The sequence below is a fragment of the Elephas maximus genome, chromosome 16 (genome assembly GCF_024166365.1).
Source record: "Elephas maximus indicus isolate mEleMax1 chromosome 16, mEleMax1 primary haplotype, whole genome shotgun sequence".
In the NCBI taxonomy this organism is placed as follows: Eukaryota; Metazoa; Chordata; class Mammalia; order Proboscidea; family Elephantidae; genus Elephas; species Elephas maximus.
The window spans coordinates 29,916,472-30,034,476 of NC_064834.1; the positions used below are offsets into that span (position 1 = coordinate 29,916,472).

A 118,005-nucleotide genomic window follows, 5' to 3' on the forward strand; every position below is an offset into this window, starting at 1 on the left:
AGGAACCATTCCTAAAGCCAACTCTTCAGACAGGGATTGGAATGGACTATGGAATAGAAAATGATCCTGGTGAAGAAAGAGCTCCTTGGATCAAGTAGACATACGAGACTAGGCAGCTTCTGCCTGGTGAAGAGATGAGAGGGCACAGGGGGCAGAAGCTGGCCGAGTGGACATGAAAATAGAGTGGAGGGAAGGAGTGTGCTGTCTCATTAGAGTGAGAGCAACTAGGAGTATATACAAACAAAACCAAACCCAGTGCCGTCGAGTCGACTCTGACTCATAGCGACCCTTTAGGACAGAGTAGAACTGCCCCATAGAGTTTCCAAGGAGCGCCAGGCAGATTCGAACTGCTGACCCTTTGGTTAGCAGCTGTCGCACTTAACTACTACACCACCAGAGTTTCCAGGAGTATATAGCAAGGTGTATATAAGTTTTTGTATGAGAGACTGACTTGGTTTGTAAACTTTCACTTAAAGCACGGTAAAAATTAAAAGAAATGTAATTTAAAAAAAGGGGAGGGAGGAAGGAAGGGCTACTACTGCAAAGGAATAGAAAAAAACAGAGAGAGAAATTAGAAAAACCTATTGCATGTTAATAGTTCCCAGCTGTCCAAATTAATGTATGAATTATTTCTCAACCAGAGCAAAGTCTGATGCAGCCTTAATTATTAAGAGCGTATCAGAATTATTTTTAGCCATTGCTGTAGTAGCCTTACACAAAATAAATATAGCTTTTCTATTTTAAAGTTGATTCTGTGAGTCAGCAGGAGGTAGGACAAGCAAAAAAGACAGCAATAATTTTATGCAAATTTGTGTGTGTGTGTGTGTGTGTGTGTGTATATATATATATATAAAAGAAAAACCAATTCACATTCCTGAAAGCTGACTTAAAGAATGGAAGAAATTCAGAATGATCGTATTGGTGAAATAAGGCTATCGAATAATAATGTAATATGTTTGCCTTCACATTATTGTAAAGCACTCAAATACAAAAAATAATTATAGTTTATTGCTCAACTACATGCCAAACTTTTTATGTACATTATCTCTGATTGTCTCATAAATCCTACAAGGTGGGTATTGTTTCTATTGTACAGGTATACAAACTAGTACTCAGAGAGGTATATATAGGAAGGATTATAACCCTTGTTAGCATCTTTCAAATAAAAGTAATTCCCCCCTCTGAATCCCTGAAGTTTACAGTTTTGAATTTATATTTGATTTTATGTAAGTGTGATATAGGCAAATCAGTCATGAAGTTGCAAGGTTTTTTCTAAACACTCGTTCACATTCCATTATTTCTTTTCTGCCCCTACGAATTTTACCCTTTCTTGGCTTCTTTGACTAATGAGCACATTGTAGAAATAACATCTTAAGTTCCTTTACCTGCTTATTCATCCAGTCATTCAAAAACCCTTTGTAGGCTTGCATTAAACATGAGGTCACTATGAGTCAGAACTGACTTGATGGCAACATTTTTTTATACTCACACATATGCATGGGTGTATGTGCATAAAAAAGGTATGGAATAATAAACACAACATTGAGCTTAATAATGATTGCAATTGGAAAAAACCAAACCTGTTGACTTTTAGTTGATTCTGACTCATAGCGACCCTATAGAACACAGTAGAACTGCCCTATAGGGTTTCCAAGGAGCAGCTGGTGGATTTGGACTGCTGACCTTTTGGTTACCAGCTGAGCTCTTAATCACTTTTTACTTTATATAGATTTGTATTATTGTAATTTTTTCTCAAAATACAAGCATAATACAGTAGTCCCCTTTTTCTGCGGTTTCATTTTCCGTGGTTTGTTACCCGCAGTCAACCTTGGTCTGAAAAATGTTAAATGAATAGCATGAGGAAATCTCGGGCCATCCCGATCTGCCCCGGCTGAGGACCACACTCACATAGCTTTTATTACAGTATGTTGTTATAATTGTTCTATTTTATTATTAGTTATTGTTGTTAATCTCTTTAAAAAAACAAAACAAAACACCAAACCTGTTGCCATCAAGTCGATTTCAACTCATAGCAACCCTCTAGGACAGAGTAGAACTGCCCCGTAGGGTTTCCAAGGAGCGCCTGATGGATTCAAACTGCAGACCTTTTGGTTAGCTGCCAAATTCTTATCCACGAAGCCACCAGGGTTTCCAATTGCATACTGTGCCTAATTTATAAATACTTTATCGTAGGTGTGTAGGCATAGGACAAAACATAGTATCTATAGGTTTTAGTGCTATCCGTGGTTTGAGGCACGCATGAGGGTCTTGGAATGTATCCCTGCAGACAAGGGGGCCTACTGTATTCATCTTTGTAATAATTTAAGTCAGTTACTAGTAGAGCCAATATGTTCTAAAAATACGAACATGACTGAAGTATGACTCATCTGCTGTAATCTGCCTGGGAGAGTAGAAGACTTCACTAGTAGGTGACACTTGAACTGTCTTTTCAAGTGGAGAACGGTGGAGGTGCTTTCCAGAAAAATGAAACTGAATGTGCAAGTCACAGATATACATGAGGGCATGTTGTCCTTAAGAAATGGTGTCTAAAAAAAGTGGTAGGAAACCAAACCAAAGCTACAAGAATTACTAAAGGAAATTCTTTGGTCAGAAAATCAATAATATCAGATACCAACACAAGGTCACAGAACATCCTGATATCAACTCAAGTAGGGAAATCACAAAAAAGAAATAAGATTAATTCAAAAAAGAAAAAAAATGCTCAAAATGGAATCAATGAAGTCATTGTGTAAAAGATTATAATAATGAAAAAAGAGGGACTAAATACAGGAAGCATAGATCTTCGTTATGGAGAGGAAAACAAGGCGATATACAATGATACAAGTTAGGTTTTTATTTAGAAAAATAGGGTAAATATTAAGGTAACCACAAAGAGGTCTAACAATTCCATACTTCAAAATAAAAACCAAGAAAAACATAAAGACTCAGCAAAAATAAATATGAGGAAAACACAATTTACAAAGAAAAACTTCTCAGCACAAAAAAGTAAGCGGAAAAATGAAATTGTCAACAACACACAAAAAAAGGCATCAAAATGACAGCAAAAAAAAAACAACTCATGCTTATCTACAATTACGCTGAAAGTAAATGGACTAAATGCACCAATAAAGAGACAGAGAGTCTCAGACTGGATAAAAAAACACGATCTGTCTATATGCTGCCTACAAGAGACACACCTTAGACTTAGAGACACAAACAAACTAAAACTCAAAGGAAGGAAAAAAACATATCAAGCAAACAACAATCAAAAAAGAGCAGGAGTAGCAATATTAATTTCTGACAAAATAGACTTTAAAATTAAATCCACCACAAAGGATAAAGAAGGACACTACATAATGAGTAAAGGGACAATTTACCAGGAAGATATAACCATATTAAATATTTATGCACCCAATGACAGGGCCGCAAGATACATAAAACAAACTTTAACAGAATTGAAAAGTGACATAGACACCTCCACAATTATATTAGGAGACTTCAACACACCACTTTTGGAGAAGGATAGGAATTCCAGTAAGAAGCTCAATAGAGACATGGAAGATCTAATTGCTACAATTAACCAACTTGACCTCATAGACTTATACAGAACACTCCACCCAACAGCTGCAAGGTATACTTTTTTTTCTAGTGCACATGGAACATTCTCTAGAATAGATCACATATGAGGTCATAAAACAAACCTTTGCAGAATCCAAAACATCGAAATATTACAAAGCATCTTCTCAGACCACAAGGCCATAAAAGTGGAAATCAATCACAGGAAAATCAGGGAAAAGAAATCAAATACTTGGAAACTGAACAATACCCTGCTGAAAAAAGACTGGGTTATATAGGACATTAAGGATGCAATAAAGAAATTCGTAGAATGCTACGAGACTGAAAACACTTCCTATCAAAACCTTTGGGACACAGCGAAAGCAGTGCTCAGAGGTCAATTTATATCGATAAATGCAAACATACATAAAGAAGAAAGAGCCAAAATCAGTGAGCTGTCCCTACAACTTGAACAAATAGAAAGCGAGCAACAAAAATCCATCAGGCACCAGAAGAAAACAATAAATTTTTGAGCAGAATTAAATGAATTAGAGAACAGAAAAACAATTGAAAGAATTAACAAAGCGAAAAGCCGGTTCTTTGAAAAAATTAACAAAATTGATAAACCATTGGCCAGACTGACTACAGAAATACAGGAAAGGAAACAAATAACCCAAATAAGAAATGAGGTGGGCCATATCACAACGGACCCAACTGAAATTAAAAGAATCATAGCAGATTACTACAAAAAATTGTACTCTAACAAATTTGAAAACCTAGAAGAAATGGATGAATTCCTAGAAACACACTACCTACCTAAACTAACATTCAGAAGTAGAACAACTAAATAGACCCATAACAAAAGAAGAGATTGAAAAGGTACTCAAAAAACTCCCAACAGAAAAAAGCCCTGGCCCGGACGGCTTCACCGTGGAGTTCTACCAAACTTTCAGAGAAGAGTTAACACCACTACTACTAAAGGTATTTCAAAGCATAGAAAAGGATGGAATACTACCAGACTCATTCTATTAAGCCAGCATATCCCTGATATCAAAACCAGGTAAAGACATCACAAAAAAAGAAAATTACAGACCTATATCCCTCATGAACATAGATGCAAAAACCCTCAACAAAATTCTAGCCAATAGAATTCAACAACGTATCAAAAAATAATCCACCATGACCAAGTGGGATTTATACCAGGTATGCATCGATGGCACTGGGTTATGCAACATTGGTTCAATATTAGAAAAACCATTAATGTAATCCACCATATAAATAAAACAAAAGACAAAAACCACATGATCTTATGAATTGATGCAGAAAAGGCATTTGACAAAGTCCAACACCCATTCATGATAAAAACTCTCAGCAAAATAGGAATAGAAGGAAAATTCCTCAACATAATAAAGGGCATTTATACAAAGCCAACAGCCAGCATCTTCCTAAATGGAGAGAGCCTGAAAGCATTTCCCTTGAGAACGGGAAACAGACAAGGATGCCCTTTATCACCGCTCTTATTCAACATTGTGTTGGAGGTCCTAGCCAGAGCAATTAGGCTAGACAAAGAAATAAAGGGCATCCAGATTGGCAAGGAAGAAGTAAAAGTATCTCAATTTGCAGATGACATGATCTTATACACAGAAAACCCTAAGGAATCCTCCAGAAAACTACTGAAACTAATAGAAGAATTTGGCAGAGTTTCAGGTTACAAGATAAACATACAAAAATCAGTTGGACTCCTCTACACCAACAAAAAGAACGTAGAAGAGGAAATCACCAAATAGATACCATTCACAGTAGCCTCCAAGAAGATAAAATACTTAGGAATAAATCTTACCAAAGATGTAAAAGACCTATACCAAGAAAACTACAAGGTACTACTGCAAGAAACTAAAAGGGACCTACATAAGTGGAAAAACATACCTTTCTCATGGATAGGAAGCCTTTACATAGTAAAAATGTCTATTCTACCAAAAACCATCTGTATATACAATGCACTTCCAATCCAAATTCCAATGACATTTTTTCATGTGATAGAGAAACAAATCACCAACTTCATATGGAAAGGAAAGAAGCCCCGGATAAATAAAGCATTACTGAAAAAGAAGAACAAAGTGGCAGGCCTCACTCTACCTGATTTTAGAACATATTATACAGCCACAGTAGTCAAAACAGCTTGGTACTGGTACAACAACAGGCGCATAGACCAATGGAACAGAATTGAGAAGCCAGATATAAATCCATCCACATATGAGCAGCTGATATTTGACAAAGGCCCAGAGTCAGTTACTGGGGAAAAGATAGTCTTTTTAATAAATGGTGCTGGCATAACTGGATATCCATCTGCAAAAAAATGAAACAGGACCCATACCTCACACCATGCACAAAAACTAACTCCAAATGTATCAAAGACCTAAAAATAAAGTCTAAAACGATAAATATCATGCAAGAAAAAATAGGGACAACATTAGGAGGCCTAATACAAGGCATTAACAGAATACAAAACATTACTAAAAATGATGAAGAGAAAACAGATAACTGGGAACTCGAAAAATTGAACACCTGTGCTCATCTAAAGACTTCACCAAAAAAGTAAAAAGGCCACCTACAGACTGGGAAAAAATTTTCAGCTATGACATCTCTGACCAGTGCCTGATCTCTAAAATCTATATGATTCTACTAAAACTCAACCACAAAAAGACAAACAACCCAATTAAAAATTGGGCAAAGGATATGAACATGCACTTCACTAAAGAAGATATTCAGGCGGCTAACAGGTACATGAGGAAATGCTCTCGATCATTAGCCATTAGAGAAATGTAAATTAAAACTACGATGAGATTCCATCTCACTCCAAAAAGGCTGGCATTAATCCAAAAAACACAAAATAATAAATGTTGGAGAGGCTGTGGAGAGATTGGAACGCTTATACACTACTGGTGGGACTGTAAAATGGTACAACCACTTTGGAAATCTATCTGGTGTTTCCTTAAAAAGCTAGAAATAGAACTACCATACGACCCAGCAATCCCACTCCTTGGAATATATCCTAGAGAAATAAGAGCCTTTACACGAACAGATATATGCACCCCATGTTTATTGCAGCACTGTTTACAATAGCAAAAAGCTGGAAGCAACCAAGGTGTCCATCAAGAGATGAATGATTAAGTAAATTATGGTATATTCACACAATGGAATACTATGCATCGATAAAGAACAGTGATGAATCTGTGAAATATTTCATAACATGGAGGAATCTGGAAGGCATTATGCTGAGTGAAATTAGTCAGTTGCAAAAGGACAAATGTTGTATAAGACCACTATTATAAGATCTTGAGAAATAGTTTAAACTGAGAAGAACACATTCTTTTGTGGTTATGAGAGGGGGAAGGGACAGAGAATGGGAGAGGGTTATTTACTGATTAGATAGTAGTTAAGAACTACTTTAGGCTAAGGGAAGGACAACACTCAATACAGGGGAGGTCAGCACAACTGGACTGGACCAAAAGCAAAGAAGTTTCCCGAATAAACTGAATGCTTCGAAGGTCAGGGAGCAGGGGCGGAGGTTTCGGGACTATGGCTTCAGGGGACATGTAAGTCAATTGGCAAAATAAATTCTATTAAGAAAACATTCTGCATCCCACTTTGAAGTGTGGCATCTGGGGTCTTAAACGCTAGCAAGCAGCCATCTAAGATGCATTAATGAGTCTCAACCCACCTGGATCAAAGAAGAATGAAGAACAGCAAGGTCACAAGGTAATTATGAGCCCAAGAGACAGAAAGGGCTACATGAACTAGGAACTACATCATCTTGAGACCAGAAGAACTAGATGGTGCCCAGCCACAACCGATGACTGCTCTGACAGAGAGCACAACAGAGAACCCCTGAGGGAGCAGCAGAACAGTGGAATGCAGACCCCAAATTCTCATAAAAAGACCTGACTTAATGGTCTGACTAAGACTAGAAGAATCCCGGTGGTCATGGTCCCCAAACCTTCTGTAGGCCCAGGACAGGAACCATTCCTGAAGCCAACTCATCAGACATGGATTGGACTGGACAATGGGTTGGAGAGAGATGCTGATGAGGAGTGAACTACTTGGTTCAGGTGGACACTTGAGACTATGTTGGCATCTCCTGTCTGGAGGGGAGATGGGAAAGTAGAGGGGGTTAGAAACTGGCAAAATGGTCGTGAAAGGAGAGACTGGAAGGAGGGAGCTGGCTGACTCATTAGGGGGAGAGTAAGTGGGAGTATGTAGTAAGGTGTATATAAGTTTATATGTGAGAGACTGACTTGATTTGTAAGCTCTCACTTAAAGCACAATAAAAATTATTTAAAAAAAAAAAAGTAGTAGGAGACAAACCTAAAGATGTTGGGTGGGGTTAGGCTGTAAAGGGCTATGTATAATACCCTAAAAAATTTGTTAGCAAAAGATAGCCAAACAATTTTTGGGGGCCAATTAGAAGCATAATTAAACTTGTATTTAGAAAAATCCCTTCAGTAGTAGCATAGAAAATGATGGAAGTGAGGAGACTTGAAGGAGATCCATCAGTTAGGAGGCTATTGCTACAATCCAGGAAAGAGGGAGTGAGATTCTGAACTCATATAGTGCCGTGATTCACACTCCAAAGGCACTTTGAAATAAAACCAGAAAGATTTCATTGACTCGCTAAGCATGTAGAAACTAAGAATGAGGTCACTTTGAGGACTCTAGGATGACAGACTGACTCCTATTTCAATTCAAATTGCATACCCTGCTGAGTAAATATCCCTAAGGAAATGCTTCCATTGTATCATTGTCTTAGTTATCTAGTGCTGCTATGACAGAAATACCCCAAGTGGATGGCTTTAACAAACAAATTTATTTTCTCATAGTTTAGGAGGCTGGAAGCCCAAATCCAGGCTGTCGGCTCCAGGGGAAATCTTTTTCTCTCTGTCGGCTCTGGAGAAAGGTCCTTCTCTTCTTAGTTCCTGTTCCTGGGCAATCTTCTTGTTAAAATCTCTCTTCCCTCATCTCTGCTTCTCTTGCTTGAAAGCTTGTTTAATCTCTATTTATTTCTCAAAAGAGATTGATTTAAGACACACCCTATACTAATCCTGTCTTATTAATGTAGCAAAGACAACCCGTTCCCAAATGGGATTATAACCACAAGCATGTTGTTTTTAGGCACCCTTGAGTTGGTTCCAACTCACAATAACCCTATGTACAACAGAATGAAACACTGCCCAGTCCTGTATCATCCTTACAATTGTTGCTATGCTTGAGCCCATCATTGCAGCCACTGTGTCAATCCATCTCATTAACAGTCTTCTTCTTCTTTTTTTTTTTTTTCTTTTTCACTGACCCTCTACCAAGCATGATGTCCTTCTCCAGGGACTGGTCAGTCCCTCCTGATAACATGTCCAAAGTACTTGAGATGAAGTCTTGCCATCCTCACTTCGAAGGAGCATTCTGGCTGTACTTCTTCCAAGACAGATTGGTTTGTTCTTCTGGCAGTCCATGGTATATTCGATATTCTCTGCCAACAACATAATTCAAAGACATCAATTCTTCCTTGGTTTTCCTTATTCATTGCCTAGCTTCGCATGCGTGTGAGGTGGTTGAAAGCACCATGGCTTGGTTCAGGTGCACCTTAGTCCTCAAAGTGACATCTTTGCTTTTAAACACTTTAAAGAGGTCTTTTGCAGCAGTTTTGCCCAGTGCAATGCGTTGTTTGATTTCTTGACTGTTCTTTCCATGGGCGTTGATTGTGGACTCAAGTATTAAAATAAATCCTTGACAACTTCAATATTTTCTATGTTTATCTCAATGGCAGTGGGTGTCATGATGTTGCTTATTGGTCCAGTTGTGAGGATTTTTGTTTTCTTTATGTTGAGCTGTAATTTATACTGAAGGTTGTAGTCTTTGATTTTCATCAGTAAGTGCTTCAAGTCCTCTTCACATTCAGCAAGCAAGGTTGTGTCATCTGCATATCACAGGTTGTTAATGAGTCTTCCTCCAATCCTGATGCTGTATTCTTCTTGATATAGTCCAGCTTCCTGGATTATTTGCTCCGTATAGAGATTGTATAAGTATGGTGAAATGATACAACCCTGACGCACACCTTTACGGATTTTAATTTTAAACCACACAGTGTCCCCTTGTTCTGTTCGAACAACTGCCTCTTGGTTTATGTACAGACACTTTCAAGACCTGTGAGACATACCATATCTCACCCACTTTTTGTGCCTTTGAAGTTCTTTGGAAAGGGAATAACCCAATTTTATTTTATTTAATTAATTAATTAACTTATTGTCCTTTAAGTGAAAGTTTACGATTCAAGTCAGTTTCTCATACAAAACCTTATACACACATTGTTATGTAACCCCAGTTGCTCTCCCTACAATCTGAGAGCATACTTCTCTCCACCCTGTATTTCCCATGTCCATTCAACAAGCTTCTGTCCGCTTCTGCCTCATCTTGCCTGTAGACAGGAGATGCCCACATAGTCTCCTGTGTCTACTTGCTCTAAGAAGCATGCTCCTCAGCAGTATCATTTTATGTCTTATAGGCCAGTCTAATCTTTGAAGAGTTGACTTCAAGAATGGTTTTAGTTTTGGGCTAACAGAGAGCCCGGGGTCCATGACCTCTGGGGTCCCTTCAGTCTCAGACCATTAAGTCTGGTCTTTTTACAAGAAATTTGAGGTCTGCATCCCACTTTTCTCCTGCTTTATCAGGAATTCTCTGTTGTGTTCCCTGTCAGGGCGGTCATTGGTGGTAGCCGGGCACCATCTAGTTCTTCTGAGATAGCCAAATTTTAACTCATTTAGCCTCAAGGTGGAAGCCTTTTGAAAGGAGTGAAACTAAAAACTCCCGAGCGGGACCCTCATTTTTGTGTAGACTGAGCATTGTCTTAGGTGATACCTCCTGGGTGGGTGAATTTTCTAAACTTTCGACAGGTTTGCTTTTATTTCTGTGAGATGAGCCTCCTCGCTATGTTTCCCAGTTACTATGCTCTTGTTGAGAATGTGCTTATTGTGAGAATAAGCTATTGCCAATCTTCATTCAGTCATAGTGGCCATTTTCTCCTTTATGCCATTCATTATTTCCAGGTGTTACTAGCTCCCTTCTTTTCTAGCTTCTGAATAATAAATAAGGCCTTTCCAATGAGGAATAATACATTGCAGTGGTACTTTTCAAGGGATTGGAACTCCTACAAGTTATTCTTACCCTGCATTCAATCTTAGGGCCCAATCATTACTTTCACATATAGCAAGTGGAATGCACTGTGAGCAGTTCTGCAGTATTCCGGGGCAGCTGTTTCTGCTTCTTAGCTGTTAGTCCTGCTTTTGTTATAATTAGGAATACATAGTAGTGGTAATTTTCCTGAGATTCAAATAACTTCAGTTTTATTTTGGCCTGTAAGTACTGCTTTTGCAGTAATAAAAAATGCATTGTATTAGTAATTTTCCTGAGATAAAAATCCCATGGCTTTATTTATTTGGGCTGTAAGTACTGCTTTTTACACTTAGTGGAATATACCGTACCATGTTTTGAAAAGTGTCATGAAAAATAATTCAGAAGCTAAGAAGGAGACTCAAATAAAATGTATGTGCAGTCATTGCCAGGTGCATTCATGTTTTACTTCATGTTTTGCAAATATTCAAGAAACAAAATTAAAAAAAAATATTTTACCACTGACTCATATCAGCAGAATTTACATCATCCACGGTCCACTGAGACATACCTGATCCCAGATAATGGGTATCAAAATCCATAACTTATCAAAAATTCTGAATTGGTCCTTTAATCAGCATGCCTTCATTAGTGAAAACACATGGTATCCTCAAAAAATTCAAAGGAGAAAATAATTGGATCCTGAAAGGGTTAAGTGTTCTGGAATTCCCATTCTTTGCGATGTTATCCATAATTTGATAAGATCCACACAGTCAAATGCCTTTACATAGTCAATAAAACACAGGTAAACGTCTTTCTGGTATTCTCTGCTTTCAGCAAAAATACATCTGACATCAGCAATGATATCCCTCTTTCCATGTCCTTTTCTTAATTTGGCTTGGATTTCTGGCAGTTCCCTGTCGATATACTGCTGCAGCCATTTTTGAATGATCTTCAGCAAAATTTTGCTCACGTGTGATATTAATGATATTGTTCTGTAATTCCCACATTCGGTTGGATCACCTTTCTTGGGATAGGCATAAATATGGATCTCTTCCAGTCATTTGACCAGGTAGCTATCTTCCAAATATCTTGGCATAGACAAGTGAGCACTTCCAGCACCGCATCCATTATTTGTATGGGATATTAATGATACAGTTTGATAATTTCCACATTCTGTTGGATCACCTTTTTTAAAATTTATATATGTGTGTATATATATATATAAACCCGTTACTGTCGAGTCGATTCCAACTCATAGCGACCTTACAGGACAGAGTAGTACTGCTCCACAGAGTTTCCAAGGAGTGCCTGGTGGATTCGAACTGCCGACCTTTTGGTTAGCATCAGTAGCATGTAACCGCTACACCACCAGGGTTCCTGTATACGTGTGTATATATATATATTATATATATATGTATATATAGTACTTCAGGTGAAAGTTTGCAGAGCAAATTAGTTTCTCATTTAACAATACACATTTTGTGACATTGGTTGCCAACCCTGTGACATGTCAACACTCCTCTTCTTGATTCCTCCAGATTTCCTGTCCCCTCCTGCCTTCTCATACCTGCCTCTGGGCTGGTATGCCCATTCAGTCTCATATACATGATTAAGCTACGTGCATTATTGTTTGTTTTATAGGCCTGTCCGATAATTGGCTGAACGGTAAACCTTAGGAGTGACTTTGGTACTCAATTAAAAGGGTGTCTGGGGACCATATTCTTGGGGTTTCTCCCTGTCACACTAGTAAGTCTGGTCTTTTTTTTGTGTGTGTGAGTTTGAATTTTGTTCTACTACATTTTTCTTCAACTGCGTCCGGGACTTTCCATTGTGATCCCTGTTAGAACAGTCGGTGGTGATAGCTGGGCACCATCTAGTTGTGCTGGACTCAATCTGGTGGAGGCTGTGGTAAATTGTGGTCCATTAGTCCTTTGCATTAATCTTTTCCTTGTGTCTTTGGTTTTCTTCATTCTCCCTTGTTCCACATGGAGTGGAAAGACCAGAGGAGTATCTTAGGTGACCACTCAAGCTTTTAAGACCCCAGACGCTACTCACCAAAGTAAGATAGATAACAATTTCTTTATAAACTATGTTATGCCAATTGAGCTAGGTGTCCCTCAAGACCATCAGCCCTCAGCCCAGTAACTCGGTCACTATGGGAGTTTGGATGTGTCTATGAAGCTTCTGTGACTCCCTTGGTCAAGTTGTGCTGGCTTCCCCAGTATCGTGTACTGTCTTACCCTTCATCAAAGTTATTCCTTCACCAAGACTTATCTATTGTCTATTTAGTGTTTTTCTCCCCCTCTCCTCTCTGACATAACCATCAAGGATTATTTCTGTGTGTAAACCTTTGTATGAGTTTTTATAATAGTGGTCTCATACAGTACTTGTCCTTTTGTGATTGACTTATATCACTCAGCATAATGCCCTCCAGATTCATCCATGTTGTGAGATGTTTTGCAGATTCATCACTGTACTTTATGGTTGTATAGTACTCCATTGTGTGTATGTACCAGTTTGTCCATTCACCTGTTGATGGGCACTTAGGTTTTTTCCATCTTTTTGCAATTGTGAATAATGCTGCAATGTATATGGACATGCATATGCTCTTATTTCTCTAGGATATATTCCTAGGAGCAGGATTGCTGGATCATATGGTATTTTTATTTCCAGCAGCCTCTCCAACATCTGTTATTTTCTCTTTTTTTGATTCGTGTCAATAATGTCAGGGTGCGATGATATTTCATTGTAGTTTCGATTTGCATTTCTCTAATGGCTAGTGCGCATTTCCTCATGTGTCTGTTAGCTGCCTGAATGTCTTGTTTGGTGAAGGGTCTGTTCATATCCTCTGCCCATTTTTAATTGGATTATTTGTCTCTTTGTTGTAGAGGTGTTGGATTTTTCTATTGATTTTAGAGATTAGACCTTTGTGGGGTATGTCAACCCAGAACATACACACAAAAAAAGCCAAAAATATTTTCCCAGTTTGCAGGTTCTCTTTTTACTTTTTTTGCAAAGTCTTTTGATGAGCATGTTATTTAGTTATCTAGCTTATCTTCTGGTGTTTGTGTATTATTACATATGGTTTGTATCCTATTTATGCCATAATAGGGCCTATAACATTGACCCTACTTTTTCTTCCATGATCTTTACAGTTTTTGGTTTTATATTTAGATCTTTGGTCCATTTTCAATTAGTTTTTGTGTGTGGTGTGAGGTTTCGCCAGCACCATATGTTAAAAAGACAGTCTTTTCCCCGTTTAATGAACTTTGGGCCTTTGTCGAAGATCACGTGACCAAAGGTGAATAGATTTAAATCTCAATTCTTCATTCTGTTCCATTGGTCAATGTGTCTGTTGCTATACCGGTACCAGGCTGTTTTGCCTACCGTAATTGTATAGTAGGCTCTGAGGTCAGGTAGTGAGAGGACTCCTACTTGGTTCTTCTTCAATAATACTTTACTTATCTGGGGCCTCTTTCCTTTCCATGAGAGTTCATGATTAGTTTTTCCATCTCTTTAAAGAATTCTGTTGGTGTTTGGATCAGGATTGCATTGTATTTGTAGATTGCTTTTTTTTTTTTGGATAGAAGTGACATTTTCACAATGTTGAGTCTACCTATCCATGAACATGTTATGTTTTTCCATTTATGTAGATCTCTTTTGGTTTCTTACAGTACTGTTTTGTAGTTTTCTTTGCGTAAGTCTTTTATGTCACTAGTTAGATTTATTCCTAAGTATTTTATTATTTTATGCTTTTAAGGGGCTATTATAAATGGTATTGCTTTCCTGATTTCCTTTTTGTAGTTCTCTTTATTGATGTATAGGAATCCAACTGATTTTTGTATGTTTATCTTGTATCCTGATACTCTGTTGAATCTTTCTATTAGTTCCAGTAGTTTTCTTGTGGAGTCTTTAGGGTTCCCTGTGTATAATACCATACCATTCACAGATAGGGACAGTTTTGCTTCTTCCTTGCTAATTTGGATGCCCTTTGTTTTTCTTGCCTTATTGCTCTAGCTAGGATTTCCAGCACAATTTAAGTAGAACCTGTGATAAAGGGCATCCTGTATTGTTCCTGTTTTCAGTCTCTCTCTGTTGAGAATGATGTTTGCTGTTGGTTTTGTATAGATGCCTTTTATTATGTTGAGGAATCTCCCTTCTATTCCTCTCTTATTGAGTTTTTTATTAGGAATCGGTGTTGGACTTTATCAAATGCCTTTTCTGCACTGATTGAGATGATCATAGGATTCTTTTATTTTTGTGGTGAATTATGTTGACAGATTTTCTAATGTTGAACCATCCTTGCATACCTGGTGTGAATCCCACTTGGTTGGGGTGTATTATTTTTTTTGATATGGTGCTGAGTTCTTTTGGCTACAATTTATTAAGAATTTTTGCATCTATATTCATAAGAGATATTGGTCTGTAACTTTCTTTTTTTTTTTGTGCTGCTTTTGCCTGATTTTGGAATCAGGGTTATGCTGGCTTCATGGAATGAATCTGGAAGTATCCCTTCCTTTTCTATGTTCTGAAATATTTTGAGTAGCACTGGTATGAGCTCTTCTCTTAATGTTTAGTAGAATTCTCCAGTGAAGCTATCTGGGCCAGGATTTGTTTTGTTGTTGTTGGAGCTTTTTTTTTTTTTTAATTACCTTTTCAATCTTTTCTCCTGTTATGTGTCCAAATTTTCTACCTCAGCTTATGTTAGTTTAGGTAGGTAATATGTTTCTAGAAATTTGTCCGTTTCATCTAGGTTTTCAAATTTGTTGGAGTACAGTTTTTCATAATAGTCTATTATGATCCTTTTTATTCCATTAGGTCTATTGCAATGTCCCCCATTTCATTTCTTATTTGGGTTATTTGATTCCTCTCCTGTTTTACTTTTGTCAGTTTGGCTAATGGTTTGTTGGATCACCTTTCTCTGGAATGGGCACAAATATGGATCTCTTCCAGTTCATTGGCCAGGTAGCTGTCTTCCAAATTTCTTGGCATAGATAAGTGAGCACCTCCAGTACTGCATCCATTTGTTGAAACATCTCAATTGGCATTCTGTCAATTCCTGGAGCCTTGATTTTTGCCAATACCTTCAGTGCAGCTTGGACTTCTTCCTTCAGTACCATCAGTTCTTGATCATATGCTACCTCTTGAAATGGTTGAGCCTCAACCAATTCTTTTTGGTACAGTGACTCTCTGTATTCCTCCAGTCTTTTGATGCTTCTCGTGTCGTTCAATATCCACAGGCACAGAGGTTAGGATTTACAATGTGTATTTTTGGTTTTTTGGGGACACAATTCAATACATAATAGTCACTTTGCTGTTCAAAAACTTACATTGACTGTTTACGGGCTATCAAACAAGATTTCACATCCAGTGTATCTGCCTTATCCACCTATCCTTTCTCTCATTAATTGCACGCAGAACTACCAGGCCATTATTTTTACTTTATTACCTTTGTTTGGTTTCCCCTATTTTAATTCATTCCTCACTTGAATATGCCAAGTAAAATCCTATCTGTCATCCAAGGTCAAGCTCATTCAGTTATTTAGTAAACATTTGAGGTGGGGGAAGATTACTGTCTAGATAGTAGACATTTGTTATTTTGGGGGATGGAAAATAGAACACCAAATGTGAGTGAAATGTGCGCAGCTTGACCAAGGTAAATGATGTTACTAAGAAGTACGTAAGAAAAAAAGCACATTTTTGGTAAATGTTAGGACATATACAACTGTGCAACAACAATAATAGGAGTGTGGACACAAGTGTATGAATGTATTCATACAATTGTATAGGTGCGTATATGCATGTGTATAGGTGGGTATATATAAATGTTATACATATTCAGGTGTATGTGTAAGTATTTGCACCCATATGCATTCATATATACAAAAAGCACATGGGGGCACAAATATAAATACTTATTAAACACCTCGCAGGATTGCTTTACAGAGTTTGAAGGCTTAGGACCACAGTCTCATGGGACAACTCAGTCAATTGGCATAGTATAGTATGTAAAGCTTATGTTCTATGTCCTATTTTGGTGAGTAGTGTCTTGTCTGGGGTCTTAAAAGCTTGTGAGTGGCCATGTAAGATACAATAATTGGCCTCTATGCATCCAGAGTGAAAGAGAATGAAGGAGTGAGTGGTTATCTAAGATACTCCAATGGTCTCACCCCGTCTGGTGCAAAGGAGAATGAAGAAAACCAAAGACACAAGGGAAATATTAGTCCAAAGGACTAATGGACCACAACTACCACAGCCTCCACCACAGTCCGGCAAAACTAGATGGTGCCCGGCTACCACCACCAACTGCTCTGACAGAGATCATGATAGAAAGTCCTGGACAGAGCTGGAGAAAAATGTAGAACAAAATTCTAACACACACAAAGAAACACCAGACTTAATTGTCTGACAGAGACTGAAGAAACCCCATTAGAATGGCCCCCAGACACCCTTATGGCTCAGTAATGAATCCTCTAGCCAAAGATTAGACAGGCCCATAAAACAAAATAAGACTAAATGGGCACACCAGCCCAGGGGCAAGGACGAGAAGGCAGGAGGTGACAGCAAAGGTGGTAATGGAGAACCCAAGGTTGAGAAGGGAAGAGTGTTGACATGTCGTGGGATTGACAACATGTGTATTAATTGTTTAATGAGAAACTAGTTTGCACTGCACACCTTCATCTAAAGTAAAATAAAAAAGAAAAAGAGAGAGAGAATGAAGGAAAGCAAAGGCTCAGAGAAGAAACTAGTCCAGAGGACTAGTAGTCTACATGAACCACGACCTCATCTGCACTAATGCTAGAAGGGCCAGATGATGCCTGGCTACCACTACCAACAGTTCTGATCAGGAACACAATTGATGAATCCTGATAGAATGGGAGCAAAATGTGGAACAGAACTCAAATTCTTAAAAAATCCATATATTAGACCAATAGAGACTAGAAGACTCCCCAAGAGTATTGCCCTGAGATACTCTTTAAACCTTGAACCAAAACTTTTCCATGTGGACATCTTTTAGCTAAATAACAGATTGGCTTATAAAATAGACAATATCAGCCATGGGGGATGGGAATATTTGAGTACTTCTGTGCCAGATGCTGTGCTAGATCCTAGGGAGTCAAAAATAGGAAAGATTACAGCCAAGCAACATACAGGCCTATAATATAAACAATAACACCCAAGAAAAATGTACTCCATAGAATAAACAATTATACAAGACCAAAAGGGCAACATTTGCCCAAAAGCATACATGAGGAAGTGGGAAGAGGTGGGAAAACCACATGAAAGGAAACAGAGACCCCAGGGGGAAATGGAGAGAGTGTTGACACAATGTGGGGATTACAACTAATGTCATGGAACACTTTGTGTATAATTTGTTGAATGGGAAACTAATTAGCTCAGTAAACTTTCACCTAAAGCACAATTTTTTAAAAAAAAAAATTTGAAAGGAAACATCAAAGAACTCACAGTTACTGATGCTGGACAATTATAAAGATGCACACAGGGTGTTATGGTAGCAACAGTGAGGACTATTTCTTCAACAAAGAAGGAAGGAGATACGGGATTGGATTTAAAGAATAAGTTATGATTAAGAAGTTCAAAAATGAAGAATAACATGGAAAAATATATAAAACAATTTAGGAATTCATCATAAAACTGAAATGTGCAAAAAAAAAAAAATTTAAATGGTAATCCTAGAGCTGAAAAATACCTGAAAATAACTACAACATCTAACATTGAGTGGATGGGTTTAAGACCATATTGGACACAGCAAAAGATAAGATTAGTGAACTGGAAGAAATGTCAATAAAAAAAATTTCCCCTTTTTTAAGTTTCTGGAAGAATTTGTGTAAGATTTGTGCTATCTCTTCCTTAAATATTTTGAAGAATATTTTAAAGCCATCTGTGCCTGGGGTTTTCTTTGTGGGAAGATTTTAATAAATTCTATTTAATATGTATATTGTAGTTTTAGTTAGCTGCTGTTCAGTCAATTGCAACTTAAGACAACCTCATGTATACAGAGTAGAACTGCTCCACAGGGCTTTCAAGGCTGTGACCTTTTGAAAGCAGATCGCCAGGCCTGTTTCCAAGGCACCTCTGGATGGTATGAACTGCCAACTTTTCAGCTGGTAGTCAAGAGCTTAACCATTTGCACTACCCAGGGATTCCTTAATATGTATAGGACCAGACATTTGTTCCCCTTGGTTTTGATAAATTGTGTTCTCCATGGAAGTGACCCATTTCAAATTGTCACTCTAACTGGCATAGAATTGTTCACAAAATCTATCTTTTTAAAGATAATAAGGATCTGTAGTGATATACATAGTGTTTTTTTTGTTTGTTTTTTTTCCCTTAATATTGTCTTTTTGGTGAAAGTTTACATGGCAGATCAGGTTCCCATTTGACAATTTCTATACAAGTTGTTCAGTGACATTACATTTTTTCATAATGTGTCAACATTCTCATTAATTGCCTTCTGTTGTTCTATTTCCAGTACTTTACTTTCCTTCCCCCCTTCTCATCTTTGCTTCAAAGTAATGTTAACCTTTTAGTCTCATATAGATGGTTTTTTAATGGAGCCTTGTACTAAGGGTAATATCCTTTCTTTTTTCTTGAGTAGTCTTATAGAGGGCTATCAATTTTAATAATTTTTTTGAAGAATTAAAATTTTTTATTTTCTCTTGTACTTTTGTTTTCTATTTATTTCTGTTATGATTTCTTTTGTTTTTATTTCTCTTAATTTTTCTAGCAGAGTGAGATTGAAACAGGTAATTTTCAGCCTTTCTTTTCTACTACATGCATTTAAGACTATATGTTTCCCCCTAAACATGACTTTAGCTATATCCTGTTAGTTTTGAAATACTGTATCTTCATTATACTTCACTTAAAAATATTTTCTACTTCCTGTTTTGATTTTTTCATTCACTTGTCACTTATATAGAAATGTTTTGTTCAATTTCCAAGCAATTTTTTAAAAGCTATATTTTTGTTATTGATTTCTAGCTTAATGCCTCCATGGCCAGAAAACATAATCTGAGTAATTTTTAATCCTTTGAAGGTTGTTGAAGCTTGCTTTATGACCCAGCATATAGTAAATTTTAACAAATATTTCATTTGCATTTGAAAAGAATATGAATTGTTATTACTAGGTGCAGTTTCGTATATGCCAATGAGATCAATCTTGTGAATTGTGTACATGGTTTTTATTTGCTTGTTTTCACAGCCATTAAGGGAGATGTGTTAAAGTCTCCCCTTATGATTGTGAAATTGTCTGTTGTTTTAAGTTTTGCTTTTTTTTTTTTTTTGCTTTATATATCTTGAAATTATTTGTGGAAAAATAATATATCTTCAGGTGGGTTTTGGTCCTGAAATGTAAGGATAATTTAATATTTGAAAATCAGTTAGTTTAATTCATATATTAATACTGAAAAAGGATAAAAATCAATAATTTTGCTAGATGCAGGGAAACCATTTAATAAAATTCAACATGTAATTGGTCATGTAAATGTAAATGATCAGTAATCTAGGAATAGAAGGAAATTTCCTTAATATGAAGTAAGCATTATACTTAATATTGAAACAATAAAAGCTCTCCCTCTGAAATCAAGAATGAGACAAGGATGCATGCTACTACCATTTCTTTCAGCAAGACACTGAAGTCCTAGCTAATGGAACAAGGAAAGAAAAAGAAAAAGGACACGTAGACTGAAAATGAAGAACCAAAGCTATCACTATTTGCAGGTAACATGATAAGCACAGGGAATTTTAACTCTATGATCTTTTAAAAAAGTAAATTCAGGAAGGTTGCAGGATACAAGTCACTATTACAAGCTGTTTTTCTATACAGCAAGAAATGCACAAATACAAAATGAAATAAAAAATACATTTTACAATAGGTTTAAAAAATTAGATACCTAGGAATAAATCCAGTGAAAAGTATGCAAGACCTCTACACAGAAAACTACAAAACAATGAAAACAAACTACAAAACAATGAAAACAAACTACAAAACAATTAGAAATGAAAGAAAACCTAAGTACATAGATATACCATACTGATGGAATTCAAGATCTGATAAGAGGTGGTGGTGGCGGTGGTGTATGCTGTCAAGTTGATTCCGATGCATAACAACCCATAGGACAGTAGAACTGCCCCATAGGGTTTCCTAAGCTGTAATCTTCGTGAAGTATCACCAGATCTTTTTTCCCATGGAGAAGCTGTTGGGTTTGAACTGCCAACCTTTTGGTTAGCAGCCAAGCGCTTAACCATTGGACCACCAGAGCTCCTAAGATGTGGTGGTGACCCCAAATTTTTTTTTACCATGGAAAGGTGGGGTCTATGTCATCTTCCTTTGAATCTGAGTGGGCTTGTGACTGATTCAACCAATAAACTACAGCAGAAGTGATACTATGTGACATCTAATGCTAGATACTAAAAGGCTATGCAGCTTACTCCTGGTTCTCTTGGAATGTTTGCTGTCCATATGCTCCCTTTTGAAACATAGCTACCATACTGTGAGACACTTACCAACATGGAGAGGTCATTATAGGTGCTCCAGTGGACAGTCTTTGCCCCGATACCTAACATGTAAGTAAAGTAGCCTTCAAAGAATTCCAGCACCTACCCATTTGATTCACCCCCAGCCGAGGCCCTAAGTGTTATGGTGTAGGAAAGCCATATCTACTGTGCCTTGTCCCAATTCCTGATCTCCAGAATCCATAAGCATAAAAATGATTACTGTTTTATAGCACTCAGTTTGGGATGGTTTGTTATTCAACAGTAGACAGCCAGAAAAAAGGCTGTCAACTCTATTACTGTATACTTTCAGTACAAGCCCAATTAAAATCACAGCTGTATTTTTTTGGTGGAAATTAACAAGCTGATTCTAGATTTATGGAATCACAAAGTTTCTTTCCCATTGAAGTAAAAGAACAAAGCCAGAAGAGTTTCACTATCAGATATCAAGTCTAATTATTAAACCACAGGAATTAAAAGTGTGGTATCGACACAAGAATACAGAGAACTATGGAAAAGTAGTGTCTAGAAACATGTTGTTGTTAGGCACCATCAAGTAGGTTCCGATTCATAGCAACCTTACGTACAAGAGAACAGAACACGGCCGGGTCCTGCATCATCCTCACAATCTTTACTATGCTTTAGCCACTGTGGCAGCCACTGTATCAATCCATCTTATTGAGGGTCTTCGTCTTTTTCATTGACCCCCTACCAAGAATGATGACCATCTCCAGGGACTGGTCCCTCCTGATAACATGTCCAAAGTAAGTGAGACGAAGTCTTGTTATCCTCCCTTCTAAGCAGTATTATGGCTGCACTTCTTCCAAGACAGATTTGTTCATTCTTCTGGCAGTCCATGGTATATTCAACACCACAATTTAAAGGCAATTATTCTTTTCGGTCTTCCTTATTCATTGCTCAGCTTTCACATGCGTATGTGGGAACGGAAAAGACCATGGCTTATATCAAGCGTTCCTCAGTCCTCAAAGTGACATCTTTTCTTTTTAACACTTTAAAGAAGTCTTTTGCAGCAGATTTGCCTGATGTAATACGTCATTTGATTTTTTCACTGCTGCTTCCATGGGCACTGATTGTGGCTCCAAGTAAAATGAAATCCTTGACAATCTCAATATTTTCTCTGTTTATTATGATGTTGCTTATTGGTTCAGTTGTGAGGATTTTTGTCTTCTTCATGTTGACGTGTAATCCATACTGAAGGTTGTAGTCTTTGATCTTCATCAGTAAGTGCTTCGAGTCCTCTTCACTTTAATCAAGCAAGGTTGTGTCACCTCCATATCACAGGTTATTAATGAGTCTTCCTCCAATTCTGATGCCACATTCTTCTACATATAATCCATCTTCTTAAATTATTTGCTCAGCATATAGATTGTATAAGTATGGGGAAAAGATAGAACCCTGACACACAACTTGCCTGATTTTAAACTATCCCGTTTTCTCTTGTTCTGTTGGTGCCTCTTGGCACCAATGACTGCCTCCTTGTTCTGTTGGTGCCTTTTGGCACCAATGACTGCCTTTTGGTCTGTGTACGAGTTCCACATGAGCATAATTAAGTGTTCTAGAATTCCCATTCTTTGCAATGTTATCCATAATTTGTTACGATCCACCCAGTTGGATGCCTTTGCATAGTCAATAAAACACAGGTAAGCATCTTTCTGGTATTCTCTGCTTTCAGCCAAGATCCGTCTGACATCAGCACTGATATCCCCCTTTCCACGTTCTCTTTGTAATCCGGCTTGAATTTCTGGCAGTTCCCTGTCAATGTGCTGTTGCAATCGCTTTTGAATTATCTTCAGCCAAATTTTGTGTGTGATATTAATGATACTGTTTGATAATTTCCACATTCTGTTGGGTCACCTTTCTTTGGAATGAGCACAAACGTGGACCTCTTCCAGTCAGTTGGCCAGTTCTAAATTTCTTGGCATAGACAAGTGAGCACCTCCAACTCTGCATCTGTTAAAACATCTCAATTGATATTCTGTCAACTTCTGAAGCCTTGTTTTTCACCAGTGCATTTAGTGCAGCTTGGACGTCTTCAATATCATTGGGTCTTTTTTTTTTTTTCTTTAAGTGAAAACTTACAAATCAAGTCAGTTTCTCACACAAAAGCTTATATATGCCTTGCTACATACACTCAATTGCTCTCCCCCTAATGAGATAGCCCACTCCCTCCCTCCACTCTCTCTTTTCATGTCCATTTCACCAGCTTCTAACCCCCTCTACCCTCTCATCTCCCCTCCAGATAGGAGATAACAACATAGTCTCAAGTGGCCACCTGATCCAAGAAGCTCACTCCTCACCAGCATCCCTCTCCAACCCATTGTCCACTCCAATCCCAGTCTGAAGAGTTGGCTTTGGGAATAGTTCCTGTCCTGGGCCAACAGAAAGTCTGGAGGCCATGACCACCGGGGTCCTTCTAGTCTCAGTCAGACCATTAAGTCTGGTCTTTTCATGAGAATCTGGGGTCTGGATCCCACTGCTCTCCTGCTCCCTCAGGGGTTCTCTGTTGTGTTCCCTGTCAGGGCAGTCATCGGTTGTAGCCAGGCACCATGTAGTTCTTCAGGTCTCAGGCTGATGTAGTCTCTGGTTCATGTGGCCCTTTCTGTCTCTTGGGCTCGTAATTACCTTGTGTCCTTGCTGTTCTTCATTCTCCTTTGATCCAGGTGGGTTGAGACCAATTGAGCATCTTAGATGGCTGCTTGCTAGCGTTTAAGGCCCCAGACGCCTCTCTACAAGGTGGGATGCAGAATGTTTTCTTAATAGATTTTATTATGCCAATTGACTTAGATGTCCCCTGAAACCATGGTCCCCAGGCCCCTGCCCCTGCTACGCTGGCCTTTGAAGCATTCAGTTTATTCCAGAAACTTCTTTGCTTTTCGTTTAGTCCAGTTGTGCTGACCTCCCTGGTATTGTGTGTTCTCTTTCTCATCACCTAAAGTAGTTCTCATCTACTATCTGATTAGTGAATACTCTTCTCCCACCTTACTTCCCTGCCCCGTCTCGTAACCATCAAAGAATATTTTCTTCTCTGTTTAAACTATTTCTTGAGTTCTTATAATAGTGGTTTTATACAATATTTGTCCTTTTGCAACTAATTTCACTCAGCATAATGCCTTCCAGATTCCTCCATGTTACAAAATGTTCCAGATTCCTCACTGTTCTTTATCGATGCGTAGTATTCCATTGTGTGAATATACCATAATTTATCAATTCATCCGTTGATGGGCACCTTGGTTGCTTCCATGTTTTTCCTATTGTAAACAGTACTGCAGTGAACATGGGTGTGCATATATCTGTTCGTGTAAAGGCTCTTATTTTTCTAGGATATATTCCAAGGAGTGGGATTGCTGCTGGATAGTACGGTAGTTCCATTTCTAGCTTTTGAAGGAAGCACCAAATCGATTTCCAAAGTGGTTGTACAATTTCACATTCCCACCAGCAGTGTATAAGCGTTCCAATCTCCACAGCCTCTCCAACATTTGTTTTCAGTTTTTAGGATTAATGCCAGCCTTGTTGGAGTGAGATGGACTCTCATTGTAGTTTTGATGTGCATTTCTCTAATGGCTAATGATCATGAGCATTTCCTCATGTATCTGTCAGCTACCTGAATGTCTTCTTTAGTGAAGTGTCTGTTCATATCTTTTGCCCATTTTTCAATTGGGTTATTTGTCTTTTTTGCAGTTGAGTTTTGCAGTATCATGTAGAATTCAGAGATAAGGCGCTGATCAGAAATGTCATAGCTAAAAACTTTTTCCCAGTCTGTAGGTAGTCTTTTTACTCTTTTGGTGAAGTCTTTGGATGAGCATAGGTGTTTGATTTTTAGGAGCTCCCAGTTACCTAGTTTTTCTTCTGCATTGTTAGTAAAGTTTTCTATACTGTTTATGCCATGTATTAGGGCTCCAAACATTCTCCCTATTTTTTCTTCCATCATCTTTATCTTTTTAGATTTTACATTTAGGTCTTTGATCCATTTTGAGTTACTTTTTGTGCATGGAGTGAAGTATGGGCCTTGTTTCATTTTTTTTGCAGATGGATATCCAGTTATGCCAGCACCATTTGTTAAAAAGACTATCTTTTCCCCATTTAACTGTTTTGGGGCCTTTGTCAAACATGAACTGCTCTGTGTGGATGGATTTATGTCTGGATTCTCCATTCTGTTCCATTGGTCTATGTATCTGTTGTTGTACCAGTACCAGGCTGTTTTGACTACTGTGGCGGTATAATAGGTTCTGAAATCAGGTAGAGTAAGGCCTCCCACTTTGTTCTTTTTTCAGTAATCCCTCTTTCCGTTCCATATGAAGTTGGTGATTTGTTTCTCCATCTCATTAAAGAATGTCATTGGAATTTGGGTCAGAATTGCCTTAAAGGAATAGATCGCTTTTGGTAGAACAGACGTTTTTATAATGTTGTCTTCCTACCCATGAGCAAGGTATGTTTTTCCACTTATGTAAGTCTCTTTTGGTTTCTTGCAGAAGTGTACTGTGGTTTTCTTTGTATAAGTCTTTTACATCTCTGGTAAGATTTATTCCTAAGTATTTTATCTTCTTGGGGGCTACTGTAAATGGCATTGATTTGGTGATTTCCTCTTCAGTGTTCTTTTTGTTGGTGTAGAGGAATCCAACTGATTTTTCTATGTTTATCTTGTATCCCGATACTCTGCTGAACTCTTCTATTAGTTTCAGTAGTTTTCTGGAGGATTCCTTAGGGTTTTCTGTGTATAAGATCATGTCGTCTGCAAACAGAGATAATTTTACTTCTTCCTTGCCAATCTGGATGCCCTTTATTTCTGTCTAGCCTAATTGCTCTGGCTAGGACCTCCAGCACAATGTTGAATAAGAGCGGTGATAAAGGGCATCCTTGTCTGGTTCCCGTTCTCAAGGGAAATGCTTTCGGGCTCTCTCCATTTAGGGTGATGTTGGCTGTTGGCTTTGTATAAATGCCCTTTATTATGTTGAGGAATTTTCCTTCTATTCCTATTTTGCTGAGATTTTTTATCATGAATGGGTGTTGAACTTTGTCAAAGGCCTTTTCTGCATCAATTGATAAAACCATGTGATTTTTGTCTTATTTATGTGATGAATTACATTAATTGTTTTTCTAATGTTGAACCATCCCTGCATACCTGGTATGAATCCCACTTGGTCATGGTGAATTATTTTTTTGATATGTTGTCAAATTCTATTGGCTAGAATATTGTTGAGGATTTTTGCATCTACATTCATGAGGGATATAGGTCTGTAATTTTCTTTTTTGTGGTGTCTTTTTTACCTGGTTTTGGTATTGGGGATTTGCTGGCTTCATAGAATGAGTTTGGTAGTATTCTGTCCTTTTCTATGCTCTGAAATACCTTTAGTAGTAGTGGTGTTAATTCTTCTCTGAAAGTTTGGTAGAACTCTACAGTGAAGCCGTCCAGGCCAGGGCTTTTTTTTGTTGGGAGTTTTTTGATTACCTTTTCAATCTCTTCTTTTGTTATGGGTCGATTTAGTTGTTCTACCTCTGTTTGTGTTAGTTTAGGTAGATAGTATGTGTGTAGGGAATCATCCATTTCTTCTAAGTTTTCAAATTTGTTAGAGTACAATTTTTCATAGTAATCTGATATGATTCTTTTAATTTCAGTTGGGTTTGTTGTAATATTGCCCATGCCATTTCTTATTCAGGTTATTGGCTTCCTCTCCAGTTTTTCTTTTGTCAGTTTGGCCAGTGGTTTATCAATTTTGTTGATTTTTTCAAAGAGCCAGCTTTTGGTCTTGTTAATTCTTTCAATTGTTTTTCTGTTTTCTATTTCATTTAGTTCTGCTCTAATTTTTATTATTTGTTTTCTTCTGGTGCCTGAGGGTTTCCTTTGTTGCTCTCTATTTGTTCAAGGTGTAGGGATAATTCTTTGATTTTGGCCCTTTCTTCTTTTTGGATGTGTGCATTTATTGATATAAATTGACCTCTGAGCATTGCTTTCACTGTGTCCCAAAGGTTCTGATAGGAAGTGTTTTCATTCTCATTGGATTCTATGAATTTCTTTATTCCATCCTTAATGTCTTCTATAATCCAGTCTTTTTTGAGCAGGGTATTGTTCCGTTTCCAAGCGTTTCATTTCTTTCCCCTGATTTTCCTGTGATTGATTTCCACTTTTATGGCCTTATGGTCAGAGAAGACGCTTTGTAATATTTCAGTGTTTTGGATTTTGCTAAGGCTTGCTTTATGACCTAATATGTGGCCTATTCTAGAGAATGTTCCATGTGCACTAGAAAGAAAGTATACTTGGTTGCTGTTGGGTGGAGTGCTCTGTATATGTCTGTGAGGTCAAGTTGGTTAATTGTTGCATTTAGATCTTCCGTGTCTTTATTGAGCTTCTTTCTGGATGTCCTGTCCTTCACCGAAAGTGGTATGTCGAAGTCTCCTACTATTATTGTGGAGCTATCTCACTTTTCAATGCTGATAGTTTGTTTCATGTATCCTGCAGCCCTGTTATTGGGTGCATAAATATTTAATGTGGTTATATCTTCTTGGTGTATTGCCCCTTTAATCATTATATAGTGTCCTTCCTTATCCTTTCTGATGAATTTAACTTTAAAGTCTGTTTTGTCAGAAATTAATATTGCCACTCCTGCTCTTTTTTGATTATTTGCTTGATATATTTTTTTCCATTCTGTGAGTTTGTTTGTATCTCTAAGTCTAAGGTGTGTCTCTTGTAGGCAGCATATAGACAGATCTTGTTTTTTAATCCCTTCTGCCACTCTCTCTTTATCGGTGGATTTAGTCCACTTACATTCAGCGTTTAAGTATGGATAGGTATGAATTTAGTGCTATCATTTTGATGTCTTTTTTTGTGTGTTGTTGAGTTTCTTTTTCCCACTTAATCTTACGTGCTGAGTAGATTATCTCTATATATTGTCCTTTCCTCATAGTCATTGTTGTTAATTTTGTTTCTGCTGAGTCTCTATTTTTTTCTTGTATTTTATTTTGATAAGTAGGATAGTTTGTCTCCTTTGTCATTACCTTTTTACCCCTAGTTTTCTAAATTTAAACCTAACTTTTATTTCTTTGTATTACCGTATCTTCCTCTCCATATGGACGATCTATGATTACATTCCTTAGTCCCTCTTTATTGTTTTAATGTTGTCGTCTTTTATATGATAACATTGCTGTTGCCCTGTTTTGAGCTTTTTTTTTTTAAATCTTGCTTTGTTTTTGTGATTTCCCTATCTGGATTGACTTCTGGTTGCTCTGCCCAGTGTTCTAGTCTTGGGTTGATACATGGTATTATTGATTTTCTAACTAAGGAACTCCCTTTAGTATTTCTTGTAGTTTTGGCTTGCTTTTTATGAATTCCCTAAATTTCTGTTTATCTGGAAATGTCTCAGTTTCAGCTTTATATTTTAGTCAGTTTTGCTGGATATATGATTCTTGGCTGGCAATTTTTTTCCTTCAATTTTTTAAATATGTCATCCCATTGCCTTCTTGCCTGTATGGTTTCTGCTGAGTAGTCTGAGCTTATTCTTATTGGCTCTCCTTTGTAGGTGACTTTTCATTTATCCCTCACTGCTCTTAAAATTCTTTATCTTTGGTTTTGGCAAGTTTGATTATAATATGTCTTGGTGACTTTCATTTAACATCATATGTGGAGTTTGATGAGCATCTTGGATAGATATCTTCTCATCTTTCACAATATCAGGGAAGTTTTCTGCCAACAAATCTTCAACAATTTTCTCTTCATTTTCTGTTATCACTCCCTCTTCTGGTACTCCAGTCACTCATAGGTTATTTCTCTTGATAGAGTCCCACATGATTCTTAAGTCTTCTTCATTTTTTAAAATTCTTTTATCTGATTTTTCTTCAAATATATTAGTACCAATTGATTTACCTTTAAGTTCAGAAATTCTAGCTTCTACTTGCTCAATTCTGCTGCTCTTTCTATTGAGTTGTCTACCTCTGTAATTTTGTTAATCTTCTGAATTTCTGATTGCTCTCTATGGATTTTTCCAGCTTATTAAATTTTTCATTATGTTCCTAAATAATTTTTCTAATTTCTTCAATTGCTTTACCTGTGTGTTCCTTGACTTGTTCTGCATATCGCCACATTTCCTTCCTGATGTCTTGAAGGGTTCTGTATATTAAACTTTGTATTCTGCCTCTGGTAATTCCAGGAATGCACTTTCATCTAGAAGATCCCTGGAGTCTTTGTTTTGAGAGCTTGTTGGGGTGATCATGGTCTGTTTCTTTATGTGACTTGATATTGACTGTTGTCTCTGAGCCATCTATAAGTTATTATATTAGTTTATGTTTGCTTACTGTGTCATAGCTTCTTGCTTTGTTTGGTTTTGATATGCCCAAATGGGTTGCTCAAGTGAGCTAGCTTATTTTCGCCTTTGGAGCTCTGATGCCCTGTCCCCAGATGGAGAGAGGTGTTATCAAGTATATCAGTCTAGGAGTCCATTCACTTTTCTTGTATGAATTCAGCTCAGGTGTCCAGGTAGCTGATCATCAAGTGTGTGGTACAGGCTCTGTCCTACAGGCTTAGAGGGGCGGAGTGATTGGTGTAGGTACCGGTATCTGGTTGCAGCAGGGAGTCACGCTCTGAACAAGGCAGGGGGCTGAGAATCATCCCCTACGTGTCTCTGAGGAAAGCGTGTCCCTGTTCCCTAGAGCTTACAGGTGGGTGGGCTCTGCAGACAGATCATGGGCACCCAATGTTTTTGGTTGGAAGGACTGGGAGGTATCAGTTATCCTTGGACCCCTGTCGCGGGTGGATGGGTGTCCTGAGTGGAGCTACCAGTCCTTAGGCACCTGATGTGGGTAGGTGTGGACCCTGTTTAATAGGCAAAGCAATGTCAAACATCAAACACCCACTTCTCCATGGCACAGCTGAAACAGTTGGGAGTCTGCCAACAATTCTTCTGAAATAGGCCCACACAGGTCCATGCAGAGGGGAAAGGTGCTCAAAGTCCACAGACCATTTATGACTGGACAGGAGCCGCTTCTGTCCCGAGCTCCCCCAGTTAGTGGAGCTGGCAAATTATCTTTTCCCCCAAATGCAAATATCTTCCTTCTCCAAGGCCGGGAGGATGGCTCTAGGCACTCAACAGTGCCTATCTCAGGCTCAGGGAATTCAGCCACTGTAGCCAGCTGGGGGTGGGGGGGGGGGCACGATAAAATATACTCAAGTACTTAGCTTTTGCCGAGAGTGCCGTTATTCTTTGGTTCCAGAGGTGTGAGTAGGCTGTGTGGCTGGCTGCTTCTCCCTGAGGAAACTGTGGCCAAAGGCTAATACCAGCCCGCCGCTGCGGCCCTGGGAATGGTGCCTGAGGGCTCCCCTTGATTCAGGTCCGGTAACTCCTCTCCACTTCTGAACCATCTCTTCCTCCTCCTGCCCTGTGTTCGTTTTCTAAGCTTGCCTTTGATGCTCAGGGCTCCTAGCTTGTCATGAATATACTCGTTTCACTTGTTTCAGGTCTTTGTTGTAAAGAGGGCTTGCCGGAAGCATCTGTCTATTCTACCATCTTGGTTCCACCTCGATATCATTGGCTCTTGATCACACACTACCTCCTGAAATGGTTGAATGTCAACAAATTCTTTTTGGTACACTGACTGTGTATTCCTTCCATCTTCCCTTGATATTTCCTGTGTTGTTCAATATCTTGCCCATAGAATCTTTTAACTCGAGGCTTGAATTTTATCTTCAGTTCTTTCAGCTTCAGAAATGCCAATCATGTTCTTTGCCTTTGGTTTTCTAATTCCAGATGTTTGCACATTTCATTAAAATACTTTGTCTTCTTAAGCTGCCTTTTGAAATCTTCTGTTGAGCTCTTTCACTTCATTTCTTCCTTTGGCTTTAGCTACTCTACATTCAAGAGCAACTTTCACTTCTGACATACATTTGGGTCTTTTCTTTCCTGTCTCTTTAATGACCTTTTCCTTTCTTCATGTATAATGTCCTTGATGTCATCCCACAACTTGTCTGGTCTTCATTCATTAGTGTTCAGCGTGTCAAGTCTATTCTTGAGATGGTCTCAATTCAGGTGGGGTATTTTCAAGGTTGAATTTTTGCTCTTGTGCACTTACTCTTAATTTTCTTCAGCTTCAACTTGAACTTGCACATGAGAAACTGATAGCCTGTTCCAGTCAGTCCCCGTCCTTGCTTTGACTGATATTGAACTTCTCCATCATCTCTTTCTGCAGATGTAGTCCAGAAACATACCCACATGTATATGGACCATCTGATTTATGGCAAAGGTGACAGCGCAGCACAGTGAAAGAAAGAATAGCCTTTTCAATAAATGATGCTATAGCCACCAAATCCAAATGGAAAAAAAAAATTTTTGCCCCCTCACAGCATATTTCATTGCTGGACGGAGAGTTCTTGTTGTTTTCCCTTCAGAGAGAGCAGAGGATGCCTGCATATAGATTCCTCCAGACTCTGCCTGTCTCTTTTCCCCTCACTGATCTGGCTGTGTATCCTTGCCACGTCACTGTAATAAATTTTCGCCATGACTGCTACCATATGCTGAGCCCTGAGAGTCCCTCTACTGGCACACCAAATGTGTGAGTGGTCACAGGACTGCCAAAATAACTGGTGTCACACTTGTTCCCCACAATATGTATAGTAAGAATTTAAAATATTTCATATACAAATCATAGTGTTTGAGTGTGCAAATATATCGTCAGCACTAACGAGATCTTAACACAGCTTTTCCTATCAAGTAAACTGCATATGGAAAGCATACTTCACACCTTATACATGTGCCAGTATTATATAATAATAGCAACTCCTTCATGAGGTAAGAAAGGCACACCATTCCCACTACCACTATAGGACCTAAGAGAATGCTAAAAAAACGTTTTTAAAAAATGTATCTTATTATACAAAATGCCCCAATGTTTAATACTTTTAGGTTAACTTTCCTTCTTCCTACTAGTTCAATTTACTTACAATTGAAAACTACATTCTTATATACAAAAAGCTAATGGAAGCAAAACTTTAAATGTAACATAATACAAATAAGTGACATAACATCTATTAGACTATCACCAAGACACTACTGAATTACAAATTATTTCTACAAGCAAAAACATCAGCTGTCCATAAATTCTGTTATTGCCACTACTGGAAAAAAAAAAAAAAACTGGAGAAAGCATATTAATTACAGTCTAAGAACACTTTGCGGACATTACTCAATACAAAAGAAAAAGAGTAGAAATAACTAGTTCATCTATACATGGCATTTTTATAAGGAAAATTAGATAAACCTGTTCCTGATGCCTTATTTGTACAGTAACAACAGTCAGAACAGTAAGTGAGAAATATTATAAAGATAAGAACTCTCACAAATAAGCTGCATTACATTTTAGGACTATTACATTGTGTTAAACCTCTGCTTTGCTTTAAAGATACTTTTTTGAAAGTCTTACTTTACAGCTAACAAGTGATAGAACTATGGATTTTTTTCATATTCAGATTTTGATTGCTATTTGATTATATTAATAATAAATTAAAAAAAAAAAGCAGTACTCCTTTGTATCTTAACAGACCAAATCCAGCTCTATTTATATGACCACGGCTAAAGCATTAATCATAGTTTCCATGGCTCATTCTAACAAGAATGAGTCACAGGACCGATGATTCTACTGCAGAGCTCAAATTTGAAAGCATCATCAATTAGACGGGACTGGACTTTGAGTCAAGTTCACATTGACTATCAATAAATAGTCATGGCATAAGCAGGTTCATCACTTTTAATCTATTTTTATAATCCAAGAGGAAAAGAGTTCAGTTCAGACTGACAAAAAGCCATGATATAAACAGCTTCATTAGCAAGAATCTCTTTTAATCCACGAGGAAAATTAATTCCCCAATCTATCTCAAAAATATACAATTGTGAGAATGAAATCCTGCTAAACATCAAATGAATGAACCATGTGAAAATAGATTATTGTGACAAGAGAAATGTACAACTATGATATGGCATAATTTTTATCATTCATTAATTTTAAAAGATAATTCATGTGAATATTAACTCAGGGTTGCCCTCATGCTCTGTGTTTGTTTATCACCTAATCCTTTTGGTCTTTAGGTGAGTAGTTGATTTATAGACTCAATATTAATTTCCACTATCAAAATTCATGGGGGAAAGTAAGTCAAAATGGAATTACTACATATGGTTGACATAGGCATATGTGCAAAACTCATACTTCAGGAATTATATGCTATTGAGATAGTGTAGGAGGGATGGAGTGGGAGAAAAGTTGCCCTCACAACCTGTATCACTGATTTTTTTGTATGTGGCAATTACTAATACCCAAAATCCATGCTGAATATGGTTTTCAACTATGTCTGGAAGCATCCAAGACTTCAAGAGGTGGGGATCCTAAGTCCCCAAAAGGTTACTATTTCCCTCACTCCAATCCAAAACCAAACCCAATGGTGTTGAGTCAATTCTTATAGTGACCCCACAGGACTGCCCGGAGTCAATTCTTATAGTGACCCTACAGGACTGCCCGGTAGGGTTTCCAAGGCTGTAAATCTTTACAGAAGCAGACTGCCACATCTTTCTCCCACAGAACAGCGGTGGGTTCTAACCACCAACCTTCTGGTTAGTATCCAAGTGCTTTAGCCACTTTGCCACTAGGCCTCCTCTCTCACTCCAAGGAGGTCCTTAAATTAATGCTTAATCTATGAGGAAGACCACTGGTCTTGAATTTAGTTTTAAAAGGTAACTGATATTCTTTGTTAGAACTAAGCAAAAACTATATACCCAAAATGATGATCTGAGTGATCATTATACCACCACTGAGCTCTTTCCTATTTTTAGCTAATGATGAGAACTTGTGCTCACTTCTCAGTAGACTGATTGTACAATTCAAATGTAAGCAAAGGCAAACAATGGCAGGCAAGTTTCAAAGATTTTAATTAAAAAGACACTTTCAAAAATAAATGCCATACAAATGAAAGTTTAAAAGTGAAAGATATTCAAGGAACAAAATCCCTGATATTTAAAATATACTAAATATGTAAAGCTAATGATGTTTAGTGTTCAAATTCAGGGTAAATGTAGCTTGTAATATATAGCTAGTAATATTTTTCATGATATGGCTGTTTTAAGATATCTCTTATATTACTTTTTTAAGTCTACATTTTCTTAAACCTCCATTTCACAATACATTTAAATTATTTTACATTCGTTAATAAAAACACGTGGCATATTTTCTAACAATAGGTTAATTTGTGCTTTAATAATAATGAACCATGGTAAAATACTCAAGAGATTTAAATGTTCTGTTAATGACTCCACCCACTACAGATTCTTGCACAGTTCCACAACCACTCCTCCAATAATCAGAAGCGCTACAACTGTCCTTAAAGCGACATTCATTCAAATTTGATAAGCGTGCTAAAGATCAAAGAGATGTAATTTTTTCCATGTTAAAACATTAGAAATTTCTTGCTTTCTTTAAAAGTTGTAATAACTTGTTTACTTAAATCACTTGGCTGACAATTAAAAAAAAAAAAAAAGAGGGATGCATCACCAGCATTTTTTTTATAACTTCTACAGTAAACAATGAATGTTCTCATTCAGATTATGATGGCATTAGAATTCTATTTTAGAAATTCTAGCTTTAAAAATTTTTACAAATATGCCAGTTACATCTAGAGGGGCATTTTAATTAACCTAGCTATTCTTTAGGTTGATAAAGACTTTTCTTCAGCGTGCGTGACACTGCCTTACATTCATTTCATTACTATAATAAATCCATCTTAGATGTGATCCAAGACAAACCCCAATTTACTCTAAATTCTCCACTATGACAAGAGAACAGTGTATATCGTCTTACAGACTGACAATCTGGTAAAGAGACACTACCCTAAAATAATAAAATTTACACAATTAATGATGATTAATGCCAAATACAACAGGCCTCATTCTCACAATTTGTAATTAAATTTCATGCAAAATTTTAATACAGAGTTTTGATCCGTACTTAGAGATGATTTTTCTTTTCATATAAGTAATCAAGACAAATAGTAGAAAAAGCATTTTATTTATATGGAAAAAGCTACAGTAAGATCTGTAAAAGGTGTCAATATTGCCTATACAGAAAAAAATTCAAATGTGAATAGCAATAAAAGTTACACATCTTCCTACTGAGCAGTGCAATTAATTCACATTGCAATAAAGTTAAGTCAAGTATAACAAAATCAAAACAAGTGTTTCTCCATAATCAGTATACTGAGAATTACAGTGTAAAGATCATTTCAGGTTGAAGAAATCTTTGCTCAATCTATAGAATATCCTAATATAAGGGAGACAGACAATTAATCCATTTAATTATCAGCTGTTGGGTTTCTTCAATACTGTTCACAGGCAAAGTAATGAGTTGACGCACATGGTAAATAGAATATATTTCATCTATACAGTAAAAAAATACAAATTATAAAGTGAGCTAACAGAATGAAATCTGAAGACAGATTTAGAAAACTGACAACATCTTAGACAACACATACAGTATTTCTCATGTAAAAACATCTAGTTTCAGCAAAAAATAATTTGGTTGCCTTTCAGCTGCATCGTAGATCTTGTTAAGCTGAAGACGCAGATGTCCAAGGATCTTAAAAACCACAGTAAATGTCCTCCTCAATGCGTACAAAATGATAAATGCTCTCATCACAGTCTTATGGGTATTTTTGGAAGTTTGTTTTGTCTTGCTTCAGAAACACATTTAAAATGGTTAAAAAATCAAAGTGTTTCGTGGTACACTGAAACAGTAAACAGTGCTCAATTTACTGCTAATATTGAAAAAAAACCTAGATTTTACAGTACTCTTGTATTTGTGAAAAAATTTTTGAATTTACATTGCATATTTCTGAGTCCATTCTCTTGCATGTCTGTTGTATCTGTAGGCATACAAAAGGAAAACAGTAAAAACATACAAAATTCATCTTTTAGAAGCATCTCTCTCTATAAAACTGCATATTCTACTTTCTTATGCTCAATTGCAATAATCCTGTATATACAAATTATTGGGTTGAAGAGACCTAGGCTCATGCATAAATAAAATAGGAAACAAGTGAACTTTTAAAAAATCATGAATTTTTATGCATCACTCTACAACCTATATGAAAACTGACCTAAAATATTAACAACAAAATGGAGAATCCAATTCTAATACAAATCCATGAAAGCCAACTCTGAATGGGCATTATCTGCAAATTGCAAATGAACTATGGTACGAGCAAGATGAAACACCTTGAAAATTAGGACAGTTTGGGGGAAGGGAGGCTTAGAGATAACTTCTTTTCCTGGGAGAAGATAAGGAACGCAACATACAATACTTTCCAATTATTAAATTCTTCCATTTTTAATTTACCATCTAGGGTTATACATAGTTGTTCCCCATTAAAAAACATGCAATACTGTGCAATATGAAATATTAAAGGATTAAACAACAGTAAATGGGAAATGAGGTTTTTCGTAAAAACAGTAGTAGTTTGAAAAGACAACACAGAAAAAAGGTAAACTAAAAATAAGCATAATTAAAAGTACATAAATATATTGATAATACTCTTATGTTTTGACAAAGGACATAGAAATACATTTCAATAGAAACCAATGAGAGTAAACACTTACTTTTCTTTGTCTGATTTATAGATTTGGGCAATATCTGGTACTAAAGGGTCATCTGGATTAGGATCACAAAGTAGAGAACATATGGATAATAAAACTAGATTTAAAAGAGAACATCACATTAGGTAAACATCTTTTTACCTTATACACATTACATATGTTAAAACAATTTCACTTAATATAGATATAGGTATGCCCTGTTTTTTGAAAGTTCACGTTATACCACTTTGCTTTTATGAAAGACCTACATTTGTACCCGTTTTCGCTAACTGAAAGAAATCCAAAGAGGATTTTCACTTTTACAAAAACAGGAGAAAAGCGGACATAGTGTTCAGAGTTTGTTTTGCAGCGAGCCGTTAAATAGGCAGCATGCACCCCAAAGAGCCAGAGTAGTGTCACCAAGCTCCTTGCCCGGGAACTACACTCAGCATCAAGCCACCATAGCTTTGAACTATGTCTGGGAACAATCAAATACCTGGTATCATATAAATACACCACCCCCAACTTGTCGTCCCCTGTGCTTCTCTCTGACTGTAGGACTCATCCCTTGGCACGTGCAGTTAATATAAATCCCACTCTTCTGTGGGATCTGAACCCTGGCCCTTCAACCCAGCCCCATTTGCCACTGTGGCTAGGCTACCAGGACTCCCACCATCACCACCACTACCTCTCAGCCTTCCAGCGTGCTCACTGACTTCCCAATTTTGATTAAGTGAAACTACACTGTATATACATTATTTCTACTTTATATATATGTTAGTGTTATTTTAGGTTCAATGATTTGGTAGGTTATCTTTTGGGTCTGGGAACACTCAAAAAAACTTCCCATATAAATTAATGGTAATTGCTTCTTTGCTTTATGACATTTCAGCTTACAAAAGCTTTTATAGGAACGTTCTACTCTCAGCAGGGGAAACCTGTATTGAACTTATAAAGAAAGCAGAAAATAAAATGACAACATTAACTAAAATTTTACACTGATTTTGGTCAGCAGCATATATTTTTAGAAGTATAAAATTTATATAATGTAAAATTATACCTTCTGAAGTTTTAAATTCTATTTGAACTTCTATTAATTTAAAAAATGTGCACCTCCGAAGTCGCTCTTGTTAGTTGCTGTGGAGTTGATTCTGACTCATGGCAACCTCACGTGTTACAGAATAGACTGCTCCATAGGGTCTTCTTGGCTGTAATCTTAACAGAAGGGTATCGCCACCTGGCCTTTTCTTCCATATTACCGCTGGGAGGGTTCCAATCACCTACCTTTAGATTAGCAGTCCAGCACAAAACGTTTACGTCACCTAAACCACTGCCGTTGAGTCTATTCTGACTCACAGAGACGCTATAAGACAGAGTAGAACTGCCCCATAGGGTTTCCAAGGCTGTAAATATTTACAGAAGCAGACTGCCCCATCTTTCTCCCATGGAGCGGCTGGTGGGTTCAGACCACCGACCTTTCGGTTAGCAGCCAAGCTCTTAAATTGCTCATGAACGGACTTAAAATAGCTATTAACAACCTTTAAACTCAAGAGTTCCCTACAAAAATATTTTTAGGTAATGCACACATGCCCCAAATGGTATGCAGGCAAAAACTTTTCAGGGTGGGACCCTAATTTTAGAGCTTTTTTTTTTTTTTTTGTATTTTAATGCCAAAACTTTTTAAAATTGTGCTTTAAGTAAAAGTTTACAAATCAAGTCAGTCTCTCATACAAAAATTTATACACACCTGCTATGTACTCCTAGCTGCTCTCCCCCCCAATGAGACAGCACGCTTCTCTCCACCCTGTATTCCCCGTGACCATTCAACCAGCTCCTGTCCCTCTCTGCCTTCTCACCTCACCTCCAGACAGGAGCTGCCCACATAGTCTCATGTGTCTACTTGAGCCAAGAAGCTCACTCCTCACCAGTATCATTTTCTGTCTTATAGTTCAGTCCAATCCCTGTCTGAAGAGTTGGCTTTGGGAATGGTTCCAGTCTTGGGCTAACAGTGGGAAAAACTGTCTATTTTTTATTCTAATTTAATGCAGAGAATCTATGATCTAATCCATTGAAGGTAAAGCAATCAAATTACAGTTAATAGTTCAAACCACTTTGGATACCATGTTCATGTGCTGTTTTACTTTGGCTTAGTGCTACAGACTGTCTGCAAAGAAGAAATATTTATAAGATTTGTCCAAAGAATCTTTGTTTTTCCACGGGTCTTACTGGTATCACATGCATTTGAAAATTTAATTACATAACTTATACAATTTAAAACATAAATGTAAATTTAAAAAATAGCCATTTCTTACTACATTAGGTCAAAATGCTACTGCAAATAGCTATACTGTAAATAAACAGATCTAAGTACCCAAAAAAGAACCAAAACCAAAACCCAGTGCCGTTGAGTCGATTCTGACTCATAGCGACCCTATAGGACAGAGTAGAACTTCCCCATAGAGTTTCCAAGGAGCGCCTGGCGGATATGAACTGCTGACCCTTTGGTTAGCAGTCGTAGCACTTAAATACTACGCCACCAGGGTTTCCACCTGAAACAGAAGAGAACAAGAACTCTGCTCATTTGGCTGCTGTAACTGGGTGCCACCACTTCTGAGAGGGGATATGGAAGGCTTTAGAATGACCGCCCATTGCCATTCTCCTCCACTATGGTCCTTTATGTTTTCCTACCCTTTCAAGTCCAGAGTTGGATATATAGAGTTGACTCTTAAGTGACAGGGGGAAGATGTGCTAATGGCTAATGAAAAAATAAATTTTATTCATCTTCTATATCTTCCCTGCTGTCCTGAAACTTCATTATTAAACCAACAGAGTAGTTTTTCTGGGACAGCCTTTTACTTACATCTCCAGGATGCTTCCAAACTGACTATGTTCATGATAGCAAGAAGAATAAGACATTTGAAATATAGAAAAGTGAAATATGTACAAACAAGTGAGTGAAGTTTGAGCTAGCATTATAAAACAAGCAAGAGCGAAGTTCCTTGTTTCCCACTCCTGCCTCCAGGAACCATTTGCCCTAATTTCACCATTATACACAGATCAAATGTTTTAAGATAAGGAAAAAGGTAATAAAAGTTAACATTTGCTTGTGTGCTTCCTATGTGTCAGGTACATACCCAAACCCAGTGCCATCGAGTCGATTCATGCCAGGTACACGGTGACCCTAAAAACCAAACCAAACCCGTTGCCAAGTTGATTCAGTCTCATAGTGACCCCACAGTGACTGTAGGTGGTACTATATTAAAATCCCCATTTTACAGATGTATTAGAAACCCTGGTGGCATAGTGGTTAAGAGTTTGGCTGCGAATCAAAAGGTTGGCAGTTTGAATCCACCAGGTGCTCCTTGGAAACCCTATGGGGCAGTTCTACTCTGTCTATAGGGCACTTTGAGTCAGAACCGACTCAACAGCAATGGGTTTGGGTTTTTTTTTGTTTGTTTTTACAGATGAGGAAACTGAGGGTATTTGAATTCTTCAAGGACAAAATTTCCAGAAGCCAACAATATTCTCTATAAAAAGCTACCAATGTCAGAAGATAAGTGCTGCTCAGTATCTGGCAGTCTGCCATTTCTTTTATAAGTAGTTAGCTGATTATGCCAAATGGCTTGCCTTTCATGACACGATTCCAGGAAAGAGTGTATTAATCTGAGTAGCCCTATGACATAGACTCTTTTTTATAGCTAGTGCACAAGCATTACACTATGTAAAAGATTTAAAAAAGGACCTAGAATTTACATGAATATTTTAGATAAATGTTTCAGGTCACACAGTCTGCCATTCATAATTGATTGACCCACAAGGCTATTGCTAATCTAATATTTAAAATAATTATGGCGGTGGACTCTGCTCCTACAGACCTTACCACTTTTAAAAAGATGTTACATCTTCAGGTAGTATTTATAAAAAATTAGGAAATGATCACAGATTCATCCCATTAATCCTTCAAGGAAAATAATTTTCTTGAATTCTACAGAAACAGATCACTACCAAGTTACTTCAGGGGCAGATGCTCCTAAACCAAAAAATATTTTCCAAATGCCAGGTTCTCTTCTGTTAGAGAAACAAGACACAAATTAAGAGGTCTAGCATAGCAAACGGTTTTGACTAATGAAACAAAAATGGCTTCAGCTGGCCTATATACACATCTGTTAATGAGCAAAGAACAAATGCTCTGCATCTGTGAAGGGCAAAAATAAGCATAGACCATGACAGTCTTTACAGTGACACTGATTATTCGAAGTTTAGACTAACACGGTACATGTGCTGGCATTATACTAAAGCGTGAAATATGTTTTTCATTTTAAATCATTTATTTCATTGGCCAAATCTCGTTTTTCTTCTTGGTGAAATAAATCAACTGTAAATCCTTACTCATTAGGTCAACAGTTCCATTTAATGGACAATTGGTCCTAAAATTGTATTTTTACTTCTCTTTTACTCTTTCTTTTTTTAAAGATAAAGCCCAAACTAAAGGGATAAAATGTCAATAGGCTTATTCTCAAATTTCTGGCACTAACATTTTAAATTTCTTCTAATATTATTTATTTAGATTTGCCCATCAACTCCCCCAAGCTAACTGCTAAGAGATGAAGAGTACTATAGGAACTACGAAAACAAAGCAAATCAAAACAAGCGAAAACACAGCTTTTTTTTAAAACTTTGGTCCCTAGATACTTCTGCTGCATTTTTTCTGTGTTACTGTTCTAAGCTCTTATAAATCTGATAAATAAAATTACCTTTTGATACAGTCAGAGCTGGTGACCACTGTGACCTCAGGATATCAAGACAAATACTTCCATTACTGTTTATGTTTGGATGGTAAATTTTTGTTGTGAAAGCAATCTGTACATAAAACAAACAAAACAAAAATGTGACAATCCATGCACTATGAACAAAACCAAACTAATTTGCTCTGGTGAAAAATGTCCTCCACTTTATATGATCTCAGAGGAGAAATGTATTCATCCTAAATTGAATGAGCATCTATTCTGTGCTATATGTAGTTCTAGCTATTGGAAATGTGAAAGCAAATGAATCAGTTTCCCTCAGCCCCTCCCCAGGAATTGATAAGTATTTTGGAGAGTGTAATGAGTATCTCTAATAGCTGGTATCACTGGCTGAGTAGCATAGAAAGTAATTAGCCCTGGCTTCCATCATGCCTCAAAGTAATCCTTTTCTTAAAATGATTATCAGCGAGACCTGGAAGTGACACTTGGATCTAAAAATAGCAAGCACACTGACTCTGTTCTTCAGGAGAAAGTTGAGAAGCCTCAACTTGTTACCTATCCTAAGCAATGTACCAAGAAGCCTAATCTTCTGAAAGAGTTGTATCATATCATATAAATAATGTTAATTAGGTATTTAAAATCTAAAATAATTATTTCCTGACAGAATCTGTTCAAAAAGTTTCCCTTCTTGATATCCCCATCATTTGTTTGTTTCTTCTTTAAATCTAATCATTAAATTCAATAAGAATGTTTTTATCTCCCCCAACACACCAAATAAAAGGACTGTCATATTTGCTTTTATATTCCTCAGTGTAACAGAACATGGTAGGTGCTCAATAAATATTTGTTGAATATTAAAAAACCGAGAAAGAAAGGGTCAACTTTGGAAAGATAACCCCTTGAATAGAAAAGTCTGATTCTTGACCATAAAAACTTCCCAAGCTACACATATCTAATAAGAGGGCAAGAAAGGAAAGGAACAAAATCTATGGCATAATAGACACTGCCTTTTGTTTTACAGACATAATATTTGAGTAAGAAAACCTATTTTATTGTCACTTTAATTGTTGTTGTTAGCTGCCGTCAGGGAGACCCCAACTCATGGTGCCCTGTACACAACAGGATTGGACCATTGTGATCATAAGGTTTTCACTGGCTAATTTTTCAAAGCAGATTGTCAGGCCTTTCTTCCTAGTCTGTCTTAGTGTGAAAGCTCTGCTGAAAGACAGACTGGTGGTGGTGTGGTTCAGGTGCATTGGCCAGGAATGGAACCTGGAAGATGAGAATTCTAACATGGAACTACCACTGCCTCAGAAAGCCTATTTTAGATTCACCTCATGGACTTTAAAATCATGAAAACATCCATAGACAGGGAGTAAAATCCCTGACCTATAAGTCACATCAATCATAAAAATAAAAGTACCTTTGGTGGTTTAAAAGGGTAGTCTGTCGGAAAGTGTACAGTGAGAAAGAAGACTCCACCTTGATATGCGCTATCAGGCTGAAATTACAAAGCATTGGCATCAGTGTTAGATTACTGTACTTACTCAATAGCTTAAAATTACTTTCCCCCAAAGATTATCCGTTTGAAAAAAATGCCTTGTTTTTGCCATATGTTCAAATCATTTACCTTGAAAACAGGTTTTCCTCTCTCTGCAGGTGTGAAGGAGGATTTTCCAATCAATCATGCTGACATCATAGAGTTTAAAACAAAACAAAAATAGGACACACACAGTGGTGTGACTTGCCTAAAGAAATCTGTTTATCAGTACAAATTTTTTAAGATCAGAACACACACAAGACTGCTGTGATAAAAAAGTAATTTTCTGCTGTATATTCAGCATGAAAAAAAGGGTCAGGGCTAGTATTTACCTCCGTATTTATAAAACTAACTCTGATGGTCATTTAAGAGGTATGGACAGAAAGGAATTGAAGAAACCAAGTTATAAAAAGAAAAGGCAAAGTGACACTGTTACACAATTTAGACCTCAAATGTTCATTTAGTAAGTTTATAAAGTAACATGGAAAATATTCTACAGTTTATTGATGACTCAACATCTCTTCTCATTCCAAATTCTCTTTTCATGGGGCTTCATTCAAAATACTAAAGCTAATTTACAGCCAGATTCAATGAGGAGCAAAAACAACTAAATAAATTTCAATCTCCATGGAAGTATCAAATTTGGAATCAACTTTGCAAGGGGAATTTAAATTTGGCCGTGTTCATTACGGCAGTTAGAAAATATTTATAATACTACAAGCAAAAAAAAAAAAAAGATTAAAAAAAAAAAAAGGTAGGTAGGAAAACATCTAAAATTCTACTTTAATTCCTTCATATTCAACTAAATATATTGTGTTATATTAACATTTTGGTAATAACAGCAAGACTATTATTATTTCCAGCTTAAGTTTCTGCATGTATATATTAGAGGACCATGATGTATAATTATTCTATATTGTTTAATTCCAGTTCATCAAAGACTATAAGGAATGTGGAAAATGTAAGCAAACTGAAATGACAGTTTTGGGCAGTTTTGATATTTAAATGATACTAAAGAGTACTGCAGAGTGGAATGTTTACATTATTAAAATAAGGGGGGTGTGAGCAATATAACTGTAATCATTTGCTACATGTGATTAACCTAAGAAATATTTTTGAAAGCCTACAATTCAAATGATAGGAGTGGGCCTTTAAATGATAGCATTTTGAAGGTTCTTAGTAAGCATGGAAAATAAACTTAAATAACTAGACTCTTACTGAGTTGTTATTTAAAATAAATATGTTGCATTTTACTCTTTAAAAAAAACTAAATAGTATAATTTAGTAAATTGAGACACTTGCCTAAGAGGCCTACTCTGGAAATTCATTATTATTTTTTGCTTTTTAAGATTGACACATGATAATATGATTAAAAAAGTCTATGGCTTACTAGATAAAGCTCTTTCAGGGGAGGCAGGAGAATGATGTTCATGGAAACAATGTTACTAATGTACGCTGTTATGGACTGAATCGTGTCCCCCCAAAATAGGTGTTGAAATCCTAATCCCTGTACCTGTACATATGACCCAGTTTGAAACAGGGGTTTTCTTTTGTTATGTTAATGTATTCATACCAGAGTAGGGTGGGTCCTAAATCTAATCACTTCTGGGTTATTGAAACAGCAGAATAGACACAGACATACACACAGGTAGGACAGACGATGGACAGAGAAGTATCTGTAACCCAGGAATGCCAGGGCTTGCGAGCAGCTACTAGAAGTTGAAACCTCCCCTTAGAGCTACATCGTGAATTCAGACATCTAACCTCCTGAACCGTGGAAAATACTGTTCTTTAAAGCCACCCCCTTTGTGGTAGACTCTGATGGCAGCCCTAGGAAATGAAGTCATACTCTAACCCAATATGTAGATGTGAGCTGTCACTGCCCATTCTTAGGTGACCAGATTTTTTTGCTCATAGAAAGAAAAGCCTGTTTCAAGTCCTAACTGTCTCTCTGGGTGTAGAAAGACAAAATCTTACCAAAGGATAACAAGTATTAAGAGAAGTCAGTCACAAAACTGCAGGTAATTTTGAGTTCAGGACAATGTAACAAAATTAAAAGCAACAAATTCACGAGTTGGCAAAGATAGACCCACTGCAATATTTTATTGGTTCTCTCTCACAAACAGGAACAATGACGCAACTTAACATTGCAAATTGGTGCATTATTTATACCTATTTATTACCTACTAAAACTATCGATGTAAGAATGATTATGCTTAGTTCTGAACAACTGACTGTGTGTGTTTAGAAAAACGATAAACGTGCAGTTTTGTTGCAAATTGTGGGTGACCCATTACTATGCCTGTTGATTGAGGATTCAGCAAAGGAAAACATCACAGTAACCACAGTAAGTATTTAACACCGATGCTCTGCAAAGTGATCATGAATCCTTGATCGTATTTTGCTTTCTGAGGATTCAGAGTACAAGAAAATTCAACCTTAGCCACAAACATCTAATTGACGGTGAAATGGCAAGAATGATGGCTGAGGGGATTAATTTCACATACATGAGTTATACTTACAGGCCCCATAATAGTTGCTTGCCAGTGGAACACTGAAACAAACAAAGGAGTTTTGGAGTCATTAACAAATGTCCGAACCTGTATTATTAATGGTAGCAAAATCCTAGCAATAGAACAAAGCTTACGGTCATCTCCCACAGGTCCGGCTGAACAGTGCGCAGGTGGATCACGTTGCAGGTCACTTAATTCCTGAAGCAAAGCAAAAATATTTAAGGTTAATTCTTTCTTTTTCCAGTGAAACAACCACAATAAGCCACTAATACCCTAACTATTTACTTTCAAACTTATTTTAGACAATTCTATTCAAAATATGAAAACACAAAATTAACTCTGTCATTGGCTGGTCAAAGAGTATGCAAACAGGTGTTAAATTCCTTATTAATGAGGCAGCTCCAACTACTGAAAAAATTAAATGGATTAACATTTTGTTTCTCTTTAACATCCCTAAAACAGAGATATTTACTGAGTATCTACTGTATGCAAGGTAATTTATGTAAGTGTGTGTATAATACATAAGAAACAGGCCCTATTTCTAATAAGTTCATAATCTGATGACGGACAGTGAAAGCTCACAGAAAGATGGATATTTAAGGTATAATTTGAAGGTCAGGTGCAAAGAAAGGAGGAGGTCAGGCCATGTTTTGAAACCTAGAACACTGATTCACATGCTCTTTTCTGCCTTCCAGGTAGCAAAGAAGGGATCATGGAAAGGACAGAAGCTTTAGAGTTGGCCAGTCGTGGGCTGAAACCGCAGTTCCACCATAACTAGCCCTATGACCTTGGGGAAGTTACTTAACATCCTCAGCCTCAGTTTGGAAGGAATTAATCACCCTCAAATATGAGAGGTACAAATTCAGGATAAAGGACTATTTTAACTGAGGAACCTAATTTAGTTTGGAAGATCAAAGAATATCTCTGAGGAAGTGACATTTAAGATGAAATTTTAAAAATGAATGGGAGTTAGTTTGAGAAAATGAGTGACAGGCACTTTGTGAGCTAGACCAGCATAGAGTAAGTCTGGAAAGGTAGGCATTGGCCAGGCAGGCAACAGAGAACAATATACGCCATATTAAGTGGCAGATACATGCCACGTCTTAAAACCCCAAGTATGTTGAGAGAAGTTTTAAGAAGTGGTGTGATCTAATTTAAAAGATCACTCTGACTGGTAAAAGTATTGAATAAACTAGATATAAGAAGAAGAGAAGCTACAAGATTAGGTAGTACAGGCAAGAAAAATGGGACCTTGGACTGGAGAAGTGGCAAAAAGATAAAAGTGGATGGATCTGAAATACTTTGAAGGGCCTACCACAGTATTTGGTGATGAATTACATGTGCAGAGTGAAGGAGAGATCACAGATGCCTATGATGAAGATTAGTGGCACTTAACATTTACTTGACATTTTAATCATCCTAACAATCCTTAGAGGTAGGTGTGACTCTGCCCCCATTTTACAGAAGAATAAAGGTGACAAGCTTGTTTCACTGTATGTTCGCACAACTAGTTAAGTATGGAAGTGGGATTCAAACTCAAGCAAGCAAACTTCATGCTTTTTAGCTTCAGTACATATACAAATGTAGATACCACTTATGAGGATAGGGAACATTAGGAGACAAGTTGATTTAGAGGATCAAACCAAAACCAAACCCAGTGCCATCAAGTCGATTCAGACTCATAGCGACCCTATAGGACAGAGTAGAACCACCCCATAGAGTTTCCAAAGAGCGCTTGGCAGATTCGAACTGCTGACCCTTTGGTTAGCTGCCATAGCGCTTAACCACTACGCCACCAGGGTTTCTGATTTAGAGGACAGTCATGTTAAATTCATAATCCTTTTGATATCAAGGAAAATTTTGGTTCAAAATACATGTTTGGAGTTTAAGAGAGGACTAGTTTAGAAATCTAAAAGTTGTCGTATATACCCGGAATTTAAAACCATGGGAATGATATAAACATTTTAATGGGAACATATGTAAACAACACTACATTTCATCAAATCTAAGACGCCATCAACTATAAACGGCATCCTTATTTTATGCATTTCTAATTTTTTTAAATGCTGACATTTAATTTTAAGACATCATCGATGATAAAACACTTCCAGATTTTAAAAATGTTAACATGTGAAAAGATGTGCACTCTGGAATCATTGCAATATGGTAATTATAGAAATGAATTAAGTGCTCTAATAGAGAGACGAACAAGGCAGGTGGTTAAGAAAGGCTTTCCTAAGAAAGTGACATATGATCAGGAACCAATGGTACTGAAGGAAAAAGTCCAAGCTGCTCTGAAGGCATTGGCAAAAAACAAGGCTCCAGGAACTGATGGAATATCAGTTGAGATGTTTCAACAAACAGATGCAGCGCTGGAGGTGCTCACTCATCCATGCCAAGAAATCTGGAAGACAGCTTCCTGGCCAACTGACTAGAAGAGATCCATATTTATGCCTATTCCCAAGAAAGGTGATCCAACCGAATGTGGAAATTATAGAACAATATCATTAATATCACACGCAAGCAAAATTTTGCTGAAGATCATTCAGAAGTGGCTGAAGCAATATATCAACAGGAAACTGCCAGAAATTCAGGCCGGTTTCAGAAAAGGACGTGGAACCAGGGATATCATTGCTGATGTCAGATGGATCCTGGCTGAAAGCAGAGGATACCAGAAGGATGTTTACCTGTGCTTTATTGACTATGCAAAGGCATTCGACTGTGTGGATCATAACAAATTATGGATAACATTGGGAAGAATGGGAATTCCGGAACACTTAGTTGTGCTCATGAGAAGCCTGTATATAGATCAAGAGGCAGTTGTTCAGACAGAAAAAGGGGATACTGATTGGTTTAAAGTCAGGAAAGGTGTGTGTCAGGGTTGTATTCTTTCAACATACCTATCCAATCTTATGCTGAGCAAATAATCCGAGAAGCTGGACTATATGAAGAAGAATGTGGCATCAGGATTGAAGGAAGACTCATTAACAACCTGCGTTATGCAGATGACACTACCTTGTTTGCTGGAAGTGAAGAGGACTTGAAGCACTTACTGATGAAGATCAAAAACCACAGCCTTCAGTATGGATTGCACCTCTAACTGGACCAATGAGCAACATCATGATAAATGGAGAAAAGGTTGAAGTTGTGAAGGATTTCATTTTACTTGGATCCACAATCAACAGCCATGGAAGCAGCAGTCAAGAAATCAAAAGATGCATTGCATTGGGTAAATCTGCTACAAAGGACCTCTTTGAAGTGCTGAAGAGCAAAGATGTCACCCTGGAGACTAAGGTGCATCTGACCCAAGCCACAGTTATTTTGAGTTGCATCATATGCATGTGAAAGCTGGACAATGAATAAGGAAGACCGAAGAAGAACTAACGCCTTTGAATTGTGGTGTTGGCGAAGAATATTGAACATGCCATGGACTGCCAAAAGAATGAACAAATCTGTCTCAGAAGAAGTACAACCAGAATGCTCCTTAGAAGCAAGGATGGCGAGACTGCGTCTTACATACTTTGGACATGTTGTCAGAATGAATCAGTCCCTGGAGAAGGACATCATGCTTGGCAGAATACAGGGTCAGCGGAAAAGAGGAAGACCCTCAACGAAGTGGACTGACACAGTGGTTGCAACAACGAGTACAAGCATAACAACGATTGTAAGGATGGCGCAGGAGCGGGCAGTGTTTTGTTCTGTTGTGCCTAGGGTCACTATGAGTCGGAACCGACTCGACGGCACCTAACAACAACAAGAAAGTGACATATAAGTAACTTAGCCAAGTGTAAACTCAGGTCTCTGTCTTCCAAGTCTAAGGTCCTTCTCCTGTGTAAGCTGGTGCTTTTATTTGTTTTTGTTGCTACTTTTTCTGTGCTTCTTTTCCTAATGAGAATTTACTAACAGAACTACCTGCTTCTTTAGTCCATGTATAGAGATAAGAGGAGGATTTCAGTCTTTGGCTTTGTTACAGTAGTTAAAAATAAGGCTTTGAAGTTCAAATGTCTGGGTGCCACCACTCAACTGCCACATGACTTCGGGCAAATTTTTTCCTCCCCAAACCTCAGATTCTGTAACATAAAATAGTTTTACTACCTTCATTCATAGCTTCCATGATGATCAAGTGAAATAATACATGAAAAGTATCTAGCACAATCTCTGGCACACAGTAAGGATTCCATAAATGTTAACGTAGATATGGAATTGATAACAACCATTAATTATCTAATCCCGTTGCCGTCGAGTCAATTCCGACTCATAGTGACCCTACAGGACAGAGTAGAACTGCCCCATAGAGTTTCCAAGGAGCAGCTGGTGGATTCAAACTGACCTTTTGGTCACTTTGCCAGCAGGGTTTCCGTTAATTATCTAAGAGCAGAATACAATTATTTAACCAGCTTAAAAGATCGAGGAGGAGCAGCTATCAAGTCAGAGCCCGATTTCAGAATGACTTACAGTTTTCAAATTTGGGCTTTTGGGAGATTGTTTCTGAAAATATCCATCGTGTTGCGTTTTCTAAACATTAGTGTAAATGGGACTTCTCTGCCCTTATTTCAACTAGAAAACTAGGTAATTAGAAAATGACAGTCTATAGTTAACTAGAAAACTAGTTAATCCGAAAATGACAGTCTCTGTGGTTTAAAAAAAAAAAGATCTGCAAAATGTACACAGCGCAGAGACAATATGGCTGTGAATAAACCATACATACACAAAAATATTCGGGGCCTAGCTATAGGGTCGCTATGAGCCAGAATTGACTCGACAGCACTGGGTTTGGGTTTTTTTTTTTGTTTTAGTGGCACAGTGGAGCTGTGGTGGCATAGTGGTTAAGAGTTCAGCTGTTAGCTAAAAGGTCAGCAATTCAAACCCATCAGCTGCCCTGTCCGGAGGCAGGATGAGAAGGCAGAAAGGGACAGGAACTGGTTGGATGGAACGGAAACCTGAGGCTGAAAGGGGGAGTGTGGTGTCATATTATAGGGATTGCAGCTAATGTCACATAAAAATATGTGTATAAATTTTTGTATGAGAAATTAACTTTCACCTAAAGAAAAAAAAATCTATCAGCCGCTCCTTGGAAACCCTATAGGGCAGTTCTCCTGCATCCTACAGGGTTGCTATGAGTCGGAACTGACTCAACGCACCTAACAACAAAACAACAGCACAGTGGTTAAAGCGCTCAGCTGCTAACCAAAAGGTCCGTGGTTTAAAACCACCAGTTACTCCACAGGAGAAAGACGTGGCAGTCTGCTTCTGTAAAACTTACAGCTTGGAAACCCTATGGGACAGTTCTACTGTGTCCTATAGGGTCACTATGAGTCAGAATCAACTGGATGACAGAGGGTGGTAGATTTCTAATGTTCTCTCTCTTTGTCAAACCATGTATCTGAAAATATGCCCTGATATATTGTTTGGAAATAATGTAACTGAGACTATGGTGCATATGTGCAGACAGAATGACTAACAGAAGGCACAATAGATACCCTCCCCCACCCACAGATATACAGATCTTAAGTTTGAAAACAAAAAGTAAAATGATGACATTTTAGAAAATTCTGGGATGTGCTAATGAGGTAAAGATATAAAACAAAAACTACAACCAAACAAATCAATACTCCACCCTCTTTGCTCTTAGTCTATTCAGTAGCCTGTAAACTTTTAGATAAGGCAAAAAATTAAGGGTCACTTATATTCATTAAATTCTCCCTTTTGATTTAGCTTATCTCAAGTTTTTCTGAAATCACCTAGTTATCTAATTTATGCTATAACTGGCATTCTTATTTATGTACTTCTACCGTCATGGCCACACATGGAGTATTACAAATAATCTGGTGATTCTCTTATTATCCCAGGAGAATATGCTAAGACTCCCTCTGTCCCGCCCCTTAAGAATACAGAATTATACCATTTACTCAAGGTCACAGGATTCCCCTAAGGGCCATATCTTAACTCCACATTCCTCACTACTAACAGATGCTTTTCTAAAGAACAGCTTATAACCCCATACTCCTAATTCTTTAACATTTCTTTCTATTCCACAACTACCCTGGAATCTAGGATGCACCCTATAAGTCCTCCCAGTAACTGTTTCATAGCTTGATGGGCCTATTGCCCAGACTCTTCACGGGCATGCTTCTATGCCATGCTAAATTAAAAATAAAAGGTCTCAAAGAAAAGGCATTTAAAAACATTCATTTTTTATTAAGTATTGTGTGTGTGTTATAATAACAACACAAAACAGTACTTGGTAGGAAAAAAAAAAAGAGAACAATGTTTAAGCAGTCAAACACCCACGAGACCATCACCCATACCAAACCATTGTCAAACTATTAGAATACCTCCATCTGTGGCTTTGGTGGGAAATAGGCATGTCACTCACTCCTGGAGAAAGTGTAAGTTGATATAACATTTTAGAGGGCAATTTGCCAATAACTGTGAAAGTGGAAAATATATATGGTCTCTGATCAAGCAATTTCATCTCATAGAAATAATTGTCCTGGTAGCCAGAGATACATATACAACGATGTTCAACTCAGCATTCTGTATAATTATGAAAAACTGAGAATAACCTAAAGGTTCATCATAAAGGAATGGTTTCATAAAGTGATATATCCATATTATAAAATACTGTGCAGCCATTAATAATAGTAAGATAAATCTGTACATACTGACATGGAGGGATGCTGACTGAACGAGTATAATACAGAGTTTGAGTGAAAAATATAATCTTAGCATTTTTTTTTAACTCTTTCTCTTGTCCTTCATATATAGTCAGATATAAACCAAACAAATCCTCTGCCACTGAGTCTATTCTGCCACACAGCAACCCCATGGGGCAGAGTAGAACTGCCCCATAGTGTTTCCAAGGAGTACCTGGGTGGATTTGAACTGCTGACCTTTTGGTTAGCACCCATAGCACTTAACCACTATACCACCAGGGTTTCCAAAGTCAGATACAGAGTATGATATATTCTACCTTAATACCTGTTAAGACTGCTTACCACAATAACCCCCAGATCAATTAGAGTTCAATTATAATTGCTTCCTAATACCCTATGCAGTACTTCTATGAGAATCTTCTAAAAGCAAAGCTCTGTTTACTTCATTCCTCTGCTTAGAAAATTTCAATAGCTCCTCATTGCTTATTAAAGACCAAACTCAACCAATGAAGGTCTTCCCATTATCTAGTCCCGACCTTACACTTTCAGTTGGGCTCCCCTTTACAAGCTTGCCCAGTGGTTCTCCAAAGAACCCCTAGGGTTTTCTAAAACACATTCAAGAAAGCCTGTGAAGTCAAAATTAATTTCATAATAAAACTAAGATATTATTTGCCTTTCTTATTCTCAGTGTCTCATGAGTATAGAGTTTTCCAAAGGCTTAATGACATGAGATACCACAAAAGACGGAATGCATAAGCAGATTTAAGAATCCAGCTGTTATCTATAAGCCTGACAGTAAAAAGACTGAAAAAATGTAAAACCACATCACTCCTCTTTTAGTATTAGAAAATATAGTTTTTTTCATAAAAATGTTATTTATGTTAACACGTAAGGAGCCCTGGTGGTCTAGTGGTTTAGAGCTTCGCTGCTAATCAAAAGGTCGGTAGTTCAAATCCATCAGCCATTTCTTGGAAATCCTATGGAGTTCTACTCTGTCCCATAGGGTCGCTATGAGTTAGAATAGACTTGACAGCAATGTGTTTGGTTTTTTGTTTGTTTTTTGGTTAACATATAATGGGATTATCATTTGTATTTTAAAATTATTTAGTAAATTTTAAAAAATTTATTTTAATTTCTAATATGGTAGTTATTAATAGCTGTAATACACACTAACAACACTTCTTTGGAGTCCTCACTGATAAATAAAATAGAAAGGCATACTGAGAACAAGGTTTGGAAGCCACTGGTCTACCCTGACTACTTGGATGTTGCCTGTACATGGCTAAGCCTTTGGGCCTTAACAATTTTCCCTCCCCTGAAATACCCTTCTCTACTATCTCCCTGTGCCCAAGGGGCCTTCTTCTCAAAGACTACATTCAAAAACGTTGAGTTTTAGAGTTAGGCTTGGGTCAAAACTGGCCTTACTATTGACACTTACTAGCTGGGTGATCTTGGGCAATTTATAGACATGGGAACCTCACTGGCTACCCTGAAGAACTGTACTGAGAACTAAATGAAAACATATCTAAGAAAAGTGCCTAGCTTAGTAAGCAAAATGCCTAGCAATGTTGTTGTTGTTAGCTGCCTTGATGTCAGCCCCTAGCTCATATTGACCCCATGCACAATGGAACAAAACACTGCCTGGTCCTGTGCCATTCCCACGATTGGTTATGGATCAGATCATTGTGATCCGTAGCATTTTCATTGGCTGATTTTTGGAAGTAGATCACCAGGCCTTTCTTTCTAGTTGTCCTAGTCTGTAAGTTCCACTGAAACATGTTCAGCATCACAGCAACACACAAACCTTCACTGACAGACAGGCCGTGGCTGTGCATGTTCATAAATGCTGATTTCTTCCCTCCCTTTCGTCTTCTACCAAAGTGTGTTTTGATAGCAGGACTTTTACATATTTTATTCATCTATTTCTCCACAACACTAAGCACAATGTCCTCCACAGAGGTGTTTGGTACTATTCAAATCAAACAATAAAATTTAAGGAATAACATGATCAGCAGAAGCTAAATATAACCGTAAGGATTACCTCGAATCTCAGTCTCACAGAAATGCAAACGATTATATTTGGCAATGGAATCAAAATCAATTACTTTTTATGTAGATATACAGATTACATATAATAAAAAGATTATCATAATAACAGGTGTTAGCAGAAATTAGTTTGGGTCACTTAAAAACACTGGGGCACTCCTTTCCAACCTTGTTCTTGTGGCAAGAAGAAGGGCCATTCTGCTATCAAGGAGTGGTGACCAGAAAGTACAACATTAACATTTATAAGCGCACCCATGGAGTGGGTTTAAAGAAGTGTGCCCCTTGGGCCCTCAAGGAGACCTGGAAATCTGCCACGAAGGAGATGAGAATGCCAGATGTGCCCACCAACACCAAGCTCAACAAAGCTGTCTGGGCCAAAGGAATAAGGAATGTTCCATATCACATCCATGTATAGCGGTCCAGAAAACAATGAGGATGAGGACTCATCAAACTAGCTCCATACACTGGTTACCTATGTACCCGTCACCACTTTCCAAAACCTACAGTCAGTCAGAGTGGATGAAAATTAACAACTGATTATCAAATAAAGTTATAAAGCTGAAAAAAACAAAACACTGGGGCAACCTTTTAAACAACGTATTATGATACCTAAAACTGAATCTCAAAATAATATTAATTATTAAGATATTAAAAGCATATGCCATTGCCATAACTATTTTCAACTTAAAGAATACATGATATTCTGGAAAAGTGTCCAAAGCCACACAAAATTCCTGTTAGAAGTACTTGTTTTGGTTTTTCTGATTTAGAAGACCTCAAAACTCTTAAATATTCAGTCCTTATTGTTTATTTAGGATGCTGCTGACCTACTTTCAGGACATAGCCTTGGGTTGCTTTAAGAGGAGTTAGTGGGTTTGTGCTGAGCCAACCCAGTCTCAAAGTAGGTAGTCCTCTATCCACTGGCAACTCTTGGTGAGGGAGCTACCCATTGACAGGGCTGCAATCTGTTGATACAAGCAGAGATTTTTTTTTAATTTGTCCAATGCTCAATTTAACCAACTGGACTAATTATTAGCAGACGTTTATTAAGTACTTCCACATTCTTTCTAACAGGCATCGTGATTCTGATTTTACACTCTCAACTCCACCTTCTCAAAGTTTTAAAGATTTAATGTAATGGTATCAGATTATGATGCTAATAAAAATTCCCCCAAGTCACTGGTCAGGTACATATGTTGATGACTAAACTGGGGACTGGAATTCAAGAACTTACTCATTTGTGGAAAAAAATATGTCCATAAATTGTAGCTTAAAGGTATAAGAAAGATGATCTGTATTCACAGCTTAAAACTAGCTGCAGTAGTTCTGACTAAAAAAATACATGTAAGAGTAGTTATGAGCCTCAAGGGTCATCTTCTGAATGTGTGTTCATTAAAGTTTAGAGCACTCTAGGGAGTCCTAGATAAATTCACTTATTTTTTTATTATTATGGATTTTTTTTTTTCTTTTTCAGAGAATTTTATTTTTGTAGAAAGAAAGCTTCTCCTAGGACAGAAGAGTGAGCAAGTAAGGAAGTGGCATAAAATAATCTGACTGACACAAACTACCTTCTAAATAAAAAATAAGCACTGATATGAAATGAAACATGAAAAAGCAAAGTTATAAAACGTGACTAGCAGCTGACATTTTCTGAGTACTTATTGCTTGCAGTAGTCATTGGAAACAATAAGGATATAAAATGGTTTAAGCAAAGCTTATAACCCAAAGATACTTGTTGTCTAATAATTAAGATTTAATGTGCCAAATAACAACATAAATCTGGCAATGGTGAGTGATGGGTGGGTCCACTGGTCACTGATTGCCATTAGGAAGGAAAACTGCCAGTGCATTTGGCAGCCTGTGGCATCCCACCTCAGAGGCAGACTTTGTCTAAGCTCTTTCTATAAGGAGTAATGCTCTTCAGGCCTCACCAGGACCCTCAAACAATATATGGCATTTGTACAGAATGTCACAATTTAACAAGTGCCTCCCCATGGATCATCTCATGCAGTTCTCACAATGATTCTGTAAAACAGGCAGTGCTGGTCTCATTTTATACCTGGAGAAATACGAGATTCAGTGAGGTTAGTAAGTGATTTTTCCAAGGTCACCCAGCAGACCCAAGTCTGATCCAGGGCTCTCTGTCCAATACAACAAACTTAGCTGGGCAAGCCCTGAGCCAAGTAACCAAACAACTACTTCCAACGAGGAGAGGTCATGGATTAGGGTTTCAAGACACTACATCTCCTGGCGATGACAGTGATAATGACGACAATGATGAAGGTGACGTGCCTTGGTTTGGGTTTGCTCTGGGACTTTAAAATAGTTCGGAATGGCTGAGAAAACTTAAAAATAGTTTTTAACCTTAACTTGACTGCTTATCTTGTTACAGAATAAAAAGTGGAGCTCTTATTAAATAAACCACTGAATGCTTAGTAAAAAAAAAAAAGGTTGTAAGATCTGGTAAATCTTGAAAGTCACATGGATTGCCTCAGAGTTCACTTTCTACTCCATCCCTTTAAACTTGTAGCATACTTCAGTACTGTATTTAAATATAATTAACACTTGTTTGTTAAAAGGTGGATTGCTGGAGGCATAGAAGAAGTTGTTTTTTTTTTTTTGCCCATTATTACAAGTAGCATTGGGGCTGCTGCATTATGCTAACAGGCCAGCTCCAAGGGGTGCCACTCATACAGACTACAACGGGAGTGATGCCCCCTGGAGCTGTGCGTAGATAGTTTCATTATGGAAAGTTGCACCTAAAAGAAATGAACAGTATATTCTTTAAATCCAACTTAGGATGTCATCACTGTTTTATATCAACAAATACAGCTCTTTTGATGTGGAAGCGAAAGGGATGGTGTTTGGCATCTAAGTGGGACCATGAGTACTTATTTTAACTTCAGTTATTTCGTTAAAGTGCTGAAAATGGAAAGAAAACAACGGGAAGCTTGGAATTCAAAAATTAAAAAGTGAAAAGAGTGACATTCCAGTAGAGGGAAAAGGGAAAAGAAAGGACTTCTTAATAGACGGTGCTGGGTCAATTGGGTATCCATATGGAAAAAAATGAATTTTGCCCCCCTACCTCAAACTATACAAAAGAATTAATTATGGGTAGATCATAGGTTTAAATAAGAAAGGTAAAACAATAAAACTTTTAAAAGAAAACAAAGAATGTCTTCATGACCTTGGGGGAGACTGAGATTTCTTAAACAGGACACCAACTATGACAGAAAAAATAGAAAATTTAGAGAATTAAAATTAAGAGTATCTGTTCATCAAAAGACAAATTAACCCAACAACATTCTTTAACGAGTCAGAATTGACTGGATGGCAATGTGGTTGTTTGTTTGTTTGTTTTTGGTGGCGTAGTGGTTAAGGGCTTGGCTGTTAACCAAAACGTCGGCAGTTCCAGCAGTTCAAATCCACCAGCGGCTCCTTGGAAACCCTTTGGGGCAGTTCTACTCTATTCTATAGGGTTGCTATGAGTTGGAACCAACTCAATGGCAATGGGTTAATCACCAACTTTATATGCAAAGGAGAGAGGCCCCAAATAGCTAAAGTAGTACTGAAGAAGATGAACAAAGTATAAAGCATCACAATTCCAGATCTCAGAACTTACTATACAGCCACAGTAATCAAAACAGCCTGGTACTGATACAGCGACAGACACGTAGACCAATGGAACAGAATTGAGAGAAAAACCCAGAAGTAAATCCATCCGTCTACGGACAGCTGATCTTCAACAAAAAGTCGAAGTCCATTCAACGGGGGAAGGGACAGTCTCTTTAACAAATGATGCTGGCAAAACTGGATATCCATTTGCAGAAAAATGAAACAAGATCCAAACCTTATACCACACACAAAAACTAACACAAAATGGATCAAAGACCTAAACGTTAAAACTAAAACCATAAAGTTCCTGGAAGAAAACATAGGGACAAAGCTAGGGGTCCTAATTTTTGGCATAAACATACCATCAAACACAACTAAAATATGAATGAACAAAAGAAGATAACTAGGGCTTCCTAAAAACTGAACATTTATGGTCATCAAAAGACTACCAAAAGAATAAAAAGAGAACTTACAGACTGGGAAAAATATTTTGGTAATAACGTATCTGACAAGGGCCTAATCTCTAATTTGTATAGAAAACTTAAACAACTCAACAAGAAAAAGACAAACAATCCAATTAAAAAATGGGCAAAGGACCTGAACAGATACTTCACCAAAGAGGACATTCGGGCACTTAACACATGAAGAGATGCTCACGATCATTAGCCACTAGAGAGATGCCAATCAAAACTACAATAAGATACCGTCTCACCCCTGCAAAAATGGCATCAAAATGCTGACAAGGTTGTGGGGAGACTGGAACTCTATACACTGCTGGTGGGACTGTAAAATGGTACAACCACTATGGAAAATGGTATGATGCTTCCTCAAAAAGCTAGAAATAGGAATACCTTATGATCCAGTAATTCCATTCCTAGATATATATCCTAGAGCTATAAGAGCAGTGACAAGAATAGAAATATGCACACCCATGTTCACTGCAGCATTATTCACACTAGCAAAAAGATGGAAAACAACCTAAATCCCCATCAATAGACAAAAAAAATCAAACACAAAAGGACAAATACTGCATGATACTAACCAAAAAAAAAAAAAAACCAAACTCATTGCTGTCGAGTCAATTCTGACTCATAGTGACACTACAGGACACAGTAGAACTGCCTAATAGGATTTTCAAGGAGTGGAAGCTTGGCTTAATTAGTAAAGTATACCTGGCAGAAGCCCTGGTGGCACAGTGGTTAAGTGCTACAGCTGCTAACCAAAAGGTCAGCAGTTCGAATCCACCTGGCACTCCTTGGAAACTCTATGGGGCAGTTCTGCTCTGTCCTTTGGGGTCCCTATGAGTGGGAATCAACTCAACGGCAATGGGTTTTTTTTCTTAAGTCTGGTGGATTCAAACTGTCAACCTTTTGGTTAGCAGCCAAGCTCTTTCTTAACTATTGCACCACCACGGCTACTGTATGATACCACTTTTATAAAAAGTCAAAAATAGGTATATGCACAGAACGCAATGTTCTTTGATGGTTATCTTTTTTTTTTTTTAGACAGGCGTTAATTCTGGTGATGGAAAAGGCAATACACAACATGGGGGAAGTCAGCACAACTTGACCAAGGTAAATAAAGGACAACTATAGTAAATGCTGATATAGTGCTGGAAGATGATCCCCCCAGGTTGGAAGGCACTCAAAAGATGACTGGCGAGGAGCTGCCTCCTCAAAGTAGAGCTGACCCTAATGATGTGGATGGAGTCAAGCTTTCAGGACCTTCATCTGCTGATGTGGCACAATTCAAAATGAGAAGAAACAGCTGCAGGCATCCATTAATAATTGGAACCTGGAATGTATGAAGTATGAATCTAGGAAAATTAGAAATCGTCAAAAATGGAATGGAACACATAAATATTGATATCCTAGGCACTAGTGAGCTGAAATGGACTGGTACTGGCCATTTTGAATTGGACAATCATATAGTCTACTATGCTGGGAATGACATCTTGAAGAGGAATGGTGTTGCATTCATCGTCAAAAAGAACATTTCAAGATCTATCCTGAAGTACAACGCTGTCAGTGATAGGGTAATATCCTATCACTGACTACAAGGAAGACCAGCTAATACGACCATTATTCAAATTTATGCACCAACCACTAAGGCCAAAGATGAAGAAATAGAAGATTTTTATCAGCAGCTGCAGTCTGAAATTGATCAAACATGCAATCAGGATGCACTGATGATTACTGGTGATTGGAAGGCAAAAGTTGGAAACAAAAAAGAAGGATCAGTAGTTGGAGAATATGGCCTTGGTGACAGAAACAATGCTGAAGATTGACAGAATTTTGTAAGACCAACGACCTCTTCACTGCAAATACCTTCTTTCACCAACATAAACGGTGACTATATACATAGACCTTGGCAGATGGAACACACAGGAATCAAACTGACTACATCTGTGGAAAGACATGATGGAAAAGCTCAATATCATCAGTGAAGTCAGGACAAGTCCAGGGGATGACTACAGAACAGACCATCAATTGTTCATATGCAAGTTCAAGTAGAAACTGAGGAAAATTAGAACAAGTCCACAAGAGTATGACCTTGAGTATATCCCACCTGAATTTAGAGACCATCTCAAGAATAAATTTGACACATTGAACACTAATGACTGAACACCAGACAAGTTATGGAATGACATCAAGGACACTGTACATGAAGAATGCAAGGGGTCATTAAAAAGACAGGAAAGAAAGAAAAGATCAAAGTGGATGTCAGAAGAGACTCTGAAACTTGCTCTTGAACGTCGAGTACCTAAAGCAAAAGGAAAAAATGATGATGTAAAAGAACTGAACAGAAGATTTCAAACAGGGTGGCTCGAGAAGACAAAGTAAAGTATTATAATGACACATGCAAAGAGCTGGAGATAGAAAACCGAAACGGAAGAACACGCTTGGAATTTCTCAAGCTGAAAGAACTGAAAGAAAAATTCAAGCCTCGAGTTCCAACAGTGATGGATTCTACAGGGAAAATATTAAACGACGCAGAAAGCGTCAAAAGAAGACGGAAGGAATACACAGAGCCATTATACCAAAAAGAATTGATCGACGTTCAACCATTTCAAGAGGTACAAGAGGTAGCATATGATCAGGAACTGATGGTACTTAAGGAAGAAGTCCAAGCTGCACTGAAGGCATGGGCGAAAAACAAGGCTTCAGGAATCAACGGAACATCAACTGAACATCAAACGGATGCGGCGTTGGAAGTGCTCACTCATTTATGCCAAGAAATCTGGAAGAAAGCTACCTGGCCAACCAACTGGAAGAGATCCACATTTATGCCTATTCCCAAGAAAGGTGATCCAACCGAATATGGAAATTATTGAACAATATCATTAATATCACATGCAAGCAAAATTTTGCTGAAGATCATTCAAAAGCGGCTGCAGCAGTATATCGACAGGGAGCTGCCAGAAATTCAGGCCGGATTCAGAAGAGGACATGGAGCCAGGGATATCATTGCCAATGTCAGATGGATCCTGGCTGGGAGCAGAAAATACCATAAAGATGTTTACCTGTGTTTTATCAGCTATGTAAAGGCATTCAACTGTGTGGATCATAAAAAATTATGGATAGCATTGGAAAGAATGGGAATTCCGGAACACTTAATTGTGCTCATGAGGAACCTGTACATAGATCAAGAGGCAGTTGTTTGGACAGAACAAGAGGATACTGCGTGGATTAAAGTAAGGAAAGGTGTGCGTCAGGGTTGTATCCTTTCACCATACTTATTCAATCTGTATACTGAGCAAAATAATCTGAGAAGCTGGACTATATGAAGAAGAATGGGAAATTAGGACCGGTGGATGACTCATTAACATCCTGCCTCATGCAGATGACACAACCTTGCTTGCTGAAAGTGAAAAGGACTTGAAGCACTTATTGATGAAGATCAAAGACCACAGCCTTCAGTATGCATTGCACTTCAACATAAAACAAAAATCCTCACAACTGGACCAATAAGCAACATCATGATAAACAGAGAAAAGACTGAAGTTGTCAAGGTTTTCACTTTACTTGGATCCACAATCAATGCCCATGGAAGCAGTGGTCAAGAAATCATAAGACACATTGCACTGGGCAAATCTGCTGCAAAAGACCTATTTAAAGTGCTGAAAAGCAAAGATGTCACCTTGAAGACTAAGGTGCACCTGACCCAAGCCATGGTATTTTCACTTGCATCATACGCATGTGAAAGCTGGACGATGAATAAGGAAGACAGAAGAACTGACACCTTTGAATTGTGGTGCTGGAGAAGAATATTGAATATGCTGTGGACTGCCAAAGAATGAACAAATCTGTCTTGGAAGAAATACAACTAGAACGCTACTGAGAAGCAAGGATGGCAAGACTATGTCTTACATACTTTGGACATGTTGTCAGGAGATATCAGTCCCTGGAGAAGGACATCAATCTTGGTAAAGTACAGGGTCAACCAAAAATAGGAAGACCCTTAACCAGATGGACCAACACAGTGGCTACAACAATGGCCTCAAGCATAACAATGATTGTGGGCATGGCGCAGAACTAGGAAGTGTTTCATTCTGTTGTGCATAGGGTTGCTATGAGTTGGAATCGACTCAATGGCACCTTACAACAATAACAACAATGGTAAATTTTATAACATATAAAATTTTGCAACATAATAACAAGTAAAAAATGTGAGTACTTACATAGGTAGATATGTATACTATAATGGGAGTGGGAAGGCATATGGGAGTATACCAAACCAAACCCAGTGCCATCGAGTCGATTCCGACTCATAGCGACCCTATATGGGAGTATATGCATGTGCATATATATTTGCGGGCACAGGTATACACATGTCTGTATGTGCTGCATATATAGTCACATGTACAATAAAGCACATAGGAAACACAGTTATGAATACTTCCTAGACATACTCAAGTGACTGATTTACTGGGTTTGAAGGCTCAGGACCATAGTCTCATGGGACAACTAGGTCATTTGTTATAACTTAGTTCATAAAGACAATATTATACATCCTAGTTTGGGGAGTAGCATGTGGGGTCTTAAAAGCTTGTGAGCAGCCATCTAAGATACAAGTATTCATCTCTTCCTGTCTGCAGCAAAGGAGAGTGAAGGAAACCAAAGACTCAAGGAAGAAATTAGTCCACAGGACTAACAGCCCACATGAACCACAGCCTCTTCTAGCCTGAGACCAAAAGAACTAGATGGTGCTCGGCTACCACTATCAACCGTTCTGACCAGGGACAAGACAGTTAGAATGGGACAAAATGTAGAACAAAGATCAAATTCTTAAAAAAAAAAAAGACCAGACTTACTGGACTGATAGAGACCAGAGGAACTCTGAGACAACTGCCCCGGCAAAAAAAACCCAAAAAAACAAAGAGCCTTTTAATCTGGAACTAAAGCCACTCCTGGAGGTCACCTTTCAACCAAATAGATTGGGCTATAAAATAAACAGTTAACACCTATGAGGAATGTGCTTCTTTAAACAATCAACTATACAACACCACATGGTCAACATTTACACAAAAGCAAAGATAAGAAGCATGGAGGGGCAGGGAAACTGGACGGATGGAAATGGGGCAGGCAGGGTAGAAATGGTGAGTGTGCTGACACATTACAGGGATTGTAACCAATGTCACAGAACAATTTCTGTATGAACTGTTCAATGGAAATCTAATTTGCTATGTAAACTTTCATCTAAAACACAATAAAATAGTAAAAAAAGAACAAAACCATAAATCACTCTTTCTGGCACTGGTGATTATGAATTTTCCACCACTCTCCCTGTGGATGTCGGGCCTTCACTTCACAGGCACGTGGCCTCCCCAGGCTTGGGTCCCACCCTCTCTTGGGGCTGCTTCTTCTCATTTGACACCCCCTCCAAAAGGCTGGGTATAGTAGGCCCTTGGCCCTTCATATACCCACCCACGCTCCTCTCGTCTACTCCCGTTACTGAATGTTTTGATCAAATATTCTGTTGAGGAATCCTGATTAAAAGGGGAGAATACACAGAAGTGAATTTCAAATTCTCAGTGGAATCCAGACTTTATGGAGCCAATGATGCTGGATGAACCTCCAAAATGATTGCCCTGAGACAATCTTTAAACCTTAAATTTCAAACCCAAACTATCCCCTGAAGTCTCCTTTAAACCAAACAATGGTTTAGCTTAATTAGTAAAGTATGTCTGCCTTAAGCATTGTGCTCTTTTAAAGAATTATCTATGTGGGATCAAACTGACAACAGCAATTCAAAAGGTTAGACAAGAAGCTTAGAGGGCAGTATGGTTATGCTAATGGTTGTGGAATAATTTGGAAAAGATAGTGAGAATGGCTGCACAACTTGAATGTAATCAATGTCACTGAATTGTACATGTTGAAACTATATATTTTGCTGTGTATCTTTTCACCAAAAAGTTAAAAAAAAAAACAAAAACACACTAAAAGTATGAAAAAGCAATCCACTGAGTTGGAGGAGGGGCCCTGGTGGTACAGTGGCTAAGAGCTTGGCTGCTAACCAAAACGTCAGCAGTTGAAATCCACCAGCCACTCCCTGGAACCTCTATGGGACAGTTCTACTCTGTCCTGTAGGGTTGCTATGAGTTGGAATCAACTTGACAGCAATAGATTTGGTTTGGAGTTGGAGAAGATATCTGCAACATATGCGTCTGACACAAGACTCATGTCCAAAATATGTGGGGGGGAAAATCCCTACACATCATGAAGAAAAAGTCAGACTCAAACAGGCACTTTACAAAGGAGGCCATTCAAATGGCCAATATACATATAAGAAAAAAAAAAATATGAAACCTATTGCCTCGAGTCAATTCCAACTCATAGCGACCCTATAGGACAGAGTAGAACTGCCCCACAGAGTTTCCAAGGAGCACCTGGTGGATTTGAACTGCTGACCTTTTGGTTAGCAGCTGTAGCTCCTTAAGCATTACGCCACCAGGATTTCCACATATGAGAAAGGGCTCGGCAAATTAAAACAACAACACTACGCTGCTACACACCCAACAAAAGGGTTATAATGAAAAAGAACAAAATACAAGGACTGGCAAGGATGTGAAGCAACTGGAACTCTCATATGCTGCTCGTGGAAGAAGAAAACTTACAGTAACCACTAAAGATGAACACAGGAATATTCTATGACCCAACAATTCTACTGCTAGGTATGTAGGTAACAGAAATGCAAACATATGCTCACCATAGCCACATCAGAAACAATCCAAATGTACAGCAATGGTAGAATGAACAGCTTGTAGCATATTCTAGCAAGGAGAATGAATTAACTACAACTCCATGTAATGAAATGGATAAATACCACAAATATGTTAGCAAAAGAAGCCAGAAGGAAAAAAAAAAAAAGGTACATACTGTATGGTTCCCTTTAAATGAAGTTTTAAAACAAGCAAAATCTAATCTATGGTGATAGAGGTAAGAATAGTGATTGACCTTGGGGATGGAGGTAAAGACAGGAAAGAGAAGAGAGGTCCTGGTTCTAGTTCTTGAGCTGTGTGTGTTTTCACAGGCGTGCTCACTGTGAGAAAATTCATTAAGCTGTACACCTGTCATCTAGGTATTTTATGTATGTATATTAATACTTCAACAAAAAGGTTACATTAGAACTTTTTAAAATGGATTTCACCATAATGAGTAATCTAATGAGGACCTGGCTTCCTTGCAGAAGTTGGGCATTTTTGCAGATCGCTTTCCTGCATGCAGTCTTACCCTTCTCTGGTCAAAAGTGACCAACTTGTGAAAGAAAATGGGGACCAGCTAGCTAGCTCTACAGTGGGGATGAAGAAGCTAGGTGATGCCATCTTAGATAATATCAAAAAGGTAAGCAAGGTGTGATGAGATTAATTACTTTTGTGTGTGGCCTTTCTGGCCATGGTCTTCTAACTCCCACCTAGATGACCGTGTGATAGGGTTAACTGTGGCCTACCAAGGGTAATGCTCAGTTTTGCCTTAAAAGAGAGCCAATTCCAGAGCAGAGAGGAGGATCCTACCACCACCGAGGAAGAACAGCCAGGAACAGCGAGTGCATCCTCTGGACCCAGGACCCATGAGCTGAGAAGCAGGAGACAGGCAGAGAGAGAGCCAGCTGTAACCCTAAAGATGGTGGGAAACAGTGGCAGGAGAGACCCAGCAGCATAGATCTAGCAGCAGAAGACAGCGTGGTGGGCTTCCTGGCTCACAGATCGAGAAAGCTGAGTGCCTCCGGGCAGAGGCTGAGGGCCAGGGAGAGGCGTGCCTGCAAGCCTAGCTGGGGAGAGGCTCTCCTGATGGGAGACTGTACCCCGAGTGTTCTCGAGCCTGAACTGTAACTGTTACTGCCCTAATAAACTCCATAATTGTGAGTATGGTCTGTGAGTTCTATGTGGCCACTGCAATGAATTACAGAACCTAGTACAGGGTGCTGTGGGAAAGAGAGTTGGTGTCAGAACCGGTAGAGATGGCATCGAGATGAGGCGTGTCTGACCTCCACCTCACAGGAACCAGCTTTGGGCTGCCGATTTTAGTTCTCCTTCTCCCTTGTGGGGTTGGATGATGTCAGACACCTCCCCCATGCTGTTTTTACACAAGGATATATAGAATTCATATAATATAAAAGATGGCTACCAAACAATGAGATGTTATAAATGCATACATAAAAAACTCATTACAGTAAGTACACCATGTATAAATGCATATATATATTTGCATATACACCTTTCAATTTCCAATGACTTTTTTAAATCTAAAAATGAAATAAAAAAATACACAGTTCCTTCCTTTTGAGAAAAAGTAAGTTTCACACAAACCAATCCTATACTTAAACATAAATCAAGCAATAAATATCAAATTGGTCAAAGTATGACCAAGACAAAAGTAGTTTGTGTCAATGAAGCAATTTTCTATTTTAATATGATTTACATTCAAATCAAGAAACTAGTGAAGGATGTCTAAATTTTAAAGTAAAACCATAAAATAAAAAAAAGCTGTTGCCGTCAAGTCGATTCCAACCCATACTGACCCTATACCAAAAACCAAACCCAGTGCCCTCGAGTCAATTCCGACTCATAGCGACCCTATAGGACAGAGTGGAACTGCCCCATAGAGTTTCCAAGGAGTGTCTAGGGGATTCGAACTGCCCACCCTTTGGTTAGCAGCTGTAGCACTTAACCACTACGCCACCAGGGTTTCCAACAGTGACCCTATAGGAGAGAGTAAAACTGCCCTATAGTTTCCACGGAGCGGCTGGTGGACTTGAACTGCTGACCTTTTAGTTAGCTGCTGAGCTCTTAACCACTGCAGCCGTAAGATATATTAATAAAAGGTGGATTAAAGAATATTGTCCTTAATATCATGACTGGACCTAAAAAAATTAACATTATAACATCACAAAGACAAATATTTATGAATTTATATAGCCTTACATGGCTAAGTACCTCTATTTTAGTTCAGATTTCTATAGCAAACTAGACACAAAGTACTAAAAGTTCTGAAAATGAAATTTTAAATTGGCACAGATGGCATATTTATAACATTCCCACAACATGCTGAGTGCTCTCCATAAAACCAACCTAGACACAGTCCCTGCCTCTAGGGAACTTAAATCTAAAAGTAGATGAGGTAGCCCTAATGAAAGAAAGTAAACAAATAAAAGGGAACAAGAGAATGTAAGAGAAAAGGCCCAAATTAATCGCCCAGCTCCCAGAGGGGTAACCGTCCAATCTGAATAGTGGGCAATGAAAGCCAACAAGTCGGAGCTGCCTTATGTACCAGCAGACTTTAATGTGATTCTCTGTGCAGTAAATATTCCCTAAAAAATTCTGCTGATCAGACTGAAAATGTTTTGTTGTTTTCTAGCATCAACATCCAGAAGATCTACATCCTGGTAGAAGATATACACCCCACTGGGTATATGGTAAAGGATGTTAAACAGTCCATACACAGGAACTGATCTACAGCCCCAAATTTAAATTACTGAATCCAAAGCATATGAAACCATTATTTCAAAACTTCTAGCTCAACAGGCAATAAATTAATATGGGATCTTTACCTCAAAACTCCTTAAAAAAAAAAGATGGTGAGCCTTATTTTTTTTAATAACATTTTACTGCGTTTCCCGTGAAAGTTTACACAGCAAATTAGGTTCCTATTTGACAATTTCTATATAAATTCTTCAGTGACATTAATTCCATTTTTCATAACGTGTCAACATTCTCTTTAATTCTGTTTTGGTAGTTCCATTTCCAGTACTCTAGTTTCCCTGGCCCCTTATCATCTTTGCTTTAGAGTAATAGTTGACCTATTGGTCTCATATAGATGATTTCTTAATGGAGCACTGTACTCATGGGTAATACCCATTATTTTGCATACCAATCTGTTATTTTGCTAAAAAGTGACCTCAGGGGATAGTTTCAGTTCAAGGTCTAAAGAGTAGCTCTGGGCAATAGTCCCAGGGAGTCCTCTGGTCTCACCTCATCCAGTAAAGTCTAGACTTTTTAAGAATTTGAATTCACAGTGATTCTTACTGAATTACATTTTTGATGTTGTCTCTATGAGCTACATTTGGTTTGCCTGTAAATAAATATTTCATGGGCTTTTCAGGCCAGACCCTGATCTCCTTATCCAGCTGACTAAAACTATTTCAACAGAAAGACGTCAAACAATTGTCAGAAATGTTTCCAAATGCAGTCTCATTAAGCCTTTAAGTTAAACCACATCTTTATTTTAAACAATGTAGCTTCTTCCTGGAAGACTTCAAAAGGCTGACAATGCCCAATTAATTAAATTACAGGCACCAAATTCACTTCAACAAACTGGTCCCAGCTGCTTCGCTGTCTCTTTGGATCTGACACCTCTCTCTCTGGCAAAGGCTGTTTATTAAAAAAAAAAAAAAAAAATGCAGCCAAATTCTACACAAAAAGAATGTGAAGAAACCAACACGATGGTACTATTGACTTTGCCACATCACCGTAATATTTATCAAACCTGAACAATTAATATTATAAAAGTTTGAGGTCAGGATTAGGGATATCATCTACCCAAGTGCTTTATACATAGTATTTCCATCATGGTAATTACATAAGTAAAAATATATCTTAGATGAATCCAAGGTAACTCAGTAAAAACTATATTTCAATCTACTTTATTAAAGTCTGTAGTAAAAATGCATTTATTCATTCCGGTAACCCAAACTCTCAATCTTGGAATCACCATATGATTCCTTTTTCCCTTCACTTCTCACCTGACTGTCCTACCCACTCACATTAATCAGTACCAGGTTTTTCAGATTCTACTTCTGTGCAAATCCCTCCCATTCAAAGGATCCCAGGACTAGGCCGAGCCAGATACCAGAGAAGACAGCGGAGGTCCAAAGAGCAAGAGAAAAATCTGAGAACAGCCAGAAAATAGGCACTTCAGGTAAGGAGCCGATGGTTCAAACCAGGAAGACACTATGAAAGTATCTGGGAACAGACTGGACAGCAGGAAGTAACTGCCTAGACGGATTTGGCCTGATTTGAAGGGCCAAGTAGGGGTAGGCATAGGCAAGTTAGACCAACTCAAAAGCTCCCAGGTGCTACAGACACCCTGCAATTTTCCTCACATATCCTTCCCTTCTTTATATTTCCTCTGCCACTGCCCTAGCTCAGACCCTCCATGGATCTTACTTGAACAGGTACAATGATGTCTTAATTGACCTCTTGTCCTCCTATTCCTCTACCTACACATTGTTGCCAAAAGCATCTTCTTAAAGTATCATGTCAAACCCTTTCAGTGTTTTCCTAGCCTTAAAATAAGATTTATAAATCCATAAAATGGCTCACTAGACCCTTCAACATCTGACTCCTGGTCTCTAACCTCGTATCTACTGACACTGTGCCTCAGTGTTCTCTGCAACAGCCATAACGACTTTCAATTCTTCAAAATGCTATCTTGCCTCTAGTTTCAAACATGTCTTCATTTTAGATACTTCATCTCAGAGAGAATCTATAGGACAGAGTAGAACTGCCCATAGGATTTGCAAGGCCATAATCTTTATGGAAGAAAACTACCACATCTTCTCCTGTGGAGAGGCTGATGGGCTCAAACCACCAGCCTTTCGATCAGCAGCCACGTGCTTAATCACTGTGCCACCTGGGCTCAATTTCTTTTAGCTCTAAGACTCTTAATCACCTCCCCACGACACACACATATACACACGTGCTCACTTTACCTACTTTTACCTTCATGTCAGCATAAACATCATTTCCTTATGGAGGCCTAAGACGGGTTCCAGTTATCTTTCCAGAGAGTATTCTGTGCTTCCCTTTTCATGACATTCATCCAATGCACAAACGGTAAACAACCTTGCTTCTATGAAAGGAAAGATGTATACCCAGAACAACAATTAAGTAAGAATGATACTTCCTGTCTCAAAAATCTTCAATGGCTTCCCAAGCTTCTGCATTAAGTACACATTTCTCAACGTGGGCCTACAAGGTCCTCCACAGTATGAACCTTTACGGTTTACTATTCCCTGATTGCTCCCCCAAAGCAGGACTCTCTCTCCTTTCCAAGCAAGCCAGACACCTACTTCAGTGCTTCCTTTCTGTGGCTCCCTCAACCAACCTGGCCTTTCTAGTCTCAAAATCCTACATATTCTTCCAAACCTATCCCCAATTCCATTTTTTCCTTAGAATCTTTTCTGATTTTCCCCAAATAAATTTGGCCTCTCATCTTTGACTCCTCCTTACTGCTCAAATACTTTGTATTTTCCCTATGGTGCATTCCTAAATTCACCTGGTCATTTTATCACTTTTCTAATCCTTATTAATTTTAAATTCCTTAGGTAATGATGGCTACACCTTACTTTTTTTTATATATTTCCTTGCTGCATTTAGTATATGCCTTATATACAAAAGACACTCCATAAATGTATTAACTCAAATCGAAAAATCTACTATAGGTAAGGCAGTTGCCTAAATATGTGGATAAAAACTATCTTTAACGTACAAAAGACGCATGTGAAACAGATGGAAGCTAAATGGAATTAGAAAGGCATGTTATCTTAGCAGTCCATCTAGTACGAATACATCTTATTTGTATCACAAAGAATCACTCTTTAATCAGAGTCAATAAATCTTTAGAGACTCATTAACTTTATATTCTACATTGTGATGTCAATGTTTATTTCAATTCTGAAATCTCAAAGCAAACATAATTTTAACTCAAGTCTCCCGTAGCTATAGAGCACAATGCCACTGTTCAATATTTATTTTTGTGACCATTTTTGCTCTTTGATGAACAAAAACAAACAGCAAATAATATTTTTTAGGTTTGCTTAAAATTAGGAATCAGAAAGGGCTTTAAAAGTTATCTAATCCAGCCCGTTAAATTTCTAGATGAAGAAAATAAACCTATAATGACTTTCTTGCCCAAGGTCACAAAGCCACCGCTAGGACAAAGCCCGGATGATCTGGCTTCCATCCACTCTAGCATTCTTCCCACCACGATACAATGCTCATCTCCAGACTGTAAAAACTACAGCTTATTATTCTCAACCAACACTGGAGAAAACAAGGCTCCGATACTGAATTAAGGCCATTTGCACATTCTCAGTGATGTTCAAGAGAAACAAAGTGTGAAGAGTGAAGGAGTGAAAAGGAATTATTTTTATCTTTTCCCAGCCTTATTATATCTTACAAAGATTAGAAATGAACACTACTTCATGAGATTTGAGGGGAGTGTTTGTGTTCAAAGACACTCTGAGAGGCAAGAAAAACATGATAGGAAATTACAACTTTTAAAAATATAGCAATAGAATTTTGACACATAATGAAGCGAGCTACAAAAAGCATTTTGAATGCTGCATTATCAATGGCTACCATTTCACAGTAACTGAGAAAGACAGTACTTCAGAGAAAGAAAAAAAACCTGCCTATTTCTTAAACCTACTTAAAGGAGAAACATACCTATAAAATATCTGTTACTAAACTTCATTTTTAAACAGCTCTATCCCTAATGACTGGCACATAATAGGCACTTAACAAATGTTTGTGTAATAAATTAATCTCTTAGTGTTACTCGGTACTATGCGGCATCGGTCTTACAGTGGCAGAATTCCCATTTCCCATGTGAGAGAGCTGGGTTCCATTCCCAGACAATACACCTTACATGCAGTCACCACCTGTTTGCCATCGTCTGTCAGTGTTGGGTTGTATGTTGCTATGATGCTGAACAAGTTTCAGCGGAGCTTCCAGATTAAGACAAACTAGGAAGAAAGGCCTGGTGATCTACCTCCAAAAAGCAGCCAGTGAAAACCCTATGGATTACAACGTTCTGATCCACAACCAATCATGGGGATGATGCAGGATCGGATAGCGTTTTGTTCTGTTGGGCGTGGGATCGCCATGAGTCGCGGGTGGGCTCAATTACAACTAACAACAGCATTCTTGAATACTGTGGCTGTACATCAATGACTATAAAATGCTGCTATTTGTAGTAGAAAACAATGACCCTTTATATCAAATAGAAATGTTGCCATGGCTAGAACATTTTACAATGTGTATATGTGTCAACCTATCTATGTGTGTGTTTGTATGTATACATTCATTCTCTCTCTCCACACACACACACACACACACACACACACACGACATGTATTTTTGGCAAACTGATTTTACCTAAGGATCTAATGCTATTGAACAGTGATTTTCAAACTTCCCTTATAGCAATTGATAACAGAAATTATAAAAAAAATTTACATCACGACCTAGTAAACACACATGCACACACATACATGTGCACAGGCACACATATAAGTAACAAAAACAGGTTTCTTGAAAAATAGTCTTATTACACACAAAGCACCAATATTTTCTTTATTTCACTTTAATATGGTTCTGATCCACTAAGCTGATTGTCACTCCTGTTTTGAAACTCATAAAAGATCAAAAAGAGACTGGGCAGAAGAAAACCTTAGTCTGGCATTTATTCTCAAGGGAAAAAGCCTAAGCTCAACACACAAGGACCAAAAAATGACAAAATGAAATCCAGAAATTATTAAACATTATTTATTCAAAAGCTGCGTTGAGTACCTGAAGGGCTTTAATACTGAGTAAGTTATAAACGCACCACATTCTGGGCCATAAAACAAGTCTCAAAAGTTTAAAAGGAGTCAGATAATACCACACATGTTCTCTGACCACAATGAAATTAAATTAGAAATCAGTAACAGAAAATTATCTACAAAACCCGAAAATGTTTGGAAAACAGTCAACATACTTCCAAACAATCCATGAGTCAGAGAAGAAATCAAAATGGAAATTGGAAAATATCTTTAACTAAATGAAAATTAAAACACAACATATGAAAATTTGGGGGAAGGCCAGAGTTTTACTGGGTTAGAGAAGAACAATGAGCTCAGGTCATCAGGTCTGCCAGGTTCCATCTAGAGCAATTCAACCAGACTGCTCCCAAATTCTGCCCATAAAAGGAGAGTGGCCACCTGGAGTGAGAACGATCAGATTATTTTTACTACTGAGGAAGCTTAAGGTGAAGAGGCATACCCACCCCTCAACCTTGCCCCTGTTGGAGAGGCTTTCTTCAGTCTGAAAGAACACAGGAATCTAAAGAAGCAGTGCGGTGTCAGCGGAGGAGAGGAAGCATGCAAACAGGATAATATGAAAAGAGAGCAGTGGGGGAAATATCCAGAAATGGCCAAGACAGGAGCTTGCAGAGCATGATGGTGATGAGATGGGCAGTCTAGACTGTATACTTCTATGTGGCAGTTTCTTCCCCACCTCCTGGAACACACAGGAGCCACTCATCACTACCTAAACTGTATAACAAAACCTTCACAGATTTATCTCAGAGCTAAATTAAATGCAGAAAAACCTCAGCTTTTCAGAGGCCATCTAGACCAAGGCAGGCCAGAAATAGCGTGGCCTGAGGACCCCTCCAATCCCCAAACCCTGGGAATCTGGGTCATAATATATGTTCCAGTATCTTTTATTCCAGTACCTCACAGGGGTAGAAGGAAAGAGGATAAGCATCACAATGCCAGTTTTTAATTAAATGTAATATCAGTTCATCCAATGTTAAAAAGGGGTGGGGGGAGCTAATGGATTCGTAGACAACCACTAAGTCAGTTTGATGGCTAAGTTATTAGGCTTAACATTTTGATTAGCAGCACTCATTAAATGAAAATACAGAGCACATATGTTTTCTGCTCATATTTCAGGGAACTTCAGCAACTAAGGATGCTACTCTGCTTTACTGGAGGCAATCCCACATCCTGCTTGGTTTGGTTTTTATATGTGCCTGGCTTCTGAAAATAGACATAAACAGCCTCATTTAATTCTATGCTATTTATTTCCATGGAGAAGGAACCTCAGAACTTTGAAACTTTAATAGACTGTCTCATCTTTTTACACCTTTCTTGTGATATAAAAAAATGGAGAGAGAAAAATACATGATACTGGGGGCAAAAGAAAGACTGAACTAAATTATAAACATTTAAAAGCAGAAAAACGCACGCGGTAGCTTAAAAGAATACTTTCTTCCTCTCATCTCAAGGCAAACGATTTATCTATCAAATAGCATAAATTCTACGCTCTTGCCCTCCCCCCCTTTTAAGTAACATCCTCCTTTCCTTGAAAGAACCTGGAGTCTTAGATTTAATCTTGTAATCTGAAAATCCTTCTAACGTATCTGTGCAATCCGAACAGTTGACTATTGTTCAAAGTCACTACAGGAACTAAACATCTATACCAATTTGTAAACAGCTTTTCTAAAATGAAAACTCCACAGTGAAATGACACATTTGATAGAACGTTTATGAACCTACAACGAATTTTTCTAAGTCCTTTTGCAGGAGAAAAATGTAACATGATGGAACAAAGATGTATGAAGCTATGTCATTCATTTAGGATGCAAACGATCCAACGCACATTACTCCACGGAGGAGATTTACAGGGCACAATCAACACGCTAAGGATGCGTCAGAAAAAGTGGTTAAGTATGCTGAGGGCTTAATTACAACACCACTTTACATTTGTATAGAACATTCCAGTTTGCAAACCTCTTATGTCATAATCTCATTGACTATGTCCTTCAGTTTAAGTACGACAGATATGAACCAGTCTGGATAGGAAGGGCTATGTAATAAAGTGGTTAAGAGCATGGAATCTGGAGCCAACTATTTGGTTTGAAATCCTAGCTCTGCCACTTATAAGGTGTGTGATCCTGAATAAGTTATTCAAAATGTCTGTTCCTCAGTTTCCTTATCTGTAAAATGGAATAATAATCACTTTTATCTCTGGGGTCTACTAAGGATTAAACAATTAACATATGTCAAAACCCAGTGCTGTCGAGTCAATTCTGACTCATAGCAACCCTGTAGGACGGAGCAGATCTACCCTATACAGTTTCCAAGGCTATAAATCTCTATGGAAGCAGACTGTCACATCTTTCTCCCTTGGAGTGGCTGGTGGGTTAGAACCACCAACCTTTCTTTCAGTTAGCAGCCAAATGCTTAACCACTGTACCACCAGGATTCCTAACATATGTCACACATACTTTTAACAGTGCCTTGTACCGAGTAACCATTATGTACACACTAGCACTTAGCATGAACATCACCGTATGGATAAAGACACTGAAGCTAGTAAGGCACAGAGCCAGCAACAGAAACCAAACCTTCCTTCTTTTCTCATTTGTTGGTCCGTTCACGAAGGGTTGTAGTTTTTTTAAGTATCCTAAGGTTTTCTGGAAACCCTGGTGGCAGAGTGGTTAAGAGCTACAGCTGCTAACCAAAAGGTTGGCAGTTCAAATCTACCAGGTGTTCCTTGGAAACCTGCAGGGGCAGTTCTACTCTGTCCTGTAGGGTCGCTATGAGTCGGAATCGACTCGACGGCAACGGGTAAGGTTTTCTAGAGTGCCATAAACAGTTAAAAGTGGATCATACAAAAGATTCAGTAGCTAAAAACATTTATAATGTTGTATTTTAATCTACGTTTCTATATATTTTTTAGGTTAAAAAACCAGCTGCCATTAAGTCAACAGCAACTCATGGTGACCTACGTGTATCAAAGCAGAACCGCACTTCGTACGGTTTTCAGTGGATGATTTTTCAGAAGCAGGTCGCCAAGCCTTTCTTCTGAGGCACCTCTGGGTCGACTCAAACTTGCAACCTTTTGGTTAGCAGCTAAGTACAATAAATCAAATGTTCCCTTTGGAAAACAGAACTGAACAATAAGTAATAGTTATCTATGTTGCTATATTTACGAAACAAGTCTTTTGTTTCACTTTTCAAAAGACAGACAAAAAAGGTAACAAACCTATCAGATCACATCATGCTAGTGTGATGACTATGACCTCAAATTCTTTATCAAATTAAAAAACCTAGAAGTAAGTATGTGAAGACGATGATAATGACTTTTTTTGGTTGTGGTTTTTTTCCAAAACATTCAGTATTGTGATATAACATTCATAATTTTAAAAATGATGTTTCCAAAGTTTTTCAGTGATTGAACATACAATTGATTAAAAAAAAAATTTAGAATTAATGCTAGAAAATAACATGCTCAGCTGAAACTGCCCTCTTTCTTCACACATGCTTTAGGTGTCCTTCAGACTTTGTCCAAACTATTTCCCTTTAGTGATTTAGATGGGTGTGATAACATCTTTCACTGTATCTAAAAATAGAGCATGAGTGCATAAATTTATGAGTGGAAATGCAAAACTGGCACAGGTTGTCTAAGTTAGAATATCAAATCATTTAGTATAGTCTTTTTTTTTTTTTACCATAAAAATAAAGGAGCCCTGGTGGTACAATGGTTAAAGCACTAGGCTGCTAACAGAAAGGTCGACAGGTCAAACCCACTCCGTGGTTCCACTGGAAAAAAGACCTGGTGACTTGCTCCCATAAAGATTACAGTCTTAAAAACCCTATGGGGCAGTTCTACTCTGTCCTATAGGGTCGCTGTCGAGTTGGAATCAACTAGACAGCATAGAACAGCAACCATAAAAATATATTTTAAGCAATGATATCCCCATGCTTTGTATATACAAACAATTTTAATTCAAACATCTTTAACCTTTTCATAGTGAAGAAATGTGAAATCCTGACTTTTTAGCATTCTGAAATATGTCAAATCATGCAAGAGATTAACCTTGGGCAAAGCACTCTTCCACGCCAGTCCTCAAATTCCTTCTTTGACAAATAAAGAGAAACTAGAATATCAGTGGTTCTCAACCTTCTTTCCATTCCAGCATATCTGAGGGATTCAACATCTCTCCATTTACAGCCGTGAGGCCAGTCTGGAAATATCCTACAGGTAATTCTGGTACACTACCCTAGAAGTTGTGCCCTGCCTCTGTCCTCTTGAGTCTTAGTACACTGGAGGGTTCTCTGAGGTTCTGCACAGTTCTAAAGTCTGACACTTTTGATACAGTAAGGAAAATTACAACCCAGTGACCTAAAAGTTATGACAGTGTTACTTTAACAGGCTTAAAAAGAAAAGGTCACAAGTTAGTAAACATCTTCATTTACGGGAATATGCAAGATTCAAATTTTTTTTTTTTTTTATAGTGATGGCCTCTAAGAGTGCTTTGTGACCATCCTCATGGCAAACAGCATATCTTACCCTGAATCAGCTTCTAATCCAGGAGGTGGGCAGAGAAGGGAGGAAGAGTAGGCAATCAATCAAAATAATTCCCCCCAGGTTTGAGGGAATGGTTTGAACATGCAAGTAATACAAAGGAGATTTGTGAAAGTTTATCTGTCTGATAACAGAAAAGTGAAGCCAAAGACAGACACATGGAGATGCGATGTTATGTGACCCCAAGCGTCTCCTTCAAAATAACAATCTGACACTGGTCTGACCTCAATTCTATGTAAATAATATTTTTGTAGAGGACAACTTTGTTATAAACTAGTAATAACTAATATTTACTAAAATTATGATGTGGGCATATGCCATATTAAAAATATAAATATAAGCCAAAAACACTGGCTCAGTATGGTAACTGACAAGAGTTACCCAGTGTGATATTTACAAATAGTACCCCTATTTCTTTGAGTATCCATTTATTGTGATTCTGCCGTAGTTAAAAGCTACGGTACATGCAATGTCATGTGAAAAATTCTCACAACTAAGAAAGAAGACTACTGAGTTTTAAAACCTCCTTCGGAAATGTATTTGATCCAAATATGAACCAATACACTACCGTGTAAGGTATGACAAAGGTGCTGACTAGAGTTTCAAAATTAGGGTTCTCTATATGGGAAAAAAAAAAATGTATAATTAAAAAAATGTATAATTACATCATCTTCAAATCTGAAAACATATTACTCAATAAATGCTGATTGCTATATGTTTTGTAGTGAGATGACCCTTAAATGCACAATCAATAACAGTGATTAACAGATTTAGTATCTGAACAACAACAGAAAAATGGCTGGGTCTAAAAGTTGCTGTCCTCTGGGCTTAAGGATGTGACTCAAGATACAATATGTATATCTCTATCACTGCTCTAGCATATATAACTAGTAACCAGCTGCCATTGAGTCAACTCTGATTCATGGTGACCCCATGTGTGTCAGAGTAGAACTGTATACCACAGGGTTTTCAGTGGTTGATCTTTCAGAAGTAAATCTCCAGGGATTTCTTCCCAAGGCACCTCTGGGTGGACTTGAACCTCCAACCTATCGTTAGCAGTTGAGTGCCTTAACCATTAGCTCCACCCAGAGACTCCAACATATACTACTGTTGTAGTGATTTATGGTCGAAAAGTTGATAAACATTCATTTACGAAACACGCTGTCTGTTGGCTTAACTTGCTGAATGCACTCCCCGTTTAAAAATAAATTAGCAGTGTTCCTAACAGGGACAATAACACCTAAAACTCGGGTTAGTGAACAGGCCAATAACCCAACAAGAAATAAAAGTGAACAGAAAGAAAACGCCCAAACCCCAGTTCAGTAACATATTCACATTTGAAACAGTAGCAATGAACAATATGCAAGTGAAGACAACTCCATGCACAGAACAGGGATGGGTAAACATTTGTTAAACGAATATACACATTTCTTCCTCATTCTATACCCATGTGTCAAAGCATCAAACAATTTAATTTGTGTCAGTTTCTGTTGTGTCTCGAACTTTACATATAAGTTTATCATGGGAAAAAAAAACCTGTTTGGCTTGAGTCACCGTGAATCACAGCCAGGAGGTCATCTTGTTGTGTACCAGCAACTATGTTTTCACTACAGCTATGTGACCTCAAGTGGCAGCAGCAGAGGTACCAAAATAGAAGGAGCAGGAGGAAAAGACTGGCTTCTCGGCCCCCAAATGGGCTTTTCCAGCCCATTCGGGCAACTGAGCAACAGCCAAACGCAGAGGAAAGAAAGAACAAATCCAACAGCTCAAAGGAGAAAGGCTGCAGGCCCACCACACCTTCCTAGCCCTCTCCAGGAGCCCGGAGAAGCAAGAACATAAAAGAGGCCGGGCATAAGAAACAGCGTGGAGAAAACAGCGTGACAGGAGCCAAAACTAGCCCGGTGTAGGGCAAAATCCAGCCGTGACCGTGAGGCACAGGTTTTTGGGAAGGTCTGGAGATCGAGGAGGATCTCCAGCCGTCGGCTTTGGGCGCAGCTCCCGAGCCAGCGCGCAGGGGGCTCCCTGTCCCCAGGCATCTCCAGGCACCAGGGACCTGCCCGGGCTCCCACCTCACCTGTCCGCTGCTCGCTGACCCCGCCGGCGCCGCCGACCCCTGGCCTCCTCCCCGGCCCACCCTCCCATCCCGTGCCCTCCCGGCGCGTCTCTCGGGACCCTCGGCCGGGTCTGCGTGGGCAGGGGGCCGATGCCCGCCCCGCCACCGCAGGCCCGGCCCGGGCACTCACTTTCTGAATCCGCTTCAGCGCCATGGGTCGGGGAGGGCGGCGGGGACACCGGCCAGCGGGGGGCGGCTGCGGGCTCGGGGGCGTGGGATGGTCGCGGGCTCGGCTCGCTGGCTGCTTGGCTGGCTCAGCCCGGTGGGTCCCCGGCTCGCCGTTCGCTGGCTTGCTGCGCGCGCCTGTGCCTGTACAGTGTGCGCCCGAGCGCGAGTGTGCGAGTGTGCGGGCGGGGACGCCGGCGAGACTCTTTTGTTTCCGCTTTTGCTTCTGGGAAGGAGCCTGCGTCCTCCCTGCCCGCGCCCCGCCCCGCCTGGCACACTGGGAAGTGTAGTTCTGCGCCCGCTGCTCCGCTGCCCAGGCTGCCCCCCAGGCGCTGGAGGGTGACTAACTGTTGACCTCAACAGCGAACCCTGGGGTTCTAGAGTTAGTCTCTATAGTTTGACTTGGAGCAAGTCACTTAATCTGGAGTTCTCCATTTGTAAAATGGGGGCTAACAAATGAGCCAGTAAAGCACTTACAGAAATTTAAAAATCTTGAGAAAGCTAATGCATTAGCCAGAATGTGCTACAGCTGATCTTGTTATCGTCACAGATTTCACTCTTCTAAAATATATGAATTGCCTCGATTTTTCACTCCACACATGCACAACTCGTGCCTATTAGATGACTTCTTACTTACCTACTTAGTTCCTAATGTCAGAGAAAAAAGGCGCCCTTTACGTCCAATGCTAATTCAGCATACGGCAATGGGTCTGGGTACTTTTCCCAAGCTCCTCCTTGAAAATTACCCCTTCAATTCTGAATTCTTCCCTTCAACCTCACCATTGGTTCCTTCCCTTCGTATTACAGTACCTGCTGAACAGTCCACTGACACTCCTTCCCTCAACACTAGGGACTTGTGTAACCATTAAAACTTGGCGTCTGCTCTCAGTCTAGTGGAATTAGTTTTCACCAGGATCACTCTTGAATTTCTAAGTACCAAATCCAATTCACTACTTATTCTTCGTGATGTTTTTGCAGCATTTAATTGCTGGCCATCCTTTTGCTTTTCAAAAGGCTCACTGCCTCTGGCTTCTATATATAGCCCCAAGATAGCTGGGTCTTCTCTGACTTTCCCTTTTCTGTCACTAACCAACAACACCAACCCGTTGCCGTGAGAGTCGGTTCGGACTCATGGTGACCCTATACGACAGAGTAAAACTGCCCCACAGGGTTTCCAAGAAGTGCCTGGTGGATTTGAACTGCCGACCTTTTGGTTCGCAGCCGTAGCACTTAACCACTATGCCACCAGGGTTTCCCATCCTAGTCCAGCAAAGTTTATTCTCAAGTCGCCAAATATACTGTTTGTATCCTTGGTAGCTCTTGATCACTATGCCACCAGGGTTTCCTTTCTGTCACTGTGCCCCAGAGTTCCAAGCCTCTATCCTCTTCACTGTCAGTATATTTCAAGGAGATAAACCTTTCCTAATTCCATGAACTAGAAGGCAGCGCAGGGTGGCTGGAGGAACATGGGGTTTGTAACGGAAGCACTACTACGGGTAGGAGCAGATTATCCAATAGGCAAGGTAAGCACGGGCTTACTTGTGCTTATTTACTTATCTGTAATGGTGAAACCCACGCGAAATTACTCACTACAGATTAGCAAGTAAGCGCAAGTAAACCCCGTGTAAACCCATGCTTGCTTTGCTTACTGGGTCATCGCTCCTGTCAGGGATTGTAAATCTGAAGAGACTTTGATTCTGTAGGAAGGTGCTGTGGGATTAGGAGAGAGACAGATGCCAGTCGCACCTAGAAGCAGAATCTTTGATGTTGTGAAAAAAAATGAAATTGTTCACTACAGATGATTTGGTAAACGAGGTAAGCTCTGTGCTTACTTTGCCTATTAAATAATCCACCCCTGATTCTGGGAAGAAATTCCCACTCTCACACCTACCAGCTGTGCTACCTTGGCCAAGCCATTTAAATGCTTTAAGCCTCAGTTTCCTCATCTTTCAGTAGAGATAATAATCTCTAGATATATTATTGTAGGAATTAATTGGCATTAATAGATGTAAAGTGCCCAACATAGTGCCTGATATATTGAAAGTGCTCTCTATATATTATTTCCTTACTTGTTTTAATCTATATGGTGATGACTATAAAATCTCTTTCCAGCCCGTTCTCTCACACCAGTTTAAGTCTCACATTTCCAAAAGCCTACTGGACATTTCTGCCTTCCTGCCCTGCGGCCAGGAGTCAGAGTCTGTTACTAGAAGGTGAGAGTGGGGAGAGCTTTCCAGGAAGCCAAAATCAATATTTACCATAGCTCACAAAGAACAAGGAACAGAAATCCACTCAAGTAACTTAAAATAAAAAAGTCCAGGGGAGTAAGGTTTTGGAAGAATGATAGAAACAATCAATTAATGGGACCTGAAACTTAACTTGGAAGCTGCTCCCCCCTCCAAAAAACTAAGGGAAGTCTGGGGCCTGGCTACTCTCTTACTTTCCTTTTCATCCTCCTTGCTTCTTTCGGCACACTGGCCCTGCCCTCCTCTTTCTAGCACCTGCCTAGTTTCTGTTACACAGGTTTTAGACTTGCCACAGCCGTTTCTCTACTCTGTTGATACTCTTTCAGTAACTGCCCCGATGCTAAATGGCCAAGCCTTTTAGTATTCCCTAGTTCATATCCGCAAAAGAATCTCATTGGAACAATTCATTATTTTACTCCAGGCTGTAAGTTGTAGCCATTACCTGTCAGTTTGTTGTGCTGTGGTAGGTTTCATATTGCTATGGTTATTATGCTGGAAATTATGCCATCATTTTTTTCAAATACCAGTAGGGTCACTCATGGTAGACGGGTTTTACCAGAGCTTCCAGACTAAGACAGAGTAGGAAGAAAGGCCTGGAGATGTACTTCCTAAAATTAGTTGATGAAAACCCTATGTATCACAACAGCATATTGTCTGATATACCATAATGCTGGAAGATGAGCCATTTAGGTTGGAAAGCACTAAAAATACACAGTGGCCACAACAATTCACTTGAGCATTCCAATGATCATGAAGATGGCGCAGACCAGGCAATATTTTGTTTTGTTGTTCATGCGGTTGCCATGAGTTGGAGCCCACTTGACAGCAACTAACAATGACAAGTTGTTAAGTAGTGGACAAACTATAGGTTGATTGCCATTGTGTTAGGTGGCTACATATTGTTCTATCAGCTTTGTTCGATGTTTGGAAGTACTGTTGGGAAAAGGGACTTCCAGAGAATATCAGGGAAGTCTTATCTCCTACAGAGAGGTGTATCTGGACTATCTTGATGTACCATTTTTGTACTCCAGAGAAAGGGACCCTAAGTAGTTATTCCTTTTTGTAGGGGAGCATGTCCTTGTAAGTGAGGGTCCAACGGTCTAGACATGGGCGGCAGTGGCTTTGCGGAGTTGCATTCCTATGCTGAGAGTCTTGGGATATTATATGGGAAGTAAGGTCATATCCAGCCTCCACCAGTATGAGAAAGCAGTAGTTGCAGGTAACCCATTGCAAGCTAACTCAGAAAAAACTTCCAGGGTCATTCAGTGGACAATTTTGGTCATCTCTTCATAGACAACAAAAATACACATTCAAGTAGGGGCTATGAATAGGGAGGTTTCATTCGAAAGGCAGTAAGAGCCCAAGACAACAGCATCAATTTCTCCCTACTCCAGGCTATCCTACGTGCACACACATCGCGTCATTCCATTGCTTAAAACAATCTCTACTGGATTGTATCATGGAAGTCCAATGCCTCAGCTTAGTGCAAAAGGCCCATAACAATTGGGCCCCAAACTCCTTTTCATCTTTAGCTCCACACATTCCAATTAATTAATTCCATGTGCCTTTGCACACTGCATTCTCTCTGCATAGAATGACCTACCACCATTCACCCGACAAATGTACACACGATTTTCCAGATCCAACTCGAACATTACATGCTCTGATATTCTCTTCTACCTATTCCCCGATGTGGGTTTATTAGTATTTATATTATTCTTTTAATTCCAGAAGCAATATGTCCATACTTTAGAGATATTCTTTTGTTGACTATCTCATTAGACCGTAAATTCTAAGAAAATATAGAAAATGTCTTACTTTTTTTTTAGTGAAGTAAACTTTACATAATGAACTACACAGATCTAAATATAATATTTGATGAGTTTTCACAAATAGATATACCTATGTAACAACAACCACAATCAAGCTATAAAACACTTCCATCACCACAGAAAATTCCCTCGTGTCTGTTTCCAGTCACTCTCCGTCTCAGTAGATTTCTAGCTTCTTCTGATTTCTATCACCATAAATTACTTTTCCTTGTTTTTGAATGTCATGTAAACGGAAAAATATAGTAAATATTCTTGTGTTTGGTTTCTTTCACTTGTACTCTCTTCAGTAGCTGAGTAGTATTCTATAGCATGAATACACTACTTTTTTTTTTTTTTTTACCCCTTATCAAATTGGTGAACATTTGGGTTGTCCCCAGCCTGCGTTTATTATAAGTAAAGCAGTTATGAATATTCTCGTATACCTTTTTTGTTGACATACATTGATATTTCTTGGGGGCTGTCTTAGAAGTCTGCCTACCACAGCCCCTATATCCCACCCCCATGTCACACCTGCCTCACCTTAGTTGAGCTCTGACATCACATACTGGGCCACTGTGTCTCACCCAACTCTGGCATAGACCCCTACCTTGCTTGGCCCCTCCTGTTGGCTTTGAGCCTGAATTATTCAGGAAGGGAAGGAAAGGAAGGGGAAGAAGAAAGGATGAAAAAAACTCTCTAATATATTTTTAGCTATTCCCTTTTACTTATTTTTTAGTATTTGCTCTATTGTTGTTAGGTGCCGTTGAGTTGATTCTGACTCATAGCAACCCCGTGTGACAGAGTAGAAGAGCCTCATAGGATTTTCTAGGCTGTAATCTTTACAGGAGCAGATCACCAGGTCTCCTACGGAGCCACTGGTAGGTTTTAACCACCAGCCAACCATTCAGTTAGCAGCTGAGCACTTAACTATTGTGCCAACAAGGCTCTAGGGATTAAAATATGCATCCTGAACTTAACAGAGTCCATTCAGAGTTAATATTATACCACTTCACATAAAATGTAAGAACTTACAGTAGCATAACCCCCTGTTCTTTGTGCTATTGTTGCAATATATTTTACATCTACAAACATTACAGACCCCACAATCAATACATGTTATAATTTTGCATTAAACAGAAAAAATGATAGCCTTTTATATATGCTCACATATTTACCATTTTGATGCATTTGATTTCTTCACGCAGATCTAAGTTTTCATCTGGTGTCATGTTTTCTTTCATACTGAAGAAATGAAATTGGGTGCTGGCTGGCCGCATTCTCGTCTGGAGCTTGGGGTCTTCTTCCAAGCTTATTCAGGTTGTAGGTGGAATTCAGTGCCTTGCAGGTATAGGACTGAGGTTCCTGTTTTCTTGTTGGTTGTCAGCCAGGTTTTGCTCACAGCAACTGGAAGCCACCCTCAGGTGCCAGCCATGTGGCACTCTTATGATCTGACCGCTTACCTCTTCAAAGCCAACAGGAGAATCTCTGTAGTCTGCTAAGATGGGACCTTATATAACAAAAAGTAGTGGGGGGGGGACTCCAAAAAAAACACAGTTGCCGTGGTATCAAAATGGTGATCTCATGTGTGCAGAGTACAAGCATTCCATAGGGTTTTCAAGGCTGTGAACTTTTAAAAGCAGATCACTAGGTTTTTCTTCCAAGGCCCTTCTGGGTGGGTTTAAACTGCCAACCTTTCGCTTTGTAGTTCAGGGTACACAGGCTCATGCAAGGCAAGGCATTTGAAAACTATTGTTGTTGCTGTTGGGTGTCATCCAGTCAATTTTCAACTCATAGGGACCCCATGTGCCAGATTAGAACTGCTGCATAGAGTTTTCTAGGCTGCAGACTTCGTGGGAGCAGACTGCCAATCTTTCTCCTGCAGAGCCACTGGGTGGGTTCAAACCACCAACCTTTTCATTAGCAGCTGAGCGCTTGACCATTGCACCACCTCAGCTCCGGTTTAAAACAAGAGAGCTTTAAAAAAGTTTAAATTTCTGTACCCCAACCTGGGAATCTGAATCTTAAAAAACAAACAACAAGAAAAATCCTCATCAGTGAGTCCTTCCTTCACTCCCACCCCTATGCGAGAGCGGGATAGGAGTGATTCTTTTGCAACCCAGCACAGGTCAGTGTTCTGAAGAGCTGGTGCTTGGGAATCACAGGAAGGTGGAATGAGATGTTACTAAGATGTAAGAGACTTGGGTTCTGCTAAGAATAAGAATGCTTATTAGGCCAGTGTTACAGATTGAATTGTGCCCTCCAAAAACATGTGCTGTCAATCCTAACCATGCGGTTATAATTCCATTTAGAAATGAGTTTCTTTGTTATGTTAATGAGGCAGTATTAGTGTAGGTTATGTTTTAAGTCAATCTCTTCTGAGATATAAAACAGTAGATTAAGCGAGCAAGCAAACAGAGATGAGGGAATGTAGATGCTATGCCACATGAAGATCACCAAAGAGCCAAGGAACAGAATCTGAAAAGAGACAAGAGCCAACAGAGAGAGTCTTCCCCTAGAGGTGGCACCCTGCATTCGAACTTCTAGCCTCTTAAACTATGAGAAAACAAATTTCTGTTCATTAAAGCCATCCACTTGTGGTATTTCTGTTATAGCAGCACTGGTTACCTAAGACAGCCAGTAATGCTCAAACAGCAGTGTGCAAACCTGGATCCATATTAGAACCAAGTGGAGAGCTTAAAAGTTTTAACATGTTCTCAAATTTTAATATGTATCAGAATTTCTGATTAAGTCTGGAGTGGGACCTAAGAATTCGTGTTTCTAGCAAGTATTCCCAAGTGATACTGGTGTTGCTGATCCTGGGACCACACTCTGAGATCCAGGGCTCTAGATCTTTGCTATTCAAAGTGTGGTCCATGTACAAACAACACTGTCATCATCTGAGAACTTTTTGAAATACACAATCTTGGGCCCCACCTCAGGATTTGCATTTTAATAAGATCTCTAGGTGATTCAGACGAATATCACAATTTGAGATTGGGTGATGGACAGTTTTAACATGAAGCCACCAATATGCAAGGAGCTTCTAAAAATTCTTTTAAAGAGTCTTGTTTAGTAAGTTTGGTGGGGATCTAGAAACTATACTTTTTAAAACAAACTTCTGAGGAGATTCTGATGAAGATATCGATGGACAACACTTTGGGAATATCCACCTTAGGCAAATCTTTAAACCTGTCTCACCCCAATCTCCTCTTTTATAATGAAGGCAATAAATGTTGTATTTGTTTAAAGTGAGTGGAGCTGAAACGTTTGGTGCCCTTGCAACTCAAAGGTCTATTTCTTTTTGTTCTTTATAAAAAATAAAAAAGTTAAAAAGGAAGCTCACAAGTCTGTTTGGGTCTTTCTAGGGCAAATTTACCTCCCAATAGAAGAGAAATCACACCTTAAAAAAATCCCCTTTAATATTTTTACAGCAATAGCTTACACTTTGAGATTGCTTTAAACTATTTAAAGCCTCTCACATGTATTTTCTCAACATGCAAATACATATATAACATATAGCTGTTCAAAATTTTTATTTATTCTTTTATTCTTTCTCCCAGGGTATTTTAAAAACATGATTTGTAGTCAACTACATTAGTAATTTAAAAGAATTGTGGAATGTTTACTATATGTAGGCACTGAGGACATATAATGAAGAAAATAGATAGGTCCCTTACTGTCAAACACTACCTCAGAATCCTGTGGATTGGTAGGGAGGAATGGGATGATGGGGAGTATAAGACTTGTTAAAAGTGCAGATTTCTAGGCATCAGTTTACACTATCGAAGAATGAACAATTCTTGACCTCTACTGGGGGCATTATACCATGCTAGGTGATAAGGGAATATGACAAAGAAAGATTAGAGTCACTGCTACCTTTTAAAAACTTAAAATTTACTTGGGAGGAAGATGTCAAACAAACATATAAGATGGAGTTTGGGGTGAAGAAAAAGTTTGTAAACATAGTGGTCACGATTGCACAACATTGTGAATATAATTAATTCACATTGTGAATTGTATACTTAAAAATGGTTACAATGGCAAATTTTTATCATGTATTTTATGTAATTTTTATCATATATAAATTTTTTTTTAGTTTTGTAAATATATAAAAAACAAAACAAAACAAAAAAACAGTTGCTGTCGAATTGATTCTGACTCATGGCAACCCTATAGGACACAGTAGAACTGCTCCATAGGGTTTCCAAGCAGTGCCTGGTGGATTCTAGCTGCCAACCTTTTGGTTAGCAGCTGAACTCTTAACTTCTACCCGGACTGCTAACCTAAAGGTTGGCGGTTCGAAACCACCAGTGGTTCTGAGGGAGAAAGATGTGGCAGTCTGCTTCTGTAGAGATTTACAGCCTTGGAAACCCTATGGGCTTGCTATGAGTCAGGATGGACTTGATGGCAGTGGGTTTGGTTTTGGTAATATACCTACATATTACTGCAATTGTGCCTTGAGTATTATGCTTTTTTAAGAGCTACATATTTGGGATCAAATTGACAACAGCAGCTCGAATGATTAGACAGGAACTTTAGGGGGTAGTGAGTTTATGTTAATGAGGGAGGAATAACTCAGAAAAGGAGGGTGAGAATGGTTGCACAATTCGAAGAATGTACTCAATGTCGCTAAATGGTACATGTAGAAACTGTTGAGTTGATGTACGTTTTGCTGTGTATATTCTCAATGACAAAGTAAATAAAATTTAGGAGAAAACAAAAACAATACAAACACAACTAATAAAACAATACAAAGAAAAGCAAAACAATACAAAACAAAAATCCATGTGAACTAAAGTATCAGTGCATGATAGTTCTCATTCATTCATTCAAGAACAACAAAAATAAAATATTTTGAGAGCCATAGAGGGTAAGTGCTAAAGAAGTTCAAACAAAGGGCAACATTGTGGACTGTAGGGTAAGGGAAACCTTTGTAGAGGTAATAGAGCTTGAATGGAAGGAAGCACTTGGTTAAGCAGAGGAATGGAGAAAGAAATTTATAACGTAAGCAAAATGGACAAGAAAATCAGCATGATGTGCTCCACGTGGAGTCCAAGGCTCCTGTTGGGGACTAGAAAGTAAATATGACTAACTAGGTCCAATGGGTTAAGATCAGATTGCGAAGGATGATAACTGGTTTTCTTCTGGACCATTTTGGAAACCTACAGTAGATTTCCTATCTCTCCCTTACTTCTCTAAGTTCACCAGACTGAGACTTTTCAGAAACTGTTATAATAACGTCAGGGAAACTGAAGTTAATGAACCTAGTAACAATAACGACATGACTAACTTAGAAGAATTCTTCAAAACAAATTCACCAAAAAAAAAAAAAAAAAAGATTTGGAGAAATTATTTACAAACCATATATCTGATAAGAGACTTATATCCAGGATATGTAAAGAGCTCTTATAACCAATAATAAAAAGGCAAATAACCCAATTGAAATGTAGACACAACATTTCAATAGACTTTTCTCCAAAGAAAATATATGGATGACAAACAAACATCAGAAAAAGTGATCAACATTTTTAGTCTTTAGAGAAATGCAAATCAATGAGATACTACTTCACACCCACTAGGATGGCTATCATCAAAAAGTCAGACAATAACAAATGTTGGGAAGGATATGGAGAAATTGGAGCCCTCATACATTGCTAATGGGAAGGTAAAATGGTGTAGTCACTTTGAAAGCAGTTTAGCTGTTCCTCAAAATGTTAAACATAGAGGTCCCATAAAATATGACCCACTAATTACACTCGTACGGATATACTTAAGAGAAATGAAAACATGCATCTACACAAAAACTTATACACAAATGTCCATAGCAGCATTATACGTAATAACCAAAAAGTGGGAATAATCCAAATGCCCATCTACTGGTGAGAATGGAAAAACAAAATGTGGTGTATCCATCCCATTGCCATCGAGTTGATGCCAACTCATAGCGACCCCATAGGACAGAGTATAACTGCCCCATAAGGTTTCTAAGACTGAAATCTTCACTGAAGCAGACTGCTACATCTTTTTTCTGCAGAGTGGCTGGTAGGTTTGAACAGCCCATCTTTTGGTTAGCAGCCAAGTGCTTAACCATTGTACCACCAGGGCTCTTTGGTGTTTCCATATAACTGAAATATTACTAACTAATAAAATGGAATGAAGTACTGATTTATGCTATAATATGGATAAACCTTGAAAACATTATCACAAAAACCCACATATTGTATCATCACATTTATATGAAATGTTCAGAACAATGCCCTTTATCACCACTCTTATTCAACATTATATTGGAAGTCCTAGTGAGAAAGTAAGACAAGAAAAGGAAATAAAGGGCATCCACATTGGTAAAGAAGAAATAAAACTATCCCTATTCACAGACGATATGATCCTATATACAGAAAATACTAAGGACCCCGTAAGAAAGCTATTGGAACTAATAGAAGCATTCAGCAAAGTGGCAGGATATAAGATTAACATACAAAAATCAGTTGGATTCCTTTACATCAATGAAGAGAACTGTGAAAAGGATATCAGGAAAACTATACTGTTTATAATAGGCCCCCAAAAGATAAAATACTTAGGAATACATCTAACCAGGGACATAAAAGACTTACACAATGAAAACTGCAGAGCACTACTGCAAGAAACCAAAAGAGACCTACATAAATGGAAAAACATATCATGCTCTTGGATAGGAAGACTTAACATTGTGAAAATGTCAGTACTACCCAAAGCGATGTATAGATATAATGCAATCCCGAACCAAATCCCAACAGCATTCTTCACTGAGATAGAAAAATTAATCACTAACTTTATATGGAAGGGAAAGAGGCCCCGAATAAGTAAAGCCTTATTAAAAAAGAAGAACTAAGCAGGAGGCCTCACACTACCTGTTCTCAGAATCTACTATACAGACACAGTAGTCATAGCAGCCTGGTACTGGTACAACAATAGATACATAGACCAATGGAACAGAATTGAGAACTCAGACGTAAATCCATCCACCTACAGACAGCTGATTTTTGACAAAGGACCAAAGGTTATTGAATGGGGAAGAGACCATTTCTTTAAAAAATGATGCTGGCAAAATTGGATATCTATCAGTAGAAAAATGAAATGGGACCCATACCTCATACCATATAAGAAAACTAACTCAAAATGGATCAAAGACCTAAATAAAACCCACTGCCGTCAAGTCGATTCCAACTCATAGCGACCCTATAGGACAGAGTAGAACTGTACCATGGAGTTTCCAAGGAGTGCCTGGCAGATTCGAACTGCCGACCTCTTGGTTAGCAGCCGTAGCACTTAACCACTACACCACCAGGGTTTCCATATAAAACCTAAAACTGTAAAGATCATAGGGGAAAAATTAGAGACAATGTTAGGGGCCCTAATATATGGCATAAAAAGATGACCAAACATGACTAAAAATGCACACACAGGAGAAGATGAACTAGATGAATAATAATAAAAAAAAAAAAACGATGAATAGGAAGCCCTAATTAAACACTTATGCTCAGCAAAAGACTTCTCCAAAAGAGTGAAAAGAGAAGCTACAGACTGGGAAAAAATATTTAGCTACGACATATCTGACAAAGGTCTAATCTCTAAAATTTATAGAAAACTTCGATACCTCAATAAAAAGACAAATAATTTAATTTTTAAAAATGGGCAAAGGATATGAACAGATACTTCACTGAAGAAGATATTCGGTCTGCTAACAAACATATGAAGAAACGCTCATTATCATTAGCAATTAGAGAGATGCAAATCAAAACTCCAATGAGATACCACCTCACCCCAACATTATTAGCACAAATCAAAAAAATAGAAAATAATGAACGCCAGCAAGGATGTGGGGAGATTGGAACTCTTATACACCGCTTGCGGGAATGTAAAATGGTACAATCCTTATGGAAAATGATACAGCACATTTTCCAAAAAGTTAGAAATACCATATGATCCAGCAATCCCACTCCTAGGTATATACCCCAAAGAAATAAGAGCCATGACACGAATAGACATATGCACACCCATGTTCATTGCAGCATCATCCACCATAGCAAAAAGGTGGAAGCAGCCTAAGTGCCTATCAAAAGATGAATGGATTAACAAACTGTGGTATATACACATGGTGGAATACTCTGCAACGATAAAGAATAATGATGAGTCCATTTAACATCTCACAATATAGATAATCTGGAGAGCATTATGCTGAGTGAAACAAGTCAATCACAAAAAGACAAGTATCGTATTAGACTACTTTTATAAATTAACAACAATAGGTTTACACACAGGGGGAAAAAAGACTCTTTGATAGTTACCAGGGATGGGAGGGGGAGGGAGAGAATGTTACCAAAGAGATAGACACAAGTTAATATTAGTGAAGGGAAAGGCAATACACAATATGAAAGAAGTCAGCACAACGTGACCAAGGCAAGAGAGGACACTGAGAGGAATGCAGGAATAAAGGACAAATATGGTAACTACTATAGTACAGACAATTCTGCAACAATAGAATCAATAAACAATAATCTATGAAATGGTACACAGAAAAATAGACAGATATGCCAAGAGGGGAGGTAAGGAGTAAGGGAACACTCCCACCAGCAAATATAGGTTTGGAGGTGGAAATTTCTTTTTTTTTTTTATGACTGTAGGTGCTCTTCATATATTAATGGAGACAATAGAGCACACAAGTGGTACAGTTGGGGAAACTTCTTAGATATAACCAAACACTGCGTGGGATGAAGTTCCCAGACTCAAAGGCAAAGGACCATAGACCCAGGGGACATCTATGTCAACTGGCACCACATAGCTCTTAAAGACAATGTTCTATATCCTACTTTGGTGAATAGTGTCTGGGGTCTTAAAAGCTTTCAAGCTGCCATCTAACATACAGCTATCAGTCTCTTCTAGTCTGGAGCAAAGGAGAGGGGGAAAAAAAAAAAAAACAACTAAAGACTCAAGGGAACAACTAGTCCAAAGGACTAATGGATCACATGAACCACCACCTACACGACCCTGAGACCAGAAGAACTGGACGGTGCCCAGCTACCATTGTCAACCACTCCAACTGGGATTACAACACAGTGTCTTGGACAGAGTGGGAGAGAAAGTAGAACAAATGATCAAATTCACAAAGAAGACCAGACTTACTGGTCTGACAGAGGCTGGAGGAACTGCTGAGACTATAGCCCCCAGATACCCTTCTGACTCAGAATTGAAGCAGCTCCCAAAGCTCAACTTTCAGCCAAAGATTAGGCAGGCCTATAAGACAAACAATAACACATGTGAGAAACATACTTCTTAGCTCAATCAAGTATAGGAGATCAAATGGGCAACACCTGCCCAGGAAAAAAGACGAAAAGGTGGGACCAACAGGAAAACTGGTCACATGAACACGGTGAACCCATGGTGATGACACAATGCGGGAGTGCAGCCAACATCACAAAATAATTTGTGTATAAATTTTTGAATGAGAAACTAATTTGCTCTGTAAAGTTTCACGTAAATCACAATAAAAAATTAATCAATTAACTTTAAAAAAATAAGTAAAAAAAAAAAGTGCTCAGAATAGGTAAATCCTTGTAGAGATAGAAAATAGATCGGTAGTTGCCTAGTGCTGGAAGGTGGCGGGGGGGGGGGGGAGGGTGCCTTAGGATCACTCTACATGAAAAGGTTTTCTTTTAGGGATGATGGGAAATGTTCTAAAATTAGATTGCAGCAATGGTTTTGTAAATAAACCTAAAACCATTGAATTATATGCTTTAAATGGTTGTACTTTATGGCATGAAACTGTCTTTTTTTTTTTTTTAACTGTCTCAATAAGGGGGGGCAGAGGAGTCAGTTCTGTCTTCATTGGTATTTGAATCAAATCAGGCCTCATCACTTTCGCTGGCTTTATTCTGGATTCTTCGTGAGGTCAGCCCTATCCAAAGCTTCTCTTTCAAGGCTGCTGTTTGTGTATTTCCACCCCTCCAAATAATAAAGGAAAGATCTCACAACTGTCCAGCCCAAACGTCTGTAAAGTAGAAGCTCTCCACCCTGGCCATGCATCAGAGTAGCTACAGTCACTTTTAGAAGCCTGGATTGGGACAGGGAGGCCCTGGGAGCAGTGGCCCCGTGGCTAACCCATGGGCCAGGCCCAGAGCCGTGCCCCGGGATCCTCTGACCACCTCTACAGGGTCCCTCCCAGCTCCGCTTGCTCTGGGCTGACCACCAGCTAGCTCTACAGGCTGAGGGGAAAAAACCACTGTCCGGTCCTGCTTGGCCTCGCAGCAAGGAAATGGCAAGGGCAGGGCTCCTGGTAACCAACACCCACAGCAATGAGAAGCCTGAACTTCATGTCACCCCGCAGTGGGGCTGCAGTGAGTCAGTTCTCCAGGACCGGCCCAGCTTGTTGGAGAGGCCAGATAGGTTCTGCTGCCCTTCCAGTAACTCATATTTAAAGGGAAATCTCTGCAGGATATGGAACCGCCATTGTCACACTTGGAATACAGAGTGGTTGCCAGATCCTGTTATTCGGGGAAAAAAACCTTCCAGTGGAAGAAGTGGAATTAAGGTGGCTGACAGATTTGGAGACGTCTGTGGACAGGATCGCTAACCACCAAGTGGAAAAGATAAAAAGTTCCTTGGGATCAGGCCGGATGTGCTTAGCCTCTCTGCACACCCGATAGGTGACTAAGAGTGCCAGTGGACTAGTTTATGAGGACCTTGGAGGAAATTGACTAGCCGATTCTGTCAGATATTTTCAAAGAGTGTAGAGTGAAAAGGAGGGGTTTGGTGAAAAGAAAGATTCAGGCATTCCTGGTCTGATTGTAACATAGTGAGGAAAGGCATCTGCCAGGAGTTCAGCTGCTGCAGTCTACAAACCTGGCCCTGGCAAGTGTGGCCAGTGGCCAGTGGCTGCACTGCCCTGAACAAGCACTACCAGCTCTGCCCTTTCTAGAACAGAAGTTACCTGATTTCCCAGGTACAGCTGGGGACAGTTGGCTGATTACCATTTCTGCTCCTCCGCCCAACTGTCCTTTATGAAGACATGTTGTCTTTGTGAATTTAAGTAGAGTGCACTTCTGTTTTCTCATTATGCCTCTGTGTGGCTGTGCTGTTCAGTGCCCAAATGTCCACAGCTCTTTTGACTTATGGGTGCTTTCTTTGGGCTGATGAGAGCCCTTGCTTGTCCTGGGACAGCACCAGGCTTATAGGCCTCCCTGGTCTTCAGAGGAAACCCTGGCGGTGTAGTGGTTAAGAGCTACAGCTATTAACCAGAAGGTCAGCAGTTCAAATCCACCAAGCACTCCTTGGAAACCCTATGGGACAGTTCTACTCTGTCCTGTAGTGTCACTATGAGTCATAATCAACTCAATAGCAATGGGTTTGGTTTTTGGTCTTCAGATACAACAGGGCCTTACCATCCTATAGTCCCCAAACTGTAAAATCAGAAGCACCAGGAGGCGGAGTACACTCAGGAGTGTTGGGAGTGACTCAGAAGAAGTGTTTGGCACATATATAGTTTAAGCATCCTTCACTGTGGCCTATTTCCCAAACAACTGGCTGGGTTGTTGGCTCACAGACTCTGTCCTCACTGCCCCACTAACCCTATCCAGCCACAGGCCATGAGGTCTCAGGGGACCATGGGTGGGTGGGGGGCACTGTGATTGATTTTCAAACTTTTTTGTTCCCAGGCAAATCTCCGTTGGTTAGGACCCAATGTTTCATGAATCTCTGTTTGAAACTAGGCCAGAACCATGGCTTGGGAAGAGCAGAGATGGGGATCTAGAGAGATGGCGAAGCAAACCATATAATTGTCAGGAGTACCAAGTGCTTCCTTCAAGACTGTTTCTGTTAACTGTACCTTTCTGTGACTAACGTTTTCTTCAAGGCTGTTCCTGTCCATTTTGTAGTCTCATTTTTTTTCATTGTTAGTAAAAACCAGTTTTGAGCACTCAACAGCAAGTAGAGGAGTTGTTTGTTTTGCTTTTAATTGGTAAAAAAAGCCTTCTATCATTTCAGTCATAGAGTGGCCCTGGGTAGCTAGAACTCTTAAACTGGGCAGCTGCATAACCCCAATCTCAGCATGGTGCTCGGGGATGGGCTTCTGATGGGTCACTCTGAGACACAGATTTCACTGAAGTCCTAGGAATTTAGGACTAGGATGGCAGAAGCTAGGGCAAGATGGTGGGGAAGGCAGCCCGCCTCACCCCCAACTTTAATTTGGAGCAGTTTAGTATTTATCTGTTTTTCTAAACTAGCTGAGTGGCCTTGGGTAAGTTTCTGCATATAAAAATCTTTATAATAGCACCTACCTCATATGATCAGTGAAATGAGGCAATGTGTGTAATGCACTTGGCATAGTGTGCGGAACATGGTGCACATTCAGAAAAACATTAGCTGCTATCGTGTTTGGATTACGCACTGGAGTTTGTTAGAATAACGGCTTCCAATGGTTTAAGAACAGAGTTGGAAATCACTGACTTGGCCCATCTTCCTCATTTAAAATGAGATCGAAAAAAAATGTTTTGATAAGTTATATGAATAGTGTATGAATTCATTAGCATAAATATTTTAAAAGAAGCAATGATGGCAATACAGCAATTTCTCCCCATTGATTTCTAAAATAAAATAAAAAAAAGTTTCCATGAAAAATGTCCTCAATCAACTCAGTTCAAATTATTACTGTAAAAGAGATTAAGGCAGTCATCATCCAGAGCAGAAAGTTATACGTACAGAGAATTTTATTTTAATCATCTATTTTATAGATGCGTGCTCCTTTTTTGCAGAGATCCTCTTTCTCAGTTCTCTTTTTTACAGTTCCAGTTAACTTTTTTTTTTCCTATCCGTGGAAATCTCTTGTCTCTTCGCAAGCATTTTCAGAAATTGAGTCCCTTTCTCCTTTGATATGAATTGTCATATTAGGCCGTGATATAAATATTCTGGATTAAGCCTTTTACCCAACCTCCACACGTGGTCACTCTGAGAAATTTTGCCCTATGTTATTACAATTGCACATTTATTTTGCATCTGATATTGCCATTTAGTAGTTAAACTTCTTCTTTAGAGGCAATAAATGAGTAGCCTACTCTGTTAATTCCCTATTATTCCAGGACAATATGTTGCAATTTACTGCAAAAGAAGGATGTTTGTAATTTTATTCCTCAGTTTAAACAATAATACATATGTTAATGCTATAAAAGTTGTTAAACACGTCTGCATGAGATATCCCTTTAATAAACAAACTTGTCATAGCTGGACAAGCTTTTTTGCAAAGCCTAATAGGATCTAGCTACAGGTAGCAAATGCAGAGCAAAATATATAATCAATTAAGATTAGTGAGGACTCCAAAACCAGTCTTCCCAGGAGGACCTATATGTATACATACATACTGTTAAAAAATTAAAAATGGACATCTTACTTTGACTTTAAGGGGTTTCTCTTACCCACGGGAAATCCTGGTGGAGTAGTGGTTAAGAGCTATGGCTGCTAACCAAAACGTGTTCCTTGGAAACCCTAAGGGGCAGTTCTACTTTGTCCTTTAGGGTCACTATGAGTCAGCATCAACTTGACTGCAAGGGGTTTGATTTTTCTTTTTCTCTTACCCATGAGCTCAAAATTAAGAGTAAGAGCTTGATCCACACTGCAAAATTATGGACTTTTTTTTTTTTTGACCAGGAAATGCTAGCCACTCAAGCAACATTGTCTATTTGCCTTTTATGTTCCAAAAAGGGTAGTCAATAAGAAACCCATTACCTCATGACTCAATGAAAAAGACTGTGTGCTTCCTTAATTTTAATTTCCAGAGATCTCATAACTACAGGTTCATAAAGGACCATATTTTCAGGAGATACTTTTTTAAAGCTGACCCAATAACCATTAAGTACTTCGTGATCATGGAAACTTGAATACTGTATTTAAGCTTCTATAAAATCTCCAGTGCTTGGGACTGTTTTCTTCTTGCAGGGAGACAGGTGCCCCCCACCCCCGCCATTTGCAAAGTGTTTATTAAATCATTGAGCAATCAAATATAGTGTTATTGTTTTAAGCTAACTCAAAGGTTTAATTTTTAATAATTATAACTAGCCTACTCTGAGATATTTTTAGAAACAAAATGATCTCCCTGCATGCTTACAGATTAACCTCTGTGTTAATTTCATTACGTTTCGGTTATTTTAAACAATACATTCATAATACATACATACATGTTGCTGGGTACCATTGAGTCTATTTTCAACTCATAAAGACCCTATGTGATAGAGCAGAACTGCCCCATAGAGTTTTGGTGGCTTTATTCTTTTTTTGTGTGTGTGCTTTAGGTGAAAGTTTACAGCTCAAGTTAATTTCTCATACAAAATTTATACACATATTGTTATGTGATATTAGTTGCAATCTCTATAATGTGACAGCACACTCCCCCTTTACACCCTGGGTTTCTTATGTCCACTCAACCAGTTCCTGTCCCCTCCTGCCTTCTCATCCTGCCTCCAGACAGGGGCCATCCATTTGGTTTCATGTATCTGCTTGAACTAAGAAGTACACTCTTCAGGAGTATGAATTTATGTTTTATAGTCCAGTCTAATCTTTGTCTGAAGAGTGGGCTTGGGGAATGGTTTTAGTTCTGGGTTAACAGAGCTTCTGGGGGCCATGGCTTCAGAGGTTCCTCCAGTCTCAGTCAGACCATTAAGTCTGGTCTTTTTACGTGAATTCAAGTTCTGCTCCACACTTTTCTCTTGCTCTGTCAGGGACTCTCTGTTGTGTTGCCTGTCAGGGTGGTTATTGATGGTATCCAGGCACCACCTAGTTCTTCTGTTCCCAGGCTGATGGAGTCTCTGGTTTATGTGGCCCTTTTGTCTCTTGGGCTAGTATTTTCCTTGCGTCTTTGCTGTTCTTCATTCTCCTTTACTCCAGGTGGGTTGGGACCAATTGGTGCATCTTAGATGGCTGCTCGCAAGCTTTTCAGACCCCAGGAGCAGTGCTTATCCTTTGGATCCAGGGTCCTTATGCTGAGAAGCTCCTAGACCCAGGGGAAGACTGATGCGAAGGAACAATGGGCCCACAGATTCTGACAGAAAGAGCAAGATTTCCGCTAGAGCTGGTGTCTTGAATTCAAACTTCTAGCCTCCTAAACTGTGAAAGAATAAATTACTGTTTGTTAAAGCTGTTTACTTGTGATATTTCTGTTATAAGCAGCACTAGACAACTAAGATAGTACCAGTATACATACAATATAAAACAATATGGATTATAAGGTATCCCAACCTCATAAACACTAAAATATGAAAAAGTCTGATTTCAATTGAGGAAATACTTTATTAGTCCCATTTTACAAATATAGGAACTGAAGCTTAAAGAGAAAAAAAATTTGTACATGAGGTCATACTGCCTGTAAGTGACCAAGCTAATAGCCATGCTCTTGGCGGTGGCATTTTATTGTCTTTCACTATACTACAATATACTGTTTCAAAATATATATGCTCCTCCCACAATTAAGCTCCCCCCCCCGCCCCAGAATCGTTTCTCCCTTAGAGGGAAGGATTTGACATTCACTCATCTTATTTTGGTTGGCCCTACTCAGGTCAAGAAGTGTTACTTATTTCTTCTATTGAGGGGAGAACAGGTGGGTGATCCTCAGCCCTGTGAGCCAGTCCCTTTCGCGTGCCTCTCTCTAGCTTTTATTTGTCAGGGAATTTCATTGTTGTCCTGTGGAAAAGGGACATGCTGTTATCATTAGGTCATCAGGAAATGGAAGAAATGAAAAGAGGTTGAAAATGAGGGGTCAGTTCACTTTGTGAAACTTGAAAGTAAAAGATTCAGCTGAATTGAAACCAGGGATTCAAACAGATACTTGTACACCCATTTTCATTGCAGCATCATCCACAATAGCCAAAAGGTGGAAACAACCCAAATATCCATCAACAAGTAAGTAGATAAACAAATTGCAGTCTATTCATACACTGGAATATTATCCAGCAATAAATGGAAATGAAGTTCTGATACATGCTACAATATGAGCCTTGAAAACATGATGAGTGAATTAAGTCAGACCCAAAAGGACAACTATTGTATGATCTCACTTATAGGAAATATCTAGAATAGCTAGATTAGTGGTTACCAAGGGCTGGGGGAGGGAGGAATGGGGAGTTGCTGCTTAATGGGTTAACAGCATTTCAGTTTGATGTGATAAGAATTTTTTGGAAATAAATAGTGGAGATGGTTGCACAACATAGTGGATATAATTAATGGTACTGAATTGTACATTTAAAAATTGTTGAAGGGACAAATTTTATGTCCTGTATAATTTACCACAATAAAAATTTTAGAAAGCGTACAGCTGCCCAAGAGAAGGAGAAAAAAACATTTTTGATCAGGAAAAACAACATGAGACTTTTGGGCAGAGGCCCGTTGTTTGCTAGGGGATAACTGCTGTTTTGATAACTTGCTGGAGATGGGGAGAGAGTAATTGAATAGAAATGGGAGGGAGAATCACAGTTTCTGGGTTTTGACAAAAATATCCCATAAATGATGCATTTACTTCAGTGACTGCTGTACTGTGAATCACTTAACTCTCACCAGCCCATCAGCCTGGAGGGGGATGAGAAACTATTGAGTCACGTCTTCACATTAACATCCCACCCACCTCAAAACAAAGCCCACTTTTGGTGTCTGGGTTGAAGTTTCTCTTTGGAGAAAAAAGAAGTTGACTTAGTGTGAATGTAGGTGTTGTAGCTACACAGCTGCTGAAGTCTTCACGCTTAAAAAAAAAGAAAGATCACCTTTTTATGCTGGTGTTAAAAAGTCTCAGGCAACTGATATGTTTAAGAACATTAAGCCTCTTGGAATAATTTTCAGATATTCCTAACACAGAATGCTGGAAAGGCGGAAGGGAGAGGGAGAGAGAGGGAGAGACAGAGACTCTCTCTGCAAGATGGAAAATGCGGTAGCAGAGGTAGGGAAACTGCAAGGTCATCCCCGAATATGACACTTAGTGCTGGATCCCACAGTTCCCTGAATGGCTGTGGTTTAGCACTCAGGCAGCCATAAGATGCACAAAAAGGACGAACAAATCTGTCTTGAAAGAAGTACAGCCAGAATTCTCCTTAGAAGAGAGTATGGCGAAACTATCTCACGTACTTTGGACATGTTATCAGGAGGGAACAGTCCCTAGAGGAGGACATCATGATTGGTAAAGTAGAGGGGTCAACAAAAAGGAGGAAGACCTTCAGTGAGATGGAGTGACACAGTGGCTGGAACAATGGGCTGAAACATAGCAACGATTGTGAGGACGGCACAGGACCAGGCAGTGTTTCATTCTGTTGCACATGGGGTCACTATGAGTTGGAACTGACTGGATGGCACCTAACAGCAACAACAAGATGCACAGCTTATACTTGGATTCCTGCCCTTGAGTTTAGAGCTTAAGGGAGAATTTAATAACAATCACTTTATATTAAATTAAGGGTAGGGATGTGGGTGCTGTTCACTCTGGGTACAGACTACAATGGGCTACTTTGTTTGCAGAGAATTCAAAAACAATAATGTAACTGACTAAAAATCAAATGGCTTTTTATTATCACTATAAGGCAGCAATTCTAAACAATGCTAGTGATAAGGTACTCCTACCCTGGAAAATCTTTCATCGATTTAAGTTGTAAAGAATTCTACAGTTCTTGTTTTTGTTTTTTTTTTAATAGCTTCATTGAGATAAAACTCACATACTGTAAAATTCACTCACTCACAGTGTACAGTTCAATGGTTTTTAGTATAGTCACGGAGTTTTGCATCCATTATCACATCGGAATTTAGAACAGTTTCATCATCTGTAGAGTTTTTAGTAATGCATATGTAAGCTTCTAATTAGCACATTGTTATTACTTATCCTTTACTAGTGGAAGTTATTTTGAATGGAATGGAATTAATCTGGAGAGTTTACAGTTACTCTGTTGGCCTCCTAATCCATATAGGTTAGTTTGGAGATTAAGTCTACAAATGTTTGAGGCTACTCTGGGCACAGTTTTTGCCTGCCATGCTTGTAGTTTACATATTCCTGGATTTAAACGGTAGATTCAAAATAAACAATGATTTATGTAAGTGATTTCTCTCCTGAGTTACCATTTTTCCTGGAGTGAAACTTTTAGATGAGGTTAATCAGGTACAGAACTATTTTCAAATAACCAGAAACAGATTTGAAAAACATGTAATAGAACACCAAGCTTTAAAATTATCCCTTAAAGATTTGCCCATAGAAATTATGGAGATGACTATACAACAACAATGAAAAGTAAGGAAATGGGACATTAACATAGAAAAAAGAATACAATTTCAAAGAAGAATGCCAGGAAAATGATGAAAGATTCTGGTCTTACATTGCTAGAAGAAATCAAAAGTCAGTGTTTGAATATCAAGTGCTGGACATTCATTTTAAAGCAACTGATGAAAACATGTCAATATTTAATGTTATTGTATCATTTTTCGGATTCTGCAGAAGAAGAAATACTCTGAAAGTTTTTAGACTAAACGTAATTTCTAATAAATTTTCTGATGAAGATAACATTTTAGTGGAAAATTTTAAATTGTGGAGACATTGATCCTGAAGACAGACATGAACAGTATTATAATTTCCAGAATTGATTGTGAAATTGAATTTTTACAACTCCATGCCAGACTTACCCTTATGTTTAAGATATTCTGTAACTCTTTGTATGTCTGTTGCTTCATATTAAAAAAGCTTTATAAAATTAAAATTATTAAAACATGTCCTTCTGGACACCATTTTAACTCAGAACTGAAGCCGTCCCAGAAGTGCATCCTTCAGCCAAAGATTAGGACAGGTCTATAAAACAAACAAACAACAACACATGTGAGGAACATGCTTCCTAGTTCAATCATGTATGAGATAAAAGGGCTATGCCTGCCCAAAAGCAATGATGAAAAGGCAGGAAGGGGCAGGAAAAACAGATGGATGGAAACGGGGATTTGAGGTGTGGAAGGGGGGAGTGTTGACTCGTTGTGGGGATTGCAACCATTGTCACGAAACAATTTGTGTATAAGTTGTTGAATGAGAAGCTAATTTGCTCTTTAAGATTTCACCTAAAGCACACACACAAGCACACACACACACAGAGCTTGTTAGCAGCTATCTAAGATACAACTAATTGGTCTCTACTCATTAGGAGCAAAAGAGAAAAAGGAAACCAAATTCTCAGAAAAGAAACTAGTCTACAGAGCTAATAGGCTGCATGAGTCACGGCTTCATCTACCCTGAGACCAGTAGAACTAGATGGTGCCCAACTACCACTACTGGCCATTCTGATCAGGGCCCCAATAGATGGACCCTGCCAGTACAGGAGAAAAATGTGGAACAGAACTCAAATTCTTATGAAGTCCAGATACACTGGACCAGTTGAGACTAGTGGATTCCCTGAGACTATCACCCTGAGATGCTCTTTGAACTGAAACTATTCCCTGAGGTCACAAGAATCTCAAATAACAGATTGACAAAAATAAAGGATATTATCCATGAGTATGGTTCTCCATTAAAAAGCCATCTATATGAGACCAAAAGTCTATTACTGTAAAGCAAAAATGAGAAGATAAAGGGACAGGGAAACTAGAGTACTGGAAATGGAACAACCAGAACACAAAGAGAATACTGACATTGTGAAAAATGTAATTAATGTCACTGAACAATTTGTGTAGAAATTATCAAGTGGAATCCTGATTTGCTGTGTAAACTTTCACTGAAAACACAATAAAATATTATTTAAAAAAAATATGATTTGCTCCAAAGATTGATTAACATATCTGGCTATATACTATCTACTGGACATGACGATACAAAAAAAGTCAAATATTTGTAAGTTAATACTCAAAACCAGAAAATGTAACATTATTCATTACTGCTACAGATAAATTCGTAGGTATAATTTTCCCCTTTTCTTAAAAAAAAATGCATAAATATAATTGAGAAGTATCAGTTCTTCACTTATTCCACTTATTTTATTGAAATATTTTATTTTAAAGGAAACCTGTGTTGCTATGATTTTGATCAGTCTTACTTAGTTTAACCATCCCATATAAAAACTTCACAAAGACTATCCCAAAGTTACAAATTACAGAAGCAAAGATACACCATATATATAAGAAGGGGAAATGACCAGTGCTTTTACAGAAGCAGGAAACCCTGGTGGCATACTGGTTAAGAATTTGGCTGCTAACTAAAAGGTCAGCAGTTCAAAACCACCTACCGCTCCTTGGAAACCCTATGGGGAAGCTCTACTCTGTCCTATAGGGTTGCTATGAGTTGGAATTGACTTCATGGCAATGGGTTTGGTTTTTTTGGTTTTAGATGAAGGCTTACAGAGCAAATTAGTTTCTCATTGAACAATTAATACATACGTTGTCTTGTGAAATTGGTTGCCAACATCACAGTGTGTCAGCATTCTCCCCTTCTTAACCTTGAGTTCCCCATTACCAGCTTTCCTGTACCCTCCTGCCTTCTCTTCCTTGCCCCTGGGCTTGTGTGCCCATTTAGTCTCATTTTATTTTATGGACCTGTTGACTAAAAAGGTCGGCAGTTCGAATCCCCCAGGTGCTCCTTGGAAACCATATGGGGCAGTTCTACTCTGTCCTGTAGTGTCACTATGAGTTGGAATCGACTTGATGGCAACGAGTTTGGTTGTTTTTAATCTTTGGCTGAAGGGTGAACCTCTGGAGAGACTTCTGTACTGAGTTAAATGAGTGTTCGGAGTTTCTCCATTCTGTCAGACCAGTGAGTCTAGTCTTTTTTGTGTGTGTGTGAGTTAGAATTTTGTTCTACAGTTATCTCCAGCTCTCTCTGGGACCCTCTATTGTGATCCCTGTCAGAACAGTTGGTGTTGGTAGCCAGGCACCATCTAGTTGTGCTGGAATCAGTCTGGTGGGGGCTGTATCAGTTGTGGTCCATTAGTCCTTTGGACAATCCTTCCCTTGTGTCTTTGGTTCATTTGAATCTCCTCATAACCCCAAAACAGAATTTGAATTGATTGAACCACTGTCCTTTGTAAAGCTTTTATTTTAGCTCTAATTATTTTGTTTTATAATTAATTGTTACTAGCTTTAAATTTATCTCTCCTTGGTTATCAGCTAAGCTGAGATCTTTTAGAGTCAAGGACTATTTCTCATCTGTCTTTGTATCCACAGCATCAGTAAGATATTTTGTACTTGCTTCTTGAACAAATGAATATCCACATTTGAGTGTTTTGGGTGTACAAAAGGAGTGAGAGATTGTCAGGGACTTCCTGGAGGAGACAGCATTTGAGATGGCTGTTGAGAATGAGTAATATTAGACGCAAAAAAGGGTGAGGGAGAGCATCTCATGCAAGTGGAATAGCATAAGCAAAGATACAGAAACCAGAAGTTGTGAGACAGAAGCTGGGGAATACTGAATAATGCACAAGGGGTTAAATATAGGACAGATATTAGGGGATCATGAATGTTAAGACAAGAAAGATAAATTAGGGTTATATTATGAAAGACCTTGAATGTCTGGTTGAGGAGTTGGAGTTTAATCCATTAGGCAAAGTAGACATTATTCACACATTTGGTAGATTTTTAGATTTTATTCTGAAATAAAGTAGTCAAAAGACAGTGAAGAAGCAAATGCAAATGTGTCCTACTTTGGATATTTAGCTGTGGATTGTCCAGGAATCAAAATATTGGAGTTCCAGCCGCATAACGCCTTTCTTGCTGAGCTCAATTTATTCCTCTAAGGTTACTGTGTCTAATAGAGGGCTAGGCATTACAGCAAATGTTTAATCAGTATCATTGGTATTCTAATCATTGATTGGTGCTTAGCTAGAAGTTTAGGTAATGATCCACCTGGAAAAAGAATAGATGTAGTCCTTGAAAAATAATTGATGGAGAGAAAGGATTGCCTAGTGAAGAAATAAGAGCTGAAATTTAGAGGAGGCAGAATCATAATAATAAATAATTATCTGGCACTTATTTTGTACCAGACACCAATCTAAGTGGTTTACATATAGCATCTCATTTGTCCTTATTCTTTTTTTAATCTTATTTGTTCTTAAAAACAGCCCTTTGAAATACTAGTGCTATTTTCACATACAAAGTGTCCGAGGTTCAGAAAGCCTAATTAATACGCTTAAGTTCACACAGATGATAAGTGAGGTAGAGCCAAGATCTATGGACAGTTTTGCCTGATGACAGCCAATCTCAAAAAGGGAGTAGAAATATAGTAAAAAGAGAAGAAAAAGAAATGTCATAGTATCTTCATCTTGTGACAAATGAAGGATGGATTGGAAAAAGCAGGAAGAGAAATTCCACTGTAGGTTGAGGAGGTGGAAAGGTCAAAGCAACTTCTGATGCTGTTGGGGTGTCTGTTTATTGTCCTAAGGTCACTGGAATGGAAAAGGAAAGGTCAGCAATGTCTCTGAGGGAAAGAAATAGATCAGAAATCTATGCAAAGATTATCTGTTGCTAGGATTAGTTTCCAAGTTAGTTGGTCCTCAAGGATTACATAGATGAAACTTTGATGTGATATTCCATTTTGCCCAGTATGAGAAAGACTGCAACGAAGGCGTATGATCTAAATTTTATGGTTTATGTGTGAAGAAACATCTGAAGGAATAATGAGATCTGGGGACCAGTTTTTACACAAAACAAGGTTAAGCAGTAATGACAAAGATTGCTCACACACTTTCTTATTAGAAATGAAATAGTTGTCGCAGACACTATAATTGTCTGGAAGGCATATCATATTAAATCGGTAAAATATAATCAGGGGTACTTTAAAAAAATTTTTTATTGTACTTTAGATGAAGTTTTACCGAACAAACTAGTTTCTCATTAAATAGTTAGTATACATGTTGTTTTATGACATTGGTTAACAATCCCACAACATGTCAGCACTCTCCCTTCTTGACTTTGGGCTCCCTATTACCAGCTTACCCGTCCCTTCCTGCATTCTAGTCCTTGCTTCTGGGCTGGTGTGCTCCTTTAGTCTCATTTTGCTTTGTGGGCCTGTCTAATCTTACGGAAACCCTGGTGGCATAGTGGTTAAGTACTACGGCTGCTAACCAAAAGGTCAGCAGTTTGTATCTTCCAGGTGCTCCTTGGAAACTCTATGGGGCAGTTCTACTCTGTCCTACAGGGTCACTATGAGTTGGAATCGACTTGACAGCAACGGGTATGTCTTTGGCTGATGGGTGAACCTCGTTACTGAGATAAAAGGGTTTCCGGGGGCCATACTCTCAGGGTGGTTTCTCCATTCTCTGTCAGGCCAGTAAGTCTGGTCTTTTTTCGTGAATTAGTTTTCTTCAACATTGTCCTAAAGATGTCTTTTGCAGTAGATTTACCCATTGCAGTGTGTTGATTTCTTGACTGTTGCTTCCATGGGTGTTGATTGCAGATCTAGGTAAAATGAAATCCTTGACAACTTCAATCTTTTCTCCATTTATCATAATGTTGCTTATTGGTTCAGTTGTGAGGATTTTTGTTTTCTTTATATTAAGGTGTAATTCATACTGAAGGCCGAAGTCTTTGATCTTCATCAATAAATGCTTCAAATCCTTTTCACTTTCAGCAAGCAAGGTTGTGTCATTTGCATATCTCAGGCTGTTAATGAGTCTTCCTCCAATCCTGACGCCACATTCTTCTTCACATAGTCCAGTTTCTCAGATTTTTTGCTCAGCATACAGATTGAATTAGTATGGTGAAAGGATACAACCCTGTCGCACACCTTTCCTGATTTTAAAACATGCAGTATTCCCTTGTTCTGTTCGAACGACCGCCTCCTGATTTATGTACAGGTTCCTCATAAGCACAATTAAGTGTTCTGGAATTCCCATTCTCCACAATGTTATCCATAATTTTTTATGATCCACACAGTTGAATGCCTTTGTGTAGTGAGTAAAACATGAGTAAACACATCTTTCTGGTATTCTCTACTTTCAGCCGAGATCCATCTGACATCAGCAATGATATCCCTGGTTCTACGTCCTCTTCTGAACGTGGCTTGAATTTCTGGCAGTTTCCTGTTAACGTACTGCTGCAACCACTTTTGCTTTATCTTCAGCAAAATTTTAATTGTGTGATATTAATGATATTGTTGGATAATTTCTGCATTCTGTTGGATCACCTTTCTTTGAAATGGGCACAAATTTGGATCTCTTCCAGCCTGTTGGCCAGGTAGCGGTCTTCCAAATTTCTTGGCACAGACGAGTGAGCACTTCCAGTGCTGATTCTGTTTGTTTAAAAATTTCAATTGCATCCCGTCAGTTCCTGGAGCCTTGTTTTTCGCCAACGACTTCAGTGCAGATTGAACTTCTTCCTTCAGTACGATTGGCTGACATTCATATTTTACCTCCTGAAATGGTTGAACATCAACCAATTCTTTTTGGTACAAGGACTCTGTATCCATTTTCTTTTAATGCCTCCTGAATTGTTTAATATTTTCCCCATAGAATCCTTCAATATTGTGACTCAAGCCTTGGATTTTCTCTTCAGTTCTTCCAGCTTGAGAAATTCCAAGTGTGTTCTTCTCTTTTGTTTTTCTAACTTTAGGTCTTTGCACATTCCATTACAATACTTAACTCTGACTTTTCGAGCTGCCTTTGAAATCTTCTGTTCAGCTCTTTTACTTCATCATTTCTTCCTGTCACTGTAGCTACTCTATGTTCAAGAGCAACTTTCAGAGTCTCCTCTGACATCTATTTTGGCCTTTTCTTTCTTTCCTGTCTTTTTAATAACCCCTTGCTTACTTCAAGTATAATAACCTTGATGTCATTCCACAACATGTCTAGTCTTCAGTCGTTAATGTTTAATGCATCAAATCTATTCTTGAGGTGGTCTCTATATTCAGGTGGGATATACTCAAGGTTATACTTTAGATCTTGTGGATTTGATCTAATTTCCTTCAACTTCAGCTTAAACTGGCATATGAGCAATTGATGGCCTGTTTCACAGTCAGCCCTAGGCCTTGTTCTGACAGATGATATTGAGCTTTTCCATCCTGTCTTTCCACAGATGTAGTAGATTTGATTCCTGTGTATTCCATCTGGTGAGGTCCACATGTACAGTTACTGTTTATGTTGGTGAAAAAATGTATTTGCAATGAAGAAGTCATTGGTCTTGCAAAATTCTATCATGCAATCTCCAGCATTGCTTCTATCACCATGGCCACATTTTCCAACTACTGATCCTTCTTTGTTTCCAACTTTCACATTCCAATCACCAGTAATTATCAATGCATCTTGATTGCATGTTTAATCAATTTCAGACTGCAGAAGTTGCTAAAAATCTTCAATTTCTTCAACTTGGCATTACTGGTTGGTGCATAAATTTGAATAATAGCTGTATCAACTGGTCTTCCTTGTAGGTGTATGGATATTATCCTATCACTGACAAAGTTGTACTTCAGGATAGATCTTGAAATGTTCTTTTTGATGATGAATGCAGTGCCATTTCTCTTCGATTTGTCGTTTTCAGAATAGTATGCCATATGATCATCCAATTAAAAATGGCCAGTACCAGTCCATTTCAGCTCATTAATGCCTAGGATATTGATGTTTATGCATTCCATTTCATTTTTGACAATTTCCAATTTTCCTAGATTCATATTTCATACACTTTTGTTCCTATTATTAGTGGATGTTTGCAACTGTTTCATCTCATTTTGAGTCATGCCACATTAGCAAATGAAGTTCCCTAAAGCTTTACTCCATCCACGTCATTAAGGTCACTCTATTTTGAGGAGGCAGCTCTTCCTCAGTAGTATTTTGAGTGCCTTTCAACCTAAGGAGCTCATCTTCCAGCACTATATCAGACAATGTTCCACAGGTATTCATAAGATTTTCAGTGGCTAATTTTTTCAGAAGCAGACTGCCATGTCCTTCTTCCTAGTCTGTCTTAGTCTGGAAGCTCAGCTGAAACCTGTCCACCATGGGTGACCCTGGTGGTATTTGAAATACTGGTGGCATATCTTCCAGCATCACAGCAACACATAAGCCTGCACAGTATGACCAACTGACAGACGTGTGGGGGAATGATCTAGGTAATTACCTCAAATTTCTAAAAATTTCCCTTTACATGCAAATAACAGTGGCACTTGGGATGAAACTTGTGGAGTTTTTTTGAGTTGTTCCTCCCACATTAATATAAATTCACCTTCCCTTAAGGTTTCTATCTAATTTTTCGATTTGCTGTTGTTAGCTAGTTCTTAAAAGAGCACAGTGCAGACATTTTTTACTGGTTAAGCTAAACTACTGTTTGGTTTTAAGAAGACTTCAGGGGATATTTTTGGTTTAAAGTTTAAAAGTTATCTCAGGGCAATAGGTTCAGGGGTTCATCCAGTCATCCTAACTCCGGGAAGTCTGAAGTCCATGAGAATTTTAAGTTCTGTTCTACTTTTTCCCCCTTTTAATCAGGACTCTTCTATGGAATCTTTGATCAAAATGTTCAGTAATGGTAGCTGGGCACCATCTAGTTCTGGTCTCATGGCGAAGGAGGCAATCTTTCATAAAGGCAATTAGCCACACATTCCACTTCCTTCTCCTATTCCTGACTTTTCTTCTTCCTCTGTTGTTCCAGGCAAATACAGAACAATTGTTCTACTTTGGATGACCGCTTGCAAGCTTTTAAGACCCCAGGCACTACGCAACGAACTAGGGGTAGAGCAGGAGCACTAACCACGTTATTAGGCCAATTAACTGGGATGGACCATGAAACTATGACTCTAAACCTCCAAACCAAGAAACCAAATCCCATGAAATGTTTGGTTATACATAAGCAGCCTCTGCAGCTAGTCTTTTTGTTTTTGGTTGCTATTATAAATATATCTATCACACAACTTTTGCCAACTCAACTTTTTACAGATGTACAACTTATTGACAGCAATTACAATAATTGACTGTGTAACCCTGCCCTTAATCATCGCAATATTTCCACTGCCTTTTCTTGTCTTTTTATAAGGAACATATTTTTATTATGTGGATCTGGGAATGTGAGGATATGGTGGCACCATCACAAATGAATCCTGAAATAATCACTCTAAAATCTTATATACAAGAGGCCCCAGATAAGTAAAGCATTACAGAAAAAGAAGAACAAAGGGAGAGGCCTCAGTCTGCCTGGTTTTAGAACCTATTATACCACCACAGTAGTCAAAACAGCCTGGTACTGGTTCAACAACAGATAGAATAATGAAACAGAATTTACAAGCCTAGATGTAAGACAAGAGGTTTTATGTTGCTGCAGAAAGCATGTGGAGCTTCCAGTTAGCACGCCTGAATTCAATTTCCATTCCTCCCTCCTGACCTTTGGGAGACACATAAATTTTCAGGCCATCTATAAAATAAGGATCAAGAAACTCTACCTACCTCACTAGCTTGCTGTGAAAGCAACTGAGATGATATATGAGAAGGCATTTTATAATCTCCATAAAATCCTATAAGACTGTATTTATTAGTAGCCAGTTTCTCACGCAATATCTGGATAAAACTGCTTGCCCAAGTGCTAAGTGGGGATAAAGAAAATTTGATCCTATTACCATAGGAGGGAGTTTGTCATGAAATTCCCTTGCCACACTGATCTCTTCTCCCATCACTTTGAACATGTGATCAAACATTTTTGAGGGTCAGGCTATATTTGCTTATTGGTGCTAGTGCATCTGAACAGCTATGACGGGTCTTCTTTCCTTATTGTGTGTATCTCAAGATCCAGCTCATTTTTTACTTTCTCCGTGCGGTCTTTTCCAAGGAAACCCAAAGGGCTCCTTTTTCTTTTCTGAATTCCTCAGGACTTTCTGCTTGTACATTATCTTTCAACGTAAATTTGAACCCCCAAAGGCATGTTTACTTCTTTTGTAATTGCGTACTTTATACTTGTATATTTGTATCTGTAAAGTGGCTTTTTTGGCTTGCAGTTGACACTTCCAAGGCATCAGATATATTTAGCACATGTATAAATACAGATAGGTAGGTAGATATAGAAAGATATGCTTACCAAAAGCCCACTGCCGTTGAGTCGATTCCAACCCATAGTGACCCTGTAGAAATATGCATAGTTGACTCTTAATTTAACCCTACTAAAAAAAAAAAAAAATGGAATCCTTCTGCCAAGAAGGAAAAAAAATCTTATTACCCTTCAGAAAGTAAAAGGATTAAGGCTAGAGAAATGTGCTTCACTCAGAAAGTATACCATTTTAAACACTTTCTTTAGTTTAAGATAGAGCCCTGATGGTGCAGTGGTTAAGAGCTATGGCTGCTAACTAAAAGGTTGGCAGTTCAAATCCACCAGCTGCTCCTTGGAAACCCTACAGGTCAGTTCTACTGTGTCCCATAGGGTTGGTATGAGTCGGAACCAACTTGATGGCAATAGGTTGTTTTTTTTGGTTTTTATAGTTTAAGATGTATTTGAAGGCCACACAAGATGAGACATTTTACTTATTACATGTAGAGTTTCTTAGAGCTCTTACCCTGTGAGTTTGCATTTTTCTGCGCTTACTGATAAAAGCAGTCTGAGATTTGCTTGGTTTTATTCAAAGGCTTATTGTCCCATGTTTGATTATGCCCCTAGGGTTTACATTCTCCTCTTTCGTTTCTTACACACCAATAAAAACTTAGGTGGTTGAAACTGCTTCTTTGAACTCAAGTGGTTCACTTCTATTAGTCAGTAGAACTACAGTTTTTCAAATCAAGATTAAATGTTAATAAGAAACTTAACAAAAAAGAGACTTTGACCTACTATACCTACTACCTTGCCATAGAACCTATAGGGTCCCTATGAATCAGGATCGACTCTATGGCAATGGGTTTGCCATAGAAATGTGTGGCCAGGACTCCCCCTGGTGGGTGTGGTAACAAGTGCATGGGAAACTTCAGAGCTTTGGATTTCATACTACGCTTTGATCCTGTGGGAGCAGATACTAACATAAGAGGCCAAGGGACAAATGGGGAAGGAGAAAATGCAGGGATGTTTGGGCTATTTACTTAGTTCAATTTTTGCAATCTTTTCACTTTCGTGTGATGTGTTTTGCTACTGTCCTCTAGTTTCATCTTCTGGGTCTTCCAACAGTCTTGGTCAAAGGGTATAACAACCAAAGTGACTTTATTCTCTAAATCACCTACAGTTGGCTGGCTATAGTTCTTACCAAACTATAGTTTCTGATCAAGAAAATGGCTCCTTTAAATTGAAATTGTCATATTATGCAGTAATAAAGATTCCTATATTATTCTGATATTCAGTTAAACAGCTGAACAGTAAAACAACAATGAATAATTAAGCATACTTACCAGGTGTTTGGAAACCCTGGTGGCATAGTAGTTAAGTGTTACGGCTGCTAACCAAAGAGACAGCAGTTCGAATCTGCCAGGTGCTCCTTGGAAACTCTATGGCGCAGTTCTACCCTGTCCTATAGGGTTGCTATGAGTCAGAATCGACTCGACGGCACTGGGTTTGGTTTTGGTTTTCAGTTTACCAGGTGTTGGGCACAGCGCTTCATATGTATTTACTCTTCGTGATGGCCCTGTGATATAAGCAATACAATTATCCCTGTTTTTTTTTTTTTTTTATAGGGGCTCAGAGAAGTTAAGTGACCTGCCCAAGGGCAAGCTGCTATTAAGTGGAAGAAGCAGGGTCCTTCCTTAGCTCTTTGAATGGTTAGGGCCAAGATGCTCATAAATGAGCAGCGAATATTAAGCATGATTTTGGTATAAACCCTACCTAGCTTTCCTTTCCAACAGTACACTGTGGCGTAGCACAAGTTCAAACATCGCTATTTGTACTGGGATCATAAAACATTTCCATGTAGATTAGGTTCTTCATTAGGCCATGTGACAGTACATAACCATCACTCATTTAACTTTGGCCTCTCTGATGAAGTGATCATGGTTGAACACAAGATCTTTTTAAATTTTGGCCAAGACTGAATTTAATCCTGACTTTGTCCTGCCTTTACCTAATGAGTGAGTGATGACAACTGGATTTTATTTTGCATGTTAAAAGTCAGGGAAAAAAAAAACAAAACTCTAGTATTAATGATATTATTGCACAGGAAAGGTACACTGCGGAAATACAAGTGGTAGAACCAATCAGGGCCATCCAGGTGGAGAGGGTGAGGTGGATTGCTCCGAATTGGCATCCCCACCTTCAAACTTGCCTCCTTCTCTTTGCTGTCAAAAACTCTTTGTCATTCTTTAGTTCTTATTACCCTGATCTTTGGGTCTGCGTTTGTGTCTCTTGTGCTCTCACAGCTTCTTTTTTCTCCTCTACCTCATACCTCTAACCACATTAATTAATAATGGTTTGATTACTTGTAACACTAACCTTCCCCCTACTTGGGTTTTGGGAGGGGATTTATAAACTCCACTAGGGCAGGGATTATTTCAGTCTTGTTACTCTATGCCTGGCAAACAGTGGGTGCTCAATAATTATTTGTAGAAATTATTGTAGAAGGACGCTCTAATTTTAAATGCTGGTTTTTTTCTTATATGCAGAAAATTAAGGGACCTTTTTAAAAAGCTGTCTTAGGAATGCAAACAAAACAAACTTGCCAACATTCAATAATTTCCCTGTATTATTTATGTTGAGAATAACTCTGAATTTCTTTTCTATAACACTTTTAGCAGGTGACATGATTTTAGGGTAATAAACTACAGTGGACCAGATACCATGAGAGATACTTAAACTCATTACCTCTGTCATAGAGTAACAACCCAGACTCTGCTTAAAGTAAAAATTCTTATTTACACAGAGGAATCACCTGGGGATTTTGTAAAGCATAGGTTCTGATTCAGTATATCTGGGATGGAAATGTCAATTCTTAGCAGGGGGTCAAATCAAAACAAACTGGTTCAAAGGCCTGTATCTAACCCTCGCAGGGTAGGTACAATCCCCATTTTACACGGTGAAGAAAAAAAAAAAGGCCCCAGAGAGAATAACATCTTCAAGTTCTCAACTACCTGGTGATAGAGCAGGCATTTGAATTTAAGTCTGATTTAGAACCTCACAATTGTTCCATCAGTCACACTACCTGTAAAGAAGTAATAAAAGCAATTTACAGGCCTTCTTGGCTGACAAAGGTTAAGGACCTTGAGAGGAGAGTATCCTGGATTACCCAGGTGGGCCCAATCTTTCCCAGAAAATCTTTGCCAGCTGCGGTCAGACAGTCTTTTTCATAGCAGTTCTTTCTAGATCAGTGCTCACAGAGTTGAAATATCCCAGATGCCACACTTCTCCCTAATTATGATACATCACGTGCATACTTCTGGCTTGGCTAGAAGTAGTTTCTGTCTGTTAGCTGTTTTTTATACTACGAGTTACAAGTTTAGCTGCAGAAAGGTTGATTAGGCAGACTAAATTAGAGATAATTTTTTTTTTTTGGATAAGATAGCTATCAGCAAATTTTCCTAACAGGTATGTTCAAAAGTCCAGAATGCTGGATGTAATGGAGGAACAGATTTGAAAAAAAGATATTAGTGTTTGGGGGCAGAACAAGACAGAAGAATAGTCTTTTGGCAATTACGTTTTTATCTTTTTAAAGTTACATTCACTTTTTTATTAATTAAAACAAATATTTTTTGAGCACCTGCTGTGTACTTGAGGAGGCCTGTGGCACAGTGATTAAGCACTCGGCTGCTTAACCAAAGTTTGTTGGTTCAAACCCACCAGCAGCTCCTCCGGAGGAAGATAGGGCAGTCTGCTTCCATAAAGATTGGAAATCCTATGGGGGCAGTTCTATTCTGTCCTATAGGGTCGTTATGTGTCAGAATCCACTTGACTGCAGTGGGTTTCGGTTTGGTTGTATACTTGTAACTGTTCTGGTTACTGAGAATCCTGTAAGGAGCAAAATTTGAGATGTTACTCTCAGCAGATTAGTCCTGGATCATTACCTATGACTTGTCAAACACGAAATACCTATGCAAAAGCATAAGAAAGTCACAGGACTGTAAACTCTGCTGCAAATGACCAAACTTTCTGGTTTAAAAAGGTACTTCGGGATCCGGAATTTAGGTGCGCACACTTGATGTTGTTAAAGAAATGTTAATTTGTGGTTTATCATGGCCTCATCAGAGACTTTCCACTAGGTGGCGTCCAAGGCCAAGAGTGGATGCAGTAAGCAGCAACGCAGGGCCAGGGCTTTTTACGTTAAGCAGCTTTGCTGTAGATTCTAAGAAATTGTACTAGAGGGGGATGATCGAAATGCTCATTGGAAGGGATGAGGAAGTGAAGAGATACTGAAAAGGTTCACGTGACAGCTACCGGGCAGACTGCAAGTTGGAATGATGAAGGCTAAGGGGAGCACACAGCGTCATTGCTTAGAATGATAAGGAACCTGCGTTAAAATTTTTTAGGATAAAGAAAAAGGATTACTGTGCAGAGAAGGGAGTACATATATGGAATTCTACCCTTCATAGCTGGGAGATTTTTAAATAAAGATAATTTTAAATAAATACATTTAACAGATTTACTTAAGGGGTGATAGAGCCGTAAGACACACCATCTCACGTGCTTAGGTAAATCATTGCCTAATCCAATAAGAAAAATTTAGTAGGCAGTATTATTAGCAAAAACCTAATGTATTGAAAGAAATGTACTGAAAGAGAATTAGCAGGTGGGTTCCCTGCGTGGGACAAACTGTTAAGTGTTCACCTACTAGTCAAAAGGATGGCGGTTTGAGCTCACCCTGAGGCTCCTTGGAAGACAGTCTGGTGATCTGCTTCCAAAAGGTCACAGCTTTGAAAACCCAATGGAGCAGTCCTATTCTGCACATACGGGGTCCCCATGAGTCAGAATCAACTGGACGGCAATAACAATTAGCAGGTAGGCATGTGGATAATGTTCAAAATTATTTTAAATGTAAAATAAAGCCGGAAATCGCTACAGGTCTGTATACTTAGAACTGAAAACAGCTTTTAAAATAGCACTCGAAGAATCAGCACTTGACAGACTGACTTCAGTTCAATTTTTCTGAGAGATATGTTGGAAGAACTAGTAAATGACTATCCTCAGAGATATAGGTATTCACTCGAAGTGAAGAACATCTAGCTTACGTGTTGCCTGACATTTTACTCTTGGCATTCTCCTGTCCCATGTTTGAGGCTGAATTGCCTTTCTGTTGTTCAGCGATCCAAGGGGTAACATCATATGGGTCCCCTTTTTTTATTCTTATTTACATCTCTTCATTGATTAACTGATTAAAATCTTAGTCCAAGTCTTTCCCCTTTAGCATGATTCCTGTCAACTTCAAACAGTTAATATATACAATTCCCATGATTATGAAAAGGTGCCCTGGTCGCACAATGGTTAAGTGCTCAGCTACTAACTGCAAGGTCGAAGTTCAAACTGACCAGTGGTTCTGAGGGAGAAAAGAGTGGCAATGTGCTTCCAGAACAATTTACAGCCTTTGGAAACCCTTCTGGGGCAGTTCTACTCTGTCCTAAAGGATCACTATGAGTTGGAATCAGCTCGGTGGCACAAAACAACAAAAAAATGTTTATGAGGAACTTCTTCAGTGGACAAGTTCATAAAAAATAGGACTTATTAAGGCAGCTGCTCAGTTAACATTTGTTCTTTGCAAATCTGTGTTGTGCATCTTTATTTAATCAATTAAAGTTATAGACTGAGGTAGATTAGCATTACCCTTAATTTGGGTCCATGATGGTAAATTGAAGTAAAAACCAATTTTTTTAGATTAATAACTTTCCAGGAAGTCTGAGTGAGTTGAATAATCATATATAAAAAATTTCAAATTTACAAACTAAATACCAAAACCAATGTTATTTTAATACCTTAATAAGCCCAGAACTTTAGAAAGGATCTTGGTTTAGTGGTTCCCAGATTTTAGATTGCATGGAGCAGTTTAAAAATAAAAAGTGGGGACCACGATAGGGCTGCCAATTTTTTATTTTGCCGTGTAAGAATATTTAAAGCAGGAGCCCTGGTGGCTCAGTGGTTAAGAGCTTGGCTGGTAACTAAAAGGTTGGCAGTTTGAATCCACTAGCCGCTCCTTGGAAACCCTATGAGGCAGTTCTACTCTGTTCTACAGGGTCACTATGAGTCAAAATCGACCAATGACAATTT

At 38.5% G+C, this 118,005-nt stretch overlaps 1 protein-coding gene across 1 annotated transcript; it reads right to left on the reverse strand.

Annotated features, from left to right (window-relative positions):
* Positions 1–34,244: 34,244 nt before the first annotated feature.
* Positions 34,245–80,081, reverse strand: UBE2D1 (ubiquitin conjugating enzyme E2 D1). Its single transcript, XM_049855346.1, has 7 exons — positions 79,840–80,081; positions 45,775–45,838; positions 45,650–45,681; positions 43,011–43,088; positions 41,597–41,702; positions 36,867–36,960; positions 34,245–36,133 (listed from the first exon to the last, which is right to left on the reverse strand). The coding sequence occupies exons 1-7, from the start codon at positions 79,861–79,863 to the stop codon at positions 36,088–36,090; spliced, it is 444 nt and encodes a 147-aa protein (XP_049711303.1). The 5' UTR covers positions 79,864–80,081; the 3' UTR covers positions 34,245–36,087.
* Positions 80,082–118,005: the final 37,924 nt, after the last annotated feature.

Coding starts and splice junctions, on each gene's coding strand:
- UBE2D1 (XM_049855346.1), bottom strand. CDS start 79,863: ATGGCGCTGAAGCGGATTCAGAAA. Junction 45,839..79,839: donor CGCTGAAGCGGATTCAGAAA/GTGAGTGCCCGG, acceptor GCTTTGCTTCAG/GAATTAAGTGACCTGCAACG. Junction 36,961..41,596: donor AGCTCTGACTGTATCAAAAG/GTAATTTTATTT, acceptor TTTTAAATCTAG/TTTTATTATCCATATGTTCT.